At 32.2% G+C, this 143,408-nt stretch overlaps 14 protein-coding genes across 22 annotated transcripts; 5 read left to right on the top strand and 9 right to left on the bottom strand.

The window, feature by feature from the left end:
• Window positions 1-1,756: 1,756 nt before the first annotated feature.
• Window positions 1,757-8,931, top strand: LOC11425882 (probable transcriptional regulatory protein At2g25830). 4 transcript variants are annotated; one of them, XM_024779553.2, is made up of 9 exons: window positions 1,757-1,943; window positions 2,085-2,248; window positions 3,017-3,078; window positions 3,627-3,783; window positions 4,546-4,620; window positions 4,732-5,009; window positions 6,095-6,215; window positions 8,400-8,491; window positions 8,700-8,931. In XM_024779553.2, coding segments are annotated over exons 1-9 (1,041 nt in total). In that variant the 5' UTR covers window positions 1,757-1,852; the 3' UTR covers window positions 8,701-8,931. The 4 variants fall into 4 exon arrangements, 3 of the variants coding, with proteins under 3 accessions (XP_024635321.1, XP_024635320.1, XP_024635322.1); XM_024779552.2 differs by having other exon boundaries at window positions 8,400-8,532; XR_003010443.2 differs by lacking the exon at window positions 8,700-8,931 and having other exon boundaries at window positions 6,082-6,215; window positions 8,400-8,429.
• A 90-nt stretch (window positions 8,932-9,021) lies between these two features.
• Window positions 9,022-12,513, bottom strand: LOC11423389 (carotenoid cleavage dioxygenase 8 homolog B, chloroplastic). Its single transcript, XM_003603562.4, has 6 exons — window positions 12,116-12,513; window positions 10,379-11,122; window positions 10,088-10,281; window positions 9,782-9,971; window positions 9,588-9,690; window positions 9,022-9,502 (listed from the first exon to the last, which is right to left on the bottom strand). The coding sequence occupies exons 1-6, from the start codon at window positions 12,434-12,436 to the stop codon at window positions 9,357-9,359; spliced, it is 1,698 nt and encodes a 565-aa protein (XP_003603610.1). The 5' UTR covers window positions 12,437-12,513; the 3' UTR covers window positions 9,022-9,356.
• Window positions 12,514-49,045: 36,532 nt separating this feature from the next.
• LOC25490133 (dehydration-responsive element-binding protein 3) lies at window positions 49,046-50,104 on the bottom strand. The gene has a single exon (XM_013606574.3). The coding sequence runs from the start codon at window positions 49,989-49,991 to the stop codon at window positions 49,428-49,430; it is 564 nt and encodes a 187-aa protein (XP_013462028.1). The 5' UTR covers window positions 49,992-50,104; the 3' UTR covers window positions 49,046-49,427.
• Window positions 50,105-69,790: 19,686 nt separating this feature from the next.
• Window positions 69,791-72,196, bottom strand: LOC25490132 (uncharacterized). Its single transcript, XM_013606573.2, has 4 exons — window positions 71,901-72,196; window positions 71,529-71,681; window positions 71,372-71,442; window positions 69,791-70,248 (listed from the first exon to the last, which is right to left on the bottom strand). The coding sequence occupies exons 1-4, from the start codon at window positions 72,081-72,083 to the stop codon at window positions 69,984-69,986; spliced, it is 672 nt and encodes a 223-aa protein (XP_013462027.1). The 5' UTR covers window positions 72,084-72,196; the 3' UTR covers window positions 69,791-69,983.
• A 3,407-nt stretch (window positions 72,197-75,603) lies between these two features.
• LOC25490131 (probable glycosyltransferase At5g03795) lies at window positions 75,604-78,739 on the bottom strand. 2 transcript variants are annotated; one of them, XM_024777942.2, is made up of 5 exons: window positions 78,395-78,736; window positions 77,720-78,212; window positions 77,499-77,629; window positions 76,986-77,334; window positions 75,604-76,616 (listed from the first exon to the last, which is right to left on the bottom strand). In XM_024777942.2, exons 2-5 carry the CDS (start codon window positions 78,002-78,004, stop codon window positions 75,957-75,959), a joined length of 1,425 nt encoding a protein of 474 aa, XP_024633710.1. In that variant the 5' UTR covers window positions 78,005-78,212; window positions 78,395-78,736; the 3' UTR covers window positions 75,604-75,956. The 2 variants fall into 2 exon arrangements, with proteins under 2 accessions (XP_024633710.1, XP_013462026.1); XM_013606572.3 differs by having other exon boundaries at window positions 77,720-78,739.
• Window positions 78,740-79,236: 497 nt separating this feature from the next.
• Window positions 79,237-79,938, top strand: LOC112420391 (uncharacterized). The gene is given in 2 exon segments (XM_024779455.2): window positions 79,237-79,642; window positions 79,644-79,938. Coding segments are annotated over 2 exon segments (240 nt in total). The 5' UTR covers window positions 79,237-79,516; the 3' UTR covers window positions 79,758-79,938.
• Window positions 79,939-80,466: 528 nt separating this feature from the next.
• On the bottom strand, window positions 80,467-82,705 carry LOC25490130 (probable glycosyltransferase At5g03795). The gene is made up of 4 exons (XM_024779077.1): window positions 82,061-82,705; window positions 81,849-81,979; window positions 80,609-80,957; window positions 80,467-80,493 (listed from the first exon to the last, which is right to left on the bottom strand). The coding sequence occupies exons 1-4, from the start codon at window positions 82,703-82,705 to the stop codon at window positions 80,467-80,469; spliced, it is 1,152 nt and encodes a 383-aa protein (XP_024634845.1).
• A 3,829-nt stretch (window positions 82,706-86,534) lies between these two features.
• On the top strand, window positions 86,535-91,347 carry LOC25490129 (carotenoid 9,10(9',10')-cleavage dioxygenase). The gene is made up of 13 exons (XM_013606570.3): window positions 86,535-86,821; window positions 86,902-87,042; window positions 87,164-87,266; window positions 88,045-88,304; window positions 88,835-89,014; window positions 89,122-89,200; window positions 89,287-89,368; window positions 89,586-89,648; window positions 89,744-89,882; window positions 90,236-90,488; window positions 90,594-90,664; window positions 90,768-90,923; window positions 91,012-91,347. Exons 1-13 carry the CDS (start codon window positions 86,711-86,713, stop codon window positions 91,132-91,134), a joined length of 1,761 nt encoding a protein of 586 aa, XP_013462024.1. The 5' UTR covers window positions 86,535-86,710; the 3' UTR covers window positions 91,135-91,347.
• A 5,270-nt stretch (window positions 91,348-96,617) lies between these two features.
• On the top strand, window positions 96,618-98,079 carry LOC25490128 (E3 ubiquitin-protein ligase ATL42). Of its 2 annotated transcripts, XM_024777931.2 has the most exons (2): window positions 96,618-96,907; window positions 97,272-98,079. In XM_024777931.2, the coding sequence occupies exon 2, from the start codon at window positions 97,276-97,278 to the stop codon at window positions 97,903-97,905; it is 630 nt and encodes a 209-aa protein (XP_024633699.1). In that variant the 5' UTR covers window positions 96,618-96,907; window positions 97,272-97,275; the 3' UTR covers window positions 97,906-98,079. The 2 variants fall into 2 exon arrangements, with proteins under 2 accessions (XP_024633699.1, XP_013462023.2); XM_013606569.3 differs by having other exon boundaries at window positions 96,620-98,079.
• Window positions 98,080-100,206: 2,127 nt separating this feature from the next.
• LOC25490126 (lactoylglutathione lyase GLX1) lies at window positions 100,207-104,633 on the top strand. 2 transcript variants are annotated; one of them, XM_024778570.2, is made up of 10 exons: window positions 100,207-101,626; window positions 102,148-102,341; window positions 102,460-102,637; window positions 102,838-102,962; window positions 103,087-103,151; window positions 103,352-103,564; window positions 103,673-103,720; window positions 103,858-103,965; window positions 104,081-104,221; window positions 104,350-104,633. In XM_024778570.2, the coding sequence occupies exons 1-10, from the start codon at window positions 100,263-100,265 to the stop codon at window positions 104,389-104,391; spliced, it is 2,478 nt and encodes an 825-aa protein (XP_024634338.1). In that variant the 5' UTR covers window positions 100,207-100,262; the 3' UTR covers window positions 104,392-104,633. The 2 variants fall into 2 exon arrangements, with proteins under 2 accessions (XP_024634338.1, XP_024634337.1); XM_024778569.2 differs by lacking the exon at window positions 100,207-101,626 and having other exon boundaries at window positions 102,109-102,341; window positions 102,427-102,637.
• Window positions 104,406-107,545, bottom strand: LOC25490125 (VAN3-binding protein). Of its 2 annotated transcripts, none has more exons than XM_024778568.2 (9): window positions 107,275-107,545; window positions 106,847-107,115; window positions 106,578-106,634; window positions 106,372-106,440; window positions 105,898-106,267; window positions 105,216-105,380; window positions 105,029-105,078; window positions 104,861-104,918; window positions 104,406-104,776 (listed from the first exon to the last, which is right to left on the bottom strand). In XM_024778568.2, coding segments are annotated over exons 1-9 (1,239 nt in total). In that variant the 5' UTR covers window positions 107,276-107,545; the 3' UTR covers window positions 104,406-104,576. The 2 variants fall into 2 exon arrangements, with proteins under 2 accessions (XP_024634336.1, XP_013462019.2); XM_013606565.3 differs by having other exon boundaries at window positions 106,578-106,631; window positions 107,275-107,542.
• Window positions 107,546-109,206: 1,661 nt separating this feature from the next.
• LOC25490124 (casein kinase I) lies at window positions 109,207-115,098 on the bottom strand. Of its 2 annotated transcripts, none has more exons than XM_013606564.3 (15): window positions 114,788-115,098; window positions 114,669-114,709; window positions 114,130-114,199; window positions 113,884-114,032; window positions 113,557-113,652; window positions 113,365-113,435; window positions 112,420-112,481; window positions 112,275-112,338; window positions 112,061-112,145; window positions 111,517-111,640; window positions 110,893-110,975; window positions 110,680-110,746; window positions 110,264-110,391; window positions 109,892-110,068; window positions 109,207-109,742 (listed from the first exon to the last, which is right to left on the bottom strand). In XM_013606564.3, the coding sequence occupies exons 1-14, from the start codon at window positions 114,861-114,863 to the stop codon at window positions 109,895-109,897; spliced, it is 1,290 nt and encodes a 429-aa protein (XP_013462018.1). In that variant the 5' UTR covers window positions 114,864-115,098; the 3' UTR covers window positions 109,207-109,742; window positions 109,892-109,894. The 2 variants fall into 2 exon arrangements, with proteins under 2 accessions (XP_013462018.1, XP_013462017.1); XM_013606563.3 differs by having other exon boundaries at window positions 111,517-111,643; window positions 114,788-115,096.
• A 3,272-nt stretch (window positions 115,099-118,370) lies between these two features.
• LOC25490123 (bark storage protein A) lies at window positions 118,371-125,221 on the bottom strand. The gene is made up of 5 exons (XM_013606562.3): window positions 124,900-125,221; window positions 124,547-124,614; window positions 124,281-124,436; window positions 119,426-119,683; window positions 118,371-118,865 (listed from the first exon to the last, which is right to left on the bottom strand). Exons 1-5 carry the CDS (start codon window positions 125,132-125,134, stop codon window positions 118,515-118,517), a joined length of 1,068 nt encoding a protein of 355 aa, XP_013462016.2. The 5' UTR covers window positions 125,135-125,221; the 3' UTR covers window positions 118,371-118,514.
• A 9,011-nt stretch (window positions 125,222-134,232) lies between these two features.
• LOC25490122 (bark storage protein A) lies at window positions 134,233-137,508 on the bottom strand. The gene is made up of 5 exons (XM_013606560.3): window positions 137,200-137,508; window positions 136,847-136,914; window positions 136,581-136,736; window positions 135,743-136,000; window positions 134,233-134,813 (listed from the first exon to the last, which is right to left on the bottom strand). Exons 1-5 carry the CDS (start codon window positions 137,432-137,434, stop codon window positions 134,457-134,459), a joined length of 1,074 nt encoding a protein of 357 aa, XP_013462014.1. The 5' UTR covers window positions 137,435-137,508; the 3' UTR covers window positions 134,233-134,456.
• Between the last annotated feature and the right edge of the window lie 5,900 nt (window positions 137,509-143,408).

Below are 143,408 nucleotides of genomic sequence, written 5' to 3'. Positions count from 1 at the left end.
ATAAGTGAGGTAATCGTTTATGAAATATCTTCAAAAATTACTTAAAATCATAATGTATGAATTTTTAATTTTTATATATCTTAATCACCCCTTTATCTATAATATTTTTAAAAAAATTGTTTCATTTTCCCCTAAAAAAAATGATTGTTTCTTTTAAATATATTTATTTATTTAATAATTTCTTTTGAAATATGAACTTTCTTAAAAATAAATCATTTAAATAAAAATATTATCAAACACTTGAACATAAAATATATTTTGAAATAAAAAGTAGCATTTACCAAACAACTTTAACTTCATTTCTAAAGCTTATATTTTTAACTTTAAGTTTAAAGTAGCTTCTATGCCTCAAAAAAGTTGGGCCAAACATACCCTAAGTTTAACAAAAATATCGAGTTGGTATTTTAAGTTTTAAATAAATTCTTTAAGTTTTTTAAGTATATGTCTTTTAAGTTGTTAGTTTAATGCACATATTTGAAATTTTAAGTTTTAAATTGGTCCTTAAAAGAGTAACAAGGATCTGTTTAAAACCTAAAATCTTGAAGACTAATCTAATACATTTGTCGAACTTAAAAGATTAAAAGAGATATTTAACCTTTTTTTATTACTATAAATTATTCTCCCGTGTTCATTTTACTCAATTGGTAAAATAAAATGTTTTTTAAAAGGACTCATATATCCTTTTTACTGTCTTCCACTATTCATTTCACTCAATTGGTGAAAGAAAATGTTTTATTTTTATTTTTTTGGATGGGTAACAAGTAAGTATAATAACATCTCAATATATAATAATTTAAAAATAATCAATGACTACGCATTACGTTAGTTAAAATAATTTATGATGTTAAAATATTTTGTTAACAATGTTGTATTAGTCTCTCAACATATTTACATACTATCATATTAGCACTACAAATATTTAATTACTTAGTGTCGTATCAGTTTCTATAAGAAAAAAACTACTTTCAACGCTGAAACACTATTTTAACGTCAAAGACTATTTTGATCACGGCATAAACTATTTTAAAATTTTGATACATTAGAAAACTATTGTATCCACTTGTTACACAGAAAATGACTTTTTGTTCATTTTGAGAACTATAGATATTTAATTTTGGCTTAAATATATTTTTTGTTTTTTATCTTTTACTAAAATTTCATTCTTGAACCTTTATGTTTTTTCTAAATTGTTTTAATACATTATCCTTTTTAAATGACGGTGTTTTAGTCAATTTGACATACCAAAATGAATAAAGATAGGACTAAAATTTCATTCTATTAAAAAAGATTAAAATGATTTAAAAGATAGATAAAAGATCAACAAGAAAAATATATTTAATAATCCTTTAATTTTTGTCGGGGGATAAATGTAGTTTAAAAATGGCTTAAATAAATCTTCCGTCCTTGTAAATATAGGTCATTTGAATTTTCGTCCTTGAAATATGCCCCTGTAAATATTAATCATTTGACTTTTGGTCATAATTACATCTGATTAGTAACTTCAGGGACGAAAATTCAAATGACCTATATTTGCAGGATGAAAGTCCTATTTAAGCAAACCACCTCGCCCAATCATCACTTGCCACATGGGCACCACGTCGCTAATGACAGTCCACCTCGGCAAAAAAACCTAATTAGGACTAAAAGTCAAATGATTAATATTTGCAGGGGCAAATTGAAATGATTAGTAACTTCTGGGACGAAAATTCAAATAACCTATATTTGCAGGGACGAAAGACATATTTAAGCCTTTAAAAATTACCAAGTGATATAATCCAGTAGAGGAGCATATCCTTGCCTTTGTATTGTATGATTCTCCCCCGTATATGCCATTACCGGTAACAGTTACAGGATGTTGCGAGTGGCGCTTAGCCTTCACGCGTTCTCAACTCGCGGCGTTTTCTCCACGCGCCTCAGTTCCTCCTCATTCTTCCTCCTTCACAGTGAGTGCTGTGCTGTGCTACTACTCTCCCTCTCTCATCTTTGCATTTTCATTTTCGCAGTTATCTATCTATAATTACACGATTATGATTTTCCAGAATGAAAGAATGAATCAGATTCAGATTGATTCTATCTCTTCTCAGGGAATATACATATTATTTCACCGTCGCTGCTGGATGCAAATGTAATAAACTTTACTAATTACCATAACGACAACAACCGTCGAGTTCGAGTTAGAAGAAGAACCATATGGACTTCCACTCCTCTTTGTATGGGCAGACGTTCCTGCAAAATCGCCGGTCGAAAGGTACCGTACCTCCCTTACTATCTTCCTTTTCCTGTTTTTTCTATAATGCATATCACCTGTTTGATCAAAATCCTGTGTTGTAACATCACACACTCCACCACCACGTATATATAGATATATTTGAACGGTAGAGTTCAACAATTCGGTGCACCTGACAATATGTTCATGTGCTCGCACTCCTAAATGTGCACCACTGATCGACGATATTAAGGGTTTGGGACGAGAATGACTCCATTTATGAATATAGAGACACATAGAGAAGGTTGGTGGGACACATGAGACCCAACAATATCCTCCTTGTCTATCTCTTTTAAAAACGAAGCACTCTATTTATTTTGAGAAATGAAGGTGATCTTGACCCATATTATATTAGACCTTGTTTAACTTGTTTGAATAAACAGTTTAATTAAACGTTTATAATATAAGCATTTATCATATAATTGCTAATGTATAAGCTATTTCTATAACAAAATATTAAATAAAGTCAAACTGTTTTCATTTAAGTTATCTTGGAAACCTTAAACGGAAATAAGCTGAAAACAATTGATAGACATGTCATAAGTTGTTCACTTAAGGTCTCCTAATCAGTCTCACAATTCACAAATGCTGATGCTATTAGATAAGCTCAAATAAATCATTTCTAACAGCTCTAAGTTGATTTGCATTTTGATTAGTGCAAGTTTTTCATTTTTATGGTTCCTACTTCTGTGAAGATGAAGACGTTATTTGAAGTCTTCTTCCAAGTTTTCTTATTTGCCACAACTGCAGGAAGCCAACAATGCAAAGAAGATGAAACTATACTCAAGGATTGGAAAGGAAGTCGTGTCTGCGTAAGTCCTTCTTCAAGTTTATGTTGCATTCGTTATATCACTGTTTTTTATTTTTTATTTTTTATTATTGATTCCATTCCCATGTTATTCATCAAAGCACAATTCCAATCCCTAGTAGTCTTTGCTTTTAGAATTTTATTACTAATATATTGACAGTGTAAAAAAAATTACATATATGTGCAGATATTTTAGGAGATAATGTTGCAACTTGCAAGTTACAACACGACACCGCAATGATATATGATTTTTTTTATAAGCCAATGATATATGATTGAATGTTTGTGGCACATGTTTTTATGATGTCAATGCATAGTAATCACACTTATTCGCGTTAAATGAAATAGATTATTCGGTCATCCTTTTATTTTATTTAGATTTCTCTTCCCCGTGTTTGTGGCTGGATTGATGCGCTTATTTTCCCTAATTTAAATCTCGTCTATTCTGTAATTCATATTGGTTCCGGCTTTAGGATTTTGTTAGTGTCTTGTTTCCCTTTTTGGATCTAGTAACCATCTTATGCACAACTTTCATGCTGCTAAAAACGACAGAGTAAAGAAAGGCGGTCCTAATGTAACATCAAATTCAGCCTTGGCTGCTGTACTAGAAAAAGTAAAGGAGCTTGATGTGCCAAAAGATATTGTCGAGCGCAACATCAAGAAAGCAACCGAGAAGGGGCAAGAGGATTATATTGAGAAAATTTATGAGGTTAGAATAACATGATTGTTTACACATTTGGATTATCTCTGTTTTCTTAAGAAATGATACTGTCGTCATGTTTTAAGATCGGAAAACATAAATTTTTGTGTAGTGTTACACAAAATTAAGAGGAGTCCACTATTTTTTTTTTTTTGAAAAGCCAAACTAGCCCACCGAAATTGACACCGGAGATAATCAAACAGACCTTAGAGTCCACTAATTATAAACAACAGCAGTTTGTTTTCGTCTCTTGCGAGGTGACAATGTCATGTTTTTTAGTTGAAGTCATATAGAAAAGAAATCAAATCTGTCACTGACAAATGGAGATTGCAAATGATGTTTCGTTGCCTTTGCCATAATAAATTCTGGTGCGTTGAACATCTCAGATATCTGTTTGTTTAGAAGTAACACTCTGTTGCTTTTCTCCAATGGATGACTGGGTTACAATTCCATGTTCACTTTTTAAATTTAAAAAGATAATAGAAGAAATCTGCTTTGTCTTTTATTTTCTTTTTTACTTAGCAACTAAAATGTAATTTTTTATCTTCAAATCTTCCTTAGCATAATAGTTATTATTCTAAGATTAATAATTTCAGTATTCATTATTTCAAAAATACAATTCCCTAGCAATTGGTTCATCTCAGTTATCCAAACACGATTTATGTTTGACAGTTTGAGATGTTCAACAGTTATCTTTGTTTGCTGTTATTATTTGTTTTGTTCTTAAGCATAATTTTTAAACAGAAATAATGTAAACATGTTTGGCTGCAGGGCAATCAGCTTTGTTTGGTAAATGTACTAGGTTACAAGATAGGGTATGGGACTGGCCCAGCCACCCCAGAATGGGTCGGTTTTTTGTTTGGGCATTGCCTTGGGTTCTGCAGTATCCTATCTTTTGAAATATTGATCCTGGAATATTAATTAATTTAGCTCATAACATTCTTCCTTTACCCTCAGGTTTATGGCTATGGAGGAGTTAGTATGGTAGTTGAGGTATCAACTGATAAGATAACTCGTTCTGTGGCAAAGATTAGAGAAGTGATAAAGGACTATGGAGGAAAGATGGCAGATTCTGGGTCTGTGTTATTTAAGTTTAGACGTGCTCGGGTAGTAAGTATTAAAGTCACTAATGCTGACAAAGATCATCTGCTTGGCATTGCTTTAGACGCTGGCGCGGAGGATGTAATTGATCCTCCAACTTATGAAGATGATACTGAAGAGGATAGGTCAGAAAGGTAATGCTCTCATTTTTGTTATTATTGTGTTTCTCAGTAATAATCAAATTTCTGGTTTTCATAAGATTAAATTTTATGACCTCGTCATCATATCTCTAATGAAGCCCCCCACTCACAATTCCTGCGTCTCTTGTCTGTCTATGGGGTAAGAATTTTTGGTGGAGGAAAACTTTAACCAGCTATGATGAATTTATTTATACTTTTGACTCGTCAAAACTTAATTAACATGAAAAGTTACCCTCCCCCAATTACCTCAGTTTTTTCTCTTTATGGAAGAAAACATTTGTCAGTCTCAATGAGAGCGCCACTTTGCCTAATGTTGCTGACTTTGTGAAGTCTGCAGTACATTCTTAGATTTGTTTCATATGTGTAGTCAACAATCAACATCAATGGAACACATTATCTACAACTAAGTGCCCCAATGCCAACCCAACTTTAGAATACATTCTTGATCTGAGTCTTGAGTAATGAACTTTGTGGATAAAGGCAAAATTTGTTTAGCTGCATTGAAGTGAAAAATTTTCTAGTAGATGTGGACTGTGGTCAATTCCCAACTGCCATCTGCAGGCATTTCACTTCATCTTGTAACTATAACGAGGGCTGGTTTGGCCTTTAGAGGAAATTCTTGTCTGTCATATTTAAATAATGTTTGTAAATTAACTGAAAATGTCAACAATTTGAATGCAATCATACATACTTTGTTTTTCAAATTTTCTAGAATTTGGTTTCCAAAATCAACACTAGATAGCTAAAATAGTACTACAATTTGACATTCAGATTTATGAATTTTACTTTCTTTGAGGAGTTAGTGCATGGTATAAGTGTATCAGATCTTACATTAGCGTCAAATTAATCTAGCACCCAGATATGCTCTATAGACAGGGCAAACATTTCTCACAACCTCTGCATCATCTGTAGTGTGGTCAATTGATTTTCTGCTTACTGGGTAGCTTTGATAGCTGTAATAATGGCTAAAATAAGTTACAATCTTTGCTTTTCTATTTGATTACTCCATCATAACATGGAGATTCAAATTTTTAGAAATAGACCTAAACCTAATAATTGATTTTAGTTCCTTTTGCCAGGTATTATAAAATTGTTGGTTCTTCAGAGAACTATTCATCTATACTATCGAAGTTGCGAGAGGAGGGCATAGAGTTTGAGCCTGATAATGGTTCTGAGCTTCTTCCAAATACTACAATTGAGGTTTGTTTTGGCTATTGCATGTGCTATTTCATTTATTGGAGTTTCATTTTTCTTTTCTTGCTACTCCTGTTGGTGTCATAGACCCTATGAAAGTTGGCAAGAAACAATGGTGACAGTGTAAGTTTAATTTGTGATGCGGCAATATGCAATTTCATCATAAGATTGATAGATACTGATATAAAAAATGTATAGATTAATAGTAATATTACAATATAATCCCAAGAAATTCGAGAGTCTTGGTTCTCCCCCCTCCAAGAATTTGAGAGCTTGGTCTCTCCCTACCTATCCTTTATCCCAATCCCTGAATGCCCTTCTTTTCCTCTGCATCTTTATTTATAGAGCAGTGCAAAATGGTGCAAAGGTTTTTTTCGCACATAACACACGAACAAGTACTTAACTGCAAACTCATTATTAATGTTACATTTTATAAATAAAAAAAATGTTTAAAATATAATATTCCCATTATGGGATTGCTACTAAAGATTCATTTTCCGATAACAGCTTCTTTGCACGGCGGTTTTTGGATAGTAGCTGCCAGACAGCCACCGCATATAGCCTTTCTGCAACATGTTTGTTTCGTCGCCGCCGTCAAGCACCGTGTCTTCGCGTTGATAGCCGTCGTTGCAACAATCTTCTGTTTATTAATGTTGCACCGTGGTTACTAACACTTTATTAATGTTGCACCGTGGTTACTAACACTACAACCACCGCGCAAAGACCACAAAATGCCACTGCTATGTTTATTTTCGTCTGACTTGACTTCGTAGCACTGTTTCCAATTAGTGGAGAGGCAAAATTTTCTCAGTGAATAGTGAGACGGTGGCAAGAACAACACAGTATAGCACCCATGATTTCATGGTGACGTATTCAAGGATTAATTTGCTTAGTGGATAGTGAATGAGAAAGAGGGATATCGGAGTCGGACGGTCATTATTGCTACAACTCATTCACGTGGATTGTGCGAAAAAATATTTCGCACACTGAAGTATTATCCTTATTTATAATACTAACTCCCTATAGCAGTTACATAGAAGTTCTGCAGATAACCTTTACTGCAGATAGAAGTTACTGCACATGTAACCGTTACTAATTATTAATATATTAAATTAACAATCTACTAATATTCTGTAACTTCTGCCCTTAGGAGTCCTATTGCTAACAAAGATGAATCTGTAAATTACCCTTGTCATTTCAATGTTCCGTTCTTCAGCCTGAATTGCATCTTTAAAGATTTCCCTTAGCAGACAAATTTTTCCGTTTTAGGGAAGCTTTCTTGGAGAGTATAATTAATGTTCCAACATTGCTTTATTACGTTTACATGCATAAACTACCCATTATTCTAATCCTGGGTCTACATTTTCAATTTCTAGGGATAGAGGGAGAGAAAATTTTGAGAGGGAAGCAAGAAGTGGGGAGGAATTTTTCCCCACAATCAGCCCACCTCCCATTTTTTCAGCCCCACCATCCAACTGAGAATGTACGATTTTTCAGTAAGTCCTTTCCGTTTTTTTTTATCTCCGTCGGTCAAAATGGAGAAATGGTGAATCACATTGAGTTTGAAATTATTGGTCAAAAGGTTACCTAAGTTTCATGTTCTGCGGAAATCTGATTTTAATTGGAAATAGTAAAGAACTGTTTGGATGCCCTGAGAAGGACCACTTATTTATAACGCCATCAGTCCATATAATTGGCTCTGCCTTTGAATTTTTTACAGATGTATAAACTACATGGTTAATGGACCTAAACAATTAAGGGAAGTAGATTCAGTTCTATACTATTGTTTAGCCTCAAACCCACTTCATTATTCCTTTCAAGACCTTGGTCTATTTCTCATGAACATACTTTGAGGGAAGGAATTGAAAGTGCAGAATACCTAGCTAAGTGGCGTTACTCCTCAGTGTCATGAACATACTTTGCTGATGTTATTGGCCTGACTATGATTAATTGTAGTCCACCGCTTTGTTTTCCTTTCTTCTTGTGACAAAAAAATAAAAAAATAAACCCACTTCATACTTGAAAGGACGAGACCTTTCATCTCATCAATTGGTTTAGCATGTCTTATGTAATTAATGATGATTATCATGGTATTTAATTTATTGTCTGCATTCTACTTTGGAAGTAATTTTTTATTTAAAAAAGGGTTTATCGGTATAAAACTTGAGTCATTTGCTGGTGTTTTTTCAGGTAGATGACGAGGCTATGGACTTGAACAAGGAACTTATGAGCAAATTACTTGAGCTCGATGATGTTGATGCTGTTTATACAGACCAGAAATAGTAATTTTTATATCTTTAAGCTGGTCAGCTGACAAATCTAGGTTATTCTGATACTTGGAATCCATATCACATTATTTATCTGGTCCATTTGCAAGATGCAAAGTCGGTTCAAAATATTATTAGGGATTCCTCCATCAAACAGTTATTTACCAGATATGCAGATCCGGCTCGTGTAGTGTCTAATCTGTTTTTTTTTTTCCTTTGCCAGGGTAGCCAGAAGCATGTTTTCTGGGAAGGGAATTTCATTTTGAATTTTTGATTCATAATTGAGGTTATTTAAGTCATTTGTTGTCTTTTTTTTTTTTTAGAGGAAATCATTTGTTGGCTTAATGATACAAGGAATTGAACGCTTCAATAAAAATAAAATTGGAAAAAAAAAATCCAATAGTAACAAAAGAAGTTAAAATTGTTTCCTTCTGGTTGGGTTTGTTGATTCCGGAGAGATTTCTTAGCAACTGTCTCCTTTGATTTCTGTCTGTATTATTTATGTAATTGGCCTTTAATAAGTAGATTATGTATGATATTGCTAGTCAAGACAACAACTCTTTCATTCATGATTAATATTCATATATGCAAGTCAATACATATGACTTTCAATGCGTTTCAGTATATGCGAACAACCAAGCTAGGGAATCCGTATAATCGCTAATTTTATATGTATATCTGTGTATTTTACATGAATAATTTAATATTCTGCGACGAATGTGAAATTCGTTTAAATGCAACTTTATCATACATGTACTTCCATTATGGATTGCTATCAGCTTGCACTTATAGATGTAGAATGTTACTGTACAGATATTACGCTTGCAAGTAGTTGCATTTTCTTCTTCAAAAAAGTAGTTGCATTGTTTTCTGAGCAGATTTACTGTTTTGGAACCCAACATCCATGCAACCCATATGGAAGTCCATAAGGGAACTTAGCTCTGGCAATCTCTTCAAAAGTGGAACCATCTAAAACCAAAGCATATCCTTCTCCATTTTTCTCACTGATTATGGAGATTACCACACCTGTCATATGAGGGTAAAAAAAAGTTAGAACAAGGAGGGGCTGATTTTGCACAAACATGAATTAATTACTGACAAGAGTTCTAACCATCATCTTCCTTTGTTGCTCCTGGTCGAGGCACAAAAAATGGTTCCGAGGGTACAGCACCTTCTTCATACCAGTTCTTAGCCCTTTCTGATTGTAGATCGATCTACATATACATGTTAAAGCACGTTCAACTAAATGTATGTTGGGTTATATTCGACAGAAATGATAAGAATTGACATATAAAGAAAAGTAACCTTGGTGAGGGTGTTGGGGAAGTTACAAGGGCGCTGTGCTCCACAAGCATAGGCATATCTGTACTTCAACCCTAGATAATTAGGGTTTATGCTGCACATGTCCATGCCTTTCCCATGTTCATTTGGGTCTAATGCTGCGTCTAATGTTCCATATGGACTTCCATCCAGTGGTATTCTAAACCGACCAACCCTATTATTTCAATAAACAATGATTTTATTTTAGATTAATTTCATTTAATATACGTATTCAATTATGACCTTGCAGGAAGGGCCAAGGTAAAATAATTAAGATGTCAAAATACGTACCTAGCATCTGGCAGAACATCTTCGCCGTTAAATGAGCGAAGGTTCTGTAATCTAAGCTTGTCAAGAATGTCGGTGTTTGAATTGTGCTCACAGCAGTCAGCAATAACAGCAGTTACCCTCCCATCTTCATCTTCCTCTTCATATGCATTTATGAAATGGAAAGTAACGAACAAAGGCACTTCCACACTTGCCACCTTCAAAATCACATACCAAAATTAAAAACAAAATTAATCAGTGAAACACAAATACAACACATCATATTATGTCAGAGATTTAAGTATATGTACTTACAATCTTTCCACTAGTCTTGCACATAACATGCATAAAAGCTTTGGACTCAGGATGCCACTGAAATTTGTACAACGGAGTTGGTTCAGCCCTGAGCAAATTCTGAGCACAATACCTCAATGGCATTTCAGGCACAATAACATAGTGTTCAGTAACGGGAAAGGAATGAACCCAACCGGGTGAAGTACCGCCCCGACAATCGACCCGTCCAATAACCTTCCTCTCATTAGAGCCAGGTTCCATCCTCGCCACTAAGTACCCTGGTTTTACAAGGTCAGGGATTAATGTTAAAAACTCGTTATCCGTGACAATGGGATGTGCAGAGTGAATAAGACCCCCCAAAGAATCACTGTAGTCAAACTTTCCAATTGTCTCCAATGTGTCAGGGTCTATCACTATTGACCCTTTTTGTGTCTCCGTCAAACAAACCACCCTCCCATCACCGAGCTTCACCACGCCTGTATTGGCATTGTCGGTAAGTGAGGAACCGGAGAAAAGGTTTGCTAGCTCCCCTACATAGGCTAAGAAATTTTCAGCCTTAGGGACTTCAGAAAATTCACGATAACATATCTTCTGATTTTTCTTTGCTGCTTGATAAGCTTGAGATTCAACTTGCCGATGGCCGGCTACTAACCGCCCATCCTCGAAGTGAAGGCCGACCAAGGTGGCGTACCCGTCAAAGAGGTGCCTGAAGTTGTAGTCCCCTATGTTCCACATACCTGGGCCATTCCTTATGTACGTTCCTTTCTGCATGTAAAATTATCAACTCTTCCTTAGCTTTGTATTTATCAATTTTTCCAATAATAACCTTTTTATGTCACAAGTTGATAATAATTATTTCTCCTCAAGAAAAGGAAGTTATTAGTTATTTATGCATATGTGTACCATGTAAGTCCTTACTATAAATTATCTCATATATATGTATTACCAAATTCAAAAAAATTGGTGGTATTTTATTCATATATAATTGATTTTTCTTGCTGTACCGTTTATTTTATAGCTAACGACATGATGACATTTGTGTATCATGTACGAATCAATGGATGCACATAGATCCCTTAATATTATTTTATTTTTTGGGTACAATCCCTTAATATTATATAGTATATAATCTTCACCAAAAAAAAAAAATATAGTATATAATCGATTATTTAACTTAATTAATTTGTTATTAAATTCTTGATTCCGGTAATATACTCTGGTGGGTTCCCATTTGCTGACACGTTACTGGACAAACCAATATTACGTGTAGGATCAGCAGTTTTTTTTTATATTTTTAATAATATATGGAGGCTTTGTAGTTCTTGTAACAAGAATATTTCTGTTCCTTTCCACTTTGACTATGTTTTAAATTTTGTTGCTTCGATAAAACCATCAAGTAGAACTCTACTAATAATGGTGGTAGCATTTACTTCAAGTAGAGGTTACAAGCTACAGCGATAGATACAATATAAAATTATCCTGTATCTTTATTTAAAACTTAAACTTTGACAATAATTTATTCGTTATATGATACTATAAATCTTTATAATGGAGTAGTGGTTTAGAGTTCAATGATTACCGTCCTCTTTCTTTTAAGAAATGTTAGATTTCAGAACAAAATAAACGATGTTCTTTTTCTTTTTAACGTATAGTTTTCATGTTGAAATTAATAATGTATTTTTTCGGCAATAAAAATATAAAATGGCATTATTTGATAAAAACTATGAGTGTTACGGAAAGAAAGAAAAAAACACTCACCAGCCAGAGTGGAATATGTCCTTGAACAAGCAGTTCTCCTTCCCATCTCTCTTGAGGGATACTAGTCCATGCAACATGGTGTTGGTGGTCGCCGGTGGTCTCTGAACGTTTCTCCGGTGGTGGAGGTGGAGCAATCACACGCGATGGACTAACAACATTTGTGACGGTCAAATGATCTCGAAGATTATGTTGGCCTTTATAGATGCCCTTGTTTCGAAATGAAAACTTTTTCCTACAAGTGTTATCAAGCATGTCACAAACAACCATATTTTGCTTTGAAATGGGGTTTCTTATTATAGCTGGCGAGGCTGTGAAAGCCATGGAAATGAAGTTACTATTGATTGGAGAAACAAGAGCCAAGATATGTAAGAGGAAAATAGAAGTAGAATTTTCTTAGTGAGTAGAATGAGTATGAATGAATGATGCACTTATATATAGGAAGGTCTTGGGCAGCGAACTGATCTATGAATATATATTTTTTTTTTTGAAATATGATCTATGAATATGTTATGGACCCGAATTTCCTGAAGTCGCAAGTTCAGAGAGTTTAATAGAGTAATTGATCTCACCCATTGATTTAAGATTGGTTGATCTTTTTTTATTAAACAAAGATTGGTTGATCTAAATTAAACAAATAATTTCATGCAGTTAAATGATATCGTCCGTTGATTTAGATCGAACAGCTGAAAATTGTAACTGCGTGACATCGTTTGAACTATATATGTATGCTTTGCTTTGTGGGAATCTTGATGGGTGGAAACCTTTTCCACTACGAGACACCGTTTGTTTTTTATGGGGGCCTTATACTTTCAAATCTTTTAATGATTGATTAATCTCAGCAAGCATCTCATTTAAAAAAATAAAAATAAAAAAAAATTCAAGAATCACAGAAAAACTATAATATGGAGTATGTATAGTTTTATTTTATTTTATGAAAGTATACTGTAATTGGACATAATAGAGTTCGTTAAATAAAAATCAACAATTAACTATAGGCGCAAGAACTAAACTAGCTAATAAATTCGATAAATCTAATCAAAACTAATTATTATTTTTTTCTTTCTAATGTTCGAGTATCAAACAAATTCAGCATTTGTTTGAATAATTATAGCTTCACCTTATTCGAAATCAATCATCTGAAACGTGAATCAATTTTTCTTTTTTACACTATATTGTGGTGGTTTGGGGTGGTTTTTTGGAATGGTTCAGGGTGGTTTATGGTGGTGCGTTGTTGGTTTTCGTGGTGGTTTGTAGAGGTGTTGGGCTGATTTCGCGGTGGTTGTAGTGGTGGTGGTTTGTGGAGGAGCCGGGCTGATTTCGTGGTGGTTTTAGTGATGTTGGCTGGAGGGTTAATGGTGGTCGATCCGGATCCGATTTATCCGTCGTTTTCGGTCCGGTTACATCTGATCTGATAAGGATTAGCGTGGAGGAGGTGATGGTGGTGTTGTATGTATGGTTTTGGTGGTGAGCGGTGAGGGTGGTGATGTAGGTCACGGATTAGGTGGTGGGAGGAGGTGATGGTGGTGATGTTGTGATGCTTTTTTGGTGGATCAGTGGTGAGAAGAACCGGATTTCGGGTTGTGTGTGTGGTGGCGGTTTTGTGGTGTGTGGTGGCGGTGATGTAGTAGGGAGACGAAGCATCATAATCGTTTCTTACGGTGTTTTCGGTGATGTCTAAATGGTGGCAAAATGGGTGGTGGCCAACGGGAAGGGTAGCGAGGTTATTAGTGTTTGTGTGGTGTGATGGAGATAGTTGCGTGCGTGATGGTTGGGGTTTTTTTTGGAAGTGTGGTTTTTGCGCGGTGGTATGGACGGGGTAGGCTTGGATAATCTAGTTTCGGATTTTGTGGCAGCTTGTGATGATATTTGAGGAATTTGGTACAACTTTTATTTATGTTGTGTGGAGGGTTGTCTTCGATTTTGATGTTCTTTTACTTATTTCAAAGATAGTCATTTGTTAGGTGTTGTTTCCTGTGGGTTTTTTAGATTTTGTCTTAGATGCACGGGGTTTACAATTGGGTGTTTCCCATCTTTCTGTTGTATGTTGCTTTTTTTAAGACTCCTGGCCTAACACCTCTTGTGCAGGTCAAGACTCATTATAATTTTAATAATTTCCATTTTAACTTTTTCCCAAAAAAAAGTTTCATAAAAATCAATTGATTAAATCTAACCAAACCAACATACTCAGTCAAAAAAAGAACCAAACCAATATATTCTACATGGATTTGTTTGGTTTAAATTTCATAAGAGAGTATTGCAAAAATACAATCAAATCAAACAATTTTAGTCCCGGTGAGCTTAGCTCAGTTGGTAAGGGTAATGCATAATATATTTATTTAAAATATATTTATTTACATCCTAAATTAAAAACCTATTTATTTATATTAAAAAATCTATTTATCTCTATGTTTTTTCCTTCTAGCAAAATATATTTGAAATAGATCTGTTAATAATATAGATTATAAAACTAATCTTAACTTTAATTTGAAATCTACTTTTTAATACTCATAATCAGGGGCGAAACCACAACAAGCACTCTGTGGGCATGTGCCTGCACAAAATTTTCATTTAAGTATATAGTAGTATTATGTTGTGCAACTAACTGCCCTCCTTTTTTTAGTTTTTTTAGTAACTGCCCTCATTATTTGAATGTTAAAGAAAAAAAAACTCACTATATCACATTAAAACTAGTCCAAATACTTTTTTTTAGAGGAATCTATTCCAATTACTATTTTTTTAAAAAGGCTATTCCAATTACTTAATATCTCATTTATTATTTATTGATAAATTGATCACAGTATATATTTTGTGATTATTTGTAATCATTTATTTTTTCAAATTGAATGATAATTTCAATTTGGCTAAATTATATCATAAATTCTTTAAGTTATTTAATTGTAATAAGTTGATCATTTACGTTTTTTTTCGTACCTCTTAGATCCTTTAAGTTATTTAACTATAACAAGTTGGTCTGTTAAGTTTTTTTCCCGTATCACTTAGTCTTTTAAGTTATTTAACCGTAACAATTTGAGAGATTTCAGATCTTAAAAATTTAAGTTTTTCAAGGCTTGAAATTTACAATTAAATAACTTAAAGGATCTAAGTTGTATGAAAAATACTTAATTTAAGGACCAACTTGTTACAATTAAGTAACTTAAAGAGCGTAAGTGGTACGAAAAAACTTAAAACCAACTTGTTGTAATTAAATAACTTAAAGGACCTCTTGTGTAATCTAGCCTTTCAATTTTTAATGCAAACTTTATTACTTCCTCCGTCCTAAAATGACTTAGTTGCATGTTTCACATATGTCAATATACAATTTTTATCTTTAATACTTATAATCATCTATTAGCAAAAATTATAGAAAAAGATAATATTTTAAAAATACTCATTGAGACAAATCCATATCTTATATGCCCCCACGATCTAAATATTCTGGCTCCGCTATTGCTCATAATGAAAGTTTATTCAAAAAAAATAAAAAATACTCTTAATGAAAGTATTTTTTTTTATTTTTTTAAATTTAATGCAATATCACGAGTCATAAAAATAAAGTTGTCCATAACCTTTGAATTTTTAAATTACTTTTACCGTGACTTCTTAATATTACCTTTTCACTGTCTGTTGTATAAAAGTTTGTTGCATGTGAAGTTGTATAGAAGTTTGTTGCATGTGAAAGTTTTGTATTAATTTTAATTTTTTAATTTTTATGAGAGTAGTAAACAGACTAAACAACAATAAGAGGAGAGGAACATGCTCCTCTCACGTCTTCTTCAAGCTTGATATTAAATTAACAAAGAAGTAGAATGTCCTTTAAATGCTAAGAGGGATTGTAGGAATGCTTTTTCTTGATCATATCAACAACCATTATGGAATCAACTTTGCATACATTCTTCTTCTTTTAAGCCCGTCAAGACTACCCGCTCTACCCAAACAATGTCGCAGATCACATGCATGACAGTTTCTGAACTAGAGTTACATCTAGGGCATATATCACACTAGCAATGTCAATGAAAAGTGTCAAATTCACGATAATTTACCATGTATTTCAACTTATTTTGCAAGAAATCCCTAAATTCTTGTAAGGAATTGGATCAAAAGAATTAATGAATGATCAAGCAAATAGCTTACAAGAGGCACATCAGGCCACTTGCCCGACGGGCAGATCAATGGCCTGACGACTCAAGTCAGAAACTTATAAACTGAAACAAGGGAAAATCTCTCAATGAAAATATGGCTCGTCCATCAAGTGATGACGGTTTAAGTCCCACATGGATGATCTAGCTGAAACTCATTGGTGAAACAATGTATATTTATCTGGCAAACAATCTACTCACCAACGAGAGTGCTTTTTCAGAATCTATAAATAGAGGGCTTGTAACATCATTTTATTCTCATTTTTATCTTGTCAAATTTTAGAGAGAGAGAGAGAGAGGGCAGAAACAAGGTGGAAACATCAAAGGCTTGTAGATCAAGATCATCTAGAGGAAAAGTCCTTAGTGGAGTCGTCACCTAGTTCATCCGGATATGAGTGCAACCTTCTTCTCCAGGCGAATGAGGATGATGTACTTGCACATACTCCGGCGGTCAACTTAGTAAGCGTTGTGGAATGATAAGTATTTTCATGTAAAAGTGAGCACGCCTGACCTAATGCTCATGAGTTTGTATTTATAGTGTAGGTTTAGGTTTTTGGTCCTTGAACCTTTACCTGAACAGTTGTAGTCTCCAAGGGATAGTTGTGAGCATATCATGAGAAGATGGCCTTGGATCCATACTCCGACTGTCTAAATTAACTTCTGGATCATTATTCACAAGCAGTCCTATGTAAGGTCTATATCATGGTTCCTATGAGCCTTGTGCAAAGAGCAGCTTGAAACATATCTTGGGTTGGACCTCAGCCCAATACGAAATGCCAACGTTTATCTTAACCATTATTTTATTAAGTAGAGAGTGACTCCCAAATAAAAGTTAACCAAATAGACAATTAAAGAATTTGTAGGTAAAATTATACCCCGATACTCCAAAAAAGAATTGCCATATTCTTAAGTTATGGATATTTTTTCACTTCACCTATATTGACATGCTATATTCAAATTTAACAATAGTCTTAATGCACTCATTTTAATTAATTTTACAAATAATTAGCCGACAACTAAATAAGTAATTGAAGATTAATAAATATTGGCAACATATATGATTATGAATTGATAAATGAATTAGTATAATATTACCGTCCAAAGTGGAGATGAAATAAATTAAGGAGGTGCATTGGTCATAGCATTTCAATTGCAAAGCAAATGATGATGCTTTCCATGAATGAAGTATAATACACATGCAGCACTTTTTCATTATTTGATTTTTGTTTTATGCAAATTGAAGTATAATAACAAGTGTCAATAATGAAAGTACTTACATAGTTCTTACTTCTTTAAGGAAGTGGAATGGCAATTGTTGCCACTTGCCATTTTGTACAAAAAAAATAATTCTTACTTCTTTCGGAAAGTGGGAATGTTGATAGTTGCCACTTGCAATTTAGTACTCACTTCGTATCTATATTTAAGCACCCGTTTGATTTTATATTTGTTCCTAAATATAAATTCATTTTCAAATTACTAGATGTATTTGTTAATTTTTTTTTTAAACATACTTTTAATTAATACTACTAACTTATCTTTAAATATGAAAAGTCAAATTTAATACACATACAAACAAAGGACAATTTAGTAATACTAACACATAAAACAGACACATTAATTACACTAACAATTTTTTTTAAGAAATGTGAAAAATGTAAAGGGGTTTACATATAGGAACGGAGGGTGTAAAAAAAAAAAAAAAGTTTTTAGGTTGACCTGCATGGGTGTGCATCTGGGTCCGTATGTTGGCCACTGAATCTTCTTTCATAGTTTCATGTCAACAATCCTTAAATTACTTGATAAATATTTTGCATCGCACAAAGAAAACAAAAGTGTATCTTAGATGTACCATATTATTATAGTAACTCCCTAATTTTAATCATTATATGCTTGAGCTAAACGTTTCACATGAGTACAAGAATTCTTATGATGGAGTACGCTAGTTCAGTTGTTTTTACATAGAAAGAAATTAAAGACCTTTGTAATTGCTAGGGTCATTTCATGCCCTGTTTGATTCCCACAACCGTCAATCAAAATTCAAGTATAATGTACAATATCTGTGGCAGACAAAATTAGGATTTTCCCACAACCAACAACAATTAATTTGTATAGAGACCACATTATATTTTTATTATAAAAAAAAGACTAATCAATGGGTCAGCCTCCAAAACCAACTATCAAATATGTGGGTGGTGCTGATCAATGCGCACTGACGCAGGGACGCATGTTGTGCATTCTCAACTAGCCTTGCGAGATGGTATTTGTTCAAGATCATACATAATTTTTTTAAATATCCTTATTAGAAAATTATTATTTGATATAACTCATTTCTTTTACAAGTCTTCATAAAACTCATGAAAATTTTAGTTAGATGTACACCCCTACAAGTGGGAGGTGCAGCCTTTCTAGTGTTGGAGCCGGTAGTGGCATGTGAACATTGGCGGAGTCAGAAATTTTATAGAGTATAGGTAAAATTTTAACCGTGAATTCACATGTGACATAATATATAAATAATTATAATCGAAATAAGAGATGATCGTCATTTTGTCAATAAAAGTACAATTTAAAATAAGAGACTTAAAACATAACCTGTCAATAGTGTGCTAAATAAAATTAGGAGGTAAATGTTCTTTTCAAGACCTCTTTACGATGAATGTTCGAATAATATCAACATCATCAAGTGACTTGAATATCTTCCGCTTAGTGTAACATATCATCAATTCATTGTACCACACTTCGTTGATCTTGTTGGTAACAATTCTTTTTCACGAGCTTATTATATTATTTTACTAGCTTATTGACAGGGTTTGACAACTGGTGGACTTCCAACTTTTGTTGATGTTGGTAATAGCTTTGATGCACCTGCTATTGTTGAAGATCCACAAATTAGAAGTTAAGATCTGATTTATTATGAGTGATTGTAAGTTTTTTTTAGGTATAAAGTGATTGTAAGTTGTATCTTGATAGTATGTAATTTTGTCTAATAAGCTATTATGAACAGTGATTCAAATTTTGTTACCATAAATTAAATATGCAACGGAGTATATATAGATTTTGATTTCAGTGAGTATTGAATATTGATTTGGGTGAATGGTAGAATAGTTCATAGTTAGGGAAAATTATTTTAGTTAAGTCACTTCAAAAATTTATTCTCAAAATTGATTATATTAATCAATTTCAAATTCCAATGATATTGATTATAATATTTTATTATATTGATTAAACTAATTTTAGTGGTAATTTTATGAATTATTCACTTTTAGAATTTATAATAGAATAGAAAGAAAAAAAATACAATGATAAGTTTTAATGATAACCGCAACCGTAGGTAGAGGGCCTTAATGTTTTTAAAATGATATCTTTAGAATTACCTACGGTTTTGTGCGTAGGTAAAGGTGAAAAATATGTATTGACAAGCGGTTTTAGCTACTGAAATTAATCCTATAGTGATGGATTTCGGCTGTCACTACAAGTCAAATTTCGTGTAGTGCAAAGAAAGTATGGAATGTGCCCGGACATATGCCCATACTCGTCGGATATTTTTGACAAATCATAAGCACCACATAATAGCTAATAAACTAGATACAAGATTATTAAAGTTTATCATCTTCATCTATCTATAAGATCATTCAAATACCTAACTTCGTTCAATTAGAAACTTTCAACCAAATAGTCTTTTGATAACACAAACTTTTTTTTTTTATGAATATTGATCATAACAACTTGTTTCTTATTAACAAGAAGAACAAGCAATGTAAAATTAATTTTTTTTAAGCAATGTAAAATAGTTTAACATGCATATACATAAGAGTTTTTTTTTTTTTTTTTTTTACATTATCTCTTGATGAATTGAGAATAACTTACCTCTATCAAAGAAAGATCTTGTTTTTCTTCATATTTATTCTTATGATCATTTACCATTTTGATCTCAGAAACATCAAACTTCTCTAGTTTCAGAATCGAATTAAACTTCTCATTAGGAGTAAGTTACCCCAATTTATCAAGGGATAATGTGTATTTCATCCATAGTGTTTTTTCTTACCAACATGTGATTTCCATATCAAAACAACAAAGGTCTTCATCTCATTCATTCAACATGTGATTTCCATATCTTTCATTTTAGAATCGAATCCTACTTATCATGAAGGTAAATCACCCCAATTCATCAAGAGGTAATATATATCCCACTATGTATATCGGTACAAAACATGCATATTTTTTATTCTCATTAATAAATTAATAATACGTATACCTATATTTTATGAGATGCCGCCAACACTCGGTCTTGATATTTAGTTGGATGCTTTTGAGCATTTTTCTGTTTGACATTACATGGATTTGATAATGACTGGTTGAACATAGCTCAATTAGGAGTATATATATAGTACAGCCGCACGACGAAAACTTCACACTTCTTATCGATGACGATGAGTGTTATCAATAACTGTCTAACGTATATATATTTTGTTTTATTGTCCTCCTTCCCTTCATAATGTAAGCAAAAAAATTCACTTTCTTTATCCTAATATGTAAGTAAAAAGACAAATTTTTATCCTATTTAATCTTGTTTTTTAAAAAAACAATATTTTTAAGAAAAACTTTTGCTTAAAAGTAATGAGGTAGGAAAACGGTTCAAGTCATATGTAGAATGTGTCTGAATCTTAAATCTAAATATGAACAATTTCATAAATTTCAGAGACTTCAAAGAACTGATGGGAAGAGGAGAAAAACTCTTAGGGTGTGTTTGGTTTGCAAAACAGTAAGTACTGGATAGAACAGTACAAGATAGAACAGTACAACACAAGGCAGAACAGCACAAGACAAAATTTTTATGGCATTGAGTAATTTTTTGTTTTATATGATTTTTAAGGGACAAAATGTTATTTTGGTATTTTAGACAACTTGTACGTGGGACAAAAAGTTGTGCCGTGGTTTGGTGAGGGACAAAAATATGAGTTTTTGTCCTGTCCCTTGCCTCCAGTTTGTCCTGTACCTGAAACAGTTTTACAAATCAAACACTGGACAACTAGAGTTGTTCTGTCATGTCCTTCATTTTTTAGCAAATCAAACGCACCTTAGACTATTATCCTTTTTACCATATCCATTTTTGTTGCGTCCTATTTTTTTTTTACGATTTTTTTTTATAAAATTTCAGATTCTTTCCCTATTTTAAGATGGAAAAATGAGTTTTTTACCAGTTCGGATTTTATAATCTAAACACATCAACAATGAATGCGTTCCTTGCTTTTTTCGGATTATAAAATCAGAAGACCCCTCAAACACTCCTCTTGTGCCAAGAATTCAAGGGAAAAACAGTTCGATTTATATATAATCCAAACCGTATCAACAAAAATATTGAGCATATTTTTAACATAGATAACCAGTTTAAGGACCATACTAATCATCCTAACCATCATCCTTGTGTTTTAGATCATTGTTAATTGTTCCCATTGCGTCTTAATCGAAAATCCAGTTTTCGAGCTACTTGGTCATATTGGTTTGAAACTTTCATAGAAAGTATTAAGAAAAATGATCAAGGATCAAGATTTCCAAAGAAGAGACTTGTTACGGGATTCCGCCCCTAAAAATTCAAAATTTCTTCGTTTAGACCTAATTTTAATTTTTTATATTCTCAAAAAAATAAAAAAAAATGCATTAATTTTATTTGATTTTTAGAACTTTTGGGTGATATTTTTTATTTTATTTTATTTGGCATGTTTTATCGTTTTTTTACTTTGTTTTTGAAAAGGAAATTCGCAACTACTGAAATAAGAGAGATTTTGATTGTTGCTTATATATAAGGATATTTTAGATTATATAATTTGAATACATCCAAATTGTTCAAGGGCATTTTTGAAAATACCAAAAAAGCCTAAAAATCAAATAAAACTAATGCAAATTTTTTCGGATTTTTCTGAGAATATGAAAAATTTTAAAAAAATGGAAAATGGGTCTAAACGATGAAATTTTGGATTTTGAGGGGCGGAGTCCCGTAAGAAGTCCCTTCTACGGGAGTCATGATCCTTGAATTTTTTCTGATTTTCTGGGAAAGTTTCGGAGCAATCCGATCAAGTTGTCCGAAAACTCGATTTTTGACTAAGAACATGTAACAATGACTCAAAACAAAAGGATGAGAGTTATGAAGATTAATATTGTTCCCTAAAATGACTATCCATGTTATAAACATGTTTAAAATTTGTGCTGATACAGTTCGGATTATATAATTCAAATTGTTTTTCCCTTGAAAAATGGTGTTTAGGGGGTGTTCGGATTATGTAATCCGAAAAAATTATGTAACGCGCCCTATTTTTTGAAATTTATGGATTACAAAATCCGGAAAAATCCGTAACTCATTTTTCACCCTTTAACAAAGGAAAACACAATTCCGGATTATGAAATCCAGAAACTTCAAGGACATTTTTGTAAGAAAAAAAAAACACAGGGCGCGCTAGAATATCATAGGGTGGAAAAAGTAATACTCAACTTTTATTTATTACATGGGCTTAAATTAGTCTATCACACATATTTTCAAAGGAAAAGGAAGGTTGAAGTCCGTGTCACTTTATCAAATTTATTTTTCCACCCTCCTTAATTCTTGTGTGTTCTTCAAAATTTTAAAATTACTCTTAGGTTTTAGGATTTTATAACTCGATGTGAGTTTTTCCTCTATATTTTTGGTGGAAAATTCTTTTTTTATCAGTTTGGATTATAAAATATAATTTTATTTTTTTGGATTATAAAATTCTAACACCCCTTATACACCCTCCTTTGCCAAAAAAATCATGGGAAAATAGGTTCAAATTATGTAATATGAACTACTTGAGCACAAAAATTGAATTTGTTTTGTGACATGAATAGTCAATTTAACCATTATAACCTAAGAAACTTGGATACGTAGTACCGTTACGATACGAATACGTGAAATTTTTAAAATTTAGGATGCGATACAACTAAGACATGTTAATAATTTTTGTATAATAAAACTTAAATGCATATAAAATACTTGGTAGAAAATAGAAAAATGCATAGTTTTTTTTTATAAATCATACTCTAGTTTTTGGGTTGGTTTGATGGTGTTGACTTGAAACCTTGGAGTGTGCTCCTTTCAAAATCTCAGGTTTGATTCTCTCTTGTTAGTTTCTGTGGGATAGTTTGTCTTCTTAAAAAAAAATTGTTTAATATTGACCGATTGGGTCTCCTTTCTCGCATTACCTTCATGCACACAAAATATAACATTTAAATTTTGTTCATCAAAAGACAACTCTGTTGATTCACATCTTAAATATCTTTTTAAGTATTTGTGTGTATCTGTGAGCGCAGTATCATAAAAGTATTTGATAAACTATTTCTTTTAAATTCTTTTAAAATATATTCAGATGCATCGTGGGTACATATCTAGGAGTATCAGTCGGGTATCGATATCCAGACTTATAAATTATATAACTCATTGATCAAGTGTGTCTTGTGTACTTTCAGGGTCAATGTTAACTGTTCTCGTCGTGTCCAAGTCGAAGAGCACAAAGGGTGCAGCAAGAAGAGAGAAGGGTGAATTTTTTTTTCTAGATATTTATGTTTTGTTGTGTTCGGCCCATGAATTTGTCTTTATGTTTTTTTACTTATAAAGTTCGAGGAGAGAATTCCAACTAACTTTTTATATTCGATCGGGTTGATATACATGATTTTGCATTAACCATGGAGTATTGAAAAAACATTTTTCATCCAGTGTTCAGTAGCAGCATAAGACGACTAAATCAGTATATTGATTTTTGAAATGATAAGATTCCTTCAGTGTAGTAATTTATTTTCGAATTTAACACCGGAATTTTTATTTTGGAACTATTTGACACCGTCATTTTAAAGTTTTTTTTTTCTTTACAAAATAAAAAAAATAAACGATATTCATTCAAATTGATAGAGTATATCGATACAATACAAATTAAAGTCAATAAAAATAAAAATGATGAATCTGCAAACAAACTCACAATATATATGTTAATAACACAAAACAACAATGTACATACTCCATCCGTTTATAAATATAAGCAAATTTTACTTTTTAGATTCATTCAGTTAATAATATATGTGGTCCATATTATAAACAACATACATCATTAATTGAATGAACCTAAAAAGTAAAATTTGTTTATATTTAGAAACGGAGGGAGTATACTTGCAAATATATAACTATATTCAACTCTTTAGAATACTTTCCTTCCTTAAAAAAAAACTCTTTAGAATGCTCATGTTTCTAGATAAACATCGTACTAAGACGGTAAATAAAAAACAAACTATACAAAGATAGGAAATAAAAAACAACTAGAGTCATGTGAAGATGATGAAATCTCAAAACAAAGGAAAAATGACTGAAAATATGTGGAAATCCTTTATTTAAAAAACAATTTGAAGGGGTGATTTCAAGTTAAATTTGATCATAAATCACCCATCTTATATATATATAATATAACCTTTTTTTAACTAATTGAAAAGGTTAATAAATATTAGGGTCTTGCTAACCAGTGCGGCGATGGTTAAGGAAACCAAAAGTGGTATATTTATATTGAATTCAACAATGTTTTGACTTTTAAAAAGTTAATTCTTCACTTTTCATCGTTTCCCAATACAATGTTTATATTGTTATCATCTTAATCAATGCTCTAAGGGCACTCTTTAGCATTTCCCTAAATATTATTATCTTTGTCGCACAAGAAGTGATTATTTAACCATTTCGGATTAAAAATAATGTACAAATGAAAGAGGTATACTTATATTGTTCTTTTACTAAGCTATTTTTTTTTGTCACGTATTGATGTATTTAGGATTATCATTAATACAAAGTGAAATATATTTAATTGAGAATGATATGTGCAATGTTGACTGTTTTAACTCTAGACGACGCAAAAAACACCTCCTAAAACTGATAGATGTGTGTGAGATCTCGGATTCGAACTCAAGTGAAGAAGTTGAGCTTGCTAAAAAAAAGTGAAGATGTTGAACCTAACGATATCGATATTAGCCGCTTAGATGGACCATAGAACATTAATTTTATTAAGAATTAAAAATGTCATCCATTTTAAAGGACATTTTTTTTATATATAAATATGTCACGCATTGTCAGACCGAAGATAAATTATTTGAGACAAATTGACATTCTTATCAATAGAGCACTTTAATTGAACGAGGGAGTATGCTGTTTTTCCTCTTCAAAAATAGGTGGGTGGTTTTGATGGTGAAAGATGCATGCAAAAAGGCAGACAATGTGGGCTTGAATTACTACGTCGGAAAACGATTTTGTTTATTTCTGTAATTATGCCTTACTATGAGCATAAGAAACATAAGAATTACTCCTTCCGTCCTAATTTATAAGCAAAAAATATTAATTCATATTTATTAAGAAAACTAACACGTAGTAATATGAAGTATAATTTTTTGTGTTCTCCTAGAAATAAGTTTCATGGAAATATGTAAAAATAATTCTCATTAGTTAAAAATTATGGAGAAAATAAAAAGGAGAACAAATTAAATGCAACTTGCATTTAATTTTAGATTGGAAAAGATGATTTGTTTGAAAAAACATAAATAACATAAAAGTTGATCTTTTTTACTTATATTTTGAGACAAAGAAAATAAGATTTTTTTACTTATATTTTAGGATGGAGGGAATGCGTGCTAAATGCTAATGCAGTAGTCCTGCTCTCAAGGATTTCCCGCAAACAAAGAAAAAGAGGTATATATATTATAGGGCAAGAGATTAGCAAAATAAATATCTAGGGCAAGAGGACGAAATGTTGTAAATATCAGAATATACAATCTCTATATATTGATAAAACATTTGAATAAAAGTAAATGTGTTTTCTCTTATTTGATCAGATAGAAAGGGAAAGGAACAACATGATATTATTTGAAAAGATGATAATATTCTTAATCTAAATAAATATAACTTCTTTTGACGAATAAATAAATACTATAACTTTCCTTCAAAAAAATAATAATACTATAACTTATTTAATGTTATACATCAATTTCATATTATACCAAATTTAATTTTTTATTTTGATAAACTAAACAATAAATAAAGTTTCTGTTTTAAATTACTTATGATATAAACTATGAATACTTCAATTTCCAGTTTAGCACCCGTTTTTTTAGAACTCCCATTCTCAACTTTCGAAAACTAAAATGCAAAATTTCTTCTTTCCTCACTTGTTTTTCTTTCTAGTTTCAGGCTCATTGTAGCTAGAAAACATTTTCAGACAAAACATTTTTGAAAAGCTTAGATAAATATATATTTCCTCCACTCTATTATATGTTATGTTTTCAGTAATTTTTTTTTACGGATTTCCCTTTTTAATTGTGATAGATGGAAGATAAAAATTACTTAGATAGAATACAGTTCAGAAAAACATTGAAATTGATGTTTTTTTTGGTTTTTTAATTTTACTAAAAAATACCCACTATATTTCTAAAATACAATTTTAATACTATTACACGTAATATATTCTTAACTTCCAATTAAATAAATAAATAAATAAAGGAAACTTGAAAATGTATTTATAATTTTGATAGTTTCAAATAGGATAATAATAGCACATCACAACGGATGAATGAATTTAGTGAAGAACTGAGTAGTAAGTAGGTTGGTGAGTTGTAATGAGAAATACGTGTGAGCTTGTAAGAATGCCGACAGTCGCTATCAAAGTAACTATGTGGCCATGAAGACACACACATTGTCCGATGATGCCAGTTTGACATATCCTTAATTTTCCTTTATCATTCGTAGTTCGTACATCCTCCGATCACTATTATAAGCAAAAAAAATTTTTTTTTGCTTATAATAGTGATCGGAGGATGTAAGTAGCTTTTTTTTAGTATTTTGAAATAATCATTCGTACTTAGTTGTTTGGTCAAAAATTATAACTACATCTCCCCGTATTATTATAAGCAAAAATTAATATTGTAGATTCATTCAATCAATAATGTATATGAACTTTATTATAGACAACATACATCATTTAATAAATGGATTTAAAATATTGATTTTTGTTTATAATGGTGAAGAGAAGATGTATGTATAGTAGTTGTAGTAGTTTGCTTTCCCTTTTTCTTTTTACTATCACTAACAATACGCGGGGTACAAACACCAGTCAAATCAGCTAAAGATAACATACTAATCTCAGGAAGACAATACTCATATATCATCAAAGTGAAACCTCTATCGTAAGCTATATTTGCAATTACGCCAGCACATACATTGGCTTCTTTGTACGAAGGAAAAATCCAAACCTCCCAATTCATATCGAACAATCGTCTATTATATTGCAATAAACTCCAACCTATTGTCGTTCCTATTCTCGAGGAAGAGAGAGTAGTGGCCGCACCCAAGAATCAACACGAACTTAATGTACTTCAGAATTGGGTTACATTACCGGAATAGGAAGGTAATGCTTTTCACAATTGCATTACATGAAGCTCTTTAGAAGCTCTTCACAATTGCAATCACATGGAAGCTTTGTGACCATTAAAGGTAATGCTTTAGTTGCCACTGGACGAATCTATGGAGGATGTATTTCAATTTCATCATCCCATATGAACATCCTGCAACTATTACCAACCTAAAACAAAATCAATCATATACTGATTTTAAGAATTAAAATGTACGAAAATAAACATTAAACAAACATATAATAAGAAGGAACTCACCATAATTATTTTGTTGCAACCACATCTAGGCAAATCAATTGGAGAAGAGTTAATAATGGATGAAGAAGACATTCTCAGGCATGCGATTACAAGAACGAAGAAGACGGAAGATACAGGAGCTAGAAGTGAGGAACAAGATGGAAGAAAAATGAGTTTTTAATTGATTTTTTTTATTATCGTCTTTTTTTAATCTAGTCCCTCTGAGAATTTTCATTTTTGGATGTGGTTCCTTAAACCTGGTGACTGGTCACATGGATATACACATCGACCAATATCGTCGCGTCATAGGTTCACACATCATCCGTCATTGGCCACATGTGTGTTTTTGTAACAAATGATGACGTCAAGAACCAAAGTCAAAAAGCTTAAAACTTATAAGGTTTGTTTCGAAAAGAAAAAAAATATAGGGGCAAAAGTCAAAACACACACAAACTTACAAAGACAAATTGACTATTTAAGCCTTTAAAAAAATATGCTTTCAATCCATTGGAAAGGAAGATGAAAAGAAAAAAAAGGGTTGTCCCTTTGCGGCGACCTTAGTCCCACACAAACGTGTTGGACAATGATTTGCGGCGGCCAAAACCCACCGCAAATATTTGCAACGACGTTTTTTGTGAGGGAAAAGAATAATGCAAATTAACCGTTTTGGGGACTTTCATGCATTTATTGGGGCTTTTGACATAATAAAAAGGGTTAATAGGTCTTTATCCCCCTGTAATATAGGTCATTTCTGGTTTTCCCCCCTGTAAAATATTTTTTTTGATTTACCCCCCTGTAAAATATTTTTGTTTTGATTTACCTCCCTAATAGGCCAAACAAAAACCAATTTTATTTTATTTTTTAAGAAATTTTTATTTTTGTTTGGCCTATTAGGGGGGTAAATCAAAACAAAAATATTTTACAAGGGGGTAAATAAAAAAAATATTTTACAGAGGGGAAAACCAGAAATAACCTATATTACAGGGAGTAAAGACCTATTAACCCCAATAAAAATCACATAATTTGTGAAACGGATGGAGTAACATTTAGAACTAATCTTGTACCAAAATAATAGAATCAATTCAATCTAGATAAACTCAATGGCCTCTATCATTTTCTATTGATTTGATGTACAATAATAATACTACTATCTTTTTAATGATTAAATAATAGAAAGATTAAGATAATTAATAATATCATCAATAAAATAACAAAACACCACCAAAATAAAATATTCCCTAAAAAAGTTATGTCGTGATCATTATTATTGATTTTTTTGGGTGTGAATATTGATTTTATTATTGATTTTTTTGGGTGTGAATATTGATTATTTCTTTATGATTTTTGTAAAATCTTAAAGGCTTTAATCAGGCAATTAAATATGAATGTAATTGTTACAATAATAGGTGTCAGTTTGTGGTGGTAGTGATAATTATTTTTGATTATAGATGAAGTGATAATCCACTAAATTATCACATTTTAGGATAAATCATAAAAGAAAAATTAAATAGAATATATAAAGGGGAAGCAAGTGGGCTCCATAGCCCATGCATGTATTGACTAACTGACTAAGGATAGGGGTTGTCGGAAAATGAAAGAAAGTGCGAATAGGAACTTTTATTTGAGTTAGTATTTGATAGTTTGAAAAACTTCGAAAGAATGACTTTGGGAAATGTATGGCAAATTGCTCAACCATTTTCACTTGATAATGACTAGGCATCTAATTTCTCTGTTACTCTTTGTTGTTACTCTTTGTTTGCTGTCTTTTTCTTTTTTTAAAATTAACTGTTTTGTTTAATAAAGAATCGAGATTTATTATTTAATGGAGTTCATTGACCACTTAATCTAATCTCTTCATTTTTTCTTTCATTTTCTTTTACTATCTTTTTTGCAATTAGCTTATCCAATCCAACTACTAACTTCATTTTTTTTTTTTTGAATAATAAGAATTTCGTCAAATAAATATAGATAAAATTAAGAGGACTTTAATACAAATATATGTTTATTAATAATTTCTTAATCTGTATATAAACTTTGTAAACTGCCGAGACATGTTGAAACTAATGTCTCTGTTTTCAACCACATACCCTAGATATATGTACGTATGTATGTGCTCGATCGATATTTGGTAATTCTTTCGTAGCAAATAATGATGGAGATTATGACTTTCTATTTTAGGATATCAATTGTTGAAACCCCTGTCAATGAGCATATGTTTAATATATATAGTGCTTCTATTATGCCTTGTTGCTGTTGGAAACTATCATGCAAGAAACAGATGTGAGATATGTCAACTTGAATAGAAGGATTCACTGTTACCGTTTGTAAAACAGTATCCCAAAAAAAAGCAAACAAAAATGAAATGTCTTTTTGCCGGAAAGTAACTTCACTTTTAATTTGGTCAAAAAATATTTCACTTTGAAATTTTAATTATTGAGATAAAGATTGATTATTGAGTTTCATTCATGTACAATATTATATTATGGTCGACATCACATTGAATAACTAAGGTTGAGAGACTACTCTTTCTTAGGATAGGTGTGAGATGGAAGATCACTTGAATGAAATATACTTAAAGCATAATTATATCATTTGGGATCAAAATATTATTAATGAAAATTCCAGAAAAAATACAATGAATTTTAAGGAATATTCTGAATGGTTATATTTGTTTCGTGAGTTAACTTTTATCGTGCTGCATTATAACCAACCTCTCTAAAACGTATTGGCTTCGGTTAGAATGTAATGTCATATGTCCTCGTGAGCTTAACTCAGTTGGTAAGGACAATGTATAATATATGCAAGGCCTGAAGTTCAAACCCCGATCACCACAAAAAAAGAACGCAATGTCATATATGCCACATGAAAACACTCTCTTTTCAATATCATTTTTAATGATCGGTTATTTATTGAATGAAATTTGTATGAATTGTGTCTCTTTGTATGAGTTCTATTTTCAAAATATACGACATGCGGTGATTTAACACTTAAAAAGTAATTGTTGAAAAGAGTTGTCTTAACGCTTTTCAAATTATTTTTCAAATGAGACACAAATATAATTGAACATGCTTGCTTACAATCACAAGTAAAATTAACTTAAACACATATAAGTAAAAAACGGTAAAAGAAGAAGAATGGAATAAATAATGTATATTTTAAAAATAATTAAATAATATATATTTTTATGTTTGTATGCACAAATAATTCATATATGGAGTTGTAACAGATTGAAATACTCCTACATCACTTTTATTAATAAATTCAGTTGTCATTAAAAAAACAATTATTTGGAGTTGTGCCCAAACAAATTTTTCCACATGAGATATTACATGATTTATGTGTATATTTGAATCAGCCTTGAGATTATTAGAGTTATGATGCAACAAAAATTATCATTTGAAGTTCTCTCTTTCAATCAAAACATACATTCATTATTTTGATATCCTATATTAATTGTTGCTAGAAATGACTGATAATTGATTAATACTTTTATTTTTGACAAAATACTTGATTAATATTTAATAATGTATTATCCACATGGTACACTATACATTTAGTGGTGATACATGTATATCCTCATATGATAATACACTCCTTACATTCATACAAAATTCTGACATGTGGCAATCTGGATCCCACACAAATAGAAGAGAAAGTGTGGTTGTGAGATGAATTTACCAAAATATCCTTAATGCATGAGGTGTATAATGGGTTGGGTGAATAAAGGGTGTTTAAGTACGTAACATTTTCCATACATTTATGATAATTATAACTTTTATAAAATTACTAGTTACAAATCCGTGCTATGCACGGGTTCAATAACGTATTCGATAAAAAAATTCTTCGAAAGAAGAGATGCTAAAACGATGGAACATTGTGATTCATCATAAAATATGTATGGGCTGATTAAGAGAGCACATAATCAATTTATGAGATTATGAATTGACATAATATTTAGGATGAAAACAATTGGAACCAATAAAGGAACCAATGATGTGTGAATTTATATATTATCCAAAATTATAAAAAAGAGTGTTGTTGTTATAGAGTTACCAAAAAATGATTGATACCCATATTTACCTCAAATGAAATCAAGCAAAGAACTAGCATCGGTGAGTGAAGATAATCTAGTCTAGGATTAGAGTTAAGGTGATCTGTTGAAAGTGCGGATCATGAACACCAAATCTTTATTTGGAAACGACTTGAACATGCTTATTTTTAGGTGACTTCTCTAGATCAAAAATTAACTTATCGCCTAAGTATTTTTTATAACTTGCTCTCTTTGCCGTTATCAAGCGACATTTATACATTTTTAGAGCTTATTTGTCGATGAATGTGATTGTTTTCCGTATTCCTTTTAGAAATGTCATTGATATCTCATTTGAGAAGTGCTAGGTATAAAACAAATTGCAGTGTTAATTAGAAGTTATATATATGTACATTTCTAAAACATTTACCAAAGCATTATAAAGATTCACTGTAGGAAAAGAGCATGTTTTATTTTGTTCAAAAGATTAGGAAAACAACATTACAATTAACATGATACTAATTTGAACCAATGAAGGAACCAACAATGTGAAGATTAACGTTACATTATAAAAGAGATTGAAAGTTTCATAGACTAACCAAAAAGGGATTTTTGCCAATATTTACACCACACAAAATGAAAAGAACAAATGACATCCCAAAGTCAAGATAGTTTACGACTACAGTCCAAAGCGATACGTCAAAATAGTAGAAGTTCAAATAGTTCAACGACAAAGATCTACTTTGGAACAACTCGAATGTGAAAGTTCTTCTGTGACTTTTTGAGATCAAAGATGAACTTACCACATTCTTCCATCACTCGTTATCTGCAGAAATTGAACCACTGCCCACCCAAGTAATTTTCATAGCTTGCTCTATCGGCGGTAATGAGGTGACAGTTATACTGTCTCTGTGTCTGGTCATCAATGAGAGTGATTGTTTTGCGCTTTCCTTTCAGAATTGTTCTCGCACCTCGTTTGGGAAATGCTAAATAGGAAAATAACTGCAATATTAGTCTAATGCATATTTACATGGATAAGATGTATGCGAATATAGTTACATATAATTTATAAAATAAAGGTAGCATAACTGATTTTAAGCTAAAGAAAATGTAGCATGACTTCTAATTTATCTTCCTATAAAGTCTAGATAAATGCACGCATGTACATTATATGTACCCCGTTGACCAATTAACATTGTTGAAACAAATGGAAATTAAGCATCACTTCCGCACGTGCATATATAGCTAGCACCATTTGACATTGATGTCTTCGAACATTTGGTGCAACTCTCATAATACAATCCAAACTAGTTATGATTGAATTTAGTTATTTTCCAAATAGTGATACAGTAAGTTTCCTAACACAAATTATGCACATGAAATAAAGAATGATGCAATATGTATTTTTTATTTTTGCGTAAAAAAAACTCAAAGCATGTTTGTGCATAAAAAAAGCAGACATTGACTAAGTTTATAAATTCAGTAATTGGCCTAACTTGAGACCGTTTGGGAAAATTGTTGTACGAAGTACGTTGAGAAGAAGTCGAACTCTGACTTAATTTCTAACTGAAGCTTTGACTCTGAGCTTGAGAAGTGTTAAGGTCACGACAACAATTCAAGAAACATGGTCAAAAAATAATCAAATCGGATTGTCAAATAATAAGTTACTCTAACACTGCATTGTGAAATCATAATGCAAACTTACTAAGTCTTAAACTTCTCAACAACCGGATGATGTAGGTTGATGAGCAGCCTCGAACCTGACCAATTGTTACATATATTTGGATTGCCATTGACTACAAAATGGAAGCAAATAACTCAAGGTAAATAGACGGTAAATGATAAAGCTACGAAGTATTTTTCTCATAGTGTTACATCAACTATATTCCCACTACATAAGGAAAGACATCTTTTGTAACGCCCTAGTTATTTATTTAATTATTTTATTATGTGGAGTATATATATATATATTATTATATATGATGTTGGTGATTTATGTGGAGTATATGCATGTATTTATATATATGTGATTTTTGGATGTTTTATGTGATGTATTATTTTAATATATGGTTTATTATATAATAATTAAAATAAGTATGAAATAGTAATTATTTTGAGGTTGGGGAAATAATAGGAGTTAGTTGAAATTAAAGGAGTTAAGTCTAATAAAGGGGAGTTGGGAAGGCAGTTAAGATAGAAAGTTAGAGTCAGAAACACTTTTACGTGAAACTGACAGTTTTGGGGAGAAAGGAGGGAAGAGCAAGAGAGAACCAAGAATTGATCATTGCTGTGCATTTCTTCTTCAATTTCTAAGGTAAGGGTGAGGTTTACTTCAATAGTATAGAATTTAAAGTCTGATTTTGAGTTTAATAGGTTTTGGTAAAAATTGGGGATTTTGGGTTTTATGATGAATTTGTAGTTTTGAAGTTGTAAGCATGAATTTGATGTTAAAAATAGGTTCTAGTTGCACACAGAAAGTTAATCTGCATCTGTAAACTGATTTGGGGAGTGATTGGAAGAAAAATGGGATTTTTGGGTAAAACCAGTTTTCTGCCCGTACAGAAGTTCATCGCTCGCCTCGCGAGTAGCTGTGCTCGCCATGGCGAGTGAGCAACTTCATAGCTCGCCTCGCGAGCAGTCCAACTCGCCATGGCGAGTAAGCCCAGACAAAACTTAATTTTGAAAAGTTGTTATAAGATGTTTTGGGGATGGTTTAAGGTACCTAGATGATAATAAAGATGAATGGTGAAAGTTTTAGGTTAAAAAGATGAATAGGGAGCTTAGAATTGGAGTTTGGGTGAGAAAATGTCACTTTTTCCCGAGAGTACCTGATTTTCACTCGCCTCGAGTTCGCCTTGAACTCGCCATGGCGAGCTAGTGTTTTTGTGAACTCGCCATGGCGAGCAGATGTGCTCGCGAGGCGAGCTACTCAGTTCCTGAATGTTGAATTTCGTGCTTGAATGGTAGTACCTTAAGGTTGTTGTGTTGAGCATAGTTTCATGTAATTAGGCATTATTTTGATTGATTGAATTGCTAGATTTGATGCTGATTGATGATGATGAATGCATTGTATGTTTAATTGTTAATCATACATGTTAGTTAAGTGGAGTCACATGGAGTTGCATTGCATGGTCAGTTGTATGTAGATATACACAGTAGGTCCATTGCATATGCATAAAAACAGCGGTGAGGGCTTCGGTCCTGATGAATGCTTTAACCATTCAAAAGCGGTGAGGGCCTCGGTCCTGATTGGTACCACATGCATAATTGCATTTCATTAAGAAGTCTAAGATGGTGTCTTAGCAGTGGTCATGTCATTTGCATGAGTCGTGGTTGTCATTTCAGTTACTATCTGATTGATGAGGTTGATGAAGTATGTACATTTATATATATGTATTCTTTGTGAATATGGTGTGTTGTTGATGTGATTAGTAATATGTACATTGTATACATACTTGCTACGTGGATTATGATGTTGATGTTGTTGTGGCTTGTGAATAAATATTGATGGTTGCAAGTTAATATATTTGAAGTTATAGGGTGTTAGATTCATTTGATGATTTTAATATCTATATTTGTTGTTGTGGATCTCACCCCTTCTGCTTGAAAATGTTGCCCTTCCTATGGGTAACTTGCAGGTGATCCTGAGTAGTTGGTGGTGGCTCAGTGTCGTGTCTAGGGCTCTGATACGTGGGATGAGATCTGTTATTCATTTATTTGTTGTTTTCCTCCTATGTATCAATTTTGGAACTTGATGATGTGGCCCTTTGATGGTTGATGTTGTTGTTAGGCTTTATGCCAAGATATTATTTGAAGAATTTTAACCGTTGTTGTGGTTATTTAAAATGCAAATTTTCCGCTGCATAATTTTTGGAAGTTATTAAACATGTTGAATTAAATAGTTTTATTTTCTATTTAAGAAATTTAGAAATGGTGATGTAGCATGCCCGTATGGTGTTTAACTCTGATGATTAATTGTTATTTTATTACTTTTGGGTAACGGGGTGTTACAAATTGGTATCAGAGCAGGTTGGTCCGTCCGACCAAGTAGTAGAGTCGTGTTGAGCCACCTAGGATAGAGTGTCAACTTTAATGTTGCTTTTTGTTGTTGTCCTGTTGGTTGTTTGTTGTGTCTTGGTATGAACTGGTTGGAGAGTAACCATGTTCATATCAATTGCTTTAGTAAGACGGTGTACTTTCCTTCTGCCGGAGAAGAGAGTAAAGCTGAGTTTGTGACTACATAGCAGTTGTAGGAGTTGTTGAATGAAGGTACTTCAGTGGTTGCTTTGACGGCATCTTTGTCGGTGGAAAATCAAGCTGTGATTGATGGGTTACCCGTAGTGAATGAATTTCCGGAAGTGTTTCCTGAAGAGATTCCTGATGTGCCACCAGAGAGGGAGGTTGAATTTTCAATTGATGTTGTTCCAGGAACTAAGCCGGTGTCGATGGCACCGTACCGTATGTCAGCTTCTGAGTTAGCTGAGTTGAAGAAGCAGTTGGAGGACCTGTTAGATAAGAAGTTTGTAAGACCCAGTGTTTCGCCTTGGGGAGCACCGGTGTTGTTGGTAAAGAAGAAGGATGGTAGTATGAGATTGTGTATAGATTACCGTCAGTTGAACAAAGTTACGATCAAGAACAGATATTCGCTTCCTAGAATTGACGACTTGATGGATCAATTGGTTGGTGCTAAGATATTTAGTAAGATAGATTTGAGGTCCGGTTATCATCAGATAAAAGTGAAGGATGAGGATATGCAGAAGACGGCCTTTAGGACACGTTATGGTCATTACGAGTACAAAGTGATGCCTTTCGGTGTTACTAATGCGCCTGGTGTTTTTATGGAGTACATGAACCGAATTTTCCATGCTTTTCTGGATAAGTTTGTTGTGGTGTTTATTGATGATATCTTAATCTATTCCAAGAATGAGGAGGAGCATGCGGAGCATCTGAGAATTGTATTGCAAGTGTTGAAGGAAAAGAGGTTGTATGCTAAGTTATCAAAATGTGAGTTCTGGTTAAATGAAGTAAGTTTTTTGGGTCACATTATTTCTGGTAGTGGTATTGCAGTGGATCCTTCAAAGGTTGATGCGGTATCACAATGGGAGACTCCGAAGTCGGTAACTGAGATCAGAAGTTTTCTGGGTTTGGCTGGTTATTACCGCAGGTTCATAGAAGGGTTTTCGAAGTTGGCTCTTCCGTTGACACAGTTGACCTGTAAGGGTAAATCTTTTGTGTGGGATGCTCAGTGTGAGAGTAGTTTCAATGAATTGAAGCGAAGATTGACAACTGCTCCTGTTTTGATTTTGCCTAAACCAGAAGAACCGTTTGTTGTGTACTGTGATGCATCTAAGCTGGGCTTAGGTGGTGTTCTGATGCAAGATGGTAAGGTAGTAGCGTATGCTTCTAGGCAGTTACGTGTTCATGAAAAGAATTATCCTACACATGACCTGGAGTTAGCTGCAGTGGTTTTTGTTTTGAAAATTTGGAGACATTATTTGTACGGTTCCAGATTTGAGGTGTTCAGTGATCATAAAAGTTTGAAGTATTTATTTGACCAGAAGGAACTGAACATGAGGCAGAGGAGGTGGTTAGAGTTACTGAAGGATTTTGATTTTGGCTTGAATTACCATCCTGGTAAGGCCAATGTGGTTGCTGATGCTTTGAGTAGGAAAACTTTGCACATGTCTGCTTTGATGGTGAAAGAGTTTGAGTTGTTAGAACAGTTCAGAGATATGAGTCTTGTCTGTGAATTGTCACCCCAGAGTATACAGTTGGGAATGTTGAAAATTGATAGTGATTTCTTGAACAGTATCCGAGAAGCTCAGAAAGAAGATTTGAAGTTTGTTGATTTGATGACTTCTGGTAATGACACTGAGGATAGTGATTTCAAAGTTGATGATCAGGGTGTGTTGAGGTTCAGAGGTAGAGTTTGCATTCCTGACAATGAGGAGTTGAAGAAGTTGATTCTTGAGGAGAGTCACAAGAGTAGGTTGAGTATTCACCCAGGGGCTACAAAAATGTATCATGATTTGAAGAAACTGTTTTGGTGGTCCGGTATGAAAAGAGATGTTGCTCAGTTTGTTTATGCCTGTTTGGTTTGTCAGAAGTCCAAGGTTGAGCATCAGAAGCCTGCAGGGTTGTTGACACCGTTAGATGTACCGGAGTGGAAGTGGGACAGTATCTCTATGGATTTTGTAACGAGTTTACCGAACACTCCGAGAGGGCATGACGCTATTTGGGTTGTTGTCGACCGGTTGACGAAGTCGGCACATTTCATTCCTATTAATATCAGTTATCCGGTAGCACAGTTAGCAGAGATTTATATTCACAGTGTGGTGAAGCTTCATGGTGTTCCGTCTAGCATTGTGTCGGATAGAGATCCGAGGTTCACTTCTAGGTTCTGGAAAAGTTTACAGGACGCTTTGGGTTCAAAGTTGAAGTTGAGTTCGGCTTACCATCCTCAAACAGATGGTCAGTCGGAGAGGACAATTCAATCATTGGAAGATTTGTTGAGGGTGTGTGTGCTTGAGCAAGGTGGAGCTTGGGACAGTCACTTGCCTTTGATTGAATTTACTTATAACAACAGCTATCACTCGAGTATTGGTATGGCACCGTTCGAAGCCTTGTATGGTCGGAGGTGTAGGACTCCTTTATGCTGGTTTGAGTCGGGTGAAAGTGTTGTGTTGGGACCGGATTTGGTGCATGAGACTACTGAGAAAGTCAGGTTGATAAGAGAAAAGATGAAAGCTTCGCAGAGTCGGCAGAAGAGTTACCATGACAAGCGAAGAAAGGATCTTGAATTTCAGGAGGGTGATCATGTTTTTCTGAGAGTCACTCCTTTGACGGGTGTTGGACGTGCCTTGAAGTCGAGGAAGTTGACTCCTAAGTTTATTGGTCCATATCAGATTTCAGAGAGAGTTGGTACTGTGGCATATAGAGTTGGGTTGCCACCACATCTTTCGAACTTGCACGATGTGTTCCATGTTTCTCAGCTTCGGAAGTATGTTGCGGATCCTTCTCATGTGATTCCGAGGGATGATGATGTACAGGTCAGAGACAACCTGACAGTTGAGACTATGCCATTGAGGATCGATGACAGAAAGGTGAAGTCCTTGAGAGGTAAAGAGATACCTCTTGTGAGGGTCGTTTGGGGTGGAGCGACTGGTGAAAGTTTGACCTGGGAGCTGGAGAGTAAGATGCGGGAGTCGTATCCGGAGTTGTTTGCTTGAGGTAAGATTTCGAGGACGAAATTCTGTAATTTGGGGAGAGTTGTAACGCCCTAGTTATTTATTTAATTATTTTATTATGTGGAGTATATATATATATATTATTATATATGATGTTGGTGATTTATGTGGAGTATATGCATGTATTTATATATATGTGATTTTTGGATGTTTTATGTGATGTATTATTTTAATATATGGTTTATTATATAATAATTAAAATAAGTATGAAATAGTAATTATTTTGAGGTTGGGGAAATAATAGGAGTTAGTTGAAATTAAAGGAGTTAAGTCTAATAAAGGGGAGTTGGGAAGGCAGTTAAGATAGAAAGTTAGAGTCAGAAACACTTTTACGTGAAACTGACAGTTTTGGGGAGAAAGGAGGGAAGAGCAAGAGAGAACCAAGAATTGATCATTGCTGTGCATTTCTTCTTCAATTTCTAAGGTAAGGGTGAGGTTTACTTCAATAGTATAGAATTTAAAGTCTGATTTTGAGTTTAATAGGTTTTGGTAAAAATTGGGGATTTTGGGTTTTATGATGAATTTGTAGTTTTGAAGTTGTAAGCATGAATTTGATGTTAAAAATAGGTTCTAGTTGCACACAGAAAGTTAATCTGCATCTGTAAACTGATTTGGGGAGTGATTGGAAGAAAAATGGGATTTTTGGGTAAAACCAGTTTTCTGCCCGTACAGAAGTTCATCGCTCGCCTCGCGAGTAGCTGTGCTCGCCATGGCGAGTGAGCAACTTCATAGCTCGCCTCGCGAGCAGTCCAACTCGCCATGGCGAGTAAGCCCAGACAAAACTTAATTTTGAAAAGTTGTTATAAGATGTTTTGGGGATGGTTTAAGGTACCTAGATGATAATAAAGATGAATGGTGAAAGTTTTAGGTTAAAAAGATGAATAGGGAGCTTAGAATTGGAGTTTGGGTGAGAAAATGTCACTTTTTCCCGAGAGTACCTGATTTTCACTCGCCTCGAGTTCGCCTTGAACTCGCCATGGCGAGCTAGTGTTTTTGTGAACTCGCCATGGCGAGCAGATGTGCTCGCGAGGCGAGCTACTCAGTTCCTGAATGTTGAATTTCGTGCTTGAATGGTAGTACCTTAAGGTTGTTGTGTTGAGCATAGTTTCATGTAATTAGGCATTATTTTGATTGATTGAATTGCTGGATTTGATGCTGATTGATGATGATGAATGCATTGTATGTTTAATTGTTAATCATACATGTTAGTTAAGTGGAGTCACATGGAGTTGCATTGCATGGTCAGTTGTATGTAGATATACACAGTAGGTCCATTGCATATGCATAAAAACAGCGGTGAGGGCTTCGGTCCTGGAGTACTAGTTACTCAAACAGCGGTGAGGGCTTCGGTCCTGATGAATGCTTTAACCATTCAAAAGCGGTGAGGGCCTCGGTCCTGATTGGTACCACATGCATAATTGCATTTCATTAAGAAGTCTAAGATGGTGTCTTAGCAGTGGTCATGTCATTTGCATGAGTCGTGGTTGTCATTTCAGTTACTATCTGATTGATGAGGCTGATGAAGTATGTACATTTATATATATGTATTCTTTGTGAATATGGTGTGTTGTTGATGTGATTAGTAATATGTACATTGTATACATACTTGCTACGTGGATTATGATGTTGATGTTGTTGTGGCTTGTGAATAAATATTGATGGTTGCAAGTTAATATATTTGAAGTTATAGGGTGTTAGATTCATTTGATGATTTTAATATCTATATTTGTTGTTGTGAATCTCACCCCTTCTGCTTGAAAATGTTGCCCTTCCTATGGGTAACTTGCAGGTGATCCTGAGTAGTTGGTGGTGGCTCAGTGTCGTGTCTAGGGCTCTGATACGTGGGATGGGATCTGTTATTCATTTATTTGTTGTTTTCCTCCTATGTATCAATTTTGGAACTTGATGATGTGGCCCTTTGATGGTTGATGTTGTTGTTAGGCTTTATGCCAAGATATTATTTGAAGAATTTTAACCGTTGTTGTGGTTATTTAAAATGCAAATTTTCCGCTGCATAATTTTTGGAAGTTATTAAACATGTTGAATTAAATAGTTTTATTTTCTATTTAAGAAATTTAGAAATGGTGATGTAGCATGCCCGTATGGTGTTTAACTCTGATGATTAATTGTTATTTTATTACTTTTGGGTAACGGGGTGTTACATCTTTCGGGTCATAATCAAACTTATAAAAAATCCTATCATCTGATGCTGACAAAATAGAAAGTAATACTTTTTCTATTTAGCAATGTTTAGTTTTTTTTGAATAAGAAAAAGATATGCATAGTTTGTTACGATATAAAGGTGCAATATATATATATATATATATATATATATATATATATATATATATATATATAAATAAGATAAGTATAACTTTTTTAGGCATCTATACTTTTTTTGAAGAAAAGACATCTACAATTTTACTTTTAATTAAAATCAAAATTTTATAAAAATTATATGCATTAGATGTGTGCCTGTATATTTGTGAGGTTGAAGAAAGAAAATAAAAATATTTTAAATCATTAAATGATAGCGTGAATAAAAGTATATGTGAGGTTGTTATGATTAAACGATATTTAAATTAAGTATATAAGTGATAAAAAGATATTTCTTTGCAAAAAAGGTAATAAAATTAAATGGAACCTCCTTAAAAAAATTAAATGGAACGGTTAAAAATAAATTAAATGGAAGAAAAAAACATATTGAAATATAATATTAGAAAATAAAAGAAAAGGTTCCCAACGTGAATTGAAGAGAGATGCTTGTGAAATAAATTGTCGAGAAGTAATTTTTTGAAGTAGCATTCAACAACTTTTGGCCAAAGCTCATTCCATTCAATTTTATGCATTAAAAAAAAGTACCTTTTTTTAGTAAGTACTTAATTGATATTGTACTTGGCCTAACTTCTCCTTAAAAATGTAGAGAAGTTGAAAAAAAAAAAAAACGGGTCAAACGGTATCTTAATCTCCCACAACGGCAGTGTAGAAACAACTGAATTTGGAAGAAAAGATTGAAAAATAGTTAAAAATAAAAAAATTGGAAAATAGTTAAAAGTTTTTAAAAATGTAAAAATTGAAAAATAGTTAAAAAAAATCGGTGAGGTAGCACTCAACCAAGTAACTCAAAAAAATTATATGCATCAACGTAACAAAAACACAGACAGACGGACATAAAATATCACTCTAAACGTTAATGTGTGTGTGTAAATATTTGTGAGGTTGAAGAAAGGAAATAAAAGTATTTGGTATCATTAAATGACAGTGTGAATAAAAATATTTGTGAGGTTGTGATGATTAAACAATATTGAAATTAAAATAATTGACAGTGTGTTTGACCTAACTTCTCCTTAAAAATGTAGAGAAGTTGGAAAAAAGCCGGGTCAAACGATATCTTAATCTCCCACAACGGCAATGTAGAAGCAACTGAATTTGGGTGAAAAATTGAAAAATAGTTAAAAAAATAAAAATTGAAAAATAGTTAAAAGTTATTAAAAATATAAAAATTATAAAAGTTATTAAAAATATAAAATAATTAAAAAATGGCAAGGGGCAAAATGAAAAATTCACCCTAAAAATGATGAGGTGGCACTAACCACACCCCATCAATAGGAAATTACTAAAATGCCCCTCCTAGAGGCAAAATGGTAAATTCATAGGGATTTATCTTTATAATATATTACCTCCGTTTCTTTTTACTTGTAATATTTTGATATTTTACACAAACCAAGACAATCAACAATTGATACTAGTTTTGATGCAATAAGCCATATTTTTATTATAATGATCTTATTCATTTAATATCTCATTTCATATATTTCTCTCTCCGCAATAAATAACTAAGGATAATATTGGTAAAACAACATTTAATATTGCATTGAACTTTGAAAGTGACAGTTAAATAAGAACAAAATTTTTCTTCAAAAGTGACATTTAAAAAGGAACAGAGGGAGTAGTAAGTAAGTAGATAAGCAACTTCCATTTATTTACAATAAAGTACTCGTACCGTAAAAAAAGAAGAAGAGAGTATTTGTACAGCAACAATTACTAATAGTGGAAAGTGGACGGGGTGTTAATGGGAACGTACGTACCTTTATATATTCAATTTACGGAAATGAATGAAAAGTTGTCGTGAGCGGACACTGAAAGTGATGTATGTATATTCCCTCCAAGGAATTAACAAAAATAAGTAATTAAACCCTTGTTTTTGTGATACTATTTTTTTTGCTTGTTTGAGGAAACCCTTGTTAACGAGATATTGATTCGTATCTTATTCAAAGATTTCACCTCAACCGGCCAGCAAAAGTTCATGCTTACAATTATTATGATTTTGATGGAATGTAAATATTTACTCGAAGTTTGGGGTTCAAATCCCATGCATCACAAAAAAAAATTAATACTTTACATAAATTAAATTAATAATTAGTCAACATTGACTAGCAGTCGAAGCGATTTAGATTGCATGTAGTTACAGCATGTTACGATGGTATTTTTTTTTTCAATCGTTCGATTTTGAATCAGTGATTGAGATCTAATATTGAATGTGGTTAAGATTTTTTCCAAAGTGGATCCCGGTCCCAAACAAAAATAAATGTGCGAATTGATAAAATTTAACAAAGGGCCTATAAAAAAAAATTGTTACAAAGGGAGTATTAGTATTTTTTTTTTTGAAGAAAGGGGAGTGTTAGTAATTAAAATGGGGAGTGGGGATAAATGTTTTTATTTTGTTTTTTATAATAAGGGGATATGGGCTCCAAAAATACGAGTAAATTATCACAAGTCCTCCAATAAAATTGTACACTTTCTGTGTTTATAAGTTTCTTCAACTTTTTTGTCAAAAAAAAAAAAAAAGTTTCTTCAACTTTTCTCGTATATTAAAAAAAATGTATATTATACTGCCTTCATTTCTCTCAAAGGTCAAAAAAAAAAAAAAAAGTTTCTTCAACTTTATCTCTATCTCACTCTTCTAATCACATAATCATCTTCTCACATCTAAGATAGACATTGCTCTCCTTTTTTACTTTCTCTCAAAGGTGTATTCACCTCAATGGGATGTACATAAAACATTTTTCATTCCTATTAATTATACTTTTATTATTTACTACTCAATGTTTTCCAAAAACTGTTTTATTTAAATTTGTCTTTGTTGTATCATTAATGAATGAGAATTTTGTTAAGTAAATTGAAATTTAACTTTCCCTTACAAAATTAAATATATTTTTTAACTTGTGTGAAATTGTCAGAGTAATATATAGCTTAGGAAGGATGGATAGAGCACTCATTTGCCAAAAAATGTGCACCTAAATAAGTCTCTTTTTAAATATATTTTTTATTTTTCAAATAAATCCTCAAATAATACGTAAAAGTATTTTGGAAGATGAAAACTCAAAATTTTGAAATACATATACAGGAAATTCTAACCTATATCCTAAGTACATATGTTAAGGTACTAAAAATAGAAATTATGCATTGAAAATTATATCAATTTATTTCTTAAAAGATTGAAGTTTAATTTTTCTCGATAAATACTTAAACGGTTAAACCTTAACATAAGATGACCCATCTTTAAATTATGATGAAATTATTGCATTCTTTTCATCCCTACCTTGTTCTTTTTCAGTTAAAACAAAGGTAGCACTGAACAGAAGGTGTGAAGTGGGATTCAAAATAATGGTGTCTGTTTCTTTGCAGTCTTATGGATCATTATTGCTAAAATTAAAGAAGAATATATACTTATAGATTTAATGGGTCACTGCTAGCTAGACAATATCTGTAGTTTGAAACTCATAGGATTAATTTAAAAGGAATGAGATTCCCCATTAGAGTTTCACTTTATAGGTGTATAATCTAGACTAGATAGTAGATACTACTCCCTCCGTTCCTTTATATGTGACGTTTTTTGCTTTTTCACTACAACCAAGACAGTTGATAAATAGTTCTCTCTTTTCTTGTCTACCCTTATTTAATCTAGTACTCTTTTTTCTAGATACCAACCATTTTGATTGAAATCAAGTATCCTTGGTATCAGCTGTTCATTCGTACTACATAAATTTAAAGATTATTAAGTCTTCAATAAAATTTAGGAAGAAGAATTTTCCGCATCTTCCTAATCAACGGACGAAATTCTTCTCTTTGCAGGAAGACTCTTCTTCATCTTCTTCTGGAAATTTATTCAGATCAAATTCATACTCAGGTTCTTCATTTAAGTCAAAATCTAATACTGGTGCTGGAAATCCTTCTCCTTCCCTCTCATGTCTTCCACTATTTCATCTTCAATGTTGTTCAAGGAGTCTTCCACTATTTCTTCTTCATTGTTGTCCAATGAATCTTCTACTATTTCTTCTTCATTGTTGTTCAAAGAGTCTTTCACTATTTCTTCTTCTATGTTGCCCAATGAATTTTCCGCTCTTTTTTCTCCATTGTTGTTCAATGATCCTTCCACTGTTTTCTCTTGTTTTTCATTGATTCTTTGGTTTGTTCCATTACATCTATGGGTAGTTCCTTTTTCATGGTTAGTGTACATATTTAAAGAGCCAAAATTGTGGATTTTCAAATTCTTGGAACAAGCTGAGTGCTATGGGTAGTACTCCTTGCATTTATTAGTAGAAAGCCTCGGTAAAATAATCTAACGGATGAATTGGATTAGGCTATAATTATTGACTATGCATTAATGTATAAAATGTGGCAATTTAGAGGTTAAGGATATAATAGACATATTACAACTTTAAACTCTAAAAATGACACTTATATAAGAACAAAATTTTTTTTCCAAAAGTGACACTTATAAAGGAACGGAGGGACTATCATACTACAAAGTGTGTATGCATTTGTGTAAATAAAAGACAAACTAGAAAGTGGATTAATTGTATATAACGGCATAAACAGCTCAGAATGTGATATGTGAAATGTTTGTGGCTACTGCTCCAAAGGGTTACAATTTTTCGTTGTTTCCGATGGCTTGTGATGCTAAATATTAAAACAGTTAATAGCTATCAAACCCGATACTCTAAAACGGTGACGTGCCCGTATCGAATATCGATACTTCACTGATACTCGCGGATATGTACCTATGAAGTATGAGAATTAATTATTTTAATTTTTAAAAAATATTTTATCAAATACTCCACAGATACACAAAGATACTTATAAGATACTTCACATTAACGTATCCTAGAAAAGATGATGGGTAAAAAAGTGAGACAATGTTGTAAAAATTCAGTAAAGATTAGACATGACAACAAAACCCACCCCCGCCAGACCCGACAGCCCCCGCCCCGAATTTAACGGGGAAAAGCCTATTTAACTGGGTGCGAGTGCGGGTGTGGGAAAATCTAGATTTTTAGTACGGGGGCGGGGGAGGGGGCGGGGGCGCTTGCACCTGCCCCGCACCCAACCCCACCTCGCACCCGCTTTTTGAAATTTACTTTATTAAATTTTATAATCTTATTTCCTTAAGCACCAACCTATTTTAATATATTATTACTCTTTAGAAACATATTTATTATAATTATTTTTCTCTTAAAAACTTTACAAAATAAAAAAAAATGTAAAGTTTTCTTGTAAACCATAATATATTTATACTTCTTGTGGATGAAGGTAAAGAGTTTGAGGTGATTCAATTAATCAATATTAGATAAAATTTGTGTTGAGTTCTTTTTACGATGTTTTCTCGATATCCCAACATATGAAAATATAATATGGTTTACAAGAAAACTTAACATTTTTTTTTATTTTGATCATATATATGTATTTTTTTAAAAAAAATTTGTGACTTTTATAATAATATAAATAATAAAGAATAATAAATGCTTATTATCTTCAAGTATTTTACACACATATGAGTTTTAGTATAAAAATTTTGTCAATGTATCTTAACCGTATCGTATCCTAAATTTAAAAAGTTCGCGTATCCGCGTACCCATATCATATCGTACCCGCACCAGTACCCGGGCTTCATAGGTTAAAAGTTTTGCATTTAATATTAAATGTATAAGTTTCAATACAAATTTTTTTGATGTCTTGCAATTTTTTTGGTTTTTTAAAATAGTCTCTGACCTCACTTTATTGATGATTTGTCACATTTGTGCACGTATGACATTAGCTGAGTGTGCCAAGTTGTCTAACCGGCATCAACGTGGCAATTCACTTATTTAAAAATCTTTTTTGAAAAATAGGTAATAAATTTTTGAATTTTAAAAAACAATTATTTTTAATTAATTATAAAATAATATTAAAACTGCACAAAAGTGGGAAAATGTTAGAATTTTCCCAATTTCCCCTGTTCTTCCTTCAATCCTCAATCGAACTCTACAATTTCTACTTCTTCTTCAATATCAATAGTACTTCAAGAAGAGCCTTCATTTTGATACAACGGTTATCATAGGTACTTTTTTGAGAAGTGAAATTTGGAAGGATGCTACTCCATGATTATGGAAGAATTTTATTTCATAACCTAAGCCTTGATGCAACTTTGTTGAAAAAGGATAAGGTTATAGTGAGTTTTTATGAGGAATTTAGTAGGAGAAAATATTTGAGAGGAAACATGCTTCTACTTGCTTTTTAATAGTTTTGGTTTACAAATAACAAGTTCTTCCTTTTGTAGAGGCTTCAAAGAAGAGTTCTTGACACATCATAAGTTGTTATTCTACACAGTTTAAGATAGAGTTCTACATATTTTTTCAGGAATTCATACATTTAATTCTATTTCTCTATACTATCAATCTAGTTGTACGTACTCACTTATTAGTTGATTGGGATTTACATATGATTATTCTAATAGGTCTAAAACAAGTTTATTATCCATAATGACTAGCAAAGACTTAAAGATATCATAGAAAAGATTCATTATAAAAAACAAAATCTGTTAATTTAATGTAGTGTATTTTTTATTATTTTGGATAATTTACTAGTACTTTTTGAGGAAATTGAATTTTTTTTAGTATATTAGATGTTACATTAATACTTTTCTTCAAAATGTAAACTCCAAAACTTTAACTTCTCAACCTCTTTAACCATCTCCGCAAACAAGCATTTGTTGAGTAAAACTACAAATCATTTAGATTCCCTTTTCAATAATAATAACAAATAATTTAGATATAAAATGTATATTATTTGCCGAAAAATAGCAGTGATGAGAGTCCAATCGTAAGTGACAGACGACAGTTAGTACATACACCCTCCGGTCACTAATATAAGCAAAAATCTATTTTTTAGATACATTCAATTAATGATGTATGTGACATATAATAAGGACCACATATATCATTAGTTGAATGTATCTAAAGAGTAGATTTTTGCTTATATTAGTGACCGGAGGGTGTATGTGAACTGGAAGTCATAATTAACGAAGTTCCAAAACTATCGATTCCAAGGAAGAGAAGAGAAGAGACACTGCACTTCTAATATCAAGAAAATTTTACATTAGATTACATTCCTTGAGTCGAAACCACTCTTCTGCATAGTTTAGAATTTACTATTACATACCCGTTTGTGTACGTACATGTTAAATATGATATGCGTGTTCTCTTCTTCTTTGATGAAAATGATATTGTCGTCATATACACATCAAACCAAGATGCACCAATCACTACTCACCATTTGCCAAATTGAGAGTGAGAGGAGTAAGTGTTGGGGTACACACTCTTTAATCTCTTCACCAACGATATAAAGCCACGATTGGAACATTATATAGCTTATCGTTAAATAACATCATATCAATCTTTTACCTTTAGCCAACAGCAACAAATTAAAGACTTTATAATTTTGACAGTCTCAAAGAACGAGGCAACCACCTGCATGTCATCATAAAAACATTCGTTGCCAAAACAGAAAAAGGAAAATCAAATAATTTACCACTTTCATTTTATTATTATAATTTCTAAACCATAATTACATTGCAACTCAACTGAGTCTAAGAGGAAGAAAAGAAAAAAACAACACAATGGACAAGAGCAGCATACTCATAAGAGAAAAACCACAAGTGGCTGCAGCAGAGACACTCAAAAACTAAAAAACAAAAAACAAAATGAAAGAAAGATAGAGAGAGATTTATACAAAACAAGAATACAGAATTGACACCTCGTTTGTCAATAAGGTGTTTGCCTCCGTCTCTATGATAATATTTGATAATAATAAACAAAACATGATAAACACACTAAGACATTCACATAAAATAATTGAAAAAAATGGAAGGACCACTTATAGCAACATTAAACAAACTCATCTGAAAACTAGTTATTATAAATTTCACTCCAAATCACATCTTCCATGGTGTGCAAGCAAGGAGGCTGAAACATCCATGAAGTATCAATGGAATCCATAAATACAAACTCCTTTCCAAAATCTCCAACGTTTCCCAAACGAGGAAGCTCAATTATCTCACTCAATTCATATGAAGTTGTTGAAGATGGAAACTCCATGTGAGCTGCTTTATTAGCTGCTGCTTGAACATCTCGGGGAGCAAGTGAAGCCGGTCGAGGAAGCAAGTTTGCTAACTCAGGGAAGTTGAGAATGGCGGCACTTCCTTTTATACTGAGAGCAGCTACATCGTGTGCTCGAGCTGCCATTTCCGGTGTGGGAAATGTGCCGAGCCATATTCGGGATTTTTTCTTAGGCTCACGAATTTCGGACACCCATTTTCCCCAATTTCGCATTCGGACACCACGATATACCGGATGCTTGCTTGTGTCTCTTATGCCTTTTATTTGTTGGGATTGTGGTGATGGTGGTGGTGGTGAATTTGAGCTACTTTTAGTTTCTGAGTTATTATGAGGTTGTTCAATAGTACTATTCATATTGTTTGGTTTTGGCAATGGGAAGGAGAGAAATAAAAGGAAATTAATGGGCCGTGACCGTTTTTTCCGTCACTTGCCAATCACACTTATAAAGGTTGAGTTGATATTGAAAAGAGTAGTATAGTGTAAAGGACGGACCTGGGACCCACGATAGAAAATTAGTCATAAATTTTAACTCAAAATAAGTTGAATCTCAAAAAACACTAGGATTTTAGGTAAGAGAATTTCGTAACTTTAAAAATCATATCAATGTAAAACTTCTAACAACAATCCTCTAGTGCTAACATTACCATGCATTCCGGCAATTGAAGAACATACATTCTGCTCCACTACAAGTAAGATGTAGATCAATCCTTCAAAAGAGTAAGGTGTAGATCAATAATAAAATATGATGGATAACTTTCTTTTTTAGTATCCTTACCCAGTGTCCTTGATCCTTTCAAATTTGATATCTTAGGCATAAGAAATCAAATCTACATTAAAATTGGAACTATACAGTCAAGTGCGATCTTAATCGGACGGTCTAAATGTGATCGACCCCACATAACTCAAATCCAATACCCGGCAAGGTAATTACAAGTGGTACACGTACCGCCCTTGTGCCACACAAACTCTGGCCTCTCTGTGACTTTGCTGTATATTATGTACTGTTGTTTGTTTGGTTCATGTTATTTTTTTAACCACTGCCTCCTGTTTCTTCACCCATATAATTATACTGATCATGTATATTCCCTTATCAGCAATTTCTGCAGAACCAAAAGGATGGGTTCTCTTGTTTTGTTCAAATTGATGCAATGTAAATATTCCCGTTTATCATCAATTTGCCCCTAGTTTTGCTACATATATGTATAGGAGTGAGTATTTTAAGGTACATACATTACCTAAAAAAAAAGAAGGTACATACATAATGGCAGCGACAAGTTTGGTTCGTTAGTGGGATTTATAAAGGTTGTTGATGTGGTGGCAAGGACTCGCTAATAGCTCATTAGGCCTTCATTTATACTTTACATATTCTCATTTTAATTGGCTCTTTAGGCTTTCTTATGCCTTTCAATTTAACGTGGTTTTCATGATCTTAACTTTATTGGGGTAGGGATTCTGCTATACGATTATGTTGACTTAATGTGAGTATCACTTGTAAGAGTTTTATTTGAGGTTATTAATTATCTGAGTGCGAGTCTCAAATTAAATATATTACTATTACTTATTATTTTCGACTGGCTCAAAACTCAGAAACGAAAAACTACGTGGTAAGAGTAGAAGGATTTATCATAAGGAACAACCATACATGAGAAACTAATTATTCTTTAGGTTAGTACATCAAATATCACTTTAATTTGGACGAGGTATGAAAATAATCCTTGTAAAACACAGACACAGATTTCATTTCGTAATTTAGATTCTTCATATTTTTAACTCTTTACAAGGGTTATTCTTAGGCTTCGCTCAACTATTTTTTTAAGGGTGAAGGTTAAAATATGAAGAACCTGAATTACAAAGGTGAAATTTGTTTTTTTTATTTTTATTTTTATTTTTATTTTTTTTATGGGGGCTACCTTATGAAAATTGAACATTTTCGTGTAGAAGATGTAAAAAATATATTAAACATTTTACAAATCGAAAAGCATTTTGCATAAATTTGAAATCCATTGGATTTTTTTTCATCATTTATTTTTTCTAAAAATTCGCACAAATCTATATATTCAGAATAGGTCTAAAATGAAATAGATGTATCTAGGGATTAGTCATTTCAAAGTGAATTCTCCCTAGATACACAATACACATGTCATGATATTTTATTTCACAATTGAATCAATTTAAAAAAGACCTAGTAGCCGGGAACTTCTATGGTACACTCACAATTTTGAGTGTACCGGTACTCTTGTTTCACAAAATATATAAATTAAAGATCACTTTAATGAAATAAAAAAGTATTTGTCAATATTTATATTTTAGAAAACATCATTTCATAAGAAAAACCATCATTTCATTGTTTATAAGGATCATATTACAAAATTTACATTTTGTCATAAAAAATAATCAATATTCATTGTTATGAGTAATAAAAATTCTTAAAAATTAAATTTTATTTCGTCGAAACTTTTAGTATATAAAATTTAATTATCTTAGTTGTCAATGATAGAAAATAATTATTTTTCTTCAAAAAAAAAAAACTCATTTATTATTAATTTTACGACTTGGTGTACCATAGAATTTGCCTACTTTCAAACCTCACAAAACTACAAAGATTTTTTGAGGTATTAACCTTGTTTCTTCTCACTCTGAAACAAGTTTTAGTGCTTGTTGGTGTGTTACTACTTGATGGTATGATGAAGTCTATAAATGAGCTTGCTAATTATAGAAGAGGTAAACCAAATTTTCTTACAAACAACAAGCAATACATGAAGTGTGCACCAGGTCACTTTGCATCTTATGAATCTTGCAACTTGTCAATACATGAAACTTTTCACTTTACATTACATTATATGAAAAATGGAACTTGTCTTTAGATGATTATTGACATGTGGCATCATTGTCTTGTAACAAAAATGTCTTTACCCTTCATATATTGGAAGTTGAGAGATTTAGTGAGAGAAAATGAGGAAGATGAGTAAAGCAATTTTTTAAGGGATGTGATTAAAAAAATCAATACAAATTATAGCAGCATAGTTTTTATTTTTATTTTTATTTTTAATTCTGACTTTACTTTTTTCATTACTAACAAATTTTCATTTGTAGTTGCTATAGAGACTGAAAGTACCAAACTATGAAGAATAAATTTTTTAATTGTGTAATAATATTTATATTTATTTGGAGCATCTAAATATATATTATTATTGTAACTAAATATAGAAATATTACTACTTATATTTTTTTTCTCGCTTGTTTGGTCCATTTCACATCAAAGTTGACTTTTTGAGGAAGAACCCAAATTTAAATGTTGTTTGAAACAATATTTGATCATGTGTGGACTTGATTAAGGTTTCACCACTTGTGGGTTTAGGGGTCGAGACTTTTACGATAGGACAAACAACCCTAAAAACTGCGTCAAACATGAAAAAGCATGTTATGACAACCAACATGCTTTTATACCATTTATTTTTGACACTTTCGACTTTCTAGCATCAGAGGTTGTTGACCTTCTACATAGAGTTCAAAAGGTTATGCATAACAATGTTATGTCTCCTAAGCCCATTAATGTTATGCCTCCTATTTATGTGCAAGTAATATTGATAGTAATATCACATAACGTGGATATATAATTATCATAAATAAACTTTGAATTATCAATATTATTTTTCTTAGAAACAAGAGGGTTCAAACAAATTCATAAAAAAGGGTTCAGACAAAAAAAAATCAGTGACAAATATTAGTAAAAAAAAGTAAATTGACTAAACTATAAACAAATTTTTGTTAACTTCATCATTTTAATATCATCATTCATAAACTATTATTTAATATTTTTTTAAGAAGATAAATTAGTTTACCGTAATTGACATCAAAGAGAATCCAACATAAGACTTTGAGTTCAACATATTTAATTAAAATTATAAAATATGTTTTTTTTTAAAAAATAGATAAATAAAAAAGACAGGAGAGAGAATATATTTCTTTTTTATCATCTAAAAAGTTCGAATAATATTAATTAATATCCTTAAAATTCTCAATGAAATATAGTTCCGATCCTTAGTTATTTACACAAAATTTATTTATGTCATTTATTTTTTTAAATGTTGGTTTTGGCATTTGTCTTCCTAAATTTATACAAAATGCACCACCAATTTTTTTTTATACAAAATTGACTCTTCCTTGTTTTTATGCTAAATTTGAGCTGAACTATAACTCGATAAGTTCGTCGATTAGCGCACGTTTTTAAAAAATTGTTTCATGCATGTCTTTTTCTTTTTTACTTCTCAAAATCTATTTTTTTTAAACTAAATAAATTGTCTCAAATGGTTAATAAACTTCACCGATAAATAAATTGTTGAGGAGAATATGAATTCGATTTTTGATGGAATAGTTTTTGATTATATATATATATATTTTTATTTTATTTTTTTTATTTTTTTTTTTTGTCTAGTAGCCTAGTGGCTAGAGCCCGCACATTTTAATGTGGAGAAGTGAGATGTCCGGGGTTCGAATCCCGACACATTTTGATCATATTTAAATTACCTCACGATCGAACTCTAGATAATCAATGTTCTTTTCCCGAAAATTGATAGCAAATAAAAAATCTCTAATTTAAAGCAGTGGTCTTTTACTCAAAGATTTTTTTTTAATCATTAATGGATCCTCAACCTTCAGCCTGCCATTCTGGGTCGGTAGACTGAGGTATATTGGCTATGTTATTCATTTCCTTCTATACGCGTAGAGCTAGTATATTGATCAAGACGGACCAGCTCGTTTAACCAATGACTCGTACATGCTTTTGGATCAATTATTTTGGTTCACATGGTTGTAATGTTGAACATTTTACCATATACCCCAACAATTATATCTCTACCCTTACAAATCATCAAAAATGCCAATTTTATCCTTTTCTAAACTCTCACCCACTCACACACCATTAGGCGTGAATAAAGTTTTCTAAACATTGGCAATTAAATACAGTTTTTTTTATCACTTCTAGATAGATGGTGACAAAATCATAATTTTTTTTATGATGAAACAACAACCAGAACCTTATGGTTCAAAGAACGGGTTGAAATTCATAATATAAAAATAAAATAAAAACAAGAGTGGTAATTCATGATAAAATTAGGGACTGGGATTTCGCACCATCATGAATTCAATTCTATTGACTGTTCTTCCGTTGGCAACAATTTAAGGACTGTCATCACTTGATCTAAAAAAATTTGGGAGAAAAAAAATTAGGGATTGCTATTTCTAAAATTTGATATTTATGCGAACCTTCGAAACTTGATTTGGACTTTTATGTTATGGTAATTTGTGATTCTCTATGAGGTATTATGTTTATCATAAATGGAGCTGCTCGGATGCTGGAGATGTTTTGAAAAAGAATTTTGGAAAGATAACAAGAAGGTGAGATATAATTCTGGAAAAAAGTTAGAGTGAGGGGTGAGTGGGTGAGAGTTTAGAAAAGGGTAAAATTGACATTTTTTTATGATTTGTAAGGGTAGGGGCATAATTGTTGGGGTATGGGTATAACTTCCAGTAATGTTTTAACCCTAAGTTATCGGTTTACATCTGCATATTCGATTTGTGTAATTTATATTTATATTTCAAAATATTAACTACACTTTGTCTATAGTATGTATAATTGAACTATTAAATTATTTTCAAATATCATTTCTGGCATTTTTTTTTGCCTTGTTACTTACAAGTTACAACATAAAATGAAGGGTGGATATCTCATTTTGTTGAACTATGAGTTTAAAGGAGTTAAAGTTCAAGGTTCAAATCATGGCGAAAGAGAATATGCTAGCATCTAAAATGGATTTGCTCGTTATCATTGTCAGACGGACGGACCAATCCGATATGTTTAACTTTCAGGTTTAATAGGGTGGATTATAGGATAGAACAGAAAATTATGGCAGTTATTTGTTCATGTTTTTTCTGATCTCTTGCAGCATAAATTGGTTGACTGTGAATAATTTGATTGCTTGCTGTACATTTCTCCTCACTTCAGTATAGTAATCTAAAATCTAATAACCGATCTATATATGGAGTCTGTTACATTGTCTCCATACCATACCATAGCTAACTAGGATAGGTAGTGGAGATATTATATAGCCAACCAAGGCATGTGATTGCTTTTAAGACTAAAGATTCAGGGCCAACAATGATTGTTAGGTTTTTGGATTTTTTCCCCTTTTAACCAATGTTATTCGTCGCTCCTAAAAGATGCAATTATTTCTCTTAAATTCAGAGAATATTACTTCATCTCATCACTCCCATTAATTTCAAACACTTAACAGTAAATAGGAGAACTAGTATTTCACCATCTAATCGTAGGTGACTTCTATTTGTAAAAATTTGGAACACTAAAATCATATCATACATACGGGTTTTGGCCCTCACTGTAATAAAAAAATATATATCATACAATCATAATTCGTTTGTTTTTGACAGAATTTATACTGATATAGTTCATCAATTTTTTATAATCCTCTACGTACCTAATCTATTTTCTTTTAGTTTACTTTTTAATTGAATTTTAGTCATTCTTTTAAAGGCTAGGAGAATATATAAAAAGGAAATATAGAGTATATCACTATAACGTAGACTCCATCCAAAAATAATGACAAGGCAAATAAAGAAAAACACCCCAAAAGAGAGAGCACTGTGTACATATACAGCCATATGGAAGGGACCTAAATAAAGATACCCCACAGAATAAGCAAGCAACTCACATACATGCCAAATTACAAAGCACCTTATTTCTAGCTAGAACCAATGTTAGTTCTTAAATCCGAATCAATCATTTTTGACAATAAGATTTATCGTGTAGAGTGATGTTATGGGAGTGGTTCTTAACTATAGGGAAATGAAATCATTATATTGTTTGTTTTACGAGTGGGTTTTTAGTTTGTTAAATTCTATTCATAGCTGACTTGGAAAATAATAGTTTGAAAAGGATAGGCCTGCATTTGTAATTTGATGGAATATATATATATAATACTCCAATATCTTTTCTGGTATTTTATATAGAGAAATGATATTTGTACAATTATTTTATAACAGTTTTGATTTTCGTGCTAATGCATGCATTTCTTTATAAAAATATGGTTGTCAAATAAATAAATGTTTAAATAACACAACTCTTTTAAATATCCACACAATGACTTGGTTAAAAATTAAAGAGAATGATAACGGACGTTCTTAATGCATTGGTTAAAATACTAAAATACCAAATATTTATGCTAGTAATATGTGTAATAAGGACTATATTGGAGACAACTTTTTTCAAATGAGGCTTAGAGTTAATCAGGGAGAGTGTAGCTAGAAGCCTCTTTCAAGATACCTAGACTGGACACTTTACACTCATTATTTGAATACCAATCAGCCTTGTCAAATTAGCGTGCTATATTAATATATGAGAAATTTGTCAAAAAATAATATATGAGAAAAGATATTTGTACAACCATTTTATGATAATTTTTGCGACAACTTTCTCTTTATATCCACATTATGTTTTTATTTTATATCTCTATTGCGTTGCTTTTCGTGTCAATACATACAATTTCTTTGTAAATTCATGGTTGTCCAATAGTCAATCAAATAGTTGTTCAAATAACACACCTCATTTTTTAATACTCCTAAATTTTGCATAAAACTTCGATTTTATTTTCTATAGTGTGTGTTTGGTTTAACTTTAGATAGAATTGATTTTGAAAGAATTGATTCCGAGAGAATTGATTCTGAGAGAATTGATTTATGTTTGAATACAATAATGCAAAATTGATTAAACAAACTGAATGTTGTTTGGATAGTTTTTATCAAATTTGATTTTGAATGTATAATTACTAAAATAAACATAGCTAAATTCAAGTAAATGTGCATAGTTGAATGTATATGTAGATCAATACTAAACGTAGATATATTATTTAATTTAAATAAATAAATACGATCATTAAACTAATTTTTTTACAAAATATTTTTTCATATATTATATATATTTTTATAAAATATATTTAAGTTAAATAATACTAGAATTAGTTGCAAAAAATGATAAAATATAGGGTAAAAGAAAGGTAAAAGAAAAAAAAATACAAAAAATCGGAATGGTGGCTCCGTAAAGGAAAATCCAAAATTTGATAACTCATGACGATAAACTTTTTTCGGGGGCTAATTTGGTCGGTTAAGTTTTCTTATTAAATTTGATTCATCAAATTAATTACAAAGCAAAAAGAAGGAGAATTGATAAAGGGATATAAAAGAAAATAATAGGTTGTAATAATCAAAATATTAAATTTAATGTAGAATTGATTCTAGGAAAGCCAAAAGTTAGGAATTGTAGCTTTAAGGAGAATTATTTTTGGAGGATAGAAGCAATTTTGAAAAGCTAAACCAAACAACATTGAAAACTCAATTTCCAATTTTAAAGTTTGTAGAAGTGCTTCTTATTGTTGAAAAGTCAAAACAAACAAACCCTAATATATTTTGCCACATTAAGGCAAATAGATAGACCATAGTTTTAAAACTCGGACCGGTGATCGACTCGGTCAGGGTACTGGGTCACAGGGTCATTGGTTCAATCACTGGGTCACTGGTCGAACCGCATGACTGAATCGGATTGAATCGGATGACTCGGTTATATGACTCGGTTTAAATAAAAAATTATATGTGTCGAATTAGACTGAACCAAATGACTTTAAACTCAAAAAAATTAATTTTTTTACGCTTAATAGAAGCACATTTTTATGACATAAATAAAAATAACTTGATAAATATCCCTTGAATTTAGCTGCATATATTTTTTATGAAATATAATACATATTCAAATAAATATTAAAAAATATTTCAATGTCAAGTACGACCCAAATAAAAAGAAGCAAAAGTGTGCTGAAAAAATAGTAGTAATCAAGTAAAAAAAAATGTTTATTAAAATATCTGAGATGTGCGATAATATTTAAAAAAGAGTGTGCTAAGTTCCTTAAAAAAAAATGTGCTTGGTTTCCTTGAAAGAAAAAAAAAAACTCAATTATTGTATATAAATTATAAAACGCAATCAAATAACAAAAGATGTTCATAGCTCAGTGGTTAAGTCATTTTAGTGCAATTCATGGGCGCGGGATCAACACCCACCACAACCATTTTTTGGAAAAATTAATATAATTAATTTCTGCTTCACAAAAAATCGGTCCGGTTTGTTAAACCCGCCGGTTCACCGGTTTTCACCGGGTTTGGCCGAGTTACACCGGTTCAGGCCGATTTGATTACACGGCCGATCCGTCAAACAACTCGAACCGGTTACCCTACCGATCCTGGTCGGACCGGTTGAACCGGCCGGTCCGGTCCGGGTTTCAAAACTGAGATAGACTATGATAGCATAGTTTACGTCGGACTTAACTAATTCATGTGTGTGTGGTTAAAGGAAAATGAAAGGGATATACTACTTTAAGCTTAAAATTTGAATTGTTTGATTCAATTATTAAAAGAGGAGGGAAAATGTAGGGAGCAAAGTTGCTCTAAAACACAATTTAACTCCCCTAAATTATATAGGGATTGGAGGTTAGAGAATATTTCTTTCACATTTAATTTGCACACAAATATCTCTATTTAATGTCATCTTTCTCTAATGGAATGTCATTTTAAATAGAGCAATTTTTAAAAAGCAATTTTACATTTTTCTTCCATTAAAATCTCTCCCCTCTCCACCCCTCTCCTCCATTAAAATTTTCCCCAACATTGAGAGTTTAGATTTTTAATTTTTTTTCCGAAGGAGAGAGTTAAGGTTTTTTGTTCCTTGAATATACGAGACACTGTGGGATCGACCCATTATTAAGACTTGACACATAATTTATCTATAGTGCCATTATTGTGCAAGCCAAACAAACAAACAAACAGCTTACCCAGAAAAGCAGAAAGATAAACTTATAGGGAAGGGAGAGAAAGAGATAATAAGTTGTTAACTTTAGTGGCAGTGGCTGTCTGTACTATTTTCTCCTGCACTTTACCTCAATAACGACGAAATATAATATAGTTCGTCCACGAAGTTATTATTATTGTTTTTCATATTATAAGCGCGTTTCCAGCCAATTTTCCAAAGCATGAAATTGTACCTCCAAATAATGAGTTGTTACATGTTGATTGATACACGTTTTGGACCCATAAAATTAATTTTTCGAACTATAGTGGTCTTTTGCAACAGTAACACACACGAATGACGAATCCACCTGCAGTGCAAAGCAAAATAGGAAATGTTTTGCAGCCACAAAATTTTATTTTATTTTTACTTAATTAAGGAAACAAGTAAGGAGGAACCTTAAGAATGAGAGACATCAGGGCCACATTAAAGCATTACCCGACAAATTAAGGCAACTCTAGATAGGTTATTTGACTTCATGATTCTTGTGAAATAATGGGTCAAATTATTGCATTTTGTTTAATCTTTAGACAAAATTTACTTGCATTTTTTGGTTGCTTTTCTGTACATATCTTAACTATTTTCGATCTCTTCAAATCCATAATATTTTTCTTTTTAAACTTTGTTATAACCACAAAATATGTAGTCACCTCACCCCGGTCTTATTATAATAAAATGAGTCATGTTAATCGGTATTTCTGAGACACTAATTAATAAAATAAAAAAGAGAAAGTTTTAAGTTAAAAATAACACTTTTTAGATTTTTGAGGAGTTAATTGTTCAAGTTCCAATGCCATATTACCATATTTGTTTCCTTAATCAATACTTTACGGATATCGGTTAACATTTTCCAAATAAAATATGTAATCTTTTGATGGTTTTTGAGCGGGCAAGGAAGAATGATTCAGAGAGTAAGATGGAAGAAGAATGGTTTCACGGGAGAGAGAGAGAGGCATTAGTTAGTGACAAGGAAGTGAGAAAAAAGAGTTAGGACTCATTAAAAGAAAATTTAATCACAACCATTCATTTTAATTTAAGGGCTATTATTTCATCATCTTATCTCTTAAGTTGGTTTTGTGGGGTTGTGTTGGAATTAACCACGATCTATTGAGTCATCTGCTATCAGGTTTCACTGTCGTACCACCCACAAGTTTAAATTATCGGATCACCCACCACTTATGTCCATGAACTAAACCCAATAAGGACCACCCACAGGTTTCTACTATTAAACCACCTACCATATATATCCACGAACCAAGCCTAGTAGTGCTGATCGTGAGGGAGTGTGTTAAGAGTCTCATACATGATAAAAGATGACATTTAAAAATATAAAAAATACACACGAGTTTTGATCTTCGTAAAAGTTGGTGTGTGCAGGGACGGATCCACCTTTGGGCCATGTGTGGCTATAGTCCCACATGGTTTTTCCCATTTTTTTTTTATACATATGAAGACAATAAAACTTAGTGAAACTATTAGGAAGAAAAGTAAATCGTAAATGAGTCAGAGAGAGGAGATAGATCACATATGCAAATAAGTAACAGAGACAATAAGAGAAATCACCATTTTGTTAAAAAATTACAACAAAATGAAGAGCCATAGGAGAAAGAGTTATGGCAGCGGCGTTGCTGAGCCTGATAGTATTCATTTGGTTTAATTGCACTTTTGGTCCCCTATGTTTTAAGAAGTTGCGATTTTGGACCCCTAACTAATTAAAATACAAAACAACATCCTATGTATTAGATTTTTGACAGTTTTGGCCTCCTAACTAATTAAAATACAAAACAGCCCCTATGTATTGGATCTTTGGCAGGTTTGGCCCCCTAGACCAATTTTGACTCGGTCAACGCTGACGTGGCACTTCAAAGGCGCCACGTGTGCATTGTTTTAATTAAAAAAAAAAGCCACATGGAATCGATTCCATCGCAACTCGGAATATGGAATTCAAAGGTATCAAATAGTAAATTAAAGAATTAAATAAATGAAAAAACAACAAATAAAAAAAATAAAAAAAGGAAGGAAATTGTGTTCCAAAATCTGATTATAGCTCTTCTTTCTCTCATCTCTCTCTAAAGCACTGATTCAAGAACCTACTCCATTGATAGAAGCATGGAAAAAGTGGAAAAAGGATGAGTAGCTCAATGCAAGCACCATAATGAAATAATGTTCTATTGAACGAAACGATAGTTTCGTTTTTATCAAAAAAAAAGGAGCATATCACATGCACTTTGACATATATAAAGGGCCCAAAACAAGGCAGCTATATTAGTTGCATGTTGCTTATACATAACTTGAGTAAGAATTACACCTCCATTGTTCCCTAACAATCCAATAGCCTGATATATTTATCATATAAATTCTTTTTTTCCTCCCTTACTCTGTCATTTCCTATCTATATATTTATTATAAACTGCTCAGTTATATGTTAATCTGCAGTTATAAATGCAATATTATCAGTGTCAGCATGAATAATGCAAGAATATCTGAATAATCTTTAATAGTATGAATATCTATTCTTGAATCAGTTAAAAAGTGTTTTAAAACTCCTCATCTGAGACACAATAACGTCCTACATGTTACCTTGAAGGCATGAATAAGAACTCCATGTATTATGAATTTAACGATCTCCCAAAAAAATCAGAACAATCACATACTATTTACATTATTAAAAGTATAATGATAGTTTCTATTTATATTTCCTCATCAACTCTGTTATGAATGCTACAACTAGTTTACATGTGTTTGAAAAATTAGAATGACACTTTATTTCCTCGTGTTTCTGGTTACAATTCGAATACGAGAGAGATTCAATCGGAGCAAATCCATGGTGGTGATGAAGCAGTGGCAGAAAGCTTCAAGATTTTGGAACAAAGGGTTTTGGAGAGAGAGAATCAGTGTTTTAGAGAGAGATGGGAGGAAGAAGAGGGAGAATCAGATTTTGAAACACGATTTTCTTCCTTTTTTTTTTCTTTCTTTTTTATTTTTTTAATTATTTATTGTTTTTTTCATTTATTTAATTCTTTAATTTATATGTGGTTTTTTTTTAATTAAAACAATGCATACGTGGCGGCTTTGAAGTGCCACGTCAGCGTTGACCGAGTCAAAATTGGTTTAGGGGGCCAAAACTGCCAAAGATCCAATAAATAGGGGGCTGTTTTGTATTTTAATTAGTTAGGGGGCCAAAACTGCCAAAGATCCAATACGTAGGGGGCTGTTTTGTATTTTAATTAGTTAGGGGGCCAAAATCGCAACTTCTTGAAACATAGGAGGCCAAAAGTGCAATCAAGCCTATTTCTTTTTATGAAAAAGTCAAACGAGATAACTAACCCTACTTCAATATCAAGATGAAATGACATTGTTGTCCCCATGATATTGGCTTTATCACCTTAAATAATTGTTGTTATTGTATAGTTAATTGTGGAGCCTCCTTAAAAGGAAGATAATATTAACAATCTTGTTTTTGTAATGGATTAAAAATTGGTGAAATTTTTGAACAAAAAAAATGGTGAATGTTCTTAAATTTGATGTGTACAAAAGATTTATGGTGATTAATTCACACTGCGACGACGACGGCAATATTATACGTGAAATAGTACAAAGTCTTAAATTTCATTGGATAATTTTTTTTACACTATCATTTTAGCCACACCTAAACACTAATCCTGGATTCGTCCCTGGCTGTGTGTGTATAAATATAAAATTGCTGAGTTTAATATTGTGATTGTGATGTGATTTAATATTTTGATTGACTGAGCTGAGCTAGATACATACATATACAAAAGGCTACACAACAAAATGTTGAGTCATTCAGTGTGGCTAATGCATATATTAATGACTTTCCACTCTAATATCAAGTTCTCAATATATTTTTAGCTACGCCTAAGAAACTAGGATTGTCATTTCTGAGACAGTATACGAATATATTTCCTTAACATCATTATTGACGCGCATTTACAGACAGCAATATCAAACCGTATATGCTTCTGGCTGAACTCAAACCCATAAGGTTTTTTCTAAATTACCTTTGAAGAATGGTGGGTAATTTACCCACCAACAATAAAAATGAGCAATTTATTTGTGGGGTCAAGATAGTTCATGAATATGTGCTTATGTGACTAATATATATTGGTTGGGGTAAATTACCCATCATTCTTTTATGGGTAGCCTAGTTGCCACCCATAAGGTTTTTTCTAAATTACACCTTAATTGATTTGGATTGTGTGATGTCATAATCCCATGGTCAGCCAACCAGTGCCCATTTTATCATATTTGACGGTATAGATTTTATATTTTAAATCTAAAGTAAGAATTTGAAATCTTTATCTTCTCATCTTGTTCAAACAACCACTAATGAACTTAGCATTTTTTAATGTCTGATATGTATGGTTTGTTGGCCTAATTAAAGATCTATTTCATATTAACACATCTTTGAATAAGTATCTCATCTATTATTAAATAGACTAACAAACTAATAAACTAATAAATATTATTAAAGAGACCGATAAACTAATAGTTCAATAAAATTAAGTTCTATTTTGATTTTTAAGATGATATTTAAAGACTATAATTTTATATGGCAATTTTTGTCGGACGTATATATGACAATCTATTGAAATCATGTTTTATAATGATTCATTTAAATATATGGAAAAAGTTAATGTAAGATAATATACTTAAATTAATGTAAATATTTCTGACAAAAGATGAAAATAATTTGATAAAGTACCTAATTTAATATAATAATAATAATAGTAATAAAAAATATATTCATATTTTTCACATAAGTAGGTCGATCTGTTAGACATGTAAAAGAAATTTAGGCATGAAGTATGGCCCTTTTTAGCTAACTTAATAGGTTTCTAAAAAATATATTATGTTTGTCTATTTAAAAAGTTTGACCTAGGTCAATGTCGGCTAGTGTGACCTATTTGTATAATTGAAGGTAATATTATCGGTGGTCGGTCTGACCTATTTCCATCATATTTTAAGCTAACAATATATTTTTGGCTGATATTACTTTAGATTTATCAACAATTAATTTTGTATTGCAGAAAGGAAAATACTAATAAGTACCATTAAGACACTAGTTAAGAAATTACAAAAAGAAATACTACCTTAGAAACCGTGTATTCTTCTTTTCAAAAGTTAAAAATGTATTTTTTTTCAATGCAAAATTTATCTATGAATTATTCAAGTGTAATTCAGATGGGGTGGATAAACCTGAAATGGCAACTAGAGGTGGCATATTTAGAGGCTTTATGACTTTTTTAATGGGTTGTTTTTCTAATTACTCATGCATTAGTTCTTCTATATATTTTGATTGAATTAGATAGCGCAATATTGCATTCAATTGAAGTTGTTTTCAAAGGATACATAGTTATATTTTTGGCATGAATGCAATACTCACATACACACACACACACACAAAAGATATGAAGTATATGTGACATCCTATCAATAACAACGATAAAATGAAGAAAGACAGAAAATGAACAATGAAAAGACAAAATCAACCATAAATCCAACCAAAAATCATGAAGAATCAACCAAAAGATTATCTCTGCATGCACTAAGAGAGGTCCATTAACCACTCATAAAAAGTACAAGAATATCCTGAAATCCACCTCCGAGAAGAGATATTAATATGCTTCACTAAGTCCTCAATATTCACCAACTTACGAGAGAAAATATCACCATTTTGTGACTTTCAAATTACCAACACTTCCGCATCTCAAAAGACAAAGAGAATGGACAATGAAAAGACAAAATCAACCATACATCCAACTGAAAACATGGGGGAAAAAACCAAAAGACTATCTTATCATACACTTGGACGATTCTATTTGCCACTTATAAAAAATACAATGAGATCTCGAAAACTTATCCATAAATCACTTTTTAGAAGAGAGCTTAATACGTTTCATCAAATCCTTAACACCTTATCTGAAAAATAACATCAAATCATCATTTTTTTTTTTTTAAGTTAAATTAGCCCACAACAAATTGGCACGAGAGAGAATCGAACCTGAGACTTTAAGGAGAAACACATTCTCAGGTCCCAAATCGTCACTTCTAGATCAACGACACAACCACATGTCAAACCATACTCAAGCCATGTGTAAGCTTAGAGCCAACTCCCAAGATTTGTATCACTTCTTTTTATATTTAACCGTGTAATGGGCTTAGAGTATCATTGTACTAAATTTCTTTCTATATATTAAATTTGTCATACAATAAAAAAAAAAAACATGTATACTTTGCTACCAATATATATTTACGGATAGATAGTAATATTTATCACTTTTGATTAAGAAATTGATGATACGACGAAAAATAAATCATATATGCATAGTATGTACGGTAGTCGCTTGCTGTATGACGAGTGTACATTCATACAGAGAAGAGGACATAGACATTTTGTCTTGCTTTGAATCTGTTTTTCTGCCCCTTTAATGAATGAATAAACAGAACATAGAGGTTTTTCTCTCACTCTTGAAAGATAACAATCTCTATCTTAATTGTTTTTCATTAAAATAGTACATTAGAAAAGGGGACCTTTCATTTATTAGGCCTTTATGCTGCATTTTCTATGCTTTGTAAACATCATGCACTTTTCTTAGTTTGGGACCAAACTAACTTGTTAAATTAATTACTATGGTCCCTTTGTGGTCAATTCCAAAGTGCAATATCATCCTCTCACACAACCTAAACATGGAAGAAACTAAGCAAGTACAAATATGTTGTAGGTTTATGTCCAAATCACACGATTGAAATTCAATGCTGCCAGTACCAACCAGTTAGCTGTGCCTATTAAGAATGCGTGTTTTTACGGTGTGTTGAATTGAATCTACTTTCACACGCTCTAGTGTCCCATTTGATTCCTTTTCAATAAATACAGTAATTTCAGTTTATTTATGTCTGGCTAATTGAGGAAGGGGAAAATTTCTATCATAAACACGTTCGAAGATTCTCTACACATATTACTAGTTTTAGAATTCGAAAATAACAAGTGTGAAAGATATATATTCAAATGCAAAAAGAAAGAAGAGGCAGCCAAAGAAAAAATTTGGATTCCCTAAAGTCAGAAATTCCTTCATTTCCTGCATTTTGTCTCTCTTTTATTTTTTTTAACCGTAAAACACTAATTTCATTTTTTAAACATAAAAAACATTACATATAGATTGAATAGAAATCAAATGGATATAAACAAATCGGAATCCAATTCCTAAGAAATATCCTATCTTGTTTTGTGCAAGGTTCATGACAAAGGAGGATTCAGAAACTACAATGTCAAATTCAATTTAGTTACAGTTAATTTCTTTGACTTTTGCAAGCTTGTTTCTACAATGGTGGTCTCACAGTTGTCCAAGTAAACCACATGTTCGGAAACCAGATGATAGAGATAGAAGAATGTCACTCCCATTTGATTCTTCAAGCTTTATATTATTTCAGAGGCTCTTTCAGAAATTTCTACTAACATCTGAAGTGTATTCTGAAAATAAATTACCCACAGAAATGCCCCATACAAATGAGATCCCCCATCGGAAAATTTAAGGCTAAACTACAGTTTTGACCCCTTAAGTTTGTCAATGTTGCGATTTTAGCCCCCTAATAAAAAAATGAATATTTTGCCCCCTATGTTTTAGCCCCTTTGCAAAAGTGACATTTTGGTCAATTTTGACCCAATCAATGCTTATGTGGCATGCCACATGTGTAAATACTGAATTAAAAAAATTAAAAATCTACATAATCATTTTCTAAATTAAATAATTAAAAAAGAAATTGAAAAATAAAAAAAAATAGAAAAAAAAAATGTGGTTCATCTATATTGAAAAACCAAACCCTCGTGACAAAAAAAACCCCTCAGATTCGTTCCACTTTTATCACTTTCATCAAAGCTTCAAATTCTTGTAAATTCGAGTTTTTCTTTTCAGCTTCTTATCATCTTCTCTATCGATTCACAACTTTCAAATCATGAAGATTAAGAAAAAACCCAAAAAATCTCTAGATTCAAACCCTTTATTCATGGTTTTGCTGAAGAACACGATATAGATGAAGAAGAAATGTAAACGCTGAGAAAAAATGGACCTGTGTAAATTTAAATGTGTGGAATCGAACAAAGAATCGTTTGAATCTTCTTGTTGCTTTGGGATTAGGGTTTGTGGGTCATTGTGAAATTTGTTGGATTGAATCGGTTCCATGTGAAAGAGGGAATCTTTGAAATGGAGAATGAATTTTGAGAGATCCACGAAATAGTGAAAGAAGGGAGATGAAACATTCCTTCCAAAAAAATTTGATGAGCCTTGAAATCGTCGTAGATGTATTCTGCCGAGCCTTTCTTGTTTGAGTTTCCACCATAGCCACTGTTGCTTCATCCTCTCTCTTCTTTGTAACAGTAGCAGTAGTTGTTATAACATAGTTTCAAAAAATTTAATGTTGATGATTTATCTAGATTTGGATCAATTCTGTGAGTGTTGAAGAGTTGAGGATGAACTATTGGGTTTTTTTTTATCTTTTCAATTTTTTTTTAATTTTTCAATTTCTTTTTTAGTTTATTTAATTTAGAAAATGATTATGTGGATTTTTTTTTTTAATTTAGTAATTACACAGGTGGCATGTCACTTAGGCGTTGACTTGGTCAAAATTGACCAAAATGTCACTTTTGCAAAGGGGGGCAAAATATTCATTTTTTTTATTAGGGGGCCAAAATTGCAACATTGACAAACTTAGGAGGTCAAAACTGTAGTTTAGCCAAAATTTAAAGAATCACGACACAATTGAGATGTAAAGTTAATTATAGTATGAAAAGGATGAGGAAAACCCAAAAATTGGGAGAAAAATAATTCCCCACATGGTAGGGAGGAGGCTCCAAGAAAATCTAAAAAACACTCAATTGTAGAGAAAATTTTTGTTCCTATTTAACTGTCACTTTCAAAGTTCAATGCAACATTAAATGTTGTTTTACCAATATTATCCTTAGTTATTTATTGCGGAGAGAGAAATATATGAAATGAATAAGATCATTATAGTAAAAGTATAACTTATTGCATCAAAAGTAGTATCAATTGTTGTTGATTGTCTTGGTTTGTGTAAAATGTCAATATGTGACAATTAAAAAGGAACGGAGGTAGTATTGTTTTAAATGAGGCTTAAATATGATAATCGTTTGAAAATGGTCACTGACCCCACTATTCAGCTGACGCGGCATGCCACATAATATTAAAATTTAAAAAACACTTTTAAAATTTTGAAAATTGTTTTTTGAAATTAAAAAATCTGAAAATAATTTTAAAAATATAAAAATCATTAAAAAAAAATTCGATTATATATTTTTTAAGAATATAATTTTTTGAAATATGAAAAAAAACGGAATATTATTTAATTAAATAAAATCAGAATATAAAATTGTCAATATTTTTTAAAAAAATTTGAACATATAATTTTCAGATTTTTTTTTTTTATTTTCTTGTTCTTTTACGAAAATTTTCGTTTTTTTTAAGAGAAAAAACTTCGAAATTTTTTTTTGACAAAAACACTGTTAAAAATAAAATTTTTGAAAAAAAAGTGAAAATTAAATTTTCGAAAAATAAATTATTTTAATTTAAAAATGATATATTAATTTTTTTTTTAAAAATACTGACAATTATATTGTCAAAAGTTATGAATGTTGAGATTATATAATTTTTAAAAATTTTCTTATCATATTTTAATTTTCAAAATTTTATTTCCAGTTTTAAAAAAAAAAAACTAATTTCCAATTTTTTTTCTTCATATTTTAAACAAAATATATATTTAAAAATTATATAATCGAAAAAAATATTTGGAATTTTTTTAATTTATTTTTAGTTTTTTTATTTTTAAAAACTATTTTCAAAACTTAAAAAATATTTTTTATGTTTTTTTATTATGTGGCATGCCACGTGGTAAAAGTTGCACAGTCAGCCGCTGCCACGTGGGCAAAACCATGCCAACTCAATGATGAAGTGGGGCCAAGAACCTTTTTTCAAACAATTTTTTTTCTTTTTGCAGGGATGTATTTCAAAGTTTTTTTTTTACAGGGACGAATATCAAAACTGGACCAAATTATAGGGACAATTATCATATTTAAACCTTTAAATGAGAGGTTAAATGTCTCTGCGACGATGATTAAAATCGCATTAACCGTATTTGACCACAATTCTCTCCAATTTAAAGAATCACGACACAATTGTGTTTTAAGACCTCAATTGTCAATTTTAAGGGCCGGAAGTAATGAAGTGAAAGCATTATCCATTTTTATTTGTTGCTTGCAAAAGACACATACAATGCATGTTCCTTGTTGTATCAGTAAGTTTAACACATGAAGAATATTTTAATCTTACAATTTAAGTTACCTTACAACAATTCTTTTATTTTCTCCCTTTTTTAACCATTATTAAATAAAATTTACGAGGCTTTTCTTCTCACCCTTTTCTTCTTTTATGACTTAAAATGAAGTCGTCGTCGTCGTCATCATCATCGTCATGACTGTCTGTATCAATTTTTCTCTTGGCTTTAATGTCGCCATTATTTGATTTCGGTTGCGGCTTCTGTGAAGTTCCTGTTTTAGACGGCGGCTTTGATGACGACTTTATGGGAGTTCCTGTTCGAAGTTCCTTTTGCTTCCTCTGCTTCTTCTCAAATGCTTTCTTAGCTTTTTGAGGGGACAACAACCCATGTTCCATCAACCTGCACAATGAGGTGCGTAATTTTATGCCGTAGTTTGTACTTTGTAGTAGCAAGGACAATGAAGAAAACAACAACAGACGAATGCTCCAAGTTAATACTAAACAACATCATCAGTTCAGTACTCAAGCACTGATTCTATTGCTTATCTTGAATGCAAGACATCATCATCAGTTTAAGATACAATAATTAATATTTCCTTTTTTGCTAGGGAAACAGAATAGGAAGATTTAAGGACTAGCAACAGGCGAGAAAGATGCTACCTTATTATGGGACATGAAGAATCAAGACAAATTTAGAGCTAATTCAGATACCATCATACTAACCATTGCTAGATCCTAAATTATGAACATTCATTTTCTTTCTCATCAACAATTTAGTTCAGAATTAACTTGGTACCACTTACATAGATCATCATTATTCAATATAACATTAAATAAAAAAAGGAGATAAGTTAGAGAGTATATTTAATTGTCTAGGCATTTCCTTTTAAGAAAAAATATAAGATAACAGGGAATGAGTTATTAAAATAACACTCCGTTTCCGGGAGCATGTCACTGCGGAATGCATTTGCTGACCACTCCAGCATTGTTTTTTATTATGCAGAATGTGAGACATGAATGGAGGAAGTATGAGTCTGAGGACACAAGTGAAGACCATGATGTTTATCAATAAAAACAGAACATTTTTAATCAGTCATCCTAGCTACAGCTAGCTATATATCCTGGATGAAAGTTAGCATAGACACATATCTTGATAGTATCATAGCAAACATAATAATAATTGGGAGTTTGGCTGGGAGTCAAAGGATTATTCTAGCCAAGGATTGAACTCAGGTGTGTCGGATTGATTTGATCTTAACTGAGACTCATTAAACCCTTGAGCTCAACATCTTGTTTTACCAGGAAAAATATATATGAAGATATTTGGTATGAAAATAGCTTGTATTTCTAATTGTACTATTGTAAGTTGTAACAAATTATCCAGAGTATCTGAGCAACATGGCTTGTAAAAACTCAAAATATAAAACATCAAGTTATTGGACATAGTGAATGATTTAACACTATTATGCACAATTCACAAGGAATTGTTCAAAACTTCCAGTTTCGATTGGAAGGAAACTCACCAAAATTCAGCCATTTCACTTGTTGGTATCTGTTTTGACAATGACTCATAGAATATCCTCAGGGGTTCTTTCTGTCAACAACCATCTCGTATTAGTACAATTTGATTTCCTATGAATTGTAAATTCGAGAAATAATAAACAGAGAGAAATTCAGAACCTCTTCAGGAGGATCATGTTTCTGACCAGGCAAACTGTAGACTTTCCTCTCTCTCACTTTGGTAGTTGTTGTCTTCGTCTTCGTCTTTGTCTTTGTCTTCGATATTGTTTTGGACGAAGAAGCAGACATTGTGGTTGTTGGTTTTGATTTAACCTATCAAGTTTATAAAAAAACAAAATTGTAATCACAACTAAACTAACTTATCTAATCTAACTTGCAACAAATATATATCAACCAACTAGTAACCCCCTTTAACAAACAATTCAACTAACATTAATCAACACAATTAGACCAATTATATAACGAAAAAATAAAAGAAAAATGTAAAATTAAGAACAAGATGACAAATTAAATTGAGAATGAAAGTAGTACCTCAGATTTAGTGACAGTGGTGTTGGTGGTGACAGATTTCATCTTAGAATCAGGTGGATGTTTGGTTGAAGAGGTATTGAGCTTCTTATTGAGAGATGAATTAGAATCAGTAATCTTTGGTTTAGAGGGAACATTTTGGGGATTTGGCTTGATCTTAACCATAGTGCTTTTGGTCTCAGCCATGTTATTCAATCAACCAAATTTAACTTTGTTAATTTCATCAACAATGGATTTGATATTTGTTTTGTCATGATATTTAAAGAGAAAAAGAATTCTGGATTTTAAGATTGCAGGATTGAGAAGAAAAGATAACACAGATCTTAAGGTGGGGACCACAGAAACAGACATTGTTTTCAGTTTTTCACTGATTTTCACGTTAATTAACGGTGGTCGGAACACACGTGTAACTGCGTGTTAGTTAAAACTTTAAACATTTACTCCTCTGCTTCTGTTTCCATTTTCATTTTTTTGTCTTTCTGTTTACTACTTTTGACCAATACTAAATAAAAAATTCTTTTCAAAATTAACTTTCAACATTTTCCATTTAGGAAAAAAAAGGATTAAGATAGATCAATTGTTGGTCTTTTGATCCTCTTTATAAAATTATTAAGAGTATTTTAATGATTTTTTTTTATTAATTTCTATTGTAATTGAAAAAATTCTTATTATTTTTATTTTACTTTTTTTTAAAAAAAAAAAAAAATGTTCTTATAAATATGGCATCAGTAAAAAATTTCAAGAAAAGAGTATGGTGCAGTATATTTATTATTTTGATGAGAAAACATATGTTGGATTTTTTACTTAAGCATACTCCAGTATCACTTAATTTTTTTCTCGATAAGATCAATTGTTATTTTTATTTTTTTGGTCAAGATAAGATCAATTTTTATTTTTTTTGAACAATAGATAAGATCAATTATTAATTACAGTAAATATAATAAACATGTCACTAATTATTTTTTCAAAAAGGATAAAATCATATCACTTATTATGATATGATAATTAATTATTAGTAATTTTTTTTTGAAAAATATTTGTTATTGTAAGATTTTTTTGACTAAATTTTATTATAGTAAGCTGATCATAATTATTACTAACAATATTGCATTATAATGGTAATTTTTATTTGAATCCACATTATAATGGTAATAAGCTCACGTGCATAGAAAGATAATGAGGGTGTTCCCCGTCATTTTGATTGATTTTAAAGTAAAAAATCATTTGATTAAAAGATTAAATCAAATATGGTTTAATTTTGATTTCTCATTTAAAACAAAATCTGATTTAAATAAATGCTGTTTAATTTTGATATCTAAATTATAATATATTTTATAAAATCTATCAATATTATAAAGACATGCTAAAAAATATTAAAAAAAAATAGGCTTAATTGCACTTTTGGACCTCTATCTTTTTAAAAGTTGCGGTTATGGACCCCTAACTAATTTAGATACAAAAGAGACCCCTATCTTTTGATTCTTTGGCAGTTTTGGACCCCCAGTCCATTGTTGATTCAGTCAACGCTGACGTGGCACCCTAAGTGAGGTGCCACGTGTCAATATTTTATTGGCTTAATACATGCTTTGGTCCCTTAACTTATTTTTGAATTTCATTTTGGTCCCTTAACTTTAAACTGTCTCAATTTGGTCCCATAACTTTACCTCCGCTTACCTAAGTGGTCCCTTCTGTTAGATTTTTTAACAGAAGGGACCACTTAGGTAAACAGAGGTAAAGTTATGGGATCAAATTGAGACAGTTTAAAGTTAAGGGACCAAAATGAAATTCAAAAATAAATGTTAATAAATGTTGCTATTTTGAACTTATTTCTGGTTTTCTTTTTACTATGATAATTAATTAGCTTTAAAATTTTAATATACTTATGATAAGAATAAAGTTTAATATACTGGTGATAAAGATATCACTTCTGCTTTAGGATTTGCATATGCATATAATATAATCTATGAAACACTAACATAGACACACAATATTGATGCGGACACATATCAACACGATTAATAACTCGAGAAAAAAAATTAATTTATTGAATAGAAACATATGTTTTGATTTGTTGGAAACTGAACAACATTTCAATCTGAAGTGTTATATGTTACATAGTATATAACAAATCATTTGCTTCTTAATTATTATATAAAAAAAGGCTTAATACATGTTTTAGTCCCTTAACTTATTTTTGAATTTCATTTTGATCCCTTAACTTTAAACCATCTCAATTTGGTCCCATAACTTTGTCTCCGTTTACGTAAGTGGTCCCTTCTGTTAAAAAAACTAACAGAAGAGACCACTTAGGTAAACGAAGGCAAAGTTATGGGACCAAATTGAGACGGTTTAAAGTTAAGGGACGAAAATGAAATTCAAAAATAAGTTAAGAGACCAAAGCATGTATTAAGCCTATTTTATTTTATTTTTTGCCTTGGGGGTCCAAAACTGCCAAAGAATCAAAACATAGGGGGCTGTTTTGTATTTAAATTAGTTTGGGGTCCATAATCGCAACTTTTGAAAAGATAGGGGTCCAAAAGTGCAATTAAGCCAAAAAAATATTATGACTAAATTAGAAGAGACACATGTTCTCTCATCTAAGTGCTCTTAGATTTTCTATAAGCGACTTTTGTTTTTCTATCGATTTGCAATTTTAATTTAGATCGTTTTAAACAATGAAAATAAAAAAATTGGAAAATTCTATGGTGAAGTCATGAGAATGACTTTTTTGGTGAAGTTAACACTGTAACATAAAAAATGTAATGAGCAACACCCCACTGTTTGTACAATGGCATCAAAAGTTGAGTCCTCATAGTATCATCAACTCATCAGATTAACAAGACTACACTTAATATAATTTTATCCTACCTTGTTATAAGTGTAACACCCCACAAAGTGTAACACCTACATTCAGAGCCCCTTTTTTACCGTTAGCAAGAACTTGTTTAACTTGCATACCATAAGGAATTCGAACAACTGCTTCAAATACAGTATCGGGAAGTACCGCTTGTGGAACCTCAATATCTACAGGCTTATTAGCTAAATGGCAATTAGCACATACAATCCGCCCAGTAGCTTCTCTCGGATTTTCATAACCCTGTTGAGCAAAAATGGGTAAGGCTATCACATAATATCATCAACTCTGTTTGCATGTTAAAGATTCCGACAATAAAATAGTACCTGTAAGTCCAAGATGTTGCAAGCATTACTAGATGAATTACTATTGATCATTAATTAAAAATCAACAATTTAAAAATGAAATTAAGATCAAAATTAACTTTTTCAAAAATGTCAGTTTTCTGACTGCACCATAGAAGCTCCCAAATAAATTTCATTCACCAATTTAGTCCGATGCAGATTTAACGAAAATTGCAACACTTGTGTATTTCTTTTTTCCGTGAATCCAACACAACAGCTCAAAACAATAAAGAGGATCTTTCAAACAAGTAAAATAAAGAGGTTAATCTGTTGCTTGCTGTATAGTTTTCCGTTTATCTTCCATTTTTGGCAAAGAAAAACTTGATGCTTTTGCAAAAAGAAAAAGAAGTTACTTCAATTCCCCCCCCCCCCCCCCCCCCTTCCATTCTGACATACTTCATGAATGACAATTGCACAACTTGTTTTTTTTTTCTTCTCAAGTTACACAACAAAATAGACATATTATACTACCTACTTTTCTTAATATATGTGAAAATGACAAAATGAGTTTATAGGAGAAAAAAAAAATTGTATTATTTCATAGGAGAAAGTCTCAAACCATCCAAACTTTTTGTAAACAAGTGATTTCATGTTTCTGCTGTTACATGATAAACACTTCTACATTTTGATCAAATCTCACAAGAAGCATAAAACAATAGGTCTCATGATTTCACCAAGCAACCAAACAATAATATGCTTGACAAACTCTACTATGAATGTTGATTTCTTCATTTTGGGGATAAAAATGACCCTCAACAAGAACTAATGATTTTTTTTCCTACCAGCATATTATTCCTGTTTTAGCTGTTTGTTATGTTTACACAATGAGTTTTCTACAAAATTGACACATGATTACTACATCTAACTTGTATAGAAAAGTCTATTGTACCAAATTGAATGAAGGAGCATGTGAAACAAATCATACTTAACAGGCTCATTATGCCAAAGAAAATGTTCTTGCACCTTTTTCACCCTCTTCTGCATCTCCAAGTATTTCTCTTCTGGTATAGAAAGTAGTATATCTCTCAAATAAGCAATATGTCTCTCCTCGATAAACACAGCAAATGATTCCCAATTCAAAACCTCAAACAAAGGAGGAATAAAATTATCAGATATGATAACAGGAATGCATTCGTGAAATATTGCCTCTACCACACGCGGACTATTAACTTCGTGACCCCTTGCACAGATACAGAATTTGCTACTCCTCATGAGCTCGATGTAGTTTGCATTACCTTTGACATGTGGCAATGGACCAGAAATTTTCATGTCAGGTTCTTTGTTCTCCCATAACTTCAACAGCATAGGCCGAACGTAACCGTGCAAACCGCCTGCAAAAAATGCCAGGATAGGCCTCTCAGATGGAGGGTTGCCACCTAGATTTTTGACAGTATTCTCAATTGATCTTATATATGTTTCTGGAAGAGAAACATCTTTTCCTATCTTGAATCCTACTTCAGTGTCAGCATTGCAAAGAGCTCTTATACAATTAAGCATACGCCCTCTTGTTTCTGCAGGAGCCTGAGAAATTGTGCTTGTTAATTATTCTTCCACTCAATTACTGATGAGACTGAAATTAATGGTTCAATCATAAATAATGGTTAGGCATGTTCTGTTGTAAATACTATAGTCCAAATGCAAATAGGTTACATCAAAAGCAATTTTCCCTGTATTTGAGTGAGATGGTTACAAATTACTCCTTCTAGACTTAAATAGAAGCAAAAAAGTAAATGTATTCAGTCCAAATTTGAAAGCAGGACCACGGGCGCATGTCATATTGTTTGTCGTAAAATGCATGACGAAAAATGGGAAAATTATAGTTTTTGCTTGTGCTAAGGGGCAGAAAATGCATTAATCATAATTTGCACAAGTATAAGCAATCATACACACCCAATCATGGCAGGCAACAACAAAGTGATCTGATCCATTAGTTCTATTCCAGAAAGGGTACTTTCCAGCAATCATGTCGACATGATTTTTCATGAAGTCGATTAAATTCGAACGTTTGTGTGAATTACGAACATAAAGAGTTAACTGCAACAATCTAGAACTGAAAGGTATGTAAAACAAGTGAGCCTTCTCAGGATCTTCAGTGGTAAACTGTTTGTTTCCTTCCATTAATTTCATAAACCATCCTTCAGATGCATATATTCCTTCCAGTAATGGCTCATGAAAGATTGGCCTGTCTCCATCCGCGTAGATATAAACTTTGAGCATCTTCTCCATTAGTTCGTAACTCCTGCAAGAGACACCAAAGGAAACTAACATAACTACTAACTTACTAATCAGCATAATAGTAAGATTCAATTTGAATCTTGGTCAATTATGGTTGAACAGTAATGCAGTGATTTGGCTCGAGTAGATTCTGTACATTAAAATATGATAATTGTTTATGATACCTACCTTCTAAACATGGAAACATTTCTGTATAAAGGTGAGTAAAGTCTTGAATCATTCATAATGGTAGGTGCATTTTCAATCTCCGACTTCACTTTCATTATTTCCACATTAATAGCTGAAGAACTCGCCGGTTTCTACAAAACAATAAAAACGGGACAAATTAGAAATCTAATGACAACATTCCATCTACAATTGTAATAAATGGCACATAATCTAGTACATACCGGTCGCTGAGAAGAAGCATGGTTACGCTGTAACATTAAGTTCATCTCAGATATCGCAACTATTTTCGATGGCTTCTTTTTGGAATTCTTTGAAATCATGAGCTTATCATTACCTTTTGTTGCATTGTAATTAGCTTGCAAAGCTTCCAAAATTCCATCCTTTGGATACATTTTTGAATCAAAGAATGTTCCGTTGGACAATGGTATCATAGGCTGTGGTGCAAGCAAGGAAGATTGATTCCCTTGTGATGTTAAATTAACATCTTTTCCATCAACACTACCCATTGGTGAACCATCATTTCTAAATCCAACAACAGTTTCAATTTGTTTACTCTTTTCTGAATTTGTAACTTGATCTAATGAAGAGGCTTGAGGACTAATTGCTATATTTTGTAATGGATTAGTAGAGTTTGAATTTGAAGCATTTAGTTTCACATTATTATCACCAATTGTAGAATTAACCAAAGGTGTATCCAATGTAAAACTTTTGATTCTGGCAGTAAGAGAAGAAAAAAACTTAGTATTTGGAAGTTCAGAAAACTGAAGAACTAAAATTAGAGCTACTATTATTCCCAACAATGAAACTAATCTTCTTGTTTCTGCTAGACATAGAAATCTAAAATATCCCAGATCCATGTTACAATTGCAGAATGTACTAACATACAATACACGTACCACAAGAAAATGGAAACTTCATGGATCACCCATCATGAAATGGTTCATATTTGGAATTTTCAAAGCAAACCCATTTGAGATCAGGCCCAAAAGTTGATAAATTTGGTGAAGGATTTTGATGGGTGAGTGAAGTGAAGGAGATGGATGTTGTTGTAAGAAGAGAGAAATAACGTGTTACCGGATCATGAGAATGCACCGACAGTGGAGAAAGGATTTGTTTATGTGACTTTTTATGTTCTGTCTGTTTGAAAAAGAATAAAAAAATAAAATAAAATAATAATATGTGTCACTGTTTCAGGGATAAACATAGGAATACAAGATCGGAGAAAAATGAGGAGAGTAACATGCAGACAGTAAGGGAAAAAGTCAAAAACGTGTTTGTTATATTATATCTAGTATCTACCAGTAAAATGGTTTAATAAACTAAACTTCCCAATATATCTCCTTTTTTGTCACCTTGCTGTACTTTTTTAAGTTGTACCATTTTCGTAGATACAAGTTAAAAATATTTTTGGCATTATGCAAACATAAAAACACGACACTGAAAATCCACTATTCATAAAAACTTCAGAAATTTAATAAAAAGTGTCATTGTAATCTCAAAGTATAATTCAAATGATAACAGGTTGCTGCGACATTTGATATGCTCGAACTCGGATTCAAATTCACAATTTTTCATTTTTTTTAACACTTGATGTTTATGCTTAAAAAAAATGTCATTGTAAATATTAATCCAAAATTCAAAACACACAATAGTGATGCTAATCTGTTTAGAAATCCATGACTCTATGTTTTATGACATTATTAAACACCACGGTGACACCATATGATTCACAAGACACGGTAAAATTCAATTAAACTGCCAATTAGCGAAGGGAATAGGATTCATAAATTTATTTACACAAAAAAACTCAAAGAATGTACAGATAAATAAAATGACATTATAAATCAATATCTAGGCACTAAAGTTTCTTAACTTTCAAGTGAAAATTATTATTATTATTATTTTTTTTACAAAAAGGAATGAAGAAAATCCCGTTTACTCTACATGGAGTGTGTCTCTGAAATCACAAAAGTTATTTATCTAGTTCTTGCAGTGAAGACTCTGTTGTACCAAATAGAATGGAGTATCATGTGAAATATATCATACTTGACAGGACTCTTATGCCAAAGAAAATGCTGCTGTACTTTTTTCACTCTCATCTGCATTTGAAGATACCTCTTTTTTGGGATGGAAACAAGTATACTCTTCAAATTTGGAATGTCCTTCTCCAAAACAAAAACAGCAAATGATTCCCAATTCAAAACCTCGAAAAAAGGTGGCACAAAATTGTCTGATATAATAACCGGAACACATTCGTAGATGATAGCTTCGACAACTCTTGGACTGTTGACTTCGTATCCCTTTGGACAAATACAATATTTGCTTCTTTTCATGTACTGAATGTAGTTCCTGTTTCCCTTCGACTTTGGCAGCATACCGAAGATTTTCATGTCGGGATCTTTATTTTCCCAGTGCTGCAGCAGAATTGGACGGACATAACCATGCATACCGCCTGCAAAAAATGCAAGCGTTTTTCTCTTTGAAACTGGCCTTCCCCCGAGGTCTCTGGTGGGATTTTCTGCATTTCGGACGTAAGTTTCTGGAAGTGACACATCCTTCCCTAACACGAAACCTTCTTTGGCATCGGCATTGCACAGGGATCTTATGCACTTTGACATCCGCTGCTTTGTTTCTGAAGGTGCCTGCAGATTGCAGTCCAAAGGTATATTATGCAAAGAAAGAAGGGTACTAATAGAATTGATAGTTTACCAAATAAATCATCAATTTAGTTTCAAATTGTAGGTGTCATACAATTTGGTCTCTGAAATTGATGAAATTTCAAAATAATCCCTGAAATTGAAAATTTGTGATCACTTTTGGGCAGCACAATTCATTCCCTGAAATTGTCTCAAAGGGACTTGCATGATCAAGGATTTTCAATTTCAACAATAATTTTTTCAGATTTCGTTAATTTCAGAGACTAAATTGAATGACTACTATAATTTCACAGAATAAATATATTGGTGATTCACTCAGAGTTTAACAATGCATGTTTCTGTTTGCCAACAACAACAATAAAAGCATTAGATGTGAAATAGTAAACAATTATAGCTAGTGCCTTAACAAATTGACACAGAAAAGACTCACTGATTGAAGTGAGAAAAACATACCCAATCATGGCAAGCAACAAGAAAATGATCAGCACCTCCTGTTCTATTCCAGAAAGAATGTTTCCTGGCAATTGTGTCTACATAGTTATTCAGATACTGCATTAGGTTCCTATGACTATGTGAATTTGAATCATATAATGCTTCCTCGAGCCTTCGAGAACTAAAAGGTAAGTAAAACAGGTGGGCCTTCTTTGCATCTTTCGTGACAAATGCTTTATTAGCTTCCATCAACCTCATGAACCATCCCTCGGAAGCATATATGCCCAAAAGATATGGTGAATGCATTATTGGCTTTGACCCTTCTCTGTATACATACACTTTGAGAGTCTTTTCCATCAATTCATAGCTCCTAATAATTGGCAGTTAAGGTGAAATGAAAATTTAGCAGTACCACCAAGAATATTGCTTCATATCTCACGAAATTGAGCCAAAAAAAGAGAAAGACATCATGAAATTCAGCACTTATCATAAATTTTGAATGAGCCGATCAATAAATACACTGATATTCTGTAGACCCTTTTGGATAAACAACTTAATAAACACTCATAGCATAAGTGCTTATCATATAAGTACCTATGCATAAAGTACTTCTATAATAAAAGATATAATAAAATCAAAAATATTTTCATGTAACTACTTATCAAAAATATTTTCAAAAGTTATCATTGAGAGCTTATGAAAATAAGCTGAAAACAACTTTTGGATAGGTCATAAGCTGTTTCCATATGCTCTCCCTAACAGTGCCACAATTGCTTATGTCATATATATTTGAAGCTCGGATACGGACACGGACACTGACACAGCTAATAATTTGAAAAAATCACATAATTCAGTGTAAATACAAGTGTCGGTGTCGGACACATGTCGCGTCCGACACCGGGATACCTCTAATCCAAGGAGTGTCCGTGCTTCATAGTATATATGTTATCAGAGGACAGAAAAAAGTTGAACCTGTTTATCATCTAAACCATAAATAAAAAATATCTTTATATGTCCATTGCAAAATATAGTAGCTTTTGCATCGAAAACTGTGTAATCAATTTCTCAAAGGTCAAAAAAGTGTCTTTTTTAATTTAATTTTTCCTTTTTTAGATACCTTAACTAGTGCCGCGGGGGCACCGGTTAACACAACCCTTACAAAAATAGCATTAAATTGTAAATTGTTGGTGTAGAGTTAATTTGCAGAAGATGCGTTTGAACCATTTTCAAAACCAGAAATACCATAATAATCAAATGATACCTCTTAAACATGGAAACATTGTGAAAAAGAGGAGCATAAAGATTTCCAACATCAGTTACAACTGGAACATTTTCAATCTCTGATCTGGCCAGCAGTAGCTCTTGATCAACAGCTGAAGACCACCTTGGCCTCTAAACACAAGTTAGCAAAATAAGAACAGAACACAAGAATACACATAAAATAAATAAACAAAATTACATTTACTCGTATACCATGGATCGATACGAAGCATGGCTTTGAAGCAATAACTTATCCATATCTGATATTGATGTTACCTCCGGAACTTTTATAAGAGAACTTGTAGTCACCTTAGGCACAGTTACGATAGAAGAATTATGGTTCATTACATTGACATCATCTTTTAATGGCTTGAACCTCTCATCATTCATGGAATCGGTAATTTCAGAATCATTTGATAACACTTTTGTTAGAGGACTTGCAGCAGGTGGTGGAGTTAAATATGTTGGCGCAATTGCAGGAGAAAGGGGATGAAGATTATGATATGAATTGTTGACTTCTCTTGACAAATTCATACCTATAACAGTTCTTGAAATAGTGTCATTTTCCTCATACAACCGAGTTTCATTAACTTTGTCAAGAGGGTGTTCTGAATTTGTTTGATTCAAAAGGGTAATATTGTTATATATTTCAGAGGCAGATGGTGAATATGCAGGTTGAAGTATACTACTACTACTACTGCTGCTGCTGCTGCTGCGAAGATTTGATGTAGGTACTAGAATGTTACCATAAGGTAGCTCAAAATATTGGAATGCTAAAATAAGTGCAAAGGTAATACCAATAATGGATAACAATTTATTTCTTTCTAGGTGAAATAAGGAGAACACTTGTTGACCCATTTTGCTAGAATTACGGAACAAACATTAGCATATGAACTGACTCTGCAAATTATAACACGATAATAAACAAGATCCAGTGAGTAAGAGAAGTAAGAAACAGGCAAATTGTGTATGAAAGTCAAAGAACATGGTACATATGATAAGATAGAAATAGGAAGTGGTTAATTTGAGGTTGAAGATAGAAATAGAAAAATGGTAACGTGAAGTGAATTACCTGGTACGAAGTACTTCCAGATAGGAGTCTCGAAGTCAAAGGAAGTTGTAGCGAAGCAAAACAGAACAAAAACAATGTTGTTGGTGTTCGGTCGGACCCCAAACTCCCCTGTGATCCCGTCACCACCCAGTTTCACGGGGTAAAAAAAGAAAAAGCTGTCTGTCAACTATTTCAAGAAAGGAATCAATTATTATGATATGACTCATAAAATCATAATAATAGTTTATTTTATTGTTACACGGACGTAGCTCATAATTCTTCTTTTCTGCTATTCCATCCATTTTAAAATATAAATAAATTTTATTTTTTTAGATTTTTTAAATTAATGATGTATGTGGTTCATAATATGGATCACATACATCATTAATTAAATGAATTTAAGAAGTAAAATTTACTTATATTTTAAAACGGAAGGAGTAAAGCGCTAACTAATCCAATCCAACACACACAAAAGAAAGTGTTTTGATGAGAATCTAGATTAGAGGCACGTGAAAGTTAAGAGGCTGCCGTGTCTTTTCTTTGATTTTCATCATACTAACGGTGGGTCCAATCTTATTAGCTTATCATGCTCTCGTCCCCACCTGATAATTTGTTAATGGAAGAAGATTCATTCCCTTGTAATATGCTAAATTCATATGTTTTACCCTTCTTTATGAACTTGTAATACCCTTCTTTATGAACTTGTAAGTTGATCTACTAATGGGGAAACTTGACGACTAATTGCTTTCGCTTGTAACGCATTCCTAGAGGAAGGAAAAAAATAATACCTAAATCAATAAAAACACTAAATACTACAATTATGATATTTATAAATGAAATATGACCTAATTACATTAAATTATCTTTGAAAATGATTTTTATTGAAAATAAATAAGGGTTAAAAGTTAAATAACCAATTCACAATATAAATGTTTTAATTATAATTTGGACAACAAAACCTCCAAACATTTTTTTTTTGTCCAAGCATTTTCTTATATATATGAGACTCATCGGAGTATGACTAATGTATAAACATATAAAAGAGACAAGAGACGGGTTATATAATGCGAGGTTTCAAAAGATCAGAGACTTACTTGCATCTTGACATATTATTTAAAGAAGTTCATACTTCAGAGAATGCAACTGATATGTTGATCAAGCCAATCATAAGTGATATTCAAGCATCGCTTGAACTTATTACATGTTTCTCAGTGTTAAGTAGGAGTTGTGCTCCCAGTTGTCAAGATCTGTACATGAAATCTTCATAGGGGCTTGATATATACCAAGGTGGAGATTGTTGAGTATGACCATTATATAGACACATAATTGAGAAAAAAAGGCATTTCAGAGGTATTTTTGTAAGTTGGACAAAATATTGTTGGGTCAACATACATTTCTTGTAACACTATAAACTCTAATTCACTCAAGAAATGTACAAACTACAATTGCTTTATAGTTGCAGAGGTAGGCAACATTGATCGCATTGCGTAAACTAGGGTTGCCAAAGCTGGCTACCAATCCCATTTTGGGACAACATTTAACGGGCTTTGGACTTTATTGGGCCAAACCAAACAAAGCCTATTAAAATACGGACATTGCTTTTCTCACCATATGAGTTTCTCGCGCACCCTATTCGAATTCTAAAGTCTGAAATATTTCAGATTTTTTTTTGGAGATTTTATGGGTATTTATGTTGTTCGGATTCTATAATTCGAACTGCATATGGCGCACGAGAAACTGATAGGATGGAAAAAGAAATAATCTTAAAACATGGGTTCTAAAAAAAACTACTTGAGTGCCTAATACGGGCTACAGGCTAAACAAGTAAACAGGTCGCCTCTTTAAAAAAAAAATTACTAAAAATAGTCCTACAAAATTTATTATTTAAAATATTTTTTTTAATAAATTTAAAAATTACTCAATATTTTTTTATATAAAATTGTCGTTCAAATGTTGCAAACTAAAACAACCAAGAAGACAATTTTAAATAGATTACATATGCTATTTTTTTTAGCAATATGTATATGTTCGACCACTGAAATTATAAGCAACGAGTGAATACCATTTTTTATTTATTTATTATATTTTTATGTAAGGGAAATGTTAACTAGTGTCCAAAGTATTAGTTAAGGACCTTAAATTATGAATATTCGCAAATACACACTCACGAAGTATCAAATTAATTTTTAAAAAATATTTATCAGATACTTCATTGATACATATCCAAAAAAAAAATAAAAGGTAGACACCAATCTCCACTTAAATTATTTTGAAAATAAAAAAGAGCACAAACATTTCTTGTTTGCTATTTTTCCCATTGACAAGCATCATGTAGGTACGTAACTTATTTGTTCCATTCCAATATCCATAGAAGATCAATGGTGCTTTAGTATACCTGTCCCTCTCCAACAAGTCGGCCTTAGTTTTTTCTCTTTAGGTTTTCTCTTACAGTTTCTTTATTGAGGGGTGATTTTGGGTCAATTCTTGACCTGAAATCACCCATCTTCATATTTTTCTCTCTATTTCAATCTAAATTTTCACATAGATCTAGGTTTTTTTTTCTTTGTGATTTCATCATCTAAGTGTGGTGGTTTGTTGTTTGTCGTCTTGTGCGGCGTTGTTTGATTTCCCATCGTCGTGCGGTGTTCATTTGATTCATATTGAAAGATCAGTAATTCAATCAAAGATTTGGGCGTCAACGTTGCAAATCCGGAGGCGATGAATATCCCGGTCACTTTAATTTTATCATATATTTTTGTAGGCATTATGTCGTTAACTTGGATGCTGTGAGTTTGTTCGCAGATTCATCATTTACGTTTTTAGCGGTGATAAATAATGTAATCTCTCGATTTGAATGAATAAATATCATTTTGTTTTTGTCAAAAAAAACAAAATGAAAGGTAAAAAAACATGAGACCATGTTATGAAAATTCAATCAAGATGTAAATCTTTCAACTTAAGATGTAAATCAGCTGAATTGCTTTCAAATGAACCATGCTTAGAAGTTATGTTTTTTTTCTTTATTCTTCTAATATTTTTGCTGTTCTAAGAAGAAGTTTATTTAACTGTGTTAATTAAGGGAAGTACTCAACATTGTAGGTGCCATGACGATGCTCTAAATTGTTGCTAGTCATAAAGTAACTGGTTGTGGGGTATTCACTTTAATTAGTCCCGATCGTGTTGGTGAATCCTTGTCTTGAGCTGTTGTATTATTGAGCTGCTGTTTTTAATAACAAATTGTTCTTGCTGGATTTATTGATCTTGTAAACTTTTTGCGCATAGTTTATGGCTGTTAGTTGATTAATTAACTTTGCTTCTGCGAAAAAAGGAATATTCGAATGTGTTGAAAGCTCCAAATAAAGCCAAAAACCGGATTTTACCTACTAGTGCATAGAGATGCGTCTCTTTTCTAGATGTAAACTCATGTTTATGCCTTTCTTATTTTACATCTACCTTGGTTTTTTATTTTTCCTCTCATAATTAATTAATCACATCACATGCAGATTTTTAATATTTTTTCCTCCTTTCTCAAGTGTATAATCTTATTAATGTCCAATCCAAATTCAAAAGCAAAATCAATTGGTTGAACTCAAGTTTATAAATTGTTCTTAACAAAGTTCATATTACCACTAGTACTTCATTATCAATTTATTATTATTTTATATAAAGAAATAAAAATAAAGCCTTTACTTCAATAGTCCAACTCCAGTTACACTCATACTGTCAAGTTGCTGAGTAACTCAAACCTTATAAAACCGAATTTAGTGGCCACCATACTATATATAGAAACAACAACCTGCTAATTAACCCACATGTATAAGGCTATGGCCATTTCATACAATAATAATGCATTTATAGTAAATTGTGGTATTCAGAAAGGATCTCGTCACTATAACAATATTCCACTCTTCTCTATTTTCAAGGTAAGCATGAATTTAATTTTGTTTTTGTTTTCACACATTTTTCACTGGTTGAATATGATGCTAATCAACTCACTGAGCAGTCAAACACGAGACCAACTCTACCCGAAGTCTCCTTGCAAATAGATATTCCCAAAACTATGAAAAATACTGTGGCTAAATTGATCGACGTTTTTGTGGATTCATTCTTTGAATTCATTGACAAGCCATTGCTTCCATCTAAGGTATATATATATATATATATATATATTAAAGCTCTTCTTGCTTCTCCGTACATATAAATTGTGTTCTTTTGAATCTTTAAATTTTGTTCTATATATTCATTACCTGTTCAATGCGCTGCAGAGTAACTTTGCTCCTGTGGAAGAGTTGGAGGAAGCCATAGTTGTGACTTGCATCCATGGACGAATTCCGAATGATTTTCCAGAGGGTGTCTACATTAGAAATGGTAAGCATGATATATACATTAACCCAACATATATAATTTCTAGTTAGTAGTTACATTTTTAGTTAGACAGTATATAATCAAAGTGATGTCACATGAAGCATAGTAAGTTACTAGCTTGTTGATCAATTCAAGGGTAAATAGATGCGATAAACTTCATTTCCAAGGACACCAAAGAAGAAACTTTACATTTCTTATGCAATTTTTGTCATTATATATACAATATTGTTGATAAAACAGAGAAAACAACACAAACGAATAATACATGGATTTTTAACAGGTCAACTTAGATGGACCTGTATTCATTGTTATAGTGTTTTCAGGTGGTTCTCAATCATTGATTTGAGATCGGACAGTTTATATTTTAAACTCTATTTCTCACAATAAAACGACCTCGATCGTTTATTTCGATTGGACAATAATTGCGTTACACAATTACAACAAGAAATCCAAATCAAAATTATATAAACTATCTTTTTATATATAAGCTTAAATATGCATTTGGTCCATACAAATATAGCGAGTTCGAGTTTTGGTCGCTGTAATGTCTATTTTTTTAAGCCCTCTAGCATTTTCTTCCAATGCATATTTTTGAGTCCTCCAGTTCAGATCAGGGAACCATATTTCTTGTCTTTTGTTGTTTTTTCCAATAGCCCTCCCAAACCAAACCATAGAACTAGGTTTCCCTTCTAACGAACAGGGTATTTATGTGATTTGAACACCATAAGCCTGACACTTAATATATGTATTGCTAATGGCTACATTAATATATAATGTGCAGGACCAAATCCACTTTTTGGAGGATTGAAATCAACAAATTCTATCTTTGGTAGGTCAAGTCATATTTGGGTGGAAGGAGAAGGAATGCTACATGCATTGTATTTTAAAAAATCAAATCATGGTAGCTGGACAGTCCTCTATAACAACAAGCACGTTGAAACCGAAACATACAAGCTTGAAAAACAAAGAAACAAACCGTTGTTTTTGCCAGCCATAGAAGGCAATTCACTTGCCATTTTGTCTGCTTATCTCTTCAACTGGGTCAGCTTCCTAATTCATTTCATTTTTAGCACATTTAAATTAAGCACCCTTTATTGCAAATAGTTTATTCCTTAGAATTAGTTATTTTAGTCCTCAAAATTATAAGTGCACTTGCCAAAAAGTACAATAAGAATTAGGGTTTGTATTGTATTCGTCATGCCTTGAGAAGACTCTCAAGGGTTGTATTTATAGCCCTCTATGGGCTTGATTTGTGGTTACTTAGGAAGCAAGTAACAGGAGTATTTAAGTATTTTTAGGCATGCTCTAGAGGTTTCTAGAAGCAAGTAAAGGCGGCGCCTTGGGCTTCAGGGCCTTTTTGGAGGGCAGTGAGGCCTCTGAGAGGATCTAAAAGCCCTTTCTGGAGATCTTTTAGGTCCTTAGGAATATTATGACGGTCCAATAAGAGTCGGTCATTTTAGTCCCCTAAAATTACGAAATAGCAATTTAGTCACTTAAATTGAATGATGTCGGTCCCTTAAAGACGATATTATGAACTCATTTGGTTTGGTTAAATCTTGTGGACTTAACAGTTGAGATCGGGCAAAGTAAACAAATACATTAGCAACACCAATGTGTTTGAGCATTCAGGAAAGTTTTACTCAGTTGCTGAAAGTCACATGCCACAAGAGATTGATATTTTTTCCTTGAAAACTTTAAACAATTGGGAACTCAGCGCAGCATGGAATCGACCTTTTACCAGCCATCCAAAGGTTTTTTTGTTTACCTATTATATTTGCTTTGCAAATCAACACTTTTTGCTCTCTACTATTGTTTGTCAACTCTCAAATTAACTCTTTTTGATGTACCATTATCGCAGAAAGCTCCAATTACAGGGGAGCTAGTTACATTAGGTGTGGAACCAATTAAACCTTTTGCCGTGGTTGGAATTATTTCTGGTAAGCTCTTGTGCTTTGTTAAAAGAAAAAAGTTGAACAAAAAATAGTTTTTTAATATTAATTACTTAGACATTTTTTTTTTTCAGCCGATGGAAAGAAATTGGTTCATAAAGTTGATATCAAACTAAACAGGTGTAGTCTTTGCCATGACATAGGTGTTACACAAAGGTAGGTTATTGACAATTATGCTGGTTTGGCGTAACTATTTCTAAAATTATTAGATCTTCATATTACAAATTCAAATTATAAGATCTTGAAAAAACAAAGCAAGTCACTTTATAAGTAGGTTTTGAACATATCAGTTATGCCCCATATAAAATACATACGCACTTGACCGAAAAAAAATGCAATGTAAAATATGCTTTTTATGGGAATATTTTTGCAGGTACAATGTGATCATGGATTTTCCACTAACCATTGATCTAAACAGACTTCTAAGAGGAGGCCAGTGAGTACATATGAACTGAATGCCTTCTATTTAGTTTATTCATGTTTAGGGCATAGAAAAGTTCTTGTTACTCAGAATCTCTTGTTTCTGTGTAGATTAATAAAGTATGATAGGAAAGAATATGCAAGGATTGGGGTAATGCCACGCTATGGCAATGCTAACTCAATCAAATGGTTTGAGGTGGAACCCAATTGCACATTTCACATTATCAATTCTTTTGAGGATGGAGATGAGGCAAGTTGTTAACCTGGAGTACTATATAAATGATTCGGTGCTCTTTGGATAAGCAACTTAATTAGCGTTTACGCATAAGTTATTCGTATAACAAAAGATAGATAAAGACAAATTGTTTTCATATAAGTTATAAGTTGTTTTCATATAAGTTAAAATAAGGTAAAAACTGCTTACATAACATGTTAAAAATTGTTTCCATAAGCTCTTCCAAACAATCTTGCATATAATTAACTATGTTGGTAGATAAATTCAAATAAGTTAATTCAAAGAGGCTCATATCATATATCGGTTATTATTAGAATAAAAGGGCTGCATTAAATTTTGAAGGTATGTCTAATTGTGTGGATCAACAGGTTGTAGTGAGAGGCTGCAGATCTCTTGATTCTTTAATTCCTGAACCTGATCCGAGCTCGAAAGAATTTGAGTGGTTATCTCGTTGTCATGAATGGCGATTGAATATGCTAACCGGAGAGGTTAAGGAGAAAGATCTTTGTGGTAACAAACTTGTTTATATGGATTTTCCTATGATCAATGAAAACTTTGTTGGTGTTAAGCATAGATATGCATACACACAAGTAGTTGATCCTACAAGCTCTACCACTCAAGGTAATTACCAGTTTATTCTTTATCCAGAGCATTGTAACATGTAATTAGCCTTTCATACTTTCTATATAAATATTTATAATATGGTTTTGTTCTTGTGCTATTTAGATGTGCCAAAATATAGAGGTATAGCTAAGCTATACTTAGAAGAAACATGTGCTGAATTCTCTATGTCAAAGGTAAAAGAATGCTATAATTAACAATTCCTTTCCCTAGTGGTAATTTCATATAATTCCTTAGTAGCATTATTATCAGTGTCATAACATAGATTTTTTGAAGCAGAGAGAAAAAGAAGAACCTATAAGGATGGAATACCATATGTTTGAGAAGAATACATTTTGCAATGGGGCAGCGTTTGTGCCTAGAGATGGAGGTGTCGAAGAAGATGATGGTTTGATCATTACTTTTGTTCACAATGAAGATACTAACACATCTCAAGTAGGTTGAGTAGCTTTGTATTCTTGAAATTAATTACACTTGTTGAAAATTAGGATAGTTATTAACTCATTTATCGATTTTCTTTCAGGTTCATATAATCGATACAAAGAATTTTTCTGGCGAGACGGTTGCCAAAATTGAAATTCCTTTCAGAGTTCCATATGGGTTTCATGGAGCCTTCATGCCAATCTCATTCCAGGATTCTTATTAAATGCATTTGTTTATATATCAACATATATGCCTTAAAACCTGAGATCATATTACTAAATTTTGAAAATGCAGCAACTGTGTTAGTAGAGTAACTAAATAAACTTCATTCATCCTTTTGTTCATGGATTTTAAGATTCATAGTGTTTCTCTTTGTATGTTGTTATGGATTAATAACAATAATTGCAAGTGATGAGAATAACCATAACCGTTGATACAAGAGCATAATTAACCAACTATTCAAAAAGTCAATAAATTGATAGTGTATTTTTCTAAAAAGTTTGAACATTCTCCTTTCTTCATTTTTCTCGTTTTATTCCCTTCGAAGCGGCGGTGTTCAGAGTAGGGTTTTTTCTTTTAAGATGTCTAATTGCATCGTCTAAATTTCAAACTCACACAAGTGATGATAACCGGTGTATTCATACGAGGGAGGAAGAAGAAAGAGAAATCAATTTTAAATCAATTTTTGTTAGGTTATGAGGGAAATCTCGTGGATCTTTTACATTGGACCAAAAGTAATCACGCAAGTGAGAGAGAGACAAGACATCTTCACCAAAAACCTTAAGACATTAAATTTATGAGTCCTCTTATTTATCTATTGTTCAACATTCATTTTTGCATTTAATATAAGACTTTTGTCTCACATTTGCTACACAACAATCTTCTTCTGATCAAGCGTGAGTCATCCATCCTTCCATTCATCTTGGTATATATGCTCTTCCTCGAACAAAGGTTTTCTCATTCACATATATATGCAATTGCCGTAACGCTCTTGTCGATGCATCTAAATGACACACCACATGACCACCATTGCAAGGAAAACTTTCGATACATCTAATACAATACTTCTTCTACCTCATATTTCTTACGCAGCAATTTCAATTTCAACGACCAAAATGTCCCTTTGTTATTATTTGAACTAAAAGGAGAGTATATTTTTCTGAAGGATATATCAAATTGGGTTCTCTATCTATCACACGGACTTGAATTGGTGTTCGCTCTACAAATAAAATATCAAAGATTCTTAAAAAAATGGAACATACGAGGTTGCCAAATTATAAAGGTTAAGACATGTTAGAACGTCCTATCCTTATTGATACTTACGTATGACCAACTTAGTAAACAATACTAGTTATCATCAAACCTAAAGTTTCGTAGTCAATACATAATGCAATCAATTTTACCAGTTTATAGATATAACGGTCGTTGTCATTTCGAAATTATTTGGTTCATGTATATCAGTAACTTATTATAATGGTCCAAGTAGGTCCTTACATAGGGACCCAACAATATAGTCCAAAACAATATGTTACTCTTTGGAATCCAACAAAATATTCCGAGTGATTAAAATAAATGGAGTTATATAGTATATATTTGGAGTGATTGAAATAAATGAAATGGAATAAAACAATTAATTTTAAATTTTATTCATTAAATTATTTAAAATAAGATAAAATGAAATAGAATACATTTATATTTTAAAGATAGATGTTCAGATACATTAAATATTTCATACTTCATTCATTTTTTATTCTTAACCACAGGCTTATTAGTATCTTGTGTTTGTGAGTCTGAATCAAAGTCCTGAAAAAAATTATTTTCTTGTATTAGCCTGTTAATGACATGTGGATTGATTCGCCTGTGTTTGTCAAAAGCCAAGTCAAAATTTGGTTCTTTCAATTGCAATTACAATATCTATCAAATGGCTAAATATTCTAAGCTGCCACTGGACTTACACCTTTATTTAAGAGTCTCAAGGATTATTACCAGAATTGAGGGTAAGTGTTAATCAGGAATGTTCAAAACTGAATCAACCCAAAAGATAAATCGTAAACGAACCAATCCAAATTAAAAACTGTAAAAATTGCATTTGATTCGGATGTATTCGGATCATTTTTTTTTACTCAATTGTATGGTTTGGTTTAGTTTACGGTTTTTATTTTAGCAACCGAACCAAACCGAACTAAACCGCAACATAAGAGAAACACTAATTAAACTTAATCATCCAACCTAGCTACTCATAGAAATTCAATGAATTTTTTTATAAAATGACATGTTATTTATATGCTTTGATTTAATTCTTCATGCACTATTGCATATATGCTTATGTTAGATATATCTTGAATCATATAAAGTCAATGAGAATTTTAAAAAATGATAAAATCTTAGTATTTTGTAATTCTTATCGAATATATTTGTTTTTTGGTCTATGCTTTTAATTTGGTCTATGTTGAGTGGAACATTGTTGGATAAAAATAAAATTGTAATGTTTGTTCAAATTTGAAACATTGTAAAAAAATAAATTGTTTTTAACTTTTAACTTGATTTTAATCAGTCAGCTTTTGTCCCAGATCGATCCATTTTAGACAATGCCATGGTGGCTATTGAAATTGTTCATTATATGAAGGCAAAGGCTAAAGGAAAGAGTGGGGATGTTGCACTTAAGTTGGACATTAGTAAAGCTTATGATAGACTAGATTGGAATTATCTACGAGATATCATGATTCAAATGGGTTTCTCATCTCGATCGGTTAGTTGGATTATGCTTTGTGTTGAGACAATTGATTACTCGATCTTGGTTAATAGAGCATCGGTGGGTCCTATTGTACCAGGGCGCGACCTTCGTCAAGGTGATCCTCTTTCACCTTATTTGTTCATCATTTGTGTTGAAGGTCTTTCCTCCCTAATTCGTGAAGCTGAACGTCGCAATGACATTAGAGGTACTATGATATGCACAGATGCACCATTTATTTCTCATCTTCTCTTTGCAAATGATTGCTTTCTTTTCTTCAAAGCTTGTGAATGTGAGGCTGTTTGTATGAAGAATATTTTGGCTACTTATGAAGAAGCTTTGGGGCAGGCCATTAATCTCCAGAAGTCAGAATTATTTTGTAGTCGTAATACTCCAGATGATTTGAAGAATCTCATTGCTACTACTCTCGGTGTTCGTCAAGTGTTGGGAACAGGTAAATATCTTGGGCTACCATCTATGATTAGACGTAGTAAACATGCAACTTTTAAATTTATTAAGGATCGTATATGGAATAAAATCAACTCCTGGAGTAGTAGATGTCTCTTGTAGGCTGGAATGGAGGTTCTCATTAAGTCTGTTTTGCAATCTATCCCTTCCAATGTGATGAGTGTTTTCCTTCTTCCGGAATCCCTCATTAATGAGATAGAGAAAATGTTAAACTCCTTCTGGTGGGGTCATAATTCAGCGAATTCTCGAGGATTGCATTGGTTATCTTGGGAACGCCTTTCAGTTCCTAAGGTGTTTGGAGGTATGGGTTTTAAGGGCCTTAAGGCTTTCAATATGGCTATGGTTGGCAAGCAGGCTTGGAAGTTGGTTTCTTCTCCAAAGTCTTTAATCACTCGTTTACTCAAAGCTAAATATTTTCCTCGAAGTGACTATTTTGGAGCTAGCATAGGCCATAATCCTAGTTATGTTTGGCGTAGCATATGGAGTGCCAAATATGTGATTCGCCGTGGTTTTCAGTGGAGCATAGGCATAGGAGAACACATTTCAGTTTGGGAGCACCCATGGCTCAGGAATGCAACACGAATTTTACCGTCTACTCATCATCATTTGGAGTGGCCATCTATTACCGTTTCTAATTTGTTGGTTACACACCAAAAACAATGGAATATGGAGCTAATTAATGTTTTTTTTGACAGTGCTACTGCTAGAAATATTTTTAATACTCCACTATTCCCTTCGGTAACTCATGATGTGCCTGTTTGGAATTTCGAGAGGGATGGTGCCTATTCAGTTAAAAGTGCTTACAAGGATATTCTGAATCATGATGTGGCAGTTGTACAACACCGTGTGCCGGGTAACTGGAATTGTATTTGGAGTTTAAAATTGCCCCCAAAGGTCAAGAATTTTCTATGGAGAGCTTGTCGTACGTGTTTGCCCACAAGAATCCGATTGCAATCAAAAGGAGTTCAGTGTACTGATAGGTGTGCAGTGTGTGATGACTTTGGTGAGGATAGTACCCATCTGTTCTTTATGTGTGATAAAAGCAAGATTTGTTGGTTACAGAGTGGATTATGGAGTGTTTTGATGGCTGTTTTTGATATTGATGCAAGCTTTCCAACCAATGTGTTTGCTATCTTACAACACCTGGATCAACAGCAAAAGCAAGTTTTCAGTGTGACCCTCTGGAGTATATGGAAGCATCGAAACAACAAAGTATGGAACAATGTTGCTGAAACAGCTCAAGCCATTTGTGCTCGTGCAGGATCTCTTCTTACTAGTTGGAGGAATGCTCAGTCTATTCGTCATCCTATCCCTCAACATCCCGCTACCTCGAACGACTTGAAGTGGATTAAACCAAGTCCCGGCAGATTTAAATGTAATGTTGATGCGTCCTTTTCTCAAGCTCGGAATTGGGTTGGCATTGGTGTGTGCATTCGAGATGATGAAGGTCGTTATGTTTTGGCCAAGACTGAATGGATGTCTCCGCTCTTTGATGTGGATTTGGGTGAGGCTTTAGGCTTATTATCAGTCATGTACTGGGTTCGCGATCTGCAGCTAGGTATTGTGGACTTTGAGCTTGATTCCAAAACTGTGGTAGATAGTCTTTATGGCAGTAAAAGTGGCGTCTCTAATTTTAGTGTAGTAATCAATGACTGTAGACGTCTGTTAGCTTATGATTTAGTAACCTCTGATGTTAGGTTTATTCAGAGACAAGCCAACGAAGTCGTTCATAGCTTTGCTAGATTGACTTTGCGTCATGCTAGTTTCCATATTCATATTATGATTTCATCTTGTATCTGTACTATTATTATGAATGAAATGCAATAAGTTTCTTCTTGTCAAAAAAAAAAAAAACTTGATTTTAATATTGAAAACAAAATATTGTTTTGTCTGGTCAAAAACCGCAACAACCGAACCAATCCAAACCGCATCGGTTTGGTTTGGTTCGGTTTTCATTTTAAAATCCAACCGAACCAAACCAAACCGCATATTTTTTTATCTTGCGGTTCTAATAACTTTTAACCTCAAAATAGAACCAAACCGCATCAACGAACACCCCTAAAATTAACCGAGTAAACCTCAATAATAGCTTTGACAAATTAAAGTTACCGTGAGTCATTATAATTTTGACAAAAACTACATTTCAAAGCTTCATCAAAGTTGCTCGTCACATTGATTTCGTCAATCAAATAAAAGTCTTCATTTAAAAATGTAAATAAAACAGATTCAACAAGTGCTTAACTAGGACAGTTTTTGATAAAAACAAACTATGCATAGCGCATATCCATGATAATGCCATTTATTTTGTATAATAAATTGATAATAATATAATATGTCAACCATGAAAAATGTGTCTTAGCAAGAGATATAGCTCTCAGCTGATGCAAAATTTGTCTTGTTAAAATACAAGATATTATTAATTAATTGTCCAAGACAAGCACTACAACAAAACCAACAAACAGGTAAAGTTATCATATCATATCAGTGTGGGGACTATTAACAATAAATTACTACAAAAATCATAAGACAAAGTTCAAAGCTTTTGAAATTGTCTTCATTCATCATACATACTACACTACTAGAGATACCATACCAAATATGCTTAAGTAGAGAAAAATCCAGAGAGAAAAACCCTTAATCATATACACAATAGTCCACAATAACATGTTTAATACTAATAGCAACCATTTTCTGATAGTAATTATGGTTCTTTCACTAGTCTTAAACACTCAAGGGCAAGAAAATAGAGAAACACAGAACATGGCAGAGTTACCAAAAGGTGTTACTCCAAGTAAAGGTGTTGTAATAATAGTACTTTCCATAATGTTTTTCCTAACTTTTATCTTACTTGTATATGTCAAATTCTGTCGTGTTACTCCTATTCATCTTCTAAACCCAAACTCTCTTAATCTTCAAAACAATCTAGGACAAACTCGATCGAGGTCTATAAATTCTGGCGTTGAACAAAAAGTAATTGAAACACTTCCTTTCTTCAAATTCTCTTCTTTAAAAGGATCCAAACAAGGCTTAGAATGTACCGTTTGTTTATCGAAATTTGAAGACGAGGAGATTCTGAGATTGTTGCCGAAATGCAAGCATGCTTTTCATATGAATTGTATTGACAAGTGGCTTGAAAGTCACTCTACTTGTCCTCTTTGCAGGTATATGGTTGAAGAAAGTGACATCAGAAACTTCACCTTTTCATTCAGCTCAAGATTCTTAAGAGTCCCTTCAAATTTAAGTGAAGATCCAAATCTTGAAATCTTTATTCAGAGACAACCATCACAAAGAAAGAACAAAAAAGAAGAACAAGAACATGAACATGAACTTGTTCTTCTTGATCATGAAGAAGGTGGAAGCAGCAATGTTACAAAGTGGAAGCAAGAACAAACTTTGCATATGATTAATCATAAAATATTGATCTCTGATGTTGTTACAAGGAGTAGGTGGAGTGATCTTAATTCTTCAGATTTGTTATCATTGAATAGTGAAATGCTTCATGATATGTCAAGCACTAGATTCTCTCCTGAATTTCATGGAATTTCAAGTGTTCATTCTGATGAAGAAGAAAATTCGTTTACGGCATTGAATCCTGGTGAGAAGAGGAGTATGTCTGAGATAGCAAATGTTCCAAGGTTTGTCGAAATCAGTAGAAGTGGGGAGAATGGAAGTGATGAGAGGTTGTGGAGGATTTGGATGCCAATTGCAAGGAGAACAGTTCAATGGTTTGCAAGACAAGAAACAAACTCTGTTCAATTACAACAACAACATAAACATTTAGTTTCAAACGTTTGATCATTGTGTACATTTTGATTCATTGTCGGTTTAATCAGATAAAATATACTTACCAGAGGATTACAATCTTATAATATAGCATGCAAATGTGTGGTTTATGAATATGTAGAAGTAAAGGTATAATGTATCATTCATTTTGTTCTTCTAAGTTGATTAGGAACACTTTATGTGGAATCATCATCTCATTATGATAATAATGTCACTGTTTGCAAAAAAAAAAAAAAAAACAATTAGGAGTGGACGAGTGGCACATTAATCGATTTGGATTACAAGTAACCAAGTCATGCACTATTTGTCTTGGCAGTTCGATAATTGACGGTTGAGACCATTAACTATGTTAACCTAGATAATTGAAGGATGACCCACATGTCAACTTAGATCCTCATTTCATCGAGATAATTCTTTTGATGCCCCCATTTGTCAACCTTTTTTGGTTTAGGGTCATATTCACGGAAAGGATGAATTTTGTACATCCCTCTAATTTTCACCCCTCTAAATCTTCCACTATTAAATTAAAGGAGACCTAAAATTGACTTTGGAATAATTTTGCGCCCTTTTCTTTTCCTCTAAAAAAAATTAAATCAAATAAAGTCTCCAACCAAAGAAAACCTACCTAAATAATATGTATTAAATTCAAAATTTATAAGAATATTTATTTGTCCTACTAATACCGGTATCTTATCAAAATTCCCTGTCTGTGTTACGTACGAGTACTATTATTATACTATCCTTCCTTCCTCTTGCAGAAAAACAATTGAAGACAATGAAGAGGCAATTAATTGGTGTTACACTGCATCAATTGCAGCCAACTGTCACTGTTGGACACTATAATCTCAGTTGCAACCAAACCACCAAACTTTTGCATTGATTTAGCCCCATAACCTGCTTCCCACCCGAGATCCTTGTTCTTGTGATGATAATATAATGTTGAGTAATTTTGAAGTTATTACATTTTGCAGAACAAGTAAAGCTCCATAATTTAATACTCTACCAGCCATATTAATAGAATTAAAAAGCCTGTCTCTCTTGAAGCTGGCCTGCTTGACAATAATGATTAAATCCACCCTCCCTATTCATACTTTGACTTACTTCAAGCAAAATAAACTAGTGTGTATAGCCATTAGAGCAGGCCACATTTGTAATTGTTAGGACTTAAGCATATCAGAAGACTTGAATCCACAAAATTGGTCCATATTAAGTGGGAAAGTCTCATGACTTAAATACCATATTAAAGACTTTTATCTACTTCATCTGTTTTAAAACGAATGTCGTTTAAAGATTTTACAAACATATACTAAGAAGTGCAATGATTAGAAGAATGAAAATGGATATTTTACCAAATTATCTTTGTTGACTATTGATTTGTTTTCCACTAAAGTAAAAGTCATCCTTTGAGAATAGTGAACATGCTACTAATTAGAGGGTACAATCGAAAGAAGTAGCTAATACTACATTGAAAATCGAAAATGACATTCATTTTCAAACAAATTATTTTTGTTAAAGTATTTAATATAGGATTCCTAACATATGTTTCATTGAATAAAGTCTTTCTAAAAACATAAAGACAACAAAATATGATAATTAACTTTTATATATAAATATTAGTAGTTTGATAACTCATAGTTGCAGAGTGGCTGTAGTACCTTGCTATTATCACTAAAATCTTAGAACTTTGATTATCTACGGTGAAGAAATTAACGCATTCGGTACATTCCCAGTCGTTGGATCAAGATCTGATAGTCCAAACTTTAAGTTCAGTATTTTTATTTTTAAAAAAAAAATTATGCGATAAAATTTAGTCGGCCAATCGCAATCTAACGATCAGGTTATGTCAAAATCGTGAATAAGTCAATTTCTTGCATGAAATTGAAGGCAATCTAATTTCAAAACTTAGGGTTGTATTAAATAATAGGCTTAATTGCACTTTTGACCTCTATCTTTTTAAAAGTTGCGATTTTGCCCCCTAACTAATTAAAATACAAAACAGCCCCCTATGTATTGGATCTTTGGCCCCCACGACCACTTTTGACTTAGTCTTCGCTGACGTGGCATTCACAATGGTCGACACGTGACACCTCATTTAAGGGATATGGGTGTCACGTCAGCGAAGACTAAGTCAAAAGTGGCCTTGGGGGCCAAAACTGCCAAAATCTCAACTTTTGAAAAGATAAGAGGCCAAAAGTGCAATTAAGCCTAAATACTACTATTAATAGTAATACCCAACACAATGGCATGTTAAAGAGACTCGTTTCACTGCACAATTAGAAAAACATTTATACTTCATGAATACACCACCCATCAACCAAACCCTTCTAATGCCTTTTTAAGTACCACAAATTCAAGATATAGTTCTCATCATGCATGCCATTGCCATGGATGTCTATGGCAAGAGAAGCCTCCTCACCTTAATGGACAAGGAAAAAACAGAACAACAAGAATCCCCCAACATTCATCTTCATGTCCAAATCCATTCTCACAGAGAAGCAAATGAACAAGACATTCAATTTAGTCCACCAAGACCTTCTACCACATTTCCACAATCACCATGGACACTTTCCTCTCTTCCACCTCCTTCCCCTTCATTACTCTACCATTGCATCGCCTCCCTCCACCGCCACGAAGGAAACATATACTCCATCGCAGTTTCCAAGGGTTTCATCTTTACAGGCTCCAACAGTAGCCGAATTCGTGTTTGGAAGCAGCCAGATTGCATGGACAAAGGGTATCTCAAATCAAACTCTGGCGAAATCCGCACCATTTTAGCTTATAACAACATGGTTTTCTCCTCACACAAAGATCACAAAATCAGAATATGGAACTTCAACGTTTCAGAAAACTTCAAATCCAAGAAAGTAGCTACACTTCCTAAAAGAAGCAAAAACTCTTTTCTAAACTTCAGCAGAACAAAAAACAACAACTCACACAATCACAAACACAAAGATTTAGTTTCTTGCATGGCTTATTACCATTCAGAAGGACTCTTATACACTGGCTCACACGACAGAACAGTCAAAGCTTGGAGAATCTCTGACAGAAATTGTGTTGACTCATTTCTTGCACATGAAGATCATGTAAACGCTATCTTAGTAAACCAAGACGATGGTTGTGTTTTCACATGTTCTTCTGATGGATCAGTGAAAATATGGAGAAGGGTCTACACAGAAAACTCACACACATTAACAATGACACTAAAGTTTCAACATTCACCAGTTAACACACTTGCATTGAGTTCTTCATTCAACCATTGTTTCCTCTATTCAGGAAGTTCAGATGGAATGATAAATTTTTGGGAGAAGGAAAGATTATGTTATAGGTTTAACCATGGAGGTTTTTTGCAGGGTCACCGTTTTGCGGTACTTTGTGTTGAAACGGTAGGGAACATGGTGTTTAGTGGATCAGAAGATACAACAATAAGAGTGTGGAGAAGAGAGGAAGATAGTTGTTATCATGAGTGTTTGATGGTTTTGGATGGACATAGAGGACCTGTTAGATGTTTGGCTGCTTGTCTTGAGATGGAGAAAGTTGTTGTAGGATTTTTGGTTTATAGTGCAAGTTTGGACCAAACATTTAAGGTTTGGAGGATTAAGGTTTTTTCGGAGGATGAGAATGTGTGTTTAGATGGTGATAATAATAAGTGTGATGGGAGAGTGAAGAAGATTAGGGAGTATGATATGAGTCCTGTTTTGTCACCTTCTTGGGTTGAGAAGAAACTTCAGGGTAGTAGTCCCTTTCACTAAAGGACTGTCTTTTGTAATATATATATATATATGTTCTTAATCTTATGATCGAATCCCATCAATCAAAATGGAACACATTTTCAATCTCACTCTTTTGAACAACCAGACCTGTCTTTTATTTATTTATTTTTCTTAATCCTAGGGTTCCTGAGAAAAAACTCTAGTAATTTAAAGTTGTAAGTAAGTAAAGTTTGATAAGGATTGTTTCAACTAAAATTCAAACTCAATTTGTTTTTAATTGAAATTTATTAATCACTTAATTGAAACATTTGATACTAAATTTAATTTTTAAATATTAATTGACTAAAATTAAAAGTATATATTGATTACTGATAGTAAAATGAAGCTGTAAAAAAAAAGTAAAATGAAGCCCATTAAATCACAACAGATGAGATTTGGATATAGTCATAGCCAATAGTCACATAGTAACGTGGCACTATAATAACGTAGGAGATCCAACCAAGACATGTTTGGTCGGTGTGTAACTAACTAACTGCAGCAGCATTAACGTAGGAGGAAACAAAGAAACAGACAAAGGTAGAAGCGTATCATTCATTTGCATAACAATGATCTCATCCTTAATGCTACCATCTGCTACAACATTAAGACCTTGTTGTAGTTGTAGCATCACTCCATCATCATCATCATCATCTTCACGAAGAATTGCTCTCTTTCATCTTCTCACCACTGGTGGTATTGGTAATCTCTCTACTTTTCACCACCTCATCCTCAAAGCCTTCATTCATGTATTTATCTATTTATGTTATGACTTTGACTTAGTTAGTTCTCTTCTGCTGCTGCTGCATTTGGTTATTAGCTCTACCACAATCCCAATTACTTGGTGGAAAAGGATCAGATTTGTTCCAAATAGCAGAGGCTAATGCTGCAGTAAATCTAGCCCAACCAGACCAAAACTTGTTTAACTGGGTCCAAAATGATAATAGAAGATTTCTACATGTTGTATACAAGGTTGGAGATTTGGACAAGACTATAAAGTATGTTCTACTTCTTCAATTTTAGAGATACTCTCTATTAGTATAAACAGCTTAGCTTAATTAAGCGCTTATAACATAAGCATTTATCATTTTAATTTCTTCATTATTTCTATAACAAAATTTAAAGTAAACACAAGTTATTTTCATATAAGCTGTTTCCATAAGCTCTTTCAAACAAACTCACTAGTGAAATTTCACAGATTCTACACTGAATGCCTTGGCATGAAGCTGTTAAGAAAACGTGATATACCAGAAGACAAATATTCAAATGCTTTTCTTGGATATGGGCCTGAAGATTCCAGTTTTACGGTTGAACTTACTTATAGTAAGTTGAAATCTTAATGCTACTTTTTTTTGGCAAAATCATTATGCATATCATGTATATGTTTACCGCTTACACAAAATTGTCTCTCATCATATTCATAATTGCTATTTCGCGTTGATTGCAGATTATGGAGTGGATAACTATGACATTGGAACTGGTTTTGGTCATTTCGGTATTATAGCTGAAGATGTAAGCTCTTCAAAAAGATAATAAAGCATTATTGTTTATCTTCAATGCAAAGCATATATCTGATTTCTACTATGCATTTTTGAATTCCCTTATTACGATGAACATTGAACGACGAGAATCAAAGACAGTAGATATTGATTTTTATGAAAGAAAAGATTAGACAATTAAGACTAGTTTGGTTTTATACTGTGACTTTGCAGGTTTCCAAGACAGTAGATATTGTAAAGGCGAAAGGGGGAAAGGTTACAAGAGAACCAGGGTCTGTCAAAGGTGGCTCTATAGTAACTGCTTCCGTTGAAGATCCTAGTGGTTATAGGTTTGAGCTTTTGGAGAGAAGACCTACCCGTGAACCCTTATGCAAAGTGATGCTTCGAGTAGGCGACCTTGATCGTGTCATAGCCTTCTATGAAAAAGTGAGTGTATTTAGTTAATGTAATTATTATGATGGTTCCTTTCTGCTTGCTTATATGTAAACACACTCGAGAGGCTAAATTTTTTTCTTGTCTTTGTTAATTTCAAAGGCTGTTGGCATGAAACTTCTCCACAAGATAGACAACCCTGAGGAAAAGGTAACAACTACTTGTGGTTATTAATCAGATGCATGGCTATCCGTGTCCCTGGCATTACTGTTTTGATTGATGTTTGTAATATATGCATAATAAAGATTATGATTGTTCTTTTGTCGTTGATTATGATTGCTTTTCAGTACACAGTAGCCAAGTTGGGATATGGTCCTGAAGCTAATGGTCCTGTTTTACAACTGACGTATAACTACGGCGTCACTAATTATGACAAAGGAAATGGCTATGCACAGGTAGATTCTATTCTTTTTCTATTTTCAGAAGAGGGTTTTTATATTTATTATATGGTCCTCCATGAATGTATAATGCATGTCGTTATAAGAATGTGGCTATTTTGTGTTTAAATAGATTGCTATAGGCACGGACGATGTCTATAAGACTGCAGAAGCAATCAAATCATGTGGAGGGAAGATTATCCGCGAACCTGGACCCTTACCTGGTATCAACACCAAGATCGTTGTTTGCTTGGACCCTGATGGTTGGAAATTGGTATGGAATTTTTCAATCTTTTCCTTATATTTGATGTAATATGTTCTTTGAAACCTTCCTACTGTGTTAACCTCTCTATGTCACTCATTGTTTATTTCACTGATTGACTTATTTATTACTTCTTGCAGGTATTTGTTGATAATGTTGATTTTCTGAAGGAACTAGAGTGACAATAGCATGGTTGTAGCTAGATCCTACACTTCTTCACTAAACTTATAGTAGGCTACTAGGCCAACAATTTTTTCAGAAAAATCTTATAACTATAAAAAGTCCCTCCAATCACTATATATGAGGGGGGAAGGGAAGAAAAATAAACATATATTTACAGCAATCACAATTTTATCCTTATTATTTTTTAGGATGTTACTTTGGCGCCGCAGTTCAACATGTAATGGATTCCCTCTAACCAGAACTGTTTGTCTTCATTACTTCCGCATTCAAATTCTATTGATCTATCCGCTGTTCTTATTCCAAAATATGCTCTCTTTTTTCCGTTGTCTTCCTTTTCCCTTCCGGGCCAAGCTGGGATATCACTGCACACTCCGGTGACTATATCTGCCATTTTATAGGCCATACCTTAACATTGCTTACAGTAACAAAATAAAATAAGTAAATTTTGCATACTGAAATTTGGCTTACATATCTTCTTTTTTGTGAATGTTCCTGCAATATGCTTGCTTTTCATTTTGGCTACTACCTGTAGTCATTGTGTTGAATAGATATTTCAAATAATTATATAATCGAGATATACATATAACTCATGTGTGTGATTTGTTAATGAATGTAGGAGTGTCTTCAATTAATTACCTGCAAATTTGAATTAATATTGAAAGAGACTTGCTTCCAGTGAAGAACTCCTGTTATGGACATTTAAAATAGTATGGTTACTTACATTAGAAGCGTAAACTGCTTTACACATTTGGTATTCATCTTCTTTTATTCTTCCATTTCAATGAAGCCATGTTACAAACATGGAAGTAGACGCTAGACATACCTTTTCTTGTACGTTTGAGAAGTACTCCTCCTCTAAAGACACAGTCCAGTGCTGTCAAGATGTTTGCTTCTTTGGCTACACCAATCTTCTCGTCAACAGTTGGAATCGTAGTAGCTCCAAGCCCTTTCTCCAGACGTGCCTTCAAAGTAGCAGCTCCTCGCAATGCTGCCATTTAGTTCATTATATTTTCTCTTATTTTGTGGTAGAATTTGTTTGACAGAATTAATAGAAATGAACTCAGATTGTAGGTTTTAGCTCGAACTTTCATACCATTACATTACTCATACTTAATTGTTCTTTCTTTTTATTCTCCTTTGAGCTTAACTAAATTTATATAGCCATTAAAACTGGTCTGGTGTTTGACTTTTACATTGGTTTCTGTAATATTCATTTTAGTTCTTATTTTGAGATTAAAATCAAATACACTACAAATTACAGGGACCAGTTTAAATATCAATAAATTTTGCAAAGACTAAAACAAAACAACAAGGACCAAAAGCAAAAATTGGTATACTTGCAGGGACTAAAAACAAAAAAATACAAGAATTAAAAGCAAAAATTGATATATTTGCAGAGACCAAAAACATAGTTAAACCTATCGAAATTCAAAAATAAATTAAACTGTTAGTAAACAAGGTTCAATTTTGTCTGAGATGAATAAATCGACTTTAGATTCCGATACCTGTGGCTGCTCCGGCTGTTAGAGTCATAATATCTCCATTGGTTTTTGCATTAATAGCAGAGTCAACTGCAGTTATGATTTGGTCCTGTTCAGCTCCCATATCTTCTGCAATCTCAATGCAGTGAGAGGCTACTAGAGCTGCTGCAGATGCAATTGCAGCAGAAGCCATGGTAGGGTTCTTTTGGTTGGGATTAGGCTTTTCGGATGATGCTATTGAAGCTGTGACTGCTGCAACAGCGGCAGCAACACCAACTACAGATACTGCGGCGTGCAACTGAGCGTTATGAGTCCTGATTTCCTGTTTTTTCCTCTCCTTCTGATCTTTCAACCACCTCCCCGTAGTCCTCCCTCTTATCAAGCTCCTGTAAAGCTGATGAGCGAAAATTTGCACAAAATATTAATGAAAATAGTTACAGATTGAGCAGTTATCTGATTATAATTGATGAATATAATCACAAGTTGAATGGAAGATACCCCATTTCTCAGCAAGTTTTGATTGGAAAGGAATTCTGGAGAAAGTGCTTGGTGAAGTAAAAATAATTCCTGCATATGAACGATTACTATGTTATTTCATTTATATATACTAAAGATTTAATTGCTGTGCGAAATTATTTCTTGTGCTTTATGATTATATTCATGAACCGTACAAGTTTAACATGAATAGTAAGTAAAGTAGGTACCTTTGTTTCGCTACTTTCTCTTGGCAAAATCTGACAACAATGTCCGTTAGATAGCTGCTAAACATAACTTGTATCAGAAGTTCAGAACCAATACATAAAAGCAACAGGAACACAAGACAAAATTAGGTGCCTCTTAATATTGAAGAATCCTAGGACTTCTATCTACAGTGTTTGTTTGCATGGTTTCCAATTTACATGCTGTGTTGCATTGCATTGTGAAAAGGATGTAGCTAAATTCTTAAACAAAATTTCAAAGAAAATTTTCTTACAGGATCTTCTTTTGAGGCAGTAAAACCCTTGGTATAAAACTGGTCAGAAGGGCATAAAAGTTGAACATCAATGCCGGTGGAGGTTGTAGAATTGGTGCTGTGCAGTGCTTTGGAGAGTTCCGTAGCAGAAAGACTCCATGATCTAGCAAGGAACTCCATAGATTCAGTTGGGGTATCAGGTGCGGCGCAAGATGATGCAGGCCTATCTACAGGAACATTCTCATCTATGTTCTCCAGTTGATGAACTGAGCATTTAGAGACTGAGTTCACTGTCATTGAAATTAATCACAGAATATGAGTTAAATATTTTCATGAGAATGAAACTTGAACATAAGAATTAAAAGTAGTTTGGTTTCATTTTTGTCATATTAAGTAGTCATGTTGAAATGGAAAACAACTTTCTCTATTTTACCAATTTTAACACTCACTTGTAAAGATGAATACCCTGAAGCTTCAATCACTCAAGAGAGCAATATGATGAGAGAACTTATGAGCAATAGTTAGATATTTAAACAGAAAATGTGCCGTTTGTATCGAAGTGCTTTATATTTGCCGATGTAGGTTGATCCAGCTGGTAATGAGTTGACTCATACCCAACAGAGATGTGGATTCAACTCCACCTGTCAATGTTATGATCTCGGTGGACAATCTCAAAGTACTTTTGTAAACGCTCTATGAGATATGAGGCCTGTCTGGCTCTGACAAACCTCCGAAATCAAATTCACTATTATTTTACCTGAACAAAAAAAAAAATAGTGTTTTTTATTTAGGATGATTAGAAACAAGATAAAAGAATCTTAGTGATGAACAAAAGGACCCAATTGAAAGGCCATTTATATTTGACTCCACTTTAGTTGTATCTTTTCATTTCCACCTCTCAGTGCTTTATGCATAAAGAGTTTAAAGACCTGTTTTTATGGCAGCGGAGTTCATCATTATAGGATTATTCTTTGTCACCATTATCATTTTTTAAAGTAGAATTTGGGGACCCATTTATGCACACGCTCTATTTCTTTAGTTTATTGTTTTACAGAAATATTTATAAACTTCTATATAAGTTTAACATATGTACATTTGTGCTTGCTAACTCAGCATTTTACCTTGCTTTAAGAAAAAACAACTCAACATTTTACCTCGCCATTGACAATGTCATTCTGCCCCACATGACTCTCCTTTTTTGTCGACTAAAGAAAATGACTGTTCTGGACAGGGCCTAGGCTCAATCCATAAGAAACTTGACATAACGCAAACAACCTAACCAAGGGTCAAAGCTTCTTCAACAAGTCAATAACGGCTAGCAAGGACAACGGCCGAAACAAAGGCGGGGACAAGGGCGAATGTTAAGGAGACGTAAAAACTGTTACGAATTCGGTCATTAAGCGCCCAATTCTTGGAAATCTCTTCAGTCCAACTATAAGAACCACATGAGATGGAGAGAAAGGTACACTTTCTATTCCACGTATCTCTTACTTCCGCTTCACTTACTTACATGGATGTTGGAGTGTTTGCAGGTACCATTCCATCAACATACTTGAAGCACTGCTCAACCGTCTTCCATGGAGCCAACTTCTCGATTCTTCAGATCAATGACAAAATGATTCTTTCCTTCTTTACTTCATTTTCTTTAATTTTGTTACTCTTCTTTTTGAAATATTTAATTTTGCTATTTGTTTGTTAGAGTGGGAAAGAATAATGCATACATGATTTTGGTTTATTTGACAGTGTATGAATGAATAATTGTTAGATTACCGCAATTTGTCATTTTAAGAGTTCACAGTCGGTTGGTGATCCTTTAGGAAAGGAGGTTTTAAATTGCATTATGACATGATTCTTGCTTGAGTTCATAAACAATTATGGAAAAGTAGGGCTGATGCAAGAAATGATTCTTTGGTGACACTATTGTCAAGTGGAATAAGGACCCTTGAAAACAAATTAGAGAGGTGGAAGATCCCTAAAAAATAGAGCTGGAAGATTTTTAAAATATAGAAAATGATACTGGTTTTTGAAGGTGGAAATTGGTCCATTAGATAGAGGACCATGTTTTCGACCTAAATTATGCAAGTAAATTAAAACGATAAAGTGGCCATTACCAACCATTACCTAATATGTAGCCACCAGTTCAAAGCATAAGCTCTAAGCCTACTCCTTCATTTCTCGACTGAAAATCTGAGTTCTTATAATTTTATGAAGAGAAAAAAAAAAAAAAAAAAAAAAAAAAAAAAAAAACCTACCCCAATCAGCATCTACTATTCTGGATTATTCAATATTTTCTTGCTATGAATTTCTTCCATTCTAACTACCACGAGAATGTTGATAGAAATTAGAATAACATCAAGTCTAAGTAGCTTTCCAACACCAAATTCAACAAAATGTTCGTTTCAAATATGAATCAGATTGGTTTGTGAATAAATTAGTTGGGGAACGGTTACAATCAAATTGAATGCTAGCAAACCTAACTGTACACGTGAAAAGACAAACAAATTTGTGTGCTAAATGCTTGAAAGAAAATCAAAAGGAAGTTAAATAATGTCTAATACAAAAAGAAGAATTATGGCTTCCCCTCATTCATGCATGTTTGACTCATCGCAATTTATAGAGAAAATATAAACCAGCCAGACTTTGTCTCACATTTTAAGGTCTACAACAGACGACCCTGAGTCTCTTATCCACCGGCATACCTCCTTCAAAATTGTTAAAACCTTTGAAGTTTCTCTCTCTCCAACTCTTAAAGTGGGACAAGCCATTACATTTGATAGGAAGGTGTCATGTGAAGGAAGTTAATCATGTCAGGAATCTTGGTTGTCAATATAATCTACAATTCCTCTGGTGAGGTGAGCGGCATGATATTTGCAACAGTGAACATAAAAAAGAAGCTCCAACCGACTCCTCCAAAATACTATACGAGAAACAAACAAAGGCGGTGGCTCAGCCAAATATTTTACAACTATGGTATAGAATTTTGACAGTCAAAATACAATGACAGGGAAAACCTGCTAATAATATAGCCGAGTCCAATTTCACACTCTGGATAAACGATTTTCTTACCTACTATTTGGTAGAAGATATTCGCCGTAAAGAAGGAATCCAGCTGCTTGAAATATGGGAGTTATTCCCAAATACACGACCTAGGTTTGAACTTCCTGTGGGCCTTTCAGGCTTGGAGACATTTTCTGCAGTCGATTTGGGCAAAGCGGATGAAGTGGATGGATCGTTGTTCACATTCTGCACAAATTTATCTCAATCAGTTGAATTTCTTCAGCCAAGTAAAAAAAAAAATCAAAACAAAATATCTATGATGGAACTAACAGCCCAAACATGACGACAGAAGTGAGGCCATCATGTCTTAGCAATTAATAGAGGACATAGAGGTAAAATTAAGAAATCCAATGGCAGTTGGAAGCAATCACTGTGACTTACATGTTTTCCGGTATGATTCTTGGCATTTAGATTCTTAAGATTGGATGGCTTAGGCTGCACACGCACATTTGGACGATCAAGATTGGTTAGCAGTTTTGTTACGGTAACTTGAGGTGAATTATTGATTCCTGAAAAGGAAATTAAGACATATGCATCATCGGGATCTGTAGACAGCATTAATCAACTATAATGCAAACTTAAGTCTATCTTAGTTGAACACCGGTACAGCAAAGCAAAACTTCCAACTTCCAACTTCCAAGTTAAAAATAATAATAATTACAACGAATTTGTTGGTAAATATCTGTCAATCTTGGCAACTATCTTAATTCTAGTGCAACAGAAGCTTATATTAAGTTTTCAGAAGTTTCATGAATAGTAGTAACCACATTGTATGAACATAAGAAGACTGAAGTTACCTGTATGTTTTTCCATAACCACTGGTTGTAGACTGCTAGGCACAGCACTAGGTACGGCATCCGAAGGCTGCAAATAGTCATTGATTCAAGTGAGGAAGAGAATAAAATCAGGAAAGTTTAATAATCGGGCTATCAGACAATCCATATGCATTCTAGTAAATGCAAGCTAGACAATAAAAAAAAATGTTTAGAGGTTCAAAATAAAATACTAACCGATGATTGCTTTTGTCTCCTTGTCTGTTGCGTCTGCTGATATTTTAGGATGGTCCAGTCGAATAAATTGTCATAGTCATATCCTGCTCATTAAATTCAGCCAAGTAAACTTCTTATTACATCAGGAGAGAAGATAAATACAACACAAGAGGCTACCAGAAACAACTTTGAAACCCTAAGATTGGTTACTAGTACATGATACAGCTAAATCATTTATTTCCAAGCAAAGACAAATGAAGAATAAATGAAATAATTCATAAAATTTCCAAAACATGAATTTATGGATATAGTTGTTCAAAAAAAATCATAAAATGTTAGATAGTTGTCTTTGTTCTCAAGACCACAGGTAGGTCTCATCTCAAACGTATACCTTTGTACTGTATGCAATATGTGCTTAAGTAGAGATACTCTGGCACAAAATTTGCATAACTAAAGGAGAAAGCAGAAAGGTTAAATACTTAGTGGAAGTCATTTATAATATCTCCTACATTTAACAGGCTAAAACAACCAACTAATAAGCAAATTATCATATCATCAAACAATGTGATATATATCCTATATGTCCAATTGACAGTAATTACTTAAAAACGAGTATAAGATAAAAAAAAAAAAAGCAGTCAATACCTTCACGAGTGAACAACTCACGAAACAGACGCTTTAAGAATCCATAATCTGGATCTTGATCAAATGTCAAGGAGCGACAATAATGAAAGTAAGACGCAAACTCCACGGGATATGATTCGCAAAGCTTCTGAGAACAAGGAATATGGGTTCATTAAACTTCTGTAACAAAAAACACTTCAATGATAAAACCTCTCAAGAGGAGGGGCAAACTAAAATTTGATAAATTCAGTAATAGCAATCCTTAAAAGCTCTTAATATTGTTTCGTCAATAGTTCAGGTATTCAAACTATGTTTGATATTAGAGTTGCCTCTTCTTGTTTTTGCATAATTCATTACCATTTCCTACCTTAGCATCAGCCAACACTCTTCCTTGTTCCCACTCTTAACACAAAAATAAGTAAAGGACTACTAGGGGAACTCTACCTTAATCAAAACCTAATCCAATTTTTACTGTAGGTCAAAGTATGAGGGCGAGAAGTAAAGGAAATTAAAATCTAGATTGGGGGTCAGGGGTTAATCATTTTATGGAATTGAAAATGTATACCTCTATGGAAGTTGATAACTTCTTCTCGCGAATCTTTTCATATTTTTCCTCTTTGGTGACAGCTTTCAGACCCTGCCAAGGAAGGCTAAAATGCAAAAAACCATACAGTCAAGCCCTAAATTTGCCTAAAAAGAATGTGCAATTGATACTCATATGCACCATTTTTTAAAATTCAAGATGTTAAGAAAATTACAACGAATAGGAAGAAACATACCTTCCTCTTAAGAAGTACATAAGGACATAGCCAATAGACTCCAAATCATCACGACGACCTTGCTCTGAATAAATTAAACCAAAATAGAGTGAAATTTGTGGGTTACAAGGTTAGCTGTAAAGAAGGAGAAGTTATTTCTACGTACCGATTCCTAAGTGAGTATTGCAACTTGCATATCGTGCCGTCCCTGTTAAACTTTTATTCTCTCTGCATAAGTTTATCAAGTTCAAAACATTAGGCAACATAAACTTGACTAGTTAAACAAGCAAAGCACAAGTAGCAGTGAGAATGAAACAATCAGAAGTGTTCGGAAAAGGAATTATTTGAGATTACACAGATTACAAGTTGGAAGACTCTCTATTGATTACAAGTTGGAAGACTCTCTATTGATAAACAGCAATGTACATTTAATTTACAAAAAAAATAAGGAGAGACCATTTCACAAAATACCCCCAATAAACTCCATTATAAGCAAAAATACCTACTTCCACTCTACATAAGGAGAGACCATTTCACAAAATACCCCCTCTAAACTCCATTATAAGTAAAAATACCTACTTCCACATGTATTATGGTCATCTCCTCACAACATTAAAGTATTAACGAAAGGGTATTTTTGTAATAGTAACATTAAAAGTGCATAGAATAGCTAAGTTTTGCTTATATTTGAGTCCATCAAATTTAGACACTTTTTTTGCTTATAACCGAGTGCACAGCAGTACATATCAAGGATGTCATAGGAAAATAGGCAATGATCGCCAGTTACAGAAGTTTTCGGTAATTATAAGATTTGAAATATAGAAAACTTGATTGAATACCTTCATTAACTGTTATCCGATAAAGAATAATTAATATCAACTTTCAATTTATCTTCTGTTTGGTATTATCTTCTTGTTTTTGGTTTTTTTTTTACTTCATGTGTGACATTAAAACAATCTGGTTTCATGTGGTCAAACCTCTAGAACTTTTGTAAATAGAAAAGTAAACAAATCAAGTATTTTTAGGACACAAGAAAACCTTATAACATGAAAAACATGATCCATAATAAAAGATTAGAAATATAATTAAAATTAAACAGAACAAAATATACCTATAAGGAATATGCTTGCTTGTTTTGGGGTCCCGATATCTTTTTCCTAGTCCGAAATCAATAATATAAACCTATAAATGTAACAAATAGCAGAGACAAAATGTAAGAATATGAAACATAAAAGGAATTATGGGACAGAAAAAGTATCAAAATAAGTTAGCCAATGAAGATAATGAATATAGATGATTTTACCTGACTTGATTTTCTCCTAATACCCATTAGGAAGTTATCTGGTTTGATATCTCTATGTAAAAAACCCTTGGAATGCATGTACTCTATTCTCGAAAGCTGTGGTCAAGTAAAATAAAACAGAAATAAACTGACATTAATGTGCTTTCGTTGAAAGCCCCCGTGGATAGGAATTGCCTACAAGAGGTAATTTTTAGATATAAAACTGCTACTATATTGATTGGCAACAAACATGATAGTTATTTCCAAAAGCCATATTTAAAATCATCAAGAACTAATTATGCCACTTGAAAAATAAAGCAAACAATCCATATATGAATCAGTGGTTACCATCTGGTCTGCTAACATCAAAACTGTTTTTAAAGTAAACTTGCTCCCGCAGAAGACAAAAAGGTCCTCCAGGCTACGTCCCAGAAGATCCATAACCAGAATATTATGATCTCCATCAGTACCGCACCATCTCATACTTGGAATACCACCTAAAATCCAAAGTGTAAGACGAATCAGAAAAAAACAAGTAACATAGCCTTTTTCATATGAGATCCAAAATACCCAAATGCTTCTTTTATAACTTACTTTCTCCTTGGAGAAGACTGTATAATTTGGCCTCATACAATAGTTGTGGATGCCTTGTTCTCTTCTTCTCCTACAAAATAATAAAATGGAGCAACTATGAATCAGCATTAGGACTTGTACAAAATAGTTATTGAGCAAATTGAATATGAAGGTGTGTCAAAAATAAAGGCCATAGCTTACACCTAGCATTCAAGCAAGTATATTTCTTTTAATTAAAAATTAACCAAAGTTTATACTTGTAGTTATGCATGCATATCCAAAAACCCATCCCTAATTCTCATGTTATCAAGCCACGTTCATTTCCTAAACAGGCAACCTTGGATCCTCTAACCCCTTTTAACCCTAATCAGTTGAGCTACCCAAACCAATCAAAGCGGATACATTGATCAAATCCAACTACAAAATGTCGATCTCATTAAGATAAATTCATGTATTCCTTGGATTACCGGAATTATACATAAATAATGAAATTTAAGCAAAATTTGTGATGATGATGATATGATAAAGAGAGATGAGAAATGAAAGAAAAAGAAACAAACCATTTTGACGGCAACGACCTCAGAGGTATCCATATCTGAGGCTGCAAAAAGAAAGAAAATAATCAGCATATGAATATGAATATGAATATTGAATAGAAGAATAGAAATGAATAAATTACCTATATAAATTTCACCAAATGAACCGCTACCGATTTTGCGACCAATCTTAAACTTTCCGCCAACGACCCACTCCATGTTGGCGGATGATTGATACGTTACGGCGGCGATGAACGGAATAGAAAATGAAAAGGAGGGTTTGGTAGACACAAAGATAGAATTGAATTGAATTGAAATGAAATGAAATGAAGAAAGAAGAAGAGAGATTATAAAAGGTAAGGTTAAAATAGGAAATAGATATAATAAATCGTTGTTCAAAGCAAAAAGTCGGTTGGTGCTGACCTGTACTAGCTCGTGTTACCTAACACAACACAAATGTCTCAACTCGTTTCCGAACCGAGTAAATGTGGATATTGAAAAACACGGTTGGATAAACATAATCTGACTCAGCAGAATAATATTTCAGTTTTTTAACATTCCTTTAAGTTGAAATTGAATTCATACAATAAAGAGAAATTACCTTATGTTTTGCATGATACTCTTTTTATCAATAATTATAATTATAATGATTGGTTGCTATCATACATACAGTAGAACTTTAGTGATATGGATTTTTGGATAAAATACAGCTGCCACGTTTTGCTTCTCAAGGAGTATCCAATTGGATAAGGTTGTCATTCACACCCAAAGAAAGACTTCTGTACTGTTGTTTTATCACAGGTCAAGAGTTTTTATGGAAGGTATCCTTTTTTTGGATTCTTAACAACAATAAATATATCACATTTCATTAACATGGTATTCGGTCACTTTGAAGTGTATTCTATTCTTTTGTGATTTTGCCTTTTTTAGTGTGTGTGATGTTTGATTTTCTATTTATTGGTTGACAAATCGATTTCAATTGTTCATTTGAGAAACAATTCGGTTATCAACGTTGTACATTATTTGTCATAATATATCTAACGGTTGCTTATCAACATTTGTCATTCAAAACAATTTTTTTAAATTCTCTGATTTTACAGGGGAAAGAGACCATTTTAATTAAAAGTTTCACCAATAAATAAAATTTGATTAAGAATTGTTCCATCAAATAATCAATCTTTAGACAATTTATTATTTGATGGAACTAATAACTACTTTTTTTTTTTTTTTGTTGAAGGAGAAACTGTTAACCACTTGAATCCAATTGATTGATTAATCTTATTTATCTATGAATTTGAACGAATCTTTTTTTACTAAACCTTTATTTTCATATAAAGGGTCCTGATAGTCTCAAGTTTTGTGTAAGTATAGTCTAAGAATTGTTTAGTTTAACGAATTTAGATTATTCAAACAATTCGTCATTTGTTGAAACTTATTAACATTTAAACTCAATTATCTACTTTAACGAATATTTTCTAAAATAAATAAATAACAAAGACCATTAAACGAAACTTATATGAATATTAAATTCTTTGTATATCTGAAGGCGAAAAATCTTCATTTTCCGCTTTTATTTTTTCGGTTACATTATTTTTGCTTTTCGATTACGCTTGTTAGTATTTTCTAATAAAAAAAATTATTATCGTATCTTGCAAGGTAAAAAAAGCGGGGAAAGAATATTTATTGCAAAAATGAACCGCGAAAGGAAAAAATAACAACCAAGGAATGGAGGTACTTTACTAGATGCATCCTAAGCGGATGCGTTGACCAAATCTTTGGACACAAGTGTATAGGAACTGTTCATTATAATCAAATGCTTTACTAAAAAAAATTATAATCAAATGCTAGTGTTTTTATTTTAACCTCGCACGATTTGATTTAAGGGATTAATCTCACCATTTTTTAGTGGATTCAATTGAAGTTAAAGCAAAGTTTGAATTAGCTTAGTGCAAGAATTATTAACATAAAGAGGATTTGTATCTAAAATCTAAATATGACCAAACTCTTAAATAGAGAGTCTATATGCAAAAACAAAACTTGCGTGAGTTAACTCACGCACGTGTTAATTTCAGCGTGACTTAAGTCACGCAAGTGTAAAAAAGCGGTTTTTACACGTGCGTGACTTAAGTTACGTTACGTTAGTTAAGTAACGCATAATTTTACACTTGCATTAGTTAACTAACGCATGGACATTTTTGGGATGACTGCAGGCGCGAGTGAAAAATGCTGGGTGAAGAGCAATTCTTTTGCATACGGCTCGTCAGCCCCTGGATCACAAGTGTCCAAGTGCACGTTTATAGATCAAACTTGTCAACAAATAATTCTTTAAAATGCAGAAGTATGCTGCGAATTAAAGTATTGACAATGAGAAGGGATTTTTTGTCTTCAGGTTATTAGTCTTATGACTAAATTGCATTTTTGATCCCTTAACTATTTAGGTAGTATCGTTTTGATCATTTAATTAAAATTCGATTTATTTTGGTCCTTTAACTTCTCTATGTTACACATTTTAGTCTTTTCAATTAGTTTTAATTAAAAAAACGTTAAGTTTTACTCAAACGTGTCATTTTAAAATTGTTAGCATGAATGATAAACTTAATATTCAAATGATAACCATAAGGCAGATTCCTTCATAAAAAGAAAATGATAACCATGATAAAGATGTGCAGGCGGTCCATCAAATATGATGCACCCCAATATATATTTTTCTATAATTTATTTTCTCAACAAAATCAAAACATTTTTCTATAATTTCAATTCCTCGTGGGTCAAACGTACGTAGATCTAATGTGTCAAATAAAAACCATAAACTCCATAGAAGAAGTACCATCAAAAGAAAAGTAAACTCCAATAGATGCAAGTTGAATTCAATAATTTGAAAACCCGAATAAATTGGGATCCCACAACGTTCTAATGTAGTTATTTTCATGTTTGATTTTCTGCAAGTGAAAAAAGGTTTTTTTTAGATTACCTTTGAAGAATGGTGGATAATTTACCCACCAACCAATGAAAATGAGCAATTTGTTGGTGGGGTCAAGATAGTTCATGGATACCACTTAAAAATGTGCTTATGTGGCTAATGTGTATTGGTTGGAGTAAATTACCCACCATTCTTCCATGGGTACCATAGTTGTCACAGTGAAAAAAACACTCTTCTAAGCCAGAAGCATAACACCAATGTCATTGTCAACAACAACAACAGCAAGGGTGGTTTTAGAACATTACTACGTACCTTTTATCATAGGTAATGAATGATTCTCGATCAAGTGTTCGTTAACTGTGTGATTAAGATTGTTTGGCAGCTAATGAGGCATGTGAGAGACTTGCGGGTATTGGATTGTTAAAAGTTGCATACCATGCATGCATGTCAGCACTACCTGGTGTTTGTTAAAAGATAACGACTTCCATATCTATAAAGTTTTAGGAAAATGTTATGTACATCCTTTTAGGTGTATACATTATGAGCCAGAAAGAGATATGAAAGAATGATGTAATAGATGTGATAAATTGATGATGTGATAAGAAGAGAAAGATAGATAGAAAATAAAATATTGAATAGATGTGAAAAATTAATTCATATAGTTGAAAATTTTATCAGGCATAATACCAAATACCTAATTATTTAAGGTTGTCTTTTTTTTTTTACATATTTAATTATATTTTAACCTTTTTAAGTAAATTTTTGGTTAATCTACCTTATGAGCACCAAATAATTCCCCATCTTTAAAAACCTTATTCTTTCAAATTTACGTGAAAGAAATGTTATGCTTTATTATTTTCCAGACAACCAAACCAAGAACAAAGTTGTTGTTTACATGTGCATGCCATTGAACTAATTACGGATTATTAAAAACATCACAAAATGGATCACTACTTGGTGTGGTTTGACAAGAGCTTCACAAACTCAATGACCACAGCAACAGAGTTGGTTGCAGCCAGTGGTGAGAAGGTATCAGCCTCGTTCGACTCCGCGGTGCCGCCACCAGCCAAGTCAGAGAGAGCCCTAATAGCAATGAAAGGAATCCTTTGTTGCAAGCATATAAGAGCCACTGATGCACTTTCCATGTCCACTGGACTCACGTTAAACTTATTGAAGATGAAGGTTCTGTATGCTGCATTGTCTAGATAGAACCCTGCACTTGTTCCTCTCTCCACAAGCACAACCTTTGGTGTCGTTGTCAAGCATGTGTCTGAGTCTATACACGCCTCCAGCTTCATTTGCTGAAAAATATATATCCCAATAAACATAACCACATAATTTGTATCATGTAGTAATATATAAATGTAAAAATATAGTTTACATTATTGATCCTCTCAAAAAAAAAATATATATATATATATATATATATATATATATATATATTTGTAAAAATATATTTATTATTATTATAGTAAATTATTTGTTTTTAAATTCATGAAGTGACGGCGCCATATATGTTTCACAAGTACATCTTATTAAGATAGAAAAAGATTGCATATGAAGATTCGATATGCCGATGTGTTGATTCGAACCCGCAATATAATCAAGGCCAACAGAACTTCAATTGTAGGAAGGTTGAAAATTGAAATAAAAATCTGATTTTCTCATATTGATAAAGTAACCTACACAAATGTCTTACAATGTATTTGATTAACACATATTGTAATGCATTTGACAAGCTCTTGTACTCATACCAATAATATATATTTTTTTATAAAAGAAAACATAAGTTGAAACCCTACTCATATATATTTATGGTACATACTACATAGTAGTTTGAATCCAGACCTTAATTACATACCTCTAGTTTTTTGGCAATACGGTAGTACTTGGAATCAACAGGGACCCAAAGAGCATGTTGCCTTTGTTCAGGAATGCCATCAACTGGAAAAATCTCTTCTGGTTGGTACCAAAGATTGTTGAGATGATTGTCAACTGTAACACTGTCAGCAGCACTTATGTTTGAGGTAAAATCTGAAAATTTCAAGAAACCTACGTCCCTTGTGTAGTCACCATTGATTTCTAGTGGTAACGTATCATCAGCATCTTGCCCATACCTCTGCACATACAATCGTTAATCTCCATCAGATTATTACAAACTTCGCCAAATATGCAATTCGTTAATCTATCAAGTCGAGCGTCTGTACAAGAATTGATTTTGAGAAATTTGTTTCTATAAAATTGATTATCGTTAAAATTGAGTTGATTTTAAAATGATTTATGTTTGGAGTATTTATGTAAAAGCGGATTTCGCAATAAATGTAAGGCTAAAATCAATTGTAGAAGTCAAAAGCTGCAAATTGTAGCTTAAACTAGAATCAATTATAAAAACAAAATCAATTCTACAACCTCTAAAATAACTTTTGACTCTCTAGAATTGAAACCAAAGACATGCATTGTTCATTAATTATGCTTTTCACAAAAATAATAGTAATTATTTATACGCAAAACCAATTAACTAATTAATTATGCTACTAAATTAAAAATGTTAAGTTTGGTTTAAGAACATCTCCAATGATGTTGTTATTAAGAGATAGTTTAAGTGCCTCTTAAAAAAAATAGATAGTTTAAATGGACTTCATATGACTTCCATCTCACTTATTTATCTCTAGGTTTTTTTTTTAGAGATTATCTTTAGATTTTTCTATCATATACAAATTTACACATATTAAGAAGTTTTAAAAAACATGTTAATATTAAAAAACGTGTGCATTTAATATTAAATATGCAACTTTAAATAATTGTTGTTATTTAACTAAAAAAATGTTATTTTTAATTACTTTAACAAGTGCAATACTCCCTCCGTCCCAAATTATATGTCACTTTAGAAAAAATATTTGTCCCAAATTATAGACTGGTGCTAGTCACATCCAAAAAAAACAAGTTACACCCAAATTTATTTAAAATTTTACAATAATACCAAAATTGCCCTCTTCATGTAAATTTTTAAAAACCCATCTTTTATGATCATTATGAACCCTTACCCCCTTTCATCCACAAATCACCATAGATGTGCAACCAATATCTAAATCAACATCTTTGTTATTGATCTGTACTATATTCATAAAGGTCAGTGAATTTCATGAATTTCATTTTCGATGAGTTTCTATTTGTTTATTGTTTGTTTTGGTATGAGATATGCCTGTCAATTTGATTTTAAGTGAGAGGTTAGTGTAAATTAAGTTTACGTGTATGTATATAAAAGGGGTTAGTGTAGTTTACGTATGTAGGTTAATGTAAATTCAAGTTTACGTATGTTCAATTTAAGTTAGTGTAAATTCAGTTTACTTACATTCAATCTAGGTTAATGTAAATTAAGTTTACTTATGTTCAATTTAGGTTAATGTAAATTAAGTTTACTTACGTTCAATCTAGGTTAATGTAAATTAAGTTTACTTATGTTCAATCTAGGTTAATGTAAATTCAGTTTACTTACATTCAATCTAGGTTACTGTAAATTAAGTTTGTAAATTCAGTTTACTTACGTTCAATCTAGGTTAATGTAAATTAAGTTTACTTATGTTCAATTTAGGTTAATGTAAATTAAGTTTACTTATGTTCAATTTACGTTAATGTAAATTTAGTTAATTTGAAATTTTTATTTTAGTTAAAGGGTATATTAGTCATTCTGGGGTGTAACTTGTTTTTTTTGGGGTGTGACTAGCACCAGTCCAAATTATATGTCGCTTTACAATACCAATGAAACATTAATGTTATTTTTCCTATTATATCCTTAACTATTTATTACTCTTTCTTTTTTCAATTCTTTCATTTATCTTTCCCATATCATTTATTAAGGACAATTTTATAAAATAACTCATAATATTTCTTTCCCACACAATATTAATTACATTTCTTAATATGTGTGAAATGCCCAAAACGTCGTACAATTTGGGATGGAGGGAGTATCTAATAAGCATTAATTTTCCTTAAGAAAAAAACATTAATTTACTCCAACACAACTCTTAAAAGTTTACTAAGTTACAAATCTTTTTTATTTCATCTTTGATAGAAGTAGCTAATACGGAGTACTAAAATCTACATGTTTATTCCCTTCAAAAATGCTATGCATAATAAAGATGCTCTAAAGTCATTAATTAAGTGTTGGGCCAGATTCATATTATATTAATTAGCCTAATAAAAAAGTCAACAGCTCATATTTAGTGTATTTGCCCTTAACAAATGAGACGTGAGTAAAACGACCACTCAGTTGAGGTTAATTTTATCCCATTTCAATGTGCACATACTCTCTCCGCGGTCAATTATAAATAAATTTTGATTTTTTAAATGCATTCAATTAATAATTTATATGATCTATATTATAGACCACATACATCATTAATTTAATTGAATGAATTTAAAAAATTGAAATTTGCTTATAATTGATAGTGGAGGGAGTGCATGGAAAATGACAAGTTATCGTGAGAAAAAAAAAATCAACTATGCGATTAGTAATTTTGTTTGATTTATTATTTTTTTTATAAGTTAAAAATAGACGAGAAGTTGAAAAGAAAAACAAAAGTCTGAGAGGACATCCCTTCATAAAACAAAGTTTGAGAGTGACTTCTCAGTTGCAAACTTTGTTGGATAGACGACTCATGCACATAAATTTTTTCTTTAAGAAGGTAAGTTAATCCACCAAAATTGAAAACAAAATGAATCGAACATAAGATATTTAGATGAACACACTCAAATGATCAAAGTCAACAACATCAAATTGACGTAACATAATTATTGAGAATACATTTTTGTGTAAAAGTGACCATTACAATAGATGAAGTTTTCACTACTTGACCAAGAAAAAAATGTAGTTGTTAATTAATTTAAAAGAAAATATTTCTTATTCAAGCAGATTATACAAAAAAGAATTCAATTTTTAAATATTTTACAAAAATATAAGCTATTTAATTGTGTTTGTTACCATAATGAAATAATTTTTTAATAAATGATCAGTTATGAAAAATGATTTTTTTAGAAGCTATAAAAACAACTTCTCATTCAAAATACTTTTTATATTTTTTAGATTCTCATTTTCTTTTTAATTCATACTCCCTCCGTCCGAGTTTAATTGAGCCATTTTCTGATTTCACACAAATTAAGAAAAGTGTATAAATAAAAGAGAGAGAAAAATAATTTTGAGTGTCTTTATCAAGTATTGGTGCATTCTTCTTTATCATAAATGTAAAGTAGAATATATTGAATTTGGAGTAGTGAAAGTAGTACTTAATTAGAGTTATAAAGGGAAAAAGTAATTAATATTGTATTGAAAAGTGAAATGACTCGATTATTTTATAACACTTTTTTTTTTTTGCAAATGGCTGAGTTATTATGGGACGGAGGGAGTAATAAACACAAAAAGTTTTAAAAGTTTTATTTTTGTCTTTACCATCTGACTTTGAGAAAAAAAAGTGTTAGTAACACAAAAAATGCTCATGAAGTAAATAAGTTTGATCAAAGATTATTCAAGTTAGAACTCAAACAAGAGTTCTTCAAAAAGATTTATTAACTCAAATTCATCAACCATTTAAATTCAACCACTTGATTGTTCAACAAAAATAAATTAACCACTTGATTAAAGGTGACATAAAGCCTTAAAATTTATTGTGTTTTTATTTTTTATTTTTGATAAAAAAAAAAAGTTCAACCACGGGCTCTCAAAGGTATGTACATGATTGCAACGGAAATCAAAATATACAAAAAGTCACGTTCAAAATTTTGAATAAAACAAGCTTTCAACTATCAATTGATTAAAAACTAGTAATTTATCAATTATTTTTACCAAAAACCCTTCGAAAAGGACCCTGCAATATTTTAGAGTCAACAATGACCGTATATGAATTATTTTTGTCTCGAGTATTGATATATTCATGAGTTCTCGTCCTCCTTCAAAAAAAAAAAGAATGAGTTCTCGTCGACAATAACAAAGCCAAAAGATGACTTGAGATTTTTTTGAAAGAAAAAGATGACTTGAGATAAAGATAAAGAAATAAGTACCATTCACATTCAATGCTTTTTAGTCGTTATTTTAATTTATTTATTTTACATGTTGTGTTGTTATTTTAAAATTATTTACCATAAAAGAAATTTGGGTTCAATTATTTAATTTTATATGATATTATGATTTTTTTGGTAATATTTAATTAACTGTTTCAGTGTACTACCTGCCAGCTCCAAAGTGCTAATTTTATATAATATATTTTTTATTTTTTTTTGACAGAAGAATATTTTTATTATCTCCACGTATTATTTTGCATTATAAAGTGATAAAATGGTCCAATATACGAGCACACTAATATAATAGTATATGTTATGACTAAAAATAAAATATTATATTATATGTTATATATTTTTAAGTCTCCGCGAGCTTAACTCAGTTAGTAAAGATGATATATATATATATATATATATATATATATATATATATATATATATATATATATAAGGTCTAAGAGGTTCGAACCCCGAACACCACCAAAATATTAATTAGTCCATTGATAATAGTTGAGATTTTTATGGACAAATAAAAAAGCCAAAGCTAGCTTGAGATATAGAAAATACTAATTTTTTTATTTATTTCTTATAAATGATTTCTTCAGTAGTATATATTCATTATTTCATGTTAATTTTTTATTGAGTATTATTGTGGACTGTACTACCTGCCAGCTCCAAAGTGCTAAATGAGCCCAATAATGTGGAATAGCAACATCTCCAATATGCAATGAAGGGTTTGCATTTCCAGCAATTCCGTAATGAACAACTCCATCTACTTTGAAAAAGCTTAATAGAAGCTGTGTTGTTATAGCTGCGTTTATCTACACATTTCATGCATGCATCAGTACAAAAATATTAGACACAATTTAATAAAGTAATTCCAATAATTAGTTTAAATAATCTCAAAAACAACAAAATAATACGTACGTACCACGCTCAATCCCGTCATTACCAGTATAACTGGTTTCTCGCCAATGGATCCAAAACGAAATCTCCTTCCTTCGTTATTAGCCATCAAAAAATAGGCAAATTAGAAAGTGCTATTACTTTTTTTCCCTAACAAAATTTCACGAACATGTTATTGATATAATTAACTATTTGAGTTATTTATTTACTGTTGATGTTATTTAGAAGTCAATATATGATTTATAGTAGTTAGAAATTACTTGTTTACAAGACGCAGCTCTAGTAAAAGAAAACTAGGATCTTTCATTTGTTCAATTTACAGAAGAGAAAGAAAAGAAGCATATAGTTATATGTCCTCGGATAGACACATGCACTTACCTGCAAAATCTATGATGCTGTCACTAGGAGTATAGCCTGGATTTTGAAGAAGAGGGTTAAGTTCAAAAGAATTTGGTATGATTAAACCCAAATAAGGACCCTCTTCGTTGATTTTAGCAATTTTGTTTTGTAACTCTGATGTTAAAGCACAACTCACGAATGCATTTTGGGTATTAAACAACATAAAGGCTGCAAGAAACATGAACAAGATTATTTTCCCATGAGTGGCTGCCATTTTTATCCACACCCAGACACACGCAATATAGGAAGACAAGAACTGTGGGATTTGAGAAATGAAGGACCTAATGGGTTGGTTTTTATAGAGAATAGAATGAAGAGTAACCCCTTGGATTGGTCTGACTAGGCCATAGGAGTTGGTATTTTATTTATTTATTTTTTTTATTTTTTTTTTGGTAGATTAGGAGTTGGTATTTTAAAACATGACCAACAAATAGGTTGGCTTTTATATAGAGAATTAAATGAGGAAGAGTGTTTCTACTTTGTACCATTAAAAAGAAAACAAAAGAGAGGAAAAGGTTAAAACAACCTAAATTATATCATTTTTCAATAGTAAATTGTAAGTAAACACTGGGTTTCAAATTCAAGACTAAAACAAGGCACTCTATAAACGAGTACAATTAAAATAATAAATTTATTATCTTATAAAATACTAAAAATATATATTTTATTGTTAAAGTATTGTGCATTCTTTAAATTCAGTCAAATCAAGGGTTGTTGACCAAGTACGATCTCTGAATCGATGTTACTTTGCCATGTAGTTTCATTACTAGAGGTTGAGCAGTTTGCCCAAGACAGGCGTTCCTCCCTAAGTATCTTAATAGAGATAAAATGACCTTGTAAGCATTCTTCATACATAACCATGAGTTTCTTAATTACCCCTTTAGCATATCATTAGTAGATCTTGATGCATGTATAGAGAGAGGACACATTTTGTTTCTGAGTATCCTTTCTATGTGAGCAAAAGGAAGCAGCATTATGGTTTCAGTGAACCAAAAGAGAATGTCATCGGCAAGTTCTTCAAGCATTGGGGAGGGGGGGTGTTAGAGGCAGTATTGATGCACCCACAAATTCTCCATAAACAAAGCAACCCCTTCATTAAAAGCTCTCATTCAGTATCCTTGCACCACTCTAGAATTGTCATCTGAGACAAATCAACATGTTTCTGCATTAAACGATATGCTCGACTAATATTGGCTTTCAAACTTATTTACCTTTCGTATTAAATGATGAGTTCGACTAAGATTGGCTTTCTTGATCGTCTAATAGAGGAGGTTTCCATTACAAACTTAATTATTTTGGGTTTTATACGCTAACTATAGATGAGGGTGTGCACATGCACATCCTAGAATTTCATAAATTACCCTACTATCTCACTTAATTATTACTATTTTGCACACCATCGATTATTAATTTTACACCCTTTTTCTCTAACTTTTGAGGCTCTCTCCCGTTACCATGAGAGAGGGAGGACTCATAGATAGCGCCGCAAATTGCAGAGATCAACATTGCTTTCGGTCAGCTTAGGTTTATATGCTTTAACTTAGGTTTAATCCAATTTTCTCTTTCTATCGGTTGTCTTTTGTTTATTAGTAATTAATAGTGAATATCTAAGCTCAAGCAAGCAAAAGTGAAGTCGCAAAGGAGCGACCCTGGGTGATGGGGTTGTAGGTAAAGCTAGCGGCCATTAAGCTAAAGTGAGGGATGCTTATAATACTTTAGTAAGAAGTTATTTTAATTAAGTATAACCTATATTTTTTTGTGATGTTACAGCATAACGAGGCAAAACAAAAGGGAAAAAGTATATAATAAATTAAATTTCAAGTTTATTCTTCAAGATAAAAGACTCCGAGTCATGCAGGAAAGTCCTAGTGAGCAGAGCACCTTGAATATGATCCCTCCTTAGCCATAAAATTTGCACACATGTTTTGTTTTCTAAGAACATGCAACATTTAATTAGTGTTATCATTTCCATATAAAACATCTCTAATATGAAGGATGTCAGTGGTATATGTGTGCACTGTATGATCACAACCAACAACAAACAACTCAACCGCTTTCAAGAAATATCTCTCACAAATAATGTTGTTATAGCCTTGGTTGCGACAAAAATCAGGAGCCATCTGGATAGTGTAACGCTCCTATTTCTATTAAAGCAATTAAACATGCGAATAATACAATTATTCAAGAAATAGAGGCTACGCCACATTCAAAATTCAAAAAAAACAATAAACATGTATATAAACCTCAACAATCGCAACGGAATATAAACTAGAGTAATCCAATATACATGTCATGAAACAATAATTACATCAACATAGATGCATCTCAAAAATCCCAAACAAACGGGTAATCTCCAACATAACAAAAGTCCAAAATAAAGATAATCTAGACTGACACAACGAAGCTTAGATCAGAGCCGACTACACACTAAACATCGATATCTCCCGATATCCACCAAGCATAAAACTCACCGAGCATCTAAACTTGCACAACATCTACCCATCCATACAGATAGGCAGGCGGTCCATCACAGATCCACTTGGGGTAAGTATTACATTATCATAATCCAAATAACAGTTAACATGAATATCTCAATTTAAACATCATGCACTTGATCAATAATAATATTCTCAAATCAATACTTACATCAAACCTCAATATCTCACATCAATAATCACCAATCACATGTGTCATGAACAAATATCAATTCACAGTTATTCATACACAATCACCAATCACATATATCAATGAGACTCATGCCATGATATGCACCTATTAACACATATATGCATGTGGTACCAAATCTCCAAAAGGTCGTCACCTTCGATGGAACAACTCACATCGTATGTAAGGAAGGGTTCACACCCGCCTTACATAATCTCCGAAGTAAAAGAGCTCAACCCTTTTACAACTACACGACTATGATGCATGGACATGTAATAAGACTCGATAATGCGACACCAATCACAATTTTCTCCACAATATATAGGACAACACCCAATTATATTGTTCATCTCCACATCATTTGCATTATCAAGAAAACATGTCCATACACAATTAAATCATAGTATTCATCCTCACACATCAACATGATTATCAATAATCAACAATGTCATTCAACATCAACTATCACATATAGTTTCACCAATTCAAACATTCTCATATTCCAAGTAAAAGGGAAAACAACATCTCATGATAAATATCATATTCAACATATAATCATTCAACATCAACTATCATATATAGTTTCACCATTCAAGCATTCCTTACATTCTAAGTAAGATAGCATACATATCTCATGATAAACATCATATCCAAAATATAATTACTCTTTCATACAACTTCACTTAGTCATACAAAAATAGTCACAATAACTCACAAGACAATTGGCTCAAGAAACATTTCCGACAAAAATCCAAATCATGTGTCAAACGGTCAACATTGATAATTTTTCAAAGCTAGGAAACTTATTCAAGTTTGAAATCCTACAATTCAATCTTAATCAATTATATAAGTATGAGCATAGGCCACTTACGAACTATCAATCATTAGTTCAAAGATTAGCATAAGTTCGTATGAGAAAATCCCAAGTTTATACATTCCACAATCCCACCCGAAAATCAAGTTTGACATGATTAATACATTATACTAACCTTACAAGCCTTGTCTAAGTCTATATGAACTGTAGACCAAACTTGCAATCCTTTTTGTTCCCAAAATTCCAAGTTTCGACAATTTCCGAAAAACCGAAACGACACAATCTCAAGTTTCAAACCATTTGGAAAATCCAAGTTTTGACCATGTAAAATATGTTCCAGCAAAAATATGAATCAAAACAGCAAAATAACACATCATTTTCAACTCTAACATCTCAAGTGCAATCGCTAAAACATAGCTTATTTCACGTGATCACTTAAAACGACATTTTAGCTCAAAATCCGTTTTCACAACCTTTCACTTTCCATCCAAAATATATCTCAAACCATCAACACATTCATATTCCCAAATACATAAATGCATACTCAATTATTCACTCTAAGTACTTCATTGAACCCAATATCAAGTTTGGAAAAGTTTCACGGCTCATAGAAAAAGTTATGATAAGTTTTCACAAAAATCCACATGAACCATGTGTAGTAATTTGATCATAACTCAAGTTCTAAAAATCATTTGGACGTCAAACCAAAGCCATTAGAAAGCTAACATAATTATCTAAAATTTTCATGTTTACACCAAAATCCAATTCAAAACAGAAACGTGTGAAAAAGACACAAGAACGCGAAATAAGAAATGTTGTCAAAGGGCATTTCGCTTAAGCGAACAATTCTTCGCTTAAGCGAACTACTTACAGTAGTTGTTCGCTTACAGCTCGCTTCCATCTCGCTTAAGCGAACAGTCATCATTTCTGTATAATTTTTCACGGGTTTAAACCATTTTTCACCCCAAAACTCAAATTTTGATCCCTCAATGCCCAAATGTGTTTTCAGAACATCTTTATAGGTCAATATGACTAAAAAGACTCACAAAGACTCAATCAAACATGAAAACACTTGACAATTGGGCCAATTCACAAATTTAGCAAAACACTTAACAACATCTCAAATTAACATCCTCAATTCATGAATATGCATACCCAAGCAATGATTCATCAACCACAACATCAATTAACAGCCATAACATCAATTGAACAAGAATCATAACTCAATCTAACAACAACTTAGCAAAATTCACCAATTGAGCACAATTTTCACAACTTATCATTTTTACATATTTGAACATGTAATTTCACCAACAATCATACAATTATCATCAATTCATGCATACAAACATATCATCACAGTTGGAGCACGAATTTAGCAACAATTATCCATAAGCAAAATTTGTTGCACGAATTTGCTGTCATGAGTGGACTATCTCTCACGTGTGTCTTTAGGTGCTCTGATACGTAACGGGATGGGAACTTTGTTGCATGCTTTTCTATTCCTTACGTATTGCTTCTGATTTTACATGACTATGTTTTAGATTGGATTTTATGAGACGTTATGATGAGGCCTTTGTGCCAAAGACTATTTAGATGTTTGAATAAATTCCGTTGCGAAGTATTAATTATTATGTTGTTGAATTTTGAAGGATAATTAGTTAATTATTTCATTTATGATTTTAGAAAAAGAAGTGTAGCATTCCGTTTACGCGAATAACTCTGATTATTTTATGAAATTTTTATGTTGGGAAAACGGGGTGTTACACCAAACATACTATAATCATGTAACAAACAAAATATAGGAGGTACCATATGTCATCTCATGATGGCAAAGCTTGACATCGGTTTGGGAGAAAAATTTATGGTAACGTCTCATATTCAATAGGAGGCAAATCTCTCTAGAATGCGGACAATCACTTAAACATTGTAGAATATCCTCTATGGGTTGAAAAACAACATGTGCAGCTTGAAGAAGCTGCCATGTTTACATTCACAATGTTCTTCTAACTATAACCCATATAGTCAAATCAGATAATTATAATATATTAAATAATATTGATGGTTGAATGAAAGCAACCCTTCTTTTGCTTTAGATTATCATAATTGGTGTTTCAATCCCTTGGAATGTATAGGTTTTACCATGTGGTATTTCTTTCTTTTTGGGTTCATTTGTTTGGCTAGATTTTGAATTGTTGTAAACTTTTGATGTGTTTCCTTGACACTCTTTGTGCTTGGTAACTCGTTTAGTTTGTTGTGTTAATATAACTTATCATTTTGGTTTGATAAAAATGTATAGAACATTTGATATGTTGCAAAAGGTAGTTCGAATTCGCAATTCTCTACTTAACGTTTAGTGTGTCCACTTTATCATTAGACTCTTTAAAATTAAAAAAAATAAATAAATAAATCATCCCTTGACATATGGTCCTAGATTCGTCATTGAATGAGAGGCTCAATAGTAGAACAATTTTTTTTCTTCTCAAATTTAGTTTTTACAGAAGGAATACAAGGCGGGTCTTTGGATAAACGAACAAAAAAAATAGACTAGCACGAAGTTGTTGATAACCAAGTGAATATCTTTCCTTAAAATTTGCACACCTATATTTATTACATAAGGTTGCTAATGATATTAGGGAGGATGTGTGAAGGTTTAGTGAAAAAATATAATTGAACTATAAGGCGAAGAAAAAAATAAATAATTAGAAAATTGATGCTTATCTCTCTCAAATTTGTTTTTTCTTATGCTTAGGGAGGAGAATGATAGAGCTAATACCAAAAAAGGAAGAATAATGTTGTTCGATCCAACTTCGTATTACTAACATTATTTTTCAAGAACTAGTGGTTTTTAAAAAAATCCTAAGAAGTAGAGGTTAACACATTTTTTTTAAACAACTAGAGATTAACATCATTTATTATTCAACTAATGTGACCTAATACCTCTAAAAAAAATCTAATTTCACCTAATAATTTTTTCTTTTGCTTCCTCGTTTGTCCCGTGGAATGTGTGATATTAAGTTGATCTTTTTAGCTTTCTTGTTTTGGAAGAAAGTTGATGGGACTTTCTTCTCTCTGCCGGCCTGTTTGTTTTCTCTTACCTTCTTTTGTTTTGTTAAATCGTGTTTTATAATTTTATTTCTTTCACTTTTAATCAAATAAACAAATATTAATTTTATTAATGATACGATTCTTCAGCCTTGAGGTACTCATGGCGAGCATTTACGTTGTGATGCAATCATGCAAAGATACAATAGGACAGCGGGGAGGGACGATATCTCTAGATAAATAAGTTTTTATTTTTTATTTTTTTCTGAAGGAGGATGGATGTTAAAAGTTGCAACTTGCAATGGGTTATAGTAAAGAACCAAAGTGATATAACACTTCATTTCTAACCCTCTCTTTAACATTAATTCTTTTATTAGGTCAAACTTTCTAATTATCTCTTTAACATTAATTTTTTTATTAGTCAAACTCATGTGGATCATACACTTTAAAAATGAGCCACACATATAATCATGAAACTAACTTAGATTTCATTCAATAAAAGAGTGGATGTTAGATAAAGTGTTAAAATAAGAGCGTTCATAACATTTCTCATAGTAAGGTATATGCAAAATAACTCCAGAGATCATTTATCTTATTTATTTACAACAGTTGAGTTCTTTATCTTTTTTTTTTTATCTCATTTAAATCCTCTATCTCTTGAAGTATTTACAAGTTAATCCTTTTTTTTCATTAAAAAATAGTGATGAAGCTTGCCACATATGATTATTAGGGTTTACTTTTTCTAGGTTTTGATTTGAGACACTAAGACTTGATGTTTTAATTTGAATTTTATGGGTTTGATGAAATAAGATTATGAAGGTGAAGGTGAAGATGATGAGAAAACAAAGAAGATGGATATTTGTTTTTTCTGAGTTTTTTTAACGATAAAAATTATTGATAATTAAAACTATTACTAATAATCATACGTGATAAGTCACTTTAACACAATTTTTTAATATAACAAATGAAAAAATGACTAACTTGTATACGTTTCAATAGATAAATGATTTGTACTAAAAAAAAAACAAGACAAATAATATATGTGATGTAACTTCTTTCTCTCTCATTCTCTATCCCCTCACTACTAATCTTCTTCCGATTCTTATTACATTTCTTTTGTTTCCTATCATTACTCGCTTAATTGAGTGAATCAATGAAATCTTATTCACATTTTCATTCCAATTAAGTAGAATCATTACAATTTTCATGAGCTTAGCTCAGTTGGTAGGAATATTGGATATTATATGTAGGGGCTGGGGTTCGAACCTCCGACACCCCACTTCTCCACAATTAAATTGTGTGAGCTCTAACTACTAGGCTACTTGACAAAAAAAATAAAAAAATAGAATCATTACGCACACCCAATTCATTATTAATAATAGAACGTGTTTATTGTTTTCTTTTTCATTGATTATTATTGCTTTGGGCTTGGGCACTCTAATCAAAATATCTCTACAAGCTTTTTTTTAATGAAAGAATCTCCACAAGCTTATGTTGTTTTCTTTTCAAACTTTATATGACATTAGAATTTTTAATTCTATGGTGGATTCACCAGATAATTTTTGTAAGATTTAAGTGTTTGATCCATTATAAGATTAATCTTTATCCATGTGCTTAACCACAAATTATAAGGAAATTGTTCTTTAAGCATCTAGCAATTGCTCAGAAGTGCCTTAAACTTCTATAAAGACCCTCATCGGGAGTTACAAACCATTTGGTAGCGAATGGTAGTTAAAAACCGTTCTTTTCTTTTTTTTTGAGGGAAGTTAAAAACCGTTCCTAAAGATCCTAAAAAGTCATAATTCTCTGTTTGAAATAATGATTAGTGACATCCGTAACACACTTAACTTCCCTAAAAAGTCGTACTTATTTGAACTAACAAGGTCTCGTAGGTTTGCCCATAAACATAATACATTTTAGATCAGTTACCCGATTAACCGATTTAAAAAGTAGTGAATGGTTCTTAACTACCGTTCACTTGCGGACTGTAGTTATCTATCAGTGAAGTTTAGGGCTTGATGTGCTTATGAAGAATCCTAGGCGCCTAAAGAACAATTTTGAAATTACATTTACACTATACTGAAATAGAATCGATATCTCATACTTGATGGTTATTGTTTATTTTCTTGGTTTGGATTGCTTGGATAATTTTTTTTGGTTTGGTTTAAGATGTTTTTCAAGTTTTTCTTTTATGTTCATCTTAATTACCTTTCCTCTTTCCTCTTTTTTTTTTATATATATATATTTTTTATAATGGTTTTATTCTAGATGGAAAAAATGGCAAATGATCATTTCTTCTATCTACGGAAAAAAAAAACTCTTTATAAAAAAAAATGTTAAAGAGGGAAAAGATTCTTGTACTCGTCATTTATGTTAATATAAGGGGTTTTACCTTTTTGTACTCGTCATATATTATTTTTTTTGGTTCCTGTAATCATCATTTCTGTTAATATATATAATTTTCCATTTAAAGAGAACAAATAATCAATATCTCCTTTAAGCCACAACACCATTTGGTAACTAGATCCATATCCTTGAAGATTTTTAGTCATATATAGTATTCGATATCTAATTATGTAAGATTGTGTCATTTTTCTATGATTAATTATATTTTAAGTAATATTCTAAATTTTGGCTAACTTTGCCTAACGAATTATGCCAAAGAATTCACCATCTTAAAAAGTGTATTCAAATTAAAGTGAAAGAAATGTTATTTTTGCGGTTTTAGATGAATGCATTTATTTTCACATGAGAAATGGAGTCTGAGGGAAACATTAATCTAGTGCTGCTGCAATGGAAATACTGTGTTAGAGTTGATATATATGTCGTTACCTTCAGATGTCTGATAGTCCATCTATAAGTACCATTTAGAGCTTAATTATATATATGATAATATTTATTTAGTGCTGGTGCTTTATTATATTCCGGACAAACAACCAGAACAAAGTTGTTGTCTACATGTGCATATAATTGCACTAATTACGGATTATTGAAAACATCATCATAACATAGTTTACCACTTAGAGTGGTGTGATGACAATAGCTTCACAAACTCAATGACCACAGCAACAGAGTTGGTTGCAGCCAGTGGTGAGAAGGTATCAGCCTCGTTCGACTCCGCGGTGCCGCCACCAGCCAAGTCAGAGAGAGCCCTAATAGCAATGAAAGGAATCCTTTGTTGCAAGCATATAAGAGCCACTGATGCACTTTCCATGTCCACTGGACTCACGTTAAACTTATTGAAGATGAAGGTTCTGTATGCTGCATTGTCTAGATAGAACCCTGCACTTGTTCCTCTCTCCACAAGCACAACCTTTGGTGTCGTTGTCAAGCATGTGTCTGAGTCTATACACGCATCTAGTTTCATTTGCTGAAAAATATATATTCGAAAAAATCATAACCATGTTATTTTATTTTTGTTTTTAGAGATCATAAAAAATATTGGATTTTATATTTGTGGTTGCCAATAAAGACAGAATTTATATATAGGAGTATATTAAATAATTAGGCAGTGCCAAAAACGTCAAAACACAATCTATGTGTTATCGAAAACCAACGTGTAAATTAAATTAGTTGTATATACAACAATCATTTGAGTAAAAAATATTTCGTTGAGTGGTTGTCAATATGTTGTATTATTTTATGTACCAATAATTATCTCAGTCTATTCCGTAAACTTGATTCAGTTGGTAGGGATGTTGCATATTATATGCAGGAGTCGAGGTTTTAATCTCGAACACTCAACTTCTCCATATTTAAAATTTACGAACTTTAGTGCATTATTTAAAAATAAAAACAACTCTCATTCTCAAATTAATGAAATGGGTAATCCCGAAAATTTGGTTGATGGGTAAATAAAATTTGACAAAAAAATATTTTAATTGTGACAAACTTTTTTAAACAAAATAATTACTTTTAGACATTCTATTGCAATTTTTTAACTGAGAATTTGAAGGAATTTATAATCTAAAAACATATTTAAATTAAAAGTTGTTTTTTAGTAGCTTCTATTAAAAAAAAAAATTAGATAACTAATATCTATTTTTATTATGATAAACAAACACAAAATCGTTTTTTATTTCATAAAAAAAACATTAAAAATTACTGATACAATCTCAAATTTAAGTAAAATTTAATCAAGGATAGCCGATATATTTAGTCCAAAAATTGGACCAAAAACATAAATTTTTATTGATCAATTTTTACGTATATTTAAAAGGCGAAGGATCTTTGAATTATTGATAGTTGATATCTTTGAATTTTTACATATATGGTACTGGTTGGAATCATAGGCCATACCTCGAGTTTTTTGGCAATACGGTAGTACTCGGAATCAACAGGGACCCAAAGAGCATGTTGCCTTTGTTCAGGAATGCCATCAACTGGAAAAATCTCTTCTGGTTGGTACCAAAGATTGTTGAGATGATTGTCAACTGTAACACTGTCAGCAGCACTTATGTTTGAGGTAAAATCTGAAAATTTCAAGAAACCTACGTCCCTTGTGTAGTCACCATTGATTTCTAGTGGTAACGTATCATCAGCATCTTGCCCATACCTCTGCACATACAATCGTTAATCTCCATCAGATTATTACAAACTTCGCCAAATATGCAATTCGTTAATCTATCAAGTCGAGCGTCTGTACAAGAATTGATTTTGAGAAATTTGTTTCTATAAAATTGATTATCGTTAAAATTGAGTTGATTTTAAAATGATTTATGTTTGGAGTATTTATGTAAAAGCGGATTTCGCAATAAATGTAAGGCTAAAATCAATTGTAGAAGTCAAAAGCTGCAAATTGTAAGAGGTTCGAACCCCGAACACCACCAAAATATTAATTAGTCCATTGATAAGAGTATAACACTTTAATTCGAAGGGATGATGTTCAAAGTCCATCGAAGATAGTTATAAAACAGTTATCAATATTATTTTAATTAGTAATAATAAGCTTTGTAATCCCTATAGAATACTAATTATAATAGTTGAGATTTTTATGGACAAATAAAAAAGCCAAAGCTAGCTTGAGATATAGAAAATACTAATTTTTTTATTTATTTCTTATAAATGATTTCTTCAGTAGTATATATTCATTATTTCATGTTAATTTTTTATTGAGTATTATTGTGGACTGTACTACCTGCCAGCTCCAAAGTGCTAAATGAGCCCAATAATGTGGAATAGCAACATCTCCAATATGCAATGAAGGGTTTGCATTTCCAGCAATTCCGTAATGAACAACTCCATCTACTTTGAAAAAGCTTAATAGAAGCTGTGTTGTTATAGCTGCGTTTATCTACACATTTCATGCATGCATCAGTACAAAAATATTAGACACAATTTAATAAAGTAATTCCAATAATTAGTTTAAATAATCTCAAAAACAACAAAACCATACGTACGTACCACGCTCAATCCCGTCATTACCAGTATAACTGGTTTCTCGCCAATGGATCCAAAACGAAATCTCCTTCCTTCGTTATTAGCCATCAAAAAATAGGCAAATTAGAAAGTGCTATTACTTTTTTTCCCTAACAAAATTTCACGAACATGTTATTGATATAATTAACTATTTGAGTTATTTATTTACTGTTGATGTTATTTAGAAGTCAATATATGATTTATAGTAGTTAGAAATTACTTGTTTACAAGACGCAGCTCTAGTAAAAGAAAACTAGGATCTTTCATTTGTTCAATTTACAGAAGAGAAAGAAAAGAAGCATATAGTTATATGTCCTCGGATAGACACATGCACTTACCTGCAAAATCTATGATGCTATCACTAGGAGTATAGCCTGGATTTTGAAGAAGAGGGTTAAGTTCAAAAGAATTTGGTATGATTAAACCCAAATAAGGACCCTCTTCGTTGATTTTAGCAATTTTGTTTTGTAACTCTGATGTTAAAGCACAACTCACGAATGCATTTTGGGTATTAAACAACATAAAGGCTGCAAGAAACATGAACAAGATTATTTTCCCATGAGTGGCTGCCATTTTTATCCACACCCAGACACACGCAATATAGGAAGACAAGAACTGTGGGATTTGAGAAATGAAGGACCTAATGGGTTGGTTTTTATAGAGAATAGAATGAAGAGTAACCCCTTGGATTGGTCTGACTAGGCCATAGGAGTTGGTATTTTATTTATTTATTTATTTGTTTTTTTTTAAAATAAAAAAAATATATAGTCAATTACCCCCCTATGACGTGGCATGACTTTTCTGACCATGTGTCAGTGCCACGTGGCAGTTAACGGCCACATCAGCATGTTGGATGGAGGAAATTAACGAGGGGGTAATTGACAGACGCTTGACAATTTCAGAGGGGTTTTTGACATTTTGCAAAATTCAGAGGGGTTTTTGACGAAAGTTACAATTTCAGGGGGTAATTGACTATTTACTCTTATTTTTTTATTTTTTTATTTTTTTTGGTAGATTAGGAGTTGGTATTTTAAAACATGACCAACAATGTATAATTTTTCTTCCTTAAAAAAAAAAAATGTATAATTTTTCTATGATGACAGACCATAAATATTAATCATTTATATTTATATATATATATATATATATGTAGGGGTGTTCGCGGTGCGGTTTGGTTCGGTTTCAAGCATAATAATCATCCAAACCGCGAGAGAAAAAAGCATGCGGTTTGGTTTGGTTCGGTTGATTTTTAAAAAGTGATCCAAACCAAACCAATGCGGTTTGGATTGGTTCAGTTGATGCGGTTAATCGCGAGATAAATAAAAAAATTACATTAACTCTAATATTGCCAACTAGTACCAAGCAATTTTAATTATTCAAAAAAAGAACTTGAAGTCCAAAATAGCATTACAATACCAATAAAAGTTATTTATCTAAAATAACATTACAGTACCAAAATAATATTTAAGAACCAAAAAAGAACAACTTGGGCTTGGGCTTGGGTTCACTTTGGTATTGGGCTAGTAGAGTACTTACTTAGTTTAATAACATTGAGTATTTTTGCGGTTTGGTTTGGTTTGGTTAGGTTGCTGAGATGCAAACCGTAAACCGAACCGAACCGCGCGGTTCAGTCTAAAAGTCATCCGAACTCATCCGAACCAAGTGCGGTTTTTTGCGGTTTCGGTTTGGATTGGTTCGGTTTGCGGTTTTTCTATTGGGTTGGTTCGGTTTTGAACACCCCTATATATATGTCATATCAAGTGAGAGGAGTAGTTATAATGAGACGATTTAATATAGGCCCTTAGATTAAATTAAATGGCTATGATTAATTCACTTATTAAAATGATAACGTGTGCTCCCTGTATTGTCTACGCACCTCTTTCTTCTTCCACCTTTCCATCTACCTCTATTATCCAGATTCCAGAATCACTAAAACGCAATAGCAACGCCAACACAGTTTAAATCAGTATCGTACGACACTCGCCATGCCACTGTAATAATATCTCGTCAGTTTGTGTTCTTTGGTTGTATCATTGAAATTAAAATGTTTCTTTTTTTCTTTGTTTTACAAGCGAAAATATGAAAACCCATCGTTATGGCTATCCATGACTTTCTAGTTTATGGGTTACTTTTAGCTAGATTTAGAATTAAAGAAATAAGGGGTCTTAATTAATCAAACCACTGTAATGACTTTCTAGTTGGGAGAAATTGCATCTCAAATTTTGGATATAGAATGTCGGAAAAACTTGATGAAAATTTGACCTATTAAATTTTAATTCCAATTAATCTTCATACAAGCTAGATGGAAAGGGGAATAGTAGATCTGAGACAAACAGAAACAGGAGTCGCATGGGAACAAAGATGAAGGATTCAAACATGGATGAAAATATGAGCGATGAAACAATTGAAGGTTGATTTGTAAGATGGGTGTAAGAAGAGAGATTTATTGCCTATGCGAAAACAGAAATCCGTGAAGATTTGGAATAAAAGAACTTGGAATGAAGGCACAGGAAGGTGAAGTGTGAGCCTGAACAAGAAAAGGGTGCGAGTGAATTAAAAGAGGAGTATTGTAATCTCAGCCATTTATTTAGATTTAAGGGTTGAGATTAATTCCTTTCATCTCTCACAATAAGATATCATCTCATTTGATATGTCATACATACATATATATATATATATATATATATATATATATTGGTTTGCTAGAACACACTCACTGGTTTTATGTAGGAGTGTTTTAGCAAAGCTACACCTTAAGTTGTATTTAACCACTTTTTAGTTATTCACTTACTAAAATACTCATTCTAAAAAATAAGTGGGTGCGTTCTAGCAAATTCTATAGGATTTGCTAGAACACACCCACTTGTTTCTTTTAGAAAGTGTGTTATAGCAACATACACCTTAAGGTGTATTTATTAACTTTTTAGTTATAACTTGCTAAAACACTCCCACACATAAAAACTAGTGGGTGTGTTCTAGCAAATCCATATATATATATATATATATCATTAAAATATTTAATAAAAAAAAATCTATTTATGAGAGTTTGTCTAAATATTTTATATTTTGACTTAAGACCACGTAAACCTTGCTCTAACTCAATTTTTAGTTGAGAGATGTGTCTACATCATCTAATAGTTCAGGTTTTGAATAGGTTAACTTTATCTTAGAAGATCGAAAAAAAAGGTAAATCAATGGATCTTTATCTCTCTTTAAATTGCAAGCTGGTGAGGCAATTTAGAGAAATGTTTTGCAAACCATCAAATCTCTATTTGACACATTAAGAGAATAAGAAATAAAGAAAGTGATATTGTATATGTGATAAATTTGTGATGAGATGTGAAGATAGAAATAAAGAGAAAGTTGAGCATTGAATGAGTGTTGGGAATAAAAGGTGTCAACTTATTATTTTCAACAATTTAATATTATAGATTTGTTAAATTGAAATTTAGTTTTTAAATCAAAGAAGCTGCGTGACTGCTCGTCTAAAAAATGTTTTTTTACACTTACGTTAATTAACTAACTTAAGAACATTTTTGGGATGGCTGCAGGGCGCGAGCGAAAAGTGCAGGGGAAAGAGCAGAATTTAAAATATAACTTTTAAAATTTTTAAGATGTTGAATATTATCGGTCTTTTTCTTCGAAAAAGATATTAATGGTCTTTAAAAAAAACATATTAATAGTGATGAGACTCAGGGCCGTTCCTATGAAATAGGAGGCTCGGTTCTATTTTTAAAATAGACCCCAATAAAATTAAAATGTAATTTTTTTTTGCGTAGGTAAGCTTCATTAAAAAATCATAATCAGAAGAACTCTTAAACACGAAACAAAACAAAATAAAATGAAGTGAAAGAGAGATAAAATTTACCTAACGGTGTCGTTTGGAATGTCACTTCTATGTCGTAGAAAAGGGAAAACGAATGGTTTATGCGAGAGAAAAAATAATTGTTGTGATTCTTTCAATAAAATAGTTTTTTAAATTGACTGATTAAGTGATATTCAAATTGATGGTGGTTTAATAGCATCAAATTTATGTCCAAAAAGTGGAACTAGAATCTAGAAAAAAACTCATACGTGTAACGAAGAAGAAAAAAATAACATGTAATTTTTTAATTTAAGTGGAGGTGGATATTATAATTTTTTTGAAGCCCGTAAATTTTAGAGGCTCGATTCGATAGTGCTTCTTGCATTCCTCAAGATCTCATCCCGATGAGCCTAATAAACATTTTACAAGTGATGTTACAAATGAGAGGTTATAAATTCAAGTTCTTTGAGTTCCCTTAAGAAGTGTTTTGAGTCACCCATCAAATTTTGAATCTGTTTTTTGTGGAGACAAAACATAAATGTAACTCCAATGAAAATGATCATTAATTTTTGTAACAAAATTTTATTCTATACGTGGCTCAATCATTGTTTATCTTCTCAACCGACATAAATGATCTCGTCATTGGATAAGATTTCATCTCTCGCCATATGTACCACATCCACACAAGCAGAAGCAGCGGTACGAGTTAGCAAAATGAGTGACCAATTAGCGAATTATTTATGGTTTTTTCTAGATTATCTTTGAAGAATGGTAGGTAATTTACACATCAATCAATGAAAATGAACAATTTATTGGTGGGGTCAAGATAGTTCATGGATACCACTTAAAAATTTGCTTATGTGGCTAATGTGTATTGATTGAGGTAAATTACCCACCATTCTTTCATGGGTACCCTAGTTGCCACCATTATTTATTATGTGCTGGGAATAAAAAAATTGTTTAATTCACCATGTGTACCACGCGTGTACCAAAATGAAAACATTACTTTTGTACAATAAATGAAAACACTTTTATACTTCTGTTAAAATTTTATTGCAAATATATTATAGGCTTAAACACAATTTTGGTACTAAGTCATTAATATTAAAATATAATCATAAAATTAAATAATTAGAATTAAAAAAATCTGAAATTAAAATATATATCCACAATTCAAGAACCCTAATTTCTAAAATCTCTTAATAATGATAAATTTCAATAATGATTCAAAATGATCATTCACTCGGCTACTCTAGTATTGTTTTGGAGGCTTCATCGTTAAATAGTACAATCACATATTTTTTTAAAATCGATTTAAGACAATTATTTTTAGACATAAACAAGTCTCTCCTAAACTGTATCATCGATTTATAGATGAGAAATGAAACGATGTGACATAATTTATGAGAGTTGTGCGTTTTTAAACATGTCACTATTGTGCTGTAAAGTAGAAGACTAACCAACAGAACCTTTTATTCGACTTATGATTGTTAACAAAATCATTAACTCTTGTAGACTTCACTATTCCCCCTAAGATTTGAAGATTTTCATCTTATCTTCTTATAATAGTAGTAATGATCCAAGAGAGTAAGTATGATGTCAATGTAGTAAAAGAAAAACGTAACAATTACAATAGAAACATATAAGCAAGCAAATATCCTCAAACCACAAATAAAATGAAGAATTAGATTCTGTCCCCAAGTCCCGACAGTGGAGTCCCTTTCGATAGTAACAGCCTAGCAGGCGCAGTACAGGCTCGTGTAACACGTTCGAATAATATAAACCTAATGTACCTCAAGTGACAAGGACGTCAAAATTCAAAATTTATGTGTAACCAAAAAAAGTATGTAAATTGAATCAATATGTTGGGGAAGATCTTTGATTTCTGGTGAACATTTTTTTACGTGATTGAAGAATATTAAGTAACTATATATAACAAAGCATCCAAGCGAATATATGTAGAGCTGATGTTCAAACTCCGAACACGTCACTTATTCATTTTTAAAATGTGAATTTTTAGTCATTAAATTATTTGATAAAAAAACATCCAAATGAATATTACATTGGCAGAGCATTGTCATTTCACCAGAAGCTGGTTTGTGTATCTCTGATTGCGGTGCTTTGGAATCGGCGCAACATTTGTTTCTTTCGTGCTCTTCCTTTGCTTTACTTTGGCTAATGGTTCGTGATTGGATTGGTTTTGTTGGAGTGGACACTAATGTTTTGTCTGACCACTTTGTTCAGTTTGTTCATTCAACAGGTGGCAGTAAGACTACAAAGTCTTTTTTCCAGCTTATTTGGCTACTTTGTGTTTGAGTTTTATGGACTGAACGTAACAATAGGTGTTTCAATAATTCTATTACTCCTTTGCCCAGGTTGCTCGGCAAAGTAAAATATTTGTCTTTAGGTTGGTTGAAAGCTAGAAAAACTACTTTTTTGTTTGGCACTAATAGTTGGTGGTCAAGCCCTTTACAATGTCTGGGTATTGGCTAATTTGGTTTTGTTGTTGTAAAGACTACTGAACTTTGTTGTTTCTTGAGGAGTCTTGGTGGCACGTCTTGTGCTAATGAGACTCTGGTTGTTTATATAATTCCATTTTTTATTGTTAAAAAAAAAAATTGCAAAAATGTTTGGGCTTTGGCCCTCTTTATAATAAAAAAAATGCAAAAAATATGAACATAATTGATCTCAAATCTTTTCCAGTCTCAAGAGAGGATGGGGAGATTTAAATTCAGTCATGGA

Source organism: Medicago truncatula, chromosome 3 (assembly GCF_003473485.1).
Source record: "Medicago truncatula cultivar Jemalong A17 chromosome 3, MtrunA17r5.0-ANR, whole genome shotgun sequence".
Classification (NCBI taxonomy): Eukaryota; Viridiplantae; Streptophyta; class Magnoliopsida; order Fabales; family Fabaceae; genus Medicago; species Medicago truncatula.
Note: the sequence above shows the minus strand (reverse complement) of the source record. Positions and strands in the feature narration are given on the sequence as shown.

Bases quoted from the DNA above. Each gene is read 5' to 3' on its own strand.
- LOC11425882 (XM_024779553.2), top strand. From the start codon at position 1,853: ATGTTGCGAGTGGCGCTTAGCCTTCACGCGTTCTCAACTCGCGGCGTT. The intron at 4,621-4,731 runs GTCGGTTTTTTG...CTTTACCCTCAG, and splicing joins GCCCAGCCACCCCAGAATGG to GTTTATGGCTATGGAGGAGT. The intron at 5,010-6,094 runs GTAATGCTCTCA...TCCTTTTGCCAG, and splicing joins GAAGAGGATAGGTCAGAAAG to GTATTATAAAATTGTTGGTT.
- LOC11423389 (XM_003603562.4), bottom strand. From the start codon at position 12,436: ATGGCTTTCACAGCCTCGCCAGCTATAATAAGAAACCCCATTTCAAAG. The intron at 11,123-12,115 runs GTGAGTGTTTTT...TTTTACATGCAG, and splicing joins GACATATTCCACTCTGGCTG to AAAGGAACGTACATAAGGAA. The intron at 9,972-10,087 runs GTACGTATTTTG...TTGAAATAATAG, and splicing joins GATGTTCTGCCAGATGCTAG to GGTTGGTCGGTTTAGAATAC.
- LOC25490133 (XM_013606574.3), bottom strand. From the start codon at position 49,991: ATGAATAGTACTATTGAACAACCTCATAATAACTCAGAAACTAAAAGT.
- LOC25490132 (XM_013606573.2), bottom strand. From the start codon at position 72,083: ATGGCTGAGACCAAAAGCACTATGGTTAAGATCAAGCCAAATCCCCAA. The intron at 71,443-71,528 runs GTTCTGAATTTC...GGTTGTTGACAG, and splicing joins AACATGATCCTCCTGAAGAG to AAAGAACCCCTGAGGATATT. The intron at 70,249-71,371 runs GTGAGTTTCCTT...CTCATTGTGCAG, and splicing joins AGTGAAATGGCTGAATTTTG to GTTGATGGAACATGGGTTGT.
- LOC25490131 (XM_013606572.3), bottom strand. From the start codon at position 78,355: ATGGATCTGGGATATTTTAGATTTCTATGTCTAGCAGAAACAAGAAGA. The intron at 77,630-77,719 runs GTATGTACTAGA...ATTGTTTTGTAG, and splicing joins ATGCTTCTTCTCAGCGACCG to AAACCGGCGAGTTCTTCAGC. The intron at 77,335-77,498 runs GTAGGTATCATA...TGTCTCTTGCAG, and splicing joins AATGTTTCCATGTTTAGAAG to GAGTTACGAACTAATGGAGA.
- LOC25490130 (XM_024779077.1), bottom strand. From the start codon at position 82,705: ATGGGTCAACAAGTGTTCTCCTTATTTCACCTAGAAAGAAATAAATTG. The intron at 81,980-82,060 runs GTATACGAGTAA...ACTTGTGTTTAG, and splicing joins ATGCTTCGTATCGATCCATG to AGGCCAAGGTGGTCTTCAGC. The intron at 80,958-81,848 runs GTATCATTTGAT...GCCAATTATTAG, and splicing joins AATGTTTCCATGTTTAAGAG to GAGCTATGAATTGATGGAAA.
- LOC25490129 (XM_013606570.3), top strand. From the start codon at position 86,711: ATGTATAAGGCTATGGCCATTTCATACAATAATAATGCATTTATAGTA. The intron at 89,015-89,121 runs GTTTTTTTGTTT...CCATTATCGCAG, and splicing joins CTTTTACCAGCCATCCAAAG to AAAGCTCCAATTACAGGGGA. The intron at 90,924-91,011 runs GTAGGTTGAGTA...ATTTTCTTTCAG, and splicing joins AAGATACTAACACATCTCAA to GTTCATATAATCGATACAAA.
- LOC25490128 (XM_013606569.3), top strand. From the start codon at position 96,775: ATGTTTAATACTAATAGCAACCATTTTCTGATAGTAATTATGGTTCTT.
- LOC25490126 (XM_024778570.2), top strand. From the start codon at position 100,263: ATGCATGCCATTGCCATGGATGTCTATGGCAAGAGAAGCCTCCTCACC. The intron at 103,721-103,857 runs GTAACAACTACT...ATTGCTTTTCAG, and splicing joins TAGACAACCCTGAGGAAAAG to TACACAGTAGCCAAGTTGGG. The intron at 103,966-104,080 runs GTAGATTCTATT...GTGTTTAAATAG, and splicing joins AAGGAAATGGCTATGCACAG to ATTGCTATAGGCACGGACGA.
- LOC25490125 (XM_024778568.2), bottom strand. The intron at 106,268-106,371 runs GTATCTTCCATT...TTCGCTCATCAG, and splicing joins AAAACTTGCTGAGAAATGGG to CTTTACAGGAGCTTGATAAG. The intron at 105,381-105,897 runs GTATCGGAATCT...ACTAAATGGCAG, and splicing joins AACAGCCGGAGCAGCCACAG to CATTGCGAGGAGCTGCTACT.
- LOC25490124 (XM_013606563.3), bottom strand. From the start codon at position 114,863: ATGGAGTGGGTCGTTGGCGGAAAGTTTAAGATTGGTCGCAAAATCGGT. The intron at 114,710-114,787 runs GTAATTTATTCA...TTCTTTTTGCAG, and splicing joins ATTTGGTGAAATTTATATAG to CCTCAGATATGGATACCTCT. The intron at 110,976-111,516 runs GTATTGACTGCT...TTTAATGAGCAG, and splicing joins TGAGTTGTTCACTCGTGAAG to GATATGACTATGACAATTTA.
- LOC25490123 (XM_013606562.3), bottom strand. From the start codon at position 125,134: ATGGCAGCCACTCATGGGAAAATAATCTTGTTCATGTTTCTTGCAGCC. The intron at 119,684-124,280 runs GTAGTACAGTCC...TTGTATGTGCAG, and splicing joins TAGCACTTTGGAGCTGGCAG to AGGTATGGGCAAGATGCTGA. The intron at 118,866-119,425 runs GTATGTAATTAA...TATATTTTTCAG, and splicing joins GTATTGCCAAAAAACTAGAG to CAAATGAAGCTGGAGGCGTG.
- LOC25490122 (XM_013606560.3), bottom strand. From the start codon at position 137,434: ATGGCAGCCACTCATGGGAAAATAATCTTGTTCATGTTTCTTGCAGCC. The intron at 136,915-137,199 runs GTAAGTGCATGT...CTAATAACGAAG, and splicing joins TAGCATCATAGATTTTGCAG to GAAGGAGATTTCGTTTTGGA. The intron at 136,737-136,846 runs GTACGTACGTAT...TGAAATGTGTAG, and splicing joins TAATGACGGGATTGAGCGTG to ATAAACGCAGCTATAACAAC.